We start from the raw sequence: 144,179 nt of genomic DNA, 5'->3' as shown, positions 1-144,179 counted from the left end.
TTCACTTTGATTGCCAAGTAACGCTAGTGAAAACTCACCAGCGTTCGGCGCCCTGGACGCAACTTCTCATTTTAGTAATTAGCGTTGTCTGAGCGAAATTTCACCTGGTGAAGTGGTGCGATGGCTGCGAAGCCGTCGCTGGCGAATTTTCACCGCTTAGCAAATTTACCCTTATTTATGAACAAGGAACACCATAGCGAAAACTATAGCGAATATGTGGGGAGAGAAAATAAATGTGCTAATGAGTTGTAATTATCAACAATCTATAGGGTTTCTCACTGAACTGTTGCTGGATTACAACACCCAGTATATAATTCAGGGTTAGAGGGCATCTCCACCCAAAGACACTTTTTAACGTAATGAAAGAATATAATAAATATAATTCTAAGCAACCTTTCAATATGCATTCATTAAAAATATTAAATGGTTTTAAAGGTTTTCTTTTTAACATGTAATTGCAATTAAAAGAGATGACAATGCAGAAGAGATGACAATAAATTCTGTATGACTATAAAAGCAGTATTTTTTTAAATCCCTTTTTGTTCCCTGGTTCTGTATCTTGAAACAATGTAATAGAAGTCACTTCACCTCCAGGTCTGTTAATCAGCTGGTTTCCATTTAAATTAACATTAACTTTCAGATACATTTGTAAACCAAGTCCAAGTGAACTGGATCAGAAACCTTTCAATTACGTGTCTTTTCATCACACAAACAAGAACATTTTTATTTTTTACCCCTGCAGGTGGGTGTTTTTTAACCCTGCCTTAGCCTCCTTTGCATATGCAAATGAGGGTTCTGATTCGGTTCAGGATTTGCCAGAATCCTTCATGATTTGGGAATTTCTGCACCCCAACTTGAATATGAATATATATTGGAGCATTGCAAAGAATTATATTTTCCAGTGTAGGCCTTGGTCCATGTACAGAGCTTGGAAATAATAAGCCTGCAACCATTTACGATTCCCTGGATAAGGGAATCATCTTGTTTTTCCTCTTTTTCCCCTATAGATAAGAAGCAAACAAACAACTAACAGCAATCTACTCCCGTTGCTAAACCCATTTTCAGGTTTTTTAATAGTTCTCCAATTAACTTCCTCAGTATGTTTATGAAGCTCCTAACCTGATAATACCAGCAGTGGCAACATCCAGGGCTGCCGTGTAGCTGGGAGCCGAGATGGTAGTGGTAATGCTGCCATAATTGTCAGCTCATTTACAGAATATTTAGCTGAGCAGTGAGCCAGATGAGAGGAGTTAATGAGCACAGCTTCTGCTGTAATTAGGTGCGTGCAAGTTCAGCTCTAGAGAAGCTGATATTCTCCTTTTTTTTCTGTGCGTTTGAGAGCAAAGCCATGGAGCTGGTCTACCACTAGCCAGGGCAACAACCGGTGCTAACCGTGCCGTTGTCTTATTTTTATTTTACTGCCCAATCAATGTTCCAAGTCGTTTCGCACAGGTTCAAAGCCATGGATTTTACTCTGTATTGTGCACATGATTTGGAGATAAAAAATAAGCCTGAATGAAATTTTCGATATGAGGGATAATCATCATTTAATAATATAGCACCAGCAAGTTAAGCAGTGCATTACTATACTTTATTACAAACAAGATACAGAATAAAAATAACATTGGACTGGCAATCTGTGGATTCTGGCAAATGTCAGAGGGGCTGCTCTAGGATGCCATAGACAGTCGCTATTTACTGGGCCTATGGAGGACTGTTTGGTCCTCTGTGTTGTACAAGAAATACCATGGCCTATTTGGAATCTTGGCCCAGACTTGCACTGGAGAATACTGTACACATATATGTATACATTTGTGCAGTAACTGCGCAACTGTGTGCACTTCTCAAGTTAGTTTTTGATACTGCAGACTCAGGGCTTTATTACTTCTTAGTTTTGCTGTAATTTACCCCTCTTTTGTTGCCAGTTTACCATATATGCTGTAATTGTCAGTTTTCCCTCACCCAAGCTGGCTTCTGGTTATACAGATCTCACTCAAGCCTCTGATTTGACCCTTGCTTGAACAGGTATGGGATCTGTTATCCAGAATGTTTGGGTCCTAGGGTTTTCCAGATTACAAATGTTACTGTTATTTGAATCTTCTACTAGAAAATCATGTAAACATTAAATAAGCCCAGTAGGCTGGATTTGCTTCCAATAAGGATTAATTATAACTCAGTTGAGATCAAGTACAAGGAACTGTTTTATTGTTACAAAGAAAAAGGAAATCATTTTTAAAAATTCTGATTATTTGGATAAAATGGAGTCTATGGGAGATGGCCTTTCTGTCATTCAGAGCTTTCTGAATAACAGGTTTCCTGATAATGGATCCAATACCTATACTAGAATTCTTGCTAGGGATGCACTGAATCCAGGATTCGGTTTGGGATTCAGGCAGGATTCAGGCTTTGGCAAAATCAGATTTGGCAAAATCCTCGTGCCTGGATAAACCGAATCCAAAACCTAATTATCTGCAAATTAGGGACGGGAAGGAAAATTGCATAACTTTTTGTCACAAAACAAGGAAGTAAAAAAGTTTTTTTCCACTTTTCAGATGTGGTTCGGCCAAATCTTTCATTAAGGATTCTGGGATTTGGCGGAATCCCAAATAGTGGACTCAGTGCATCCCTAATTCTTGTTGCCTGACTCAAACCGCTTGTAAGGCATCCTTGCCTGTACAGGTATGGGTTCTGTTATCCAGAAATCTCCCAATAATGAGAAGGCAATTTCCCATAGACTCCATTATAATCAAATAAATCAAGTTAAAAAAGTTTTCTCTGTAAAAATAAAACAGTACCTTGTACTTGACCCCAACTAAAGGTGGCCATACACGGCAGCAGCAGGTCCCCCTGATTGACCTGATATCGATTGGCAGGTTTGATTTTTCCTGCGACCACATTGGTTAGTTGATGCAGTCCTATGACCTGTCGGCGCCCATTCTCTGTTGTAATCCAATTGTACAGCCCTAGGGCCTGATATTGCCCTGCACTTAGTGGGCCTATTGGGGGGAAAGATCCGCTCCTTTGGCGAGGTCTTATAGTGTATGGCCTTTAGACATAATTCATCCTTATTGGAGGGAAAAAGCAATTCTATTGGGTTTATTTAATGTTTAAATTATTTTTCTACATACTTTTATACAAGAAATGGGGAAATAAATTACAGAAAACCCCCTTATCAGGAAAGCTCCAGGTCCCAAGCATTTTGGATAACAGGTCCCATACCGTATTTGTACCCAATCTAATTTTGGAAAATAGTAGGTTCCCAACTACTGCAGCAGAAAGTTCCGGGGTCCAAACAGGGTTGCCACCTTCTGATGCTTGGGAGTCTGGGCAGGGGGAGGGACTGGTGATGTTGTGGGCGGGCATATGATGGCAGAGGGCGGGGTGAGTAACATTTCAGGGGTGGGTCCATTACATCAGGGGGCAAGGTTATACTGCGTGATCAGGGATTGGCTGATGCACCAATCACTTTAAAGCCCTGTCCAGATTTTCTCATTTGGAGACTCTAAAAGGCAGTTTTCACCCAGATAGCCCTTCCTAAAACGGTTTAAACCAGACAGATGACAACCGTAGTCATTGGTGAAGATTGGAGCTAGCTGGGGCCTTCCTGATGTATGAAAGAATTAGACATGTTCCAGCTGCCCTCCCTCTGGGTTTTATCCTGCTAGATCATCACACTGTGAAAAATAAACAAGTCAGGCTTTATTCCTCTCCTGACTCCCTATATCACCTGCATCAAATTTTAGAAATGTAGTAAAATGACAAAATAGATAGTGCTCCACAATAAGGTGCAGGTGCCAGCAGTAACCAATCAGCAATTAGCTTTGATCCATCGACTGCAGACTGGATACTGAAAGGCAATTTTTGATTGGCTGTTATCAGTTACAGCACTGGTGCTAAACTGCAGTAATGTTAGTGAATGAAGGCCTGGGAAATATGAATAAACTGATCAATAAAAAGAGAGACAAAGACATAAATGTATGGGACAGGGTGTCAGATTTGCAATGCTTCTTGCATCCTGGGAGATGGTACAAGTTTGACAGACCTGACATATGAGATAAATATCAATTTACGAAAAGCTCCTAGTAATGAGACACAGGAATAATAGACAGGAGATCAGCAGAGCAGAAAAAGACAAACGCACAAGATGTAAATAAATCATTTCCACTCGGACAAGCAACAAAGCCACTGCCAAGCTGTTCTTGAGAAGAAATAATCGCAATGGAGGGAGACAAATACACATACAAACAAGTAGGTCAGATATTCCTATAGCTATTCTGTGAGACTGAATTAGCCACATCTGTCAATGTTGTCATCAATGAGTAAGCTGTAATTAGGATCTTGTTCCTGGATGCTCCATTAGAACTAGTTATATTACCGATTCTGGGAAATGGCACCTCCCTCTTATTGAACCCGTCAGGATGGAAAAATGTAGCCCAAACCCTTCGCTGTATTTGTTCCAGGCAGAGTTTATATGGAACTACATGTCTATTTGTAGGTTGGCGCAGCCATGTATATGTTTATAAATGCTTGGCCTTAAACACAAGCAGGGACAGTTTGTACAGGGGTTGTTGGGACATGTGTTTTTCAAGAAACAAAGGATAAATGTTCCTGGAACCAAAGAGTAAAGAACAATCGTTTTAAAGGTTACGGTGGTCATACATGAGTCAGTATGGTATCCAACAGATCCATTGATTTTCTACTAGTTGGAATGCTGTATTTTTATTCACGTTACTTGCGGCCTCAATAAAAATGCTGCATCTTGACACAGATTGACAAAGCCTACGAGGACAAAAGCTGGACTTTATTGTTTTAAACCCCCCACGGAGGACCAGGTTACATAAATACATCAATCATTCAGCCTCAGTTTCAATAAAGGGATGGTTCACCTTTAAGTTAACTTTAAGGGCCAGGGCACACGCTGTTATTTCGGGAGATTAGTCACTAGGGTTGCCACACGGCCAGTATTTTACCGGCTTGGCAGGTAAAAATGATGGTTGATCCCAATGTTATTAATAGGGAAAAATGATAAATATATAGGAAGGCCGGTATTTTTTTTTCAGAAAAGGTGGCAACCCTATTAGTCACCCATCGACAAAATGCTTTTTCTTCTCAAACTGCCTTCCTGCCACTAGAATGTAAAAAATCACCCGCGGGATGGTAATCGGATAGCTTCGACTTTCCGAAGTAGCCCGAAGTTTCCTTGTGAGGCAACTTCGGAAAACGAATCATTCCGACTGCCATCCCGCCGGCAATTTAGATTCTAGCCGGCTGGAAGACAGTTCAGGGAAAGTTGTCATCCGACGAAAAAGCGATTTGTCGATGGGCGACTAATCTCCTGAAATAGCTTGTGCCCTTACCATTAGTATATTGTAGAATGACCAATTCTAAACAACTTTTCAATTGGCCTTCACTTTTTTCTTTTATATATTTTTTTAAATTATTTGCTGACTCTTTTCAGCTTTCAAATGGGGGTCACTGACCCCATCTAAAAATCAAATGCTCCGCAAAGCTACAGATTTATTATTATTGCTACTTTTTAATTTAGTATCCAGGACCTCATATTCATATTCCAGTCTCTTAATGCATGGTTATGAGGGTAACTTGGACCCTAGCAACTAGATTGTTAAAAAGGCAAACTGCAGTGTTGCTGAATAAAAAGTTAAATCAAAAACCACAAATAAAAAAAATTAAAACCACTTGCAAATTGTCTCACTCTCTGCATCATAATAGAAGTTCATTCAAAGGTAAACACCCCCTTTAATTTACAGACCATCAAATATTGATCCCCAAATCCCATTCTATTTATGCTGAGCTTCCAATGTCACTCAAATTCAGGCTGGGCCACTCCAACTACTGCTACACTCACACTTAGGAACACCTGCATTTGGGGGAGGTAGCCTGGGGTAGTGTTCTTTTTATTTTTTTCTTATTATGGGTATGAGACCAGTTATCCAGAATCCTCGGAAACCTGGGTTTAAAATGAAAAAAAAAAACAAAATCGGATGGTTTTGCCTTCAATATGGATTAATTGTATCTTATTTGGGATCCAATACAAGCTACTGTTTTATTACTACTGAGAAAAAACAAAATAATTAAAAATTTGAGTTATTTTCTTAAAACAGACAGAAACTGTTTTTAAAAGCAATTACATTTACAAATACTGTAACTTTAAAAACAATTGCCAACTAATGAAAGTATATTAATGCATATTATGTTAAAAATATCAACTTTTCTTTTTTATTTCTTATTGGAAAAGCAAGACAATTTTAAAAGGGGTGCTTCACTTTAACTATGTTATAGCGTTGCTAATCCTAAACAACTTTTCAATTGGTCATCATTTTTTATTTACCTGCTTCTTCTAACACTTTTCAGCTTTCCAGTGGGGGTCACTGACCCTGTCTAAATAAACAAATGATCTGCAAGGCTACATATTTTTTTTTATTACTCATCTTTCTATTTAGGCCCTCTCCTATTCATATTCCAGTCTCTTATCCAACTCAAGGTATGGTTTCTAGGGTAATTTGGACCCTAGCAACCAGCTAGAATGGAAAACTGTAGAGCTGCTGAAAAAAAAGCTAAATAACTCAAAACCCCTCCCCAAAGACCGGGCTGGATTGGGTACGTGAACAAGATGCTCCTGTTAATTAAGTTGACATATGAAGCTAGGGGTTACCCTAACAAATTTGAGAGAATATGGGGTGTCTGGTTAGAAGCACATTTATTGACATTACCATGATGATATTGTATGTTTTGAGAAATGCAATGTCGTATGTTTTGCTCATACATATGTTGTTTTCGCTGCTGATGTACCTTTCTTCCCCCCCTTTTCCATTCCTTATTTCTTTCTGTATCCTATCCCAGTTATATTTAAAACAATAAAAAGAACACCTTTTTAAAAAAAAAAAAACTCAAAACCCACAAATAATAAAGATTGGTAATCATTTGAAAATTGTTTCAGATGTATGTATTTATGTATGTATTATGTTTAACCACATAATCTTGTGCTTGGCTCTGTTTGTTAGAGCAAAATATATGTTTGCCCTGCTCTCCCCCTTCTCGTTCCACAGCTGTAATGTTTTCTTGCTTTTTTCTTTTAATGGCACCTGAATTTGTTGGTGAACTGTGATTTTCAAGCTCAGTATCCAAGTCAATATTCCCAATAGGGGAGCTGCTGTAACGTCTGCAGATTCATTGCATTAGTAAGGAAACCTCATGTAAAAATACAGAATAAAAATACTGACATAACTTACTCTGCGCAGGAAGCCTTGTTTATATGTAGATTGGTATTTATTATTTTGAATGGCCCATTCCAATTTAGAGAAGTGGTCAACCGTGGGAAATTTGTCACCCGCTATAAAAATGCACGACTGCGCAGGCGACTAATCTCCAGAAAATGCGTTTCTATTGGAAATAACTGAAATCAGTAAAACCAACGCATCGCTTTGTTCTTCCGAAGTTGCCTGATGTTGGTTTTACCACCAGCAATTTTAGTTATTTCTAACGGAGACGCATTTTTGGGAGATTTCTCGCCCACAGTCGTGCATAAAGAATCACAAGCGACAAATCTCCTTGTCGGCCACTGCCTTTAGTTTGCTGAATTAAATAAATATCTTCAATTAGAGACACTGCAATTAAAATAAAAATTTCCTTTCCAATACAGTAAGTTGCAATCACAAAAAAAGTAAATATTAACAGTAAAAATGTTCTTGCTCTTGAATGGGTCCTTTCCATGCTCTCATAATCCCTTAAAGCAGTGATCCCCAACCAGTAGCTCATGAGCAACATGTTGCTCTCTAACCCCTTGGATGTTGCTCCCAGTGGCCTCAAAGCAGGAGCTTATTTTTGAATTCCAGGCTTGGAGGCAAGTTTTGGTTTCATAAAAACCAGGTGCACTGCCAAACAGAGCCTCAATTTAGGTTGACAATCCACATAGGGGCTACCAAATGGCCAATCACAGCACTTATTTAGCACCCCAAGAACATTTTTCATGCTTGTGTTGCTCCCCAACTCCTTTTTCTTCTGAATGTTGCTCACGGGTTCAAAAGGTTGGGGATCTCTGCCTTAAAGGAATACTGTCATGGGAAATTTTTTTCAAAACGCATAAGTTAATAGTGCTACTCCAGCAGAATTCTGCACTGAAATCCGTTTCTCAAAAAAGCAAACAGATGTTTTTATATTTAAATTTGAAATCTGACATGGGGCTAGACATATTGGCAGTTTCCCAGTTGCCCCCAGTCATGTGACTTGTACTGTTAAACTTCAAGTTGGAGTGATATCACCCCCTCCCTTTCCACCCCAGCAGCCTGAAGCTGGCCATATATGTAAAGATTATTAAAAGATCCAGTCGTTATCTATTATCTCGAAATGATTGTTTAAATGTACGATGTGTCCATCAACTAAAAAGACCATTTCAGGCGATATTGCCAACAAAATTGAAGAGTAGCTGCCTGCATGGCCCTGCCAGGGGCGATCCTGGCCCCTCCGCCGCCTGAGGCAGCAGCAGTTGCTGCTGCCCCCCCCCCGGAAATTCGTTCTTAAAGTACCAGGAGCAGCATTTTTGCTGCCCCTGGTACCTAGTGGGGCGCGACAGCCTCAACTTGCCTCATTGGCGAAGCACCCCTGGGCCCTGCAAACATAGATAGATTGCACTGGGACCGATAAAGATTTTTAAACCTGGTCGATCAATTTCCTGACAGATGTCGGCCGAAAAATCATAAAATGTACGATTGTTCAAATCCCACTAACCGCACGATAATTTGACGGATTGGTCAGACTGCACTGAAATCGTTCGTTCACCAAAGAAGAATCATCGCGTCTATGGGGACCTTAACAACAGAACAATGGGAAGGTAACCAGATAACAGCTCCCTAACACAAGATAACAGCTGCCTGGTAGATCTAAGGACAACACTCAATAGTAAAATCCAGGTCCCACTGCGACACAACAACAGCCTGTCAGAAAGCAGTTCCATCCTAAAGTGCTGGCCCTTTCTGAAAGCACATGACCAGCCAAAATGACCTGAGATGGCTGTCTACACACCAATATTACAACTAAAAAAAACACACTTGCTGGTTCAGGAATAAAATTTTATATTGTGTGAATTATTTGCAGTGTAAACAGTGTAATTTAGAAATAAATACTACATCATAAAATCAGAACAGAATCCCTTTAAGATTTTGACCAGTACCTGTTCTCCAATATCGGTCTCCTTTCTTTCTACTGTTAAGTTTCTACTGTATTCAGTGGGTCACGGTGACCCACTGTGAGGACCCATCTTTGTGTCCACGCTCGTAGATTAAGAATCTCTGTTTTAGGGTTCAGAGACACTTTAAAAAGTGATGGAGGCATTTCATATGTCAGTTATAAAATAATTTCAGCCCTATTGGTAAAATGTCATGTTGTGTCCTTTCTGAAATCTGCACTAGAGCTCAGAGCTACTCTCTGTCTCTTGTCTCCTCTAAGTTACCTTTCCATCCTGATATTACTGTAAATAAGTACATTGGGCAGACTGTAGAGTAGAGAGTGCCATTAGGTTCGTTGCAAGCACCAAACCGGTATTTTTCATAAATATCCTTCTTAAAGGATAAATATGGTAACCGCTGCTTCCGCATCTCTTGCTAGGGCAGGAAAAGGCCATAATCAAAAGCTCTTAAATGGGCACTAATGCAACTTCTTATATGATTATGTTGTAGCATTCACTGTTACTTATGGAAAAGTTTTCATATCTGTCAGGGGCTCAAGACAAATAATAACTCAGTCTGAGGACTTGATTGTATTCCCTTAGATATTCGGTATTTTAGCTCGAAACTCAAAAGGCCAAATAATGTCAGGGTGAAATAAATACTTTGAATATCACAAATCCCACAAAACTGTATGACACTCAACAAAAAGAACAGAAAAACAGAAGTCATCTACTGCATCTGACTCACACATCACAACAATTTAAATTACGACTGCTGCATCATAGCTACATGAGTATTCAAATGGAACAGATGAGCACTCTAGAATTGCAGGGCCACTTGTATTTAAGTGCATCACGACAAGAATGGGGCAGCAGCAAAATCTAGTTGAACCAAGGTTGTCAGCAGCCTGAATTAGCCATGGAACATGTAGTTGGTATATTGAAAAAACAGTTTTGAAGAAACAGCCCTCACGAACTTAAACAAAGTGTAACTCCGAAGAATAGCTAAAATTGTAGATATACAAAGTGGTCATTTTGGAACCCTCAGTGACCAGAACACTGTAACAAAATTATGATTGACCCATACTAATGATTCTTTGCTTGTTGCTATGTTTTGGGTCCTGGTACTGCTGGTAGAATAAAAAACTTTTGAAGACTTAAAATATCAGACATTGTTTTATTTCACCATCTCAACAAGTTTTGTAGTTCCTGACACAAACAAGTATGTCCAGAGGATTATCCACTGTGCTTCACTGCTAGTCTTCTTGAGTTCATACACAAAAATATTGTCTAATGTTTCACTTACTGTATCATCATCCTAAAGACATCTTCTTATGGCTTTGCAATAATCTTTCTTACTTTGAATATTGCTTTATCTTCGGGATGCAGCTCCTTTTCTAAAGGGATAAACCATCGTTGGAACAACTGAAAAGCATATATTGTGGCACAGTGGCTGGGAAGACTCTAAAGAGAAGGTACAGGTATGGGATCCAATATAGGTAACCCGTTATCGAGAAAGATCTGAATTATGGGAAGGCCATAATTAATCAAATAATTCTAAATTTTAAAAATAATTTTATTTTTTTCTGTAATAAGAAAACAGTACATTGTAATGGTTCCTAACTAAGATATAATTAATACTTATTGGAGGCAAAACAATCCTACTGGGTTTAATTAATGTTTAGATTAATTTTTAGTAGACTTAAGGTATGGAGAGCCAATTTACAGACAGATCCTTTATCTGGAAAACCCCTGGTCCCAAGCATACTGGGTAACAGGTCCCATACCTGTATATCTTCTGTAGAATGCTCCATGGGACAGAACAAATGTAGAGAATTACAGGTACTGTGTTCACTGAGGCTGGAAAAGCCAGTATGGATGTTAGAATTGATAAATCATCCATTGTGGAATGGGGGAGGGGCTATGGCTGAATTCTCTGTCCAATAAGAAGGAACCAGGAAGTACAGAATAATCATGTAAAGTTTTTACAGAACAAGGAAAAACCTTCTAAAGACCATTAGTAAAATATTTGTAGTTTTCCTGAATTTAGTTACCCTTATAGTAACCGAGGCACTGTCAAAGCAGGTTTCTGATATATTCAGGGGACCGGTCTGTTTAGATGTCAAAAGAATAAACGTTACTTTTTTATGTTCCTATATTGTGTGAATTGAAAAAACGTTTGTGAAAAACCCTGCTGTGAATAAAACACAGGTGATACCTGCTTTCATTTTGAAATAATTATTGCCACTTCTGCCATTTGTATGATTTTCCCCAATATTTCTATTGTTAAATCAATTGAAACACTTTAATTACAGTATACACAGGTGTACTCCAATCAGTTGTATGTCACAACTAAAAACAAATGATGCGCTGGTTCTTTTGTGGGTGACATCCTTTATACTACACTGATATTCTTTTGTTATGTATGCAATTTAGATAAATATTAATACAACAGGAAACGCTTTTTAAAATCTCTTTTTTCCCCTTGGTTATTTATTGACTTTGAATGATACAATTCAGAATTTGTGCTCTGTATATATGCCTCGTGCGCTTGGTTTTGTAATGGATTTCTGCAATTACTGAACTTACGGGAGTGCTGCGAACAACATTATTTTAAAAGGATTTCTCATCAAAAAGACATGTTTTTGTAAAGCTCTTCTGGGAGATGCCTTGTACAGAAATGGTTCATGTCTAACTCTGTAATATAGTAGGCTACGAAAGTATAAATTCATCAAATTCCAACTCTCTAAACCTCTCTCTCAAAGACTTCATTGTGCATCACAATAGAAACATTTCTTGACTTGCCCAAAATGGCAGTTGGTCTATGAATTGATTTCTACTAGTGATGGGCGAATTTGCGTCATTTTGCTTCGCCGAAAAATTTGCGAATTTCCTGCGAAATTTGCGAAACGGCAAAAAATTTCGAAATGGCGCCGGCGTTTCTTTTTTGACACCGGTGTGCATTTTTTTTGACACAGGCGAATTTTCATGGACATTTTGCAAATTTATTCGGCGGCGACGAAAGGCTCAAATTCGCCGCGAATTTGCACCTGGCAAATAAATTCGCCCATAACTAATTTCTACTGTTTAACAAATAATAATAATATATTCTGCTAAGGAAAGCAATTAGCCCACCTCTCTTGGTATAGAATTAATTACCCTAATTTACCTTACACTTAAAAACCCACCATATGCCAATGTGAATTCTCCTTTACTCCAGTCTCAGGGGAGTTTGTCTTCTAACCTTCATCATTACATGGATAATTTATTTTACTGTCGCTTACATCACCCTTCCTGTAACTGGATTGGTCCTTCTAAGAACTTTTTACAGTTCTGCTATGCCCTTTGTATGTGTAGATGACTGTTAAATGGGAGGTTCACCTTTAAATGAACTTTTAGTATGATGCAGAGAGTGATATTCTGAGACAATTTGTAATTGGTTTTCATTTATTATTATTTGTGATTTTTTATCTATTTAGTAACTCTCCAGTAAGGATGCACCGAATCCAGGATTCGGTTCAGGATTCGGCAAGAATCCTTCTGCCCAGCCGAACCGAATCCAAATCCTAATTTGCATATGCAGATTAAGGGCGAGGAGGGAAATCATGTGACTTCTTATCACAAAACAAGGAAGTAAAAGATGTTTTCCCCTTCCCACCCCTAATTTCGATTCGGCCGAATCTTTCGTGAAGGATTATGCCGAATCCAAAATAGTGGATTTGCAATCTCAGCAATCTGACTACCAGGGTCCAAATTACTAGTGATGGGCAAATCTGTGCCGCTTAGCTGAAAAATGTGCGAATTTACAGCGAAATTCGCGAAACAGCAAAAAATTTGGGATAGATAGGGTCTGGGATAGAGAACAATTGTGAGAGTTGAGGGTTATGCCAGAGAGGCAAGTTGGCTGAGTAGTGTGTTACATCCCTAGGGAACATTTGCAGTGCTGCTTTCCATGTTTGGACTGTGGTTGTCATTAGCTGGGTAGAAGACTTGTATGCTTTAGTTGCCTGGTACAACATGTTTTTAAGAGCTTCGTATGAACCAGCAATTTGGGCCTCTAGATTGGTGGCTGCATTTTGGGTGGAGGGGCTTGCCCACCACCAGGCATTAACCAATTTGGTGGATAGATAGCAAAAGTATAAATTGGGTGCTGCCAGGCCCCCTGCGTCCGCTGGGAGTTGCAGGGAATGGGCAGCAATTCCGGGGATTTTTGAGGCCCAGTATAGGGTGGTAACCATGGAGAAAGTTTTTTGTATCATAATTGGAGCTTGCCTAAAAAGATATTTGAGTTTTGGGAGCATAATCATTTTAAATAGGTTTACTCTATTTAGTAGAGTTAGGGGGAGAGCGTTCCAGATTTTCGTCTTATTTTCCAGTTGTGTTATTAACGGAGTTAGGTTCAGTTCTATATATTTGTCTAATTGTTGATGGATGTAAACCCCTACATTTAAATGTATTGGCCCATTGTAAATTCACTTGCACTCTTTGGTTTTCCACTTGGAAGGAGTCAAAACTATTTATTTTGCACAATTTATTTTTAGCTCAGAGTATTTGGTATTACCATTAATGCAGTCGTGAGGGCTTCGTATGGCTTTTCTAAGAACAGGATGGTATTGTCAGCATACATCGCTACAGTTTCTGTTATAGGGCCAAGTTTCAGACCCTTGACTCCCTCCGTAGATTTGAGATGCCAGGTCGGAGGCTCCATTGCTAGTGCAAATAATAGGGGAGAGAGGGGGCATCCTTGCCTTGTACCCCTACTGAGCGAGATCGGTTGAGACATGTTTTGGTTAGTTTTAATTCGGGCATTGGGGTCATGGTATAGGGTGTCAACCCACTTTCTAAAGTTGGTACCTATTCCCATTTTTGTCATGGTACCCCGTAAGAAATTCTATTCAATGGAATCAAAAGCTTTTTCATTATCGATGGCTGCTAGGACTCTATGGCCCGAGTTGTCATGTTTGGTCACTAAATTTGTAAATACTCATCTGATATTAATGTCTGTAGTTCGGCCCAGTATGAATCCTGTTTGGTCAGGGGATATTAATTATTGTTGATGGATGTGAAGTCTGGGACTCTTGTAGGACTACATTGTGGTCTTTATAATTAAGTAGGCGGCAATAATCAGTCTTGGAGTTGCTCCTGGGGGTGGGGGTTTGCTTGGGACCCTATGGGCCCGTTCGATGATGAAGCATGGTGAGAAGGGCTCTCTCCCAAATGTTTGTGTGAGCCAGTGTTCCATAAAGTTTTCCACATGCTTTCCCTCAGCACTTTCGGAAATGCCAACTTTGCGGATAGTATTCCACCTGAGGCAGTTTTCCATATCATCTGATTTGGATTGTACTTCCGTTATTTTATGGGCATGTTCCTCCATAGTAGTGTGAAGAGGCTGTGTACTATTCTCTAGCTCTGAGATCTCTCAGGTCTCTCAGTTTCCTTGGTGCACTCTCTCAGTTTCTACATGTCTGTTTTTAATTCCTCTAGCTTATTCAGGACAGATACATGGTTAGATCCTATTAGATGTGCTATTTCCCCTAGCGTAGGTTCAGGGCTGAGCTGCTCAAGGTGTGGGGAGGGTGCACTTTGTTCCCCTTCAGCTGAAGGGCTTGTGGAGGGAATGGGTAAAGCACTTTTTGGTGAGCCCAGGTCAGTTCTGACATATTTGCTTAATGTGAGTGCCGTGGCTGCGCTCAGTTTGGGGCTTACCGGGCGGTGCTTATCCTCCTCCATGCCGTCTGCTCTTAGGGGCCGTGCCGATCTGCCATCTTGGGGAGCCACGTGGTTTTGCTCAGTGTTGTGGCTTTTTAGCAAAGCTGTTCTGTTTTTCCTCATCATTGCAGGAAATCGGCACCAGGGTGTTCCGCAGTGGTTCTCTTACCCGGTTAGTATCTGTCAGCTTCCTGGGCTGTATATTATTTTTTACCAGGGGTATTGCCCAGAGCTCCGGAAGTCACTTCTTACATTTAGCGCTTCCGGTCAAGCCCCCCCGTGATAAAACATTTTAATTCAGAATCCATGGAAGGCTTGGAGAACATTAAAAAACAGTTTTGGGTTCACTTCATTACCCACACTAAATACCCCACAATAATATGGAAAGATTCTCTGGGCAAAATTCTACAATGCCACAAAGGGTAACCAAAACCAGACTCAAAGAGAAAAAACAATAAGACTCCATTACAACAAATCCAAACACAAGAACTGCTTCAAGCCTTGGGGCCACTGCAGAAATACTACAACAACTCACAAACCAATCACAACAGATGTCTGGAGCTGAACAAAGAATCTCAGATTTGGAACATAATCTAGATAAACAACCATAGAGACACAACATGAAATCGCAATACTAGCAGAAAAAGTTGATGATTTGGAAAACAGGAGCAGGAAGAATAATCTAAGACTGGTAGGAATTCCTGAGACCATAAGAAGAGTCGACTTGGAAATACTGTTGACAACTACACTACCAGACCTACTGAAAATAGAAACCTCTACACTACCATACCAAATTGAAAGTTTTCACTGAATTGGACCTCCGCCTGTGAAGGAATCCACCGAGACAAGTCATATTTAAACTTCTCAATTGGGTGGACAAAATGAACATTCTCACAGTTTACAGAAAGGTAAAGAATCTTTCTTATGAGAACCACTAACTACTGCTATTCCAGGATTTTTCAGCCTCACTAGCGGCGAAACATAAAGAATTAGGCCCCATCTGCAGATCACCTTTCTCCTCAGGCTTCAAGTTTGCTATTTTATTTCCAGCTAAACTCAAAATAACAAATAAAGACAATGGCAAATCTATTTTCTTCGAAGATCCTAAAACAGCCATGAACTACTACAAAGACACTTGAACTTCACCAGAACATCCGGACAATTTAGCAATCAAACATAGAAATTCAGAATCCAAAATATACAGTGGTAAATATATATGCTCCTAATACTGACAATAAATGAGGATAAACCATTATTTTTAGATACCTACAAAACCTAGCAAACTTTAAGAGTAAAACAACGACTGCCCCCACACCATTCCCCATACCTAACATGGCTAGGGAATAAGGGATTCCCTATGGGAATATCAAACTCAGTCCTACATACTTGGCGAGATGCAGGTCTATATACTGTGCGAAACCTTATCAAAAGTAATTTGGACCTGCTTTCCCCAGCGGGATTAAAAGACAAATTTCCATTTACAAACTCACATATATTCCTCAGCATGCAAATACCTGTATTACATTTAGCAAGAAACACAATCCACAGTTTAAAAGAAACAGAAGACAATAACATGATAGACAACCTCTGGAAAGAGAAAACAATAATACACTGAACCGCTCAAATATACTGTAGCACTAAATAAATTGAGTGGCACCGTCTCTATTATGAGCTTACTTTCAAATATAATTGTGCCACGGATGAGACTTTCTTTCCGGTGCAAGCCCTCGCAACGGTGTGGAGGCAGGGTGTAGTGCAACTGTAACAATTTGTTTATGCACAAGAACTGGGCGCCAGTGGTTCTTTAATGCTTAAACAAGAACTAAGTTTATTTACAGAACAATCCACATAGGAGTACATAGGACATATAGCATAAAGGATTATCTTATACTCACAGTACCAAAAAAATCAGCTTGATCCCTGCAGGCAAGGGAACAGTTACAGCAGTAGCTAAGCAGCAGTTGAGAAGGTACCCCAGCTTTCAGCATGTGCCCTATGTGGAACCTATGAAAGAGTATAACTATCCACTTTACTAGGGCCTAAGCCTTACCTAGGTTCCACTACCCATTCCCTTCCTGCATGCTTGGTAAGGGCTAAAGAAATGGACCCAGACTGCATGGTTGCCTAGACCTTTATACTATAGCACAGTGCCATCTACAGTACACTGTGAGAACTACAGGGGCTTACATAAGCAGAGCAATGACACAGGTCCCCATTAGGACCCATTTAGGTGTCTATAATACTGAGGATGTTCCTGACAATATTATGTGAGGGTGTCTAAATTATCACATCCCTACATTACCATATACTACAAACAAACATTAACATAGAGAAAGAAGACTCCCTCCCATTCAAATGGACAACACTTACACCACAAATACCTATCACTGAAATTTTGAAATCCCATAGACACATAACACAACTACTACTAACCAGCAGATACCAAGAAATGGCATTACAACTCCTCTATAACTCATATCTAACACCTGAAAAATGTTTTTTAAAATGGGAAATCGCCCCTCAGATGCACTCGGTGCATGGCTCCCAAGGCTGATCTTTTACACATGCTCTGGTCGTGCCCTAAAAAATCAAAGATTTTGACTGAAACGAACCTCCAACCAACCATATATTGTGCCCTGTTTAGCATTGTTCAGCATTATCCAAATTTAAACAAAAGGCAAAAACATTTAGCAGCTAGATTGGCGGCAGTGTCTCAAAAGGCAATTCTCCATCAATGGCTCTTAACAGAAGCCCCATCAGTCACACTCACGAAACAGAAATGGCACCACATCTTTCACATGGACTGGCTGGAAGCCATGACAAAAAAAGAACAACAAGCACCACTCAGATACCTAACTACCCACACCTTCATAAACACAACCTGGTATGACATAGAAAATTTGAAGTGCAACTCATTGCTACAAGAAACAAACCACTATATTCAAAACACGCTTCAGGGGACTGGAATAACTACAAGATCACCCCCCAGGAGTCACCACACTAACAGGCTTTTGGCATCTTACATTAGGTAAATAAATCTAATCTGAGAATTTTAAGACTTTTAATTAAGCTCGGTAATTCGATTTATAGAAATGTTAAACTATGTTAACTTTGTTTATATTTAATTCTCTTTTTCTATTTACTTCACTCTTTTCCTTCATTTAATGCATGCACTATAACACCAATGACCACTATATACTAGTGATTGGACAATTATTATTATTATCATGTATTTATACAGCGCCAACATATTGCGTAGCACTGTAAAGTAAATGTGATAATACAACTAAATCACATGAATTATATACATAGAACATATAGAGTTACATACATCACAATCAATACAGATACAAAAGGTGAGGAAGGCCCTATGCATAGGCATACACTTTAAAGGGAAGGGAGTAATACACAAGGTGTGGGAGTGGGCAAGATCAAATTAAGTGGGTGAGAAATGTGGTATTGTATGTGGTGTTGCGTTTGGTATTTAAGCAGAGTGAGGGTAGGCTTCTCGAGATTTTCAGAGATTTCTTGAAAGCAGAAAGGTTGGGAGAAAGTCGGACAGACCGTGGGAGAGAGTTCCAGAGGAGGGGTGCAGCCCTTGCAAAGTCTTGAATGTGAGGAGGTAATGAGAGAAGAGTTGAGTATAGAGATGAGTTCAGAGATGTAGGGTGGGGCAGAGTTATGAAGTGCTTTGAATGTCAGGGTCATTAATTTGAATTTATTTCTGAGAGGTAGTGTAAGCCAGTGCAGGGATTGACAGAATGGCGTGGCAGAGGAGGAGCAGTTGCTGAGGTGTATGAGCCTTGCAACAGTGTTCATTATGGACTGGAGAGGTGACAGTCTCTGGAGGGGAAGGCCAATTACGAGAGAGTTACAGTAGTCTAGACGTGATATGATGAGAGAGTGAATAAGAATTTTGGCAGCGTCTTGGGTGATAAATGATCGTATTTTGGATATCTTCCTTAGGTGGAAGTGACATGATTTAATAAGTGACTGGATATGAGGAGTGAATGACAGGGCAGAATCCAGGATAACCCCAAGGCACCAGGCCTGGGGAGAGGGGGTGATAGTGGAATTGTTAGCTATTATGGATACTTTCGGGATGTTACTGGTGTTAGTTGGAGGAAAGAGAACCATTTCAGTTTTAGAGAGGTTTAATTTAAGGTAGCGTTGCGACATCCAGGTAGAGATAGTGGACAGGCAGGAGGAGACCCGAGTTAGGAGTTCTGGGTTGAGATCTGGAGATGAGAGATAGATCTGAGTATCGTCAGCATAGAGGTGGTAGTGGAAACCATACGAGCTGATTAATTTGCGGAGGGAGGAAGTATAGAGGGAGAATAATAAGGGTCCCAGGACAGAGTCTTGCAGGACAGAGCCTTGACGGACCCCAACAGAAAGAGGTAGGGGAGAAGAGGTTACTCCATTATAGGAGACACTGAATGAACGATTGATGATGTAAGAAGAGAACCAGGCCAGGGCTGTGTTACAAAAGACAAGCGAATGGAGGGACTGGAGGAAGAGAGGGTGAGCTACAATGACAAATAAAATGTCCAAGAAATGTATAACATGCTATTAAAACTAATAAAAACAATTTTCAAAAAACAAAACAAAACAGTTTTGACTGAATATATCAAGATGGTTGTTCTATAATTGAAACACTGACTTGCTTTATTGATCCTTGATAAATCCATGGCTAATTATTTGCATCTGACTAACTGGTATGAAACAAAAACATTTATTAAATTATGTGATTTAGATCAATAAAGTTTTAATAATCTATTCAATAAAACGAGCCCACCTTATATTGTGTCTTTACAAATTGTAAAATAAATCTATAGGAGGAGCAGCAATGTTTGCTCCATATCGAATTACCCACAACATCATAACATGAAGCACACAATGAGCACCTTGCTTCTGGGCTCGCCTCATTGCTCTCTGCTTAAACTTTTTGGCGGAACTTCTATTCCGTCCCCAGTGAAACAGCATGGATTAAAAAAGTCTTACATCCTGGGTCACTATGATATTCAGCAGTAAGAAGGGTAATCAACTTGAATGGGTTATATTTATCAAAGAGTAAAATTAGAGATCACCACAGTCCACTAGAGTGAAATACTGCCTCTCTCAATTCATGTCTATGGGATTTTTAAAGGCGTATTTATCAAAGGGTGAAGGTGAAAGTTCACCCTCTGATAAATACGCCTTTCAAAATCCCATAGAAATGGGTGGACTGTTGTGATCTCTAAATTCACTTTTTGATAAATATACCCCAATAGTCTCCTTAGGCACCATACATAAATTGGAGAAATGGAGAATATTTTTTTTATGAAGGTGCCAATATTCAACATGCAATATTTCCAAATAGTCATTTAAGGAAAATTCATTTGAACCTGGAATTTTCCATTATAATCTCATATTCCCAGGAGATAATCCATCTAAGGTACTAAACCTAATTTGTTTATCCTGAACCTGATGGGGATGGTGGACTGAAGCTAATTCAGGAAAAAATGGTGCCCAAATGTATTTACTCTCCCTTTTAAAGCAAGCCATCTTTCAATCCAATCCTTATCCAAAACTTCTCTTCCCATAAAATCCAAAATTGATACCACAAGCAAAAAATGGGAAGGGAGAACACTGCATGTCAAACCATGGTTCCTCCATTCCATTAGCTCCTGTCTTTCTATGGGCCCTCTGGTACTTTGATGCGTTATAGTGCTCTAATTTAGTGGTCTCAATTCTGACCCCTATTGACCTTCAAATTGGGTTTCTAGGTGTATCTAGGAGAGTAAATAAATCCTAACTGGCCTTCAGCCTGAATTTGCCATTGCTTTAGGGCCCAGTGGGAGAGGAGGGGGGGGGGGTACAGTAGCGGCAGTTTGGAAACAACCCCAATCTCACCCTTACCACCTTTTATTCTGGGGTTTTGGGAATATCTAGAACATTCATCATCTACTCCTTTTTGCCCTTAGAGGGACCAGAGGAACAAATGTTCTATATGTATAGTGCCGACATAGCTCAATAAAGAACATTAGACAAGGTTGCCCTGAACTGCTGTTCCCAGGGCCTGATACCCAAATAATATGAGAGGAAACAAAATGTTGTGGTGCTTTAAGCATAGCCTCAAGCTTAGCAAAAAGCCATTAAAAAGTGTTAATCAAAGCTTAACACTGCAGTTTTCCCCTCAGCAGCTGCTTATTTTTAATTTCACATATTAGGCTGTAATTGTTAAATTCCATTATCTTCTAACGCTAGTAATTAATCTTTGTACATTTCTCAGAGGGAAGCTCTCTCCTGTGCCAATTAGGCTGTGGGGGGAGAAACATTGCAATTTTACTTCAGATCCAGTGTTTTATTGAGGCCCAAGGACATTGCTGGTTTTTTTTCTTCTGTTCTTTGGTGTCATAATTGGAGGCCGGGCAATTACAAGTATTTCCTTATTACCTGCCTGGCAGTACAAGAAAAGCTTAATTGTTTATATATGTTGCATACTTCTGTGCTTATCTTTGTACCTGTGGGTGGAAAAATATAATATATCATATGTGTCCAACTGATAACATTACAGATGTTGTTGAACTACAACTGTACTGATAGGCCTCTTGATAAAAATTAGGAACAGCAACAATGTAGTGTTTAATAGTGATGGGCGAAATAAATTCACCAGGCATGAATTCACAGTGAATTTACAAGTTTTGCCGCCGCAAATAAATTCGCAAAACTGTGGCGAAAATATAAAAAAAACGCACGCATAATTATTCGGACGCCCATTGACTTTAATGGATTTGGACAAAATAGGTGTGTGTGAAATTGTCGCAGGTGTGAAATTGTCGCGGGTGTTAAAATTGTTGCGGCCATCACAATTGTCGCGGGGTCAAAATTGTCAGAGGCGTCAAAATTGATACGGGCGTCAAAATTTTGCGTTTCGCGAATTTTCCGCCGATGCGATATGGGACAAATCCCCCCATTACTAGTGTTTAATAGTTGGTGAGCTGCAGGCTGGGCAATACCAGTTTAATGTCCCCATCTTGTCCTAGAGTTACCATCTTGTTCTAATACACCTGCTGTCCCCTGGCTCATCTTACTGGTAGCTGCTACACTACGGAAACCCTACCAGGGCTCATTTTTAAACACTGGGCAAATCTGGACCTGGGCAGTGACCCATAGCAACCAATCTGTAATTAGCTTTTTTTTAGGCCAGCTATGGGTAGAACAATAAAAGCAAACATTTGATTGGTTGCCACAGGTTACTATCATGATTGAAATATTGGCAGCTGCTTCTTCTTGACCACCAATCACTCTGCACTACTCTGCATTCTCAGCTTAGGCAAGGTACACGGGGCAGCTGAATAGGGAGAATTAAATGTGGTTCAGCTCTTTCTGGGCCAGACATTATAAAAAAAAAAAAAAAAAAATTGAAGGGATGTCGTTTTCCTTTAACTCAAATTCATATTGTATGGCAGCTCAGATTCCAGTGCATTCTTTATTAGAATTTAAAGGAGAACTAAACCCTTAAAATTAATATGGGTAGAAATTCCATATTTTATATAATTAACTTATTGCACCAGTCTAAAGTTTCAGCTTGTCAATAGCAGCAATGATCAAGGACTTCAAACTTGTCACAGGGGGTCACCATCTTGAAAAGTGTCTGCGACACTCACATTCTCAGTGGGCTCTGAGCAGCTGTTGAGAAGCTAAGCTTAGGGGTTGTCGCAAATTATCCAGCAGAAAATCAGGTTTATCTGTAATATAAGCTGATGCTACAGGGCTGATTATTAAATTCTGATGCTAGTTGCACTGGTTTCTGTGCTGCCATGTAATAATTATCTGTATTAATTACTAATCAGCCTTATATTGTGACATTTCTATTCTTTGTGTACTGTATATTGTGAGTGGGTCCCTAAGCTCAGTAAGTGACAGCAGCACAGAGCATGTGCAGTGATTCAGCAGAAAAGAAGATGGGGAGCTACTGGGGTATCTTCAGAGGCACAAATCTTCCGTGCTAACAGGCTGTGGTTCCCTTGGGCTGGTACAGAAGCACAAAACATAATGTACAACATTTATAGTCTACTTCTTTGGTTAAGCTTTAGTTCTCCTTTAACAAACAGCCCTGTAGCATCAGCTTCTATTTGTTTCCCAACAGCAGCCCAGAGTACACTGAGCATGTGCAGTGTCACTGACACTCAAAAGCAAGATCCAAAATGGCGTACCTCTTGTCGACCACTTTGAAGACCCGGATCATTACTGTAATAGGACTGTCTTTTTGGTAGAACAGAAAGTTCAGTATAAAATATACAGTACGGTATTTCAAATTTAGATTTATATAGATTTATATATATATATATATATATATATATATATTTAGATATATATAGATTTAAATACTGTATATGGATGTACAAATATACTTGGTGGGAAAACAAACAAAGTAGAAGTGCATACATATGATATAAAAATATTTTTAAAAAGACAAACATTTTGGGATTAAAGTGTCATTTTATTATACATCAAAGAAAAAGCCTGCAAATGTTACAAAATACCCTTTGCATACCATAAAAGCATATATTTCATCTTGTTTTGTACAGCAGCACAACAAAAACATATCACCCCTGTAATTAAATCCCTTGTTGCACCTGGTCTGTCAGTTGTTTGGAGCAGGTTCGCATGGTGGGTTTCCGACACTAAACACATTAATCCAAGACCATGGGATTCTGGCAGTGAATGGACCGTGACGTAGAACTCTGCAGGACTTCAGCCATGAACTAGTTAAGTGGCAGTGCATATTCTACAAACACGACCCGAAAAATAAAGTGCCCTCCTATTCGCTATGGGGTTTAATTTTGTCGAGGAGAAACTCAGGCAAATATTTGTACAAAGTAAACTTGCAGCTCATACATTATCCCAGGTGAAAATTACAAGGTAGCGCAATGAAGGCTTTATGAATACAATACACACACTTTTTTTCTGATGGCAATTTTCATTTTGTCATTTTGCCTGGCTTGTGGCTCCCAAAAAGGCTCCCAATCCCACGCTTCCATTATCCATAGGACTTATTTAAGGCACTATTGTGTTTCCGCAGAGACTGGCTATAAGCAGAAAATTACAGAGGACAACATGCTCGGCTTTGAGTCCAACCTAGACAGAAATACCTACATTTTGCGAAATGAAAATTCTAATTTTAAATGAATGTCTTTGCGTGGAGAGTGAACTTTTAAGATAATATATTCTCTATATATTTATAACAAATCTCTGTCTCCAGGAGAAAGTGATACAATTATAGACTAACCAAGTCTGGCAAAGTAGCCTATACAAGTATAGCCTTAGTGGCCGCCCATTCAGTAGCTGGTAGCTACCTGAGTTTACAGGGATATTCTGGGCCACTGCGAGATATGAAAATTAAATAAACACCCTGAGGACAAGATACTGGCAAAGTATGGTCCTTTTTAGCAGCTAACTATATGCTATGCTAAATGTTCTAGACCAGTAAACGTTAATTCCTGATTGGTTAGTAAGTTTTACCCAGCTTGTTCTGAGTAGAAAGATAACGAAAATGAATCATATACAGGGTTGTGGAGTGCCTTCCTCCAAGCATATGGTGGCATCATCCCTCACTGAATCTAAAAACTTCCATGTTTAGGCCTATAGGGGAGAATACATATTACAGAGATTATGTTTCATTCACTGCTATAGTTCCGTTGGCAGTTGAGAGCTGTTTTCTGGTTACCTTCCCATCAGGGCCGGAACTAGGGGTAGGGTAAATTGGCACGTCCCTAGGGTGCAACAAATTGGTCTGGAACTTTGTTCCCCCCCCCTACCGGTACTCTCCAGCACGCTCCTCTGTGCACGCTCCCCCCTATGCACATCGTTACATAGCGCGGGTGCGTGTGCATGTGCCGGAGAGGGAGTGGCCAACTGGGTTGCACTGGCCTGCTTCCCATTGTTCTGCTGATAGGCTGCTGGGGGTGGGGGGGAGAAGATTGATATCACTCCAACTTCCAGCTCAGCATTAAAAAGTGACCAGGGTCGGACTGGGCCGGTGGTATGCTGGGAGAAAACCTGGTGGGCCCCTGGAGGCCCAGACCTACTCCCCCGGCTGCCCCATGAACACCCACTCCTGCGATGTGGCAATAATCACACCTGCGTGTTGTTTGAACGTTCAAGTATTTGCGTCGTTCGCATGGTGAGACTTTGGAGGTCGGGAGGGGCCCCCCAGGGACTGCCACAAAAGCCCTTTGTTTTGCAGCCCCGGGGGGCCCACAGAGTTCCAGTCTGACCCTGAGAGTGACTGAAGTTTATCAGAGCATAAGTCACATGGCTAAGGGCATTTGGGAAACCAACAATATGCCTAGCCCCATGCCAGTTTTCAAAATTAAATATAGAAAAAATCTGCTCTTTTCAAATATGGATTTCAATGCAGAATTTTGCAGGGGAAGCACTATTTTGTAAAAAAAAACATGTTTTCTCAAGACAGAATCCCTTTAAGGTGCACAATCAGGCTGTTGTTCAGCATTATTGTCCAGTAGAAGAAAAATGGTTAAAAAACACTTCTTCAACACCGCTCTTATATAAACTATCTATCTCTCACATATTGAAGCAAGTGTGTTTTCCCAGTTTTTATTAATTAAGCAACAACATACTTATCTGACAATTTACAAAGCTGCCCGATGTTAAAACTGCCAAAATGGATGCATGGAGTATTCAGGTTGCATGTGGTCTGCTGGTTATTGCGGAAGTTCTACTGGTGGATCATTCACACAGTGTGTCTTTTGGCCACCAATCTGCTACAAGTGTCTAAACCGTTGAGTGTCCCTGTGAATTCAGATAAAGCTTACTAGCAATTTAAATATTATTTATTTCACCCTCATAGCTTTATTATCACTGAACAATTTTCTGTATGGCAGTAGTCTTAGTTACATGGTTAATGTATTAGTTACTATAACTGGCTGATATTTATGCCTCTGTATTGAACAGTTGCACAAAGGTATGGTGCCAGTGGCCCTCTTTTCAGGAGCATGCACAATTCTGGTGAAGATAAAGAAATAAGTTATAAGATGTTTTTGTAGATATTTTGGTCTATAGTGTTGCATGGCTCAGTCAAATCCCAATTTTTATAATGGTCATTTACGGGATTTTTTTCATGTGCAAAATAGTTTTTCGGAAATTTAGTTAACTCGGCTGTAACAGTTAAACACTCAGCATGCATTAAATAACAATTTCAGATCACTGCTGTCAGTCACAAAATTACTCTCCAGAAATGCCCTGCAGCAACCCCTGTGATGTAAACTGAATGACTGAATTTATGCTGATGTATCAGAGCAATATCCGCCTTTAATGTTGGATAGGAACATATATTCCCATCAGCTAATTCACCATAATAAAGTAGGTCAGGGCTAATATAATGGAGCAACATCACAAAACTATGAATGATGCAGAAACTTGTTTTATTATAATGTTCAGCAGTTTATTTCACATGAGTGATTAATGGTTGGTCACATATTTACAAACTGGGAAATATGCATTCGATCAGTAGGGGACGGAACAACCAGCAGGGCTCTCTATGGCCCACAGCAGGAATATGAAATCCTGCATGTCTCTGGCTCTTCTGCACAACAACTGCCATCAGGGAGATGAATGTCGGTTGCACTGCTAATGAAGGCTGGCATTTAGTCATTAGGGGGCAAAACTGTGTATATTTATATGAAGGAGAGTGAGTCAGAGGACGCCAGAGTCGTTGTGCATGTTTTATATTCACCTACCAATAAGGAGAAATAATTTATAATATATAATGACCACTCTGCAATCAGGTACAGATAGGATACATAAAAGGGATGCAAATGACTTGCACTAAAATATTTTTAAAGCCAGTCTTGTATCTCTCATTGCCCTTATATGGAAGGCATGGAGAGCTGTGCAAGGTATAGGAAGATGCTGGAATACATTAGATTACATGGGTTTAGGAAAAAAATTGCCACCAGTGTTTAAATATGTGATATCACTGTGACAAATCTCCCCAAATGCTTTTCTACCAGCAATAAAGTAAATTGTCAGTTGGAAAGTGGAGCTTAGTTTTCCACAAATGTAATGCTTTGTTTTCTGAAGTTGCCCAAACTTGCTACATGTTATACTCTACTCATACAAGGACTATTATTTATTAAAAGTGCTTAACTCTTGTGTTATTTACAGTTAACAAATAATATAAAAGAAGAGGAACTAGTGTATAGGACCTGTCCACAATCCCACATTCAGGGTATCAGGGTGGAATTAAGAAACTGGTGGTCATTGGGTTCATAGGTATTTGACAGCAATGAGGTAGGTGCCAATGGGCCTGAAGCTATACTCTTAGGGAGAGTGATTATTTAATAATTTTTGAGCAATATGTGTCCATTTACACAACCCAGTTCTGCAGGCAAGAGAGTATCAGCTGTGGGACTATTGACTGCTAGGAGGCTCCAACAGTATAGAAGGTCTATTGAGGGGCATAGTTGTTGTTTGATAGCAATTATTAAATTAAATGAAAACAATTAAAAAACTCAATGGGCCCGGGCCCAGCCATGCTTCATGCTCTCCACCAGGAATTTGGGTGCTTCTTTCCCATTCCAGTCACAGCCAAAGGTAAAAGGAATATGATGCAATGTGGCATGTGGGGGTGGGGAAGGGTAAGGTGTAGGTTGGTGGCACATGGAGGAGTGTAAGACTGGGTTGGTGGGGCGTAGAAATGACTCTGCTAGCAATAGGCATGTTGCATCCCATTTTACTGACATGGGGGCAGATTCACTGACAGGCGAATTTTCGCCAGCGTCAGCTTCACAACCCTCGCTAGCGAATTGGCGCCTGTGTGTTCCTGCGGGTGGAACTGCTGGCGAAAAGTCACTATCGTTAGCCACTTTGCCTTTAGTGAATATGCCCCATGGTTCTTCCTGAAATGACTGCAGAGACTGAAGCCCTCTCTGTGCCAATGTCCTTAATGTAACATTATAAAATATATTGTGTAATAGAGTAGAATAAGGAACCAGACCCAGCCAACTGGTTGATATAGAATTGTCACCCTAGATTATGGCATCTTTATTTTTTTTCCAGAACAATTTAGAGCAAAAGCACCAAATGTAAATGTAGAGGAAAGAAAGGGAACTAGAGACAATATGCCCATGTCAGTTAAACATAATATGCTCAAGCATCAAAATATCATGATAAAATAAGGAATCAGATAAGTGCATTAGCTGGAAAACTCTCTGTTTCTTATTATTTAAGTTCACATAACAGAGTGGAGCGATCATAAGAGAAGGAACTCTAAGCTATATGATAGAGCAGTTCCAGGAGACAAAGTGGAAAGGCATAATATTAATATTCTGAGTGATAAGTCACGTATGGCATGTTTTCACTTGCTTTTTATAATTTATTTTTATAGAATGTTATGGTTAGATTCTAAAATACAAAATAACAAGGCTCCTTTATCAACCCGACTAGTGTAGTTAAGTATATAGTAACAAGTATTTTGCTTCTGCCCTTCCCCATAATTCCCTCAGTAAACAGTGTCAGTCCTTTATAATGTCACTCATTGAAGGGCTCATTTACCCTCATTAAAGTAAATGAGGGGGGTTGTTCACCTTTAAATTAACTTTTAGTATGATGCAGAGAGTGATATTCTGAGAAAATTTGCAGATGGTTTTCATTTTCTATTATTTGTGGTTTTTGCATGATTTAGCTTTTTATTCAGCAGCTCTCCAGTTTGCAATTTCAGCAATCTGATTGCTAGGGTCCAAATTACCTTAGTAACCATGCATTGGTTTGAATAAAATACTGGAATATGAATAGGAGAGGACCTGATTATAAAGATGAGTAATAAAAAGTTGCAATAACTATAAATTTGTAGCCTTACAGAGCATTTGGAAACAATCAGAAGAAGAAGGCAAATAATTCAAAATCTATAAAAAAGGAAAATGAAGGGTAATTGAAAAGTTGCTTAGAATTCGCCATTCTATAACATACTAAAAGTTAACTAAAAGGTGAACCACCCATTTAAAGAGAGCAAATTAGCGCTTCATAAGGCCCATGTAGATTCAGCAATTCAGGTGCCAATTCTGAACTGTTACGATTTTGCAACATTTAGTTGATATATTTCTTACCTTTGTCCCTGCTGAGCAGAATCCCTGAGTTTCATTAAAGGCAGCTGTTAGAATCGATACAATAGTTGCTAATACTCCAGAGATGCTGCTGAGAAAATGTATCAACTCAATGTTCAAACACCAGAGACGGAAACATTCAAATTTAAACTTAGATTCTGGAAAAATGATAAAAAATAAAAAAAAATGTTAAGCACTTGGAAAAAGTTTTTACTTCTGGGGAACAATCTGAAAACAACTCAACTGAAAAAGTGTTTGGATGGTACCATTTTCACAATTCTTTTTTATATTTTTCATCTTAAAACCCTTCATGGGTGTTTAGTTTTGGCCTTTTGGTTTACAGCGAGACTGTAGAGACACCCTCTCATAAAGGGTTGCACTAAATTAAAGATTTTGTCATATCCAGCACTTTTTTCAGGGTTCTGGTTCATGTTCAGCCAAACTGATGCTGCACCCTAAAAAGTCATGTGTCTTTAAAGCTCTGGCCAAATGAAAGCAGCATCTTTTGTTACTAGATTTTATAAGTTTTGTATTTTAGTTTGGGTAATTCTGTATTCTGTCTTTTGCAAAGGAACTTCTATATGCTCCAATCCAAAAATTATGGGTTCAGTGCATCAATACCATGCTATACTATACTATACTACTGCGGAACCTCATTTGAGCTAGCCAGATAATATTATGCTACTTATCTGAATGTAGGATACCTTGTAAAAGCCAGAACACTTGCCATTTATACAGTTTCTGCAAAGAAGGTACTAAAATAAAGTTTGATCTCTGGGGAGTTATTCATGTGCAAAGACTGCATCCATTTTAATGACACATTTAAACAGTCTTTTTTTTGGATATTAAATATAGCCCCATATTACAATAACAATGGAGATTTTTTTTAACTTTATTAAACAGCACTTGCGTTGATCAATGTCTATCAACTCCCTCGCAAAGGCTTCAGAATTACAGGTTTGGAAGCTGAGGGAGGAACTAGTTTTAAGCAAAAAGAGGAGAGACAAACTGAACAGAAAGTGTTTAGCCAGCCAAAAAGGATGAAGCCAGCTCTGCAGGTAAGGGAAAACGAGGGAGGAAGAATGCAAGTGAATGTTGGAGAGAGAGAGAGATATTGAGGTGTTGTCTGATCAAGGAGAATAATAAGATAGGGAGAGGATAGGAGATAGAACAGCAGATGATGGCCAAACATTTACTATAAATACCTAAGAGATTACATTAAATCCTATTATTTGACGTTTTAGGATAGAATTATTTTGTCATTTTATGCAGAGTTTTCAATACTCATGCAAACTCATTGAGATAACCTACTATACAATTAGCAACACTCAAGGGGGTGGAGGATGAAGGTTCCAGAGGAAACAAAGGATTTATTCAGTATATACTGCATGGCAATTATCCATCCCCTGTGCTTTCAAGATTATTTAATAGTTCCAGAATATGATGAATTTTGTGGAAGGGAATATGATGGAAGATACAGGTAAAAACCTAGGAAATCCAAAAAACTTCAGAAGGCGAAAGCAGGTTGAGGTACTGGTGACCAGGTTTAAATGCTTGACATGAATGAGATACTTTGTCTCTTGAAAGTTCCAGTCTCTGGAGCCTGTTAGCCAGCCAATCCTGACACCTCAAAGAGCAGAAACCAAAGAAGTTAGGAACATCAAACCCACTAGCTAATTTGCATGACACATGAACACTGCATATTAAATTTGCAAGATATGCACAATCGACCCTATGTAAGGATTAGGATTTTAATTGAAGCAGTGGAGGGATTTGAGACAACTCCTCTATTCAATGCATGGGCACATCCCTGTTAAAATTGCCTTTAGTTGAGGAGCACGTTTACCTCCTTGGGTTGGTCTTTATACTGCACTTTCACTAGTTAGCTAGCCACCCACAGCTTCATTCTGCGACCTAACAACCCTCCTTACTCCCTAACTCACATGGTCCCTGCCATATGTCTGATTCATCTCCATGTTTCATCATTGCACTCAATTCATTTCTTTCTTGAATACTTTGTTTCCTATTGCCTGCCAATACTCCCGCACATCACTTCTGTATAGTCCTCATGCCATGGGAACCAGAGATGGGAGAAATCCCAGTGGTCTCTCTGCACATGAACACAGGTAAAATTAAATAGGCTTCCACCTCTAGGAAGAGGATCCGTTATCCGGAAACCCGTTATCCAGAATGCTCCAAATTACGGAAAGGTCGTCTCTCATAGACTCAATTTTACCAAATAATGCAAATTTTAAAAAATTATTTCCTTTTCTCTGTAATAATAAAACAGTAGCTTGTACTTGATCCCATTTACATAAGATATAATTAGTCTTTATTGGAAGCAAAACCAGACCATTGAGTTTATTTAATGTTTATATGATTTTCTAATAGACTTAAGGTATGAAGATCCAAATTATGGAAAGATCCATTAACCCGGAAAACCCCAGGTCCCGAGCATTCTGGATAACAGGCAATATGCTGCATATGTTGACACATGTTGAAAGTGGTGCCGATAACCTCAATCACTTTATTAGATTTCCTCCTATTAAATAATTTCAATAATTTAGAAAAGTGGCACTGCAATTAATCATTATGAACTTTATTTTTCCATTAATTTCAACTTTTTAATTAGCCAGCACCAAAAATGTCAGGCCCTCTTGGATTAATCAGCTCACTGGAAAAAAACCCAATGATAATAAGCCATTAGAGAATTGCATTCTTTTGCACAATATAGTGGACTTTCTCTGGTCAACGTGCAAGATCTAGAATAATTGAACCATTCATAAATATTTCCACCACCATATTTGATAGTTATATGTTTGATTCCCTGTTGCTTTAACCTTGAATCTTGGATAGACATGCTGTTCTTCTGTAATAAATTTAGCTTGGTACATTGGTTTTCAGGTGATATGGTTACTTTGTATACATTTAGCTACAATTTTCGCTGAAATATTTTTTTGCACTCAGAACAATTTGGCCTCAAACTGTACTCCTTTGATTTTTTTTAAAATGGTTACTATTAAATTTCACACTGGAAAAAAAAATCTAGTGCTACAAGTAGGTAAATATTTGTATTAATTTAATGTAAATTAATATCTAAACTCAGTTATTGATGGAGGACTTCAAGGGGGGTATGTAATAAAAAGCACTATGTTTTTACAGGAGCAACCCATCAGCAGGTATAATTTACTGGTCACCTGTAAAAAAAAAAAAGCAAACATCTTATTGGTTGCTATGGGTTACTGCTCCTGGGAAAACGTAGTGCCTTTTATTACACATGGGGGTAAGTTGCTATGGACCCCATTGTAAGCCTTGAGTGCTTTTTGACCTGGGCAGTTGCATGTAGGGATGCACCGAATCCAGGATTCGTTTCGGCCTTTTTCAGCAGGATTCGGCCGAATCCTTGTGCCTGGCCAAACTGAATCGGAATCCTAGTTTGCATATGTAAATTAGGGGCGGGTAGGGAAATAACGTGACTTTTCATCACAAAAAAATATTTTTTTTTTAACTTTTTCCTTTCCTGCCCCTAATTTGCACTTGCACCAAGGATTCGGGATTTGGCTGAATCCAAAATAGTGGATTCAGTGCATCCCTAGTTGCAAGCAAGTGTAATCCCCTCTAAACCCATCTATGGTCAGTTACTTTTATATGCAGGAGCTGACTACCTGAAGCTTTCCATTACCTTTTCTTATATAGTGAATAAAGCACCCCCTATTGTAAAATATGAAGATATTATAGGGTCACTGAGGTGATCCATGACCATGGACCATGGAACACAAAGGTGACTTCTAATATCCTCCTTTTTTTATACCAGGGGGTACACTTTTTTTTATAACTGATATAATTTACAGGGTATGCATGTGTATTATAAATCTATTTATGCACAAGGCTTCCTAGACTCCTGCCTAGAATCCCACCAGGGTTAAAAGACCCAATCATAGTAGCATAGGAACAAGACCACGAGTGCCAGGCTTAGGTATTGGGGCCCCTGAGGAAAAGTATTTACATGGTGCACCACCACATCCCCTTCACAGATAGTTGTTAATATGTATCTGCAGGTATATTTTTGTACTATCAGCTCCAGACTCTTGACAACTGTTTCTGTCGGTCCTACTATAACATAGTTTTTGGGCAACAAATATACATACTTATTAACGGTGTGTGCTCCTGCAGTAGATGGAGCTGTAGCTGTGCATAGAGTATTACAAAATAGTGGCTCAAGATAAAAGATGTAAAATGGCAATATTTACTGATATCTATATTCCAGTTAGCGAAGATTCTTTAATAGGCCACTTAATAGGATATAAACTGTTGGTTAAGTATTCATTCTGGGGAAGGGTAGTTTTCCTTTAATTGCATCAGTGGCAACTCTATACTTTCTTCCCCCCGCTGACCATGCATTAAGTATGGGGATCCGATTGCTCTGAGCCTACTGGTTATTTTTTATAAAAATGTTGGTTTAATAGGGGAAGGTGTATAAGTAGCAAACCCTCAACGCTCTCATGTTTACACCTATTAGTGACTGGGGGAATAAAAAGTCTGCATCATTAATAACTGATTTTTGAACATTGCAAATTGTTAGTAAATGAAGCTCACTTGTTCTCTGAATGTATATTTTTCAGCCAGACCAGTTCAAACCTGTGTTTTTCCAAAGAACCTTGCATTAAAGTGGGAGGCCTTGGTCACCTTATGAATGCATGATTAGTATTCAGATACACACTTAATGGCTCCATAGAAATCAGCATAATCTGCAGTTGTGCATACCAACTAGCTATAATCCACGGAGCATGTGTATTTTATGTGCGGCTGGATTGAAGTGGATGTGGGGCTGCCCTATTTATAACCCTGCTGCAGTGTGACAGATTGTGTGCCTTGACTGGATAGAAATTGGTGATTGCTCCTGCACACCTGTCTGTGCAGATATATCCAAGTCCACTTGGTGCTCAGTGATAGAGGTAACCAGCAACCTCAAATCAGATACTGAGAAAAGGCACACTGGCACACAAGTTGTGAAGGCAGTTGAAAACCTTGCTAAATTTTATTACCGGAAGTGCAACGTTTTGGATAGCTCATCCATTTTAGCAGCAATGTGCAATGAAGGCAGGGCACTCTTTCCAGGGTCTGCAACATGAATGCAACAATTGGTGTTGGTGATTAAGACCAGCTCTGTGTTAGGGCCATACCTCATTCACCTATTTTCATGGACCCAGAAGAGGCTGATTTGCATGATGCTGCAGATGAAAAGAAAGAAAAAATCAAAGCCATGACGTGTTTGAGGATTTACATCAGTGACAATTACAGATGATCAAAGTGGATTTTCTCATTTCAACAGCAGCCAAATTATTCATAGCCCATAGTTTTTATATTGAGCATCCACAGAAGGAGATGAGAAACAGGAAAGTATTGCGTCAGTTCCAAATCAGCTTCCAAGGGCTAAAGAGATGCAGGACTTTGGTCCGTAGGTGCCTTTGTTCTGTGTCTTTAAGGGTCTGAAATCAAATAATTTGCTCATAAATCAATCAGACCCCATTTTAGAACCTATGCCTGGCATGACATTGTGTAAAGATGCCCACACTTTTCTTTTAAATTCACTTTTAATGTGATACAAAAAGTGAAATTCTGAGACAATTTGCAATTGGTTTTCATTTTTCAGTATTTGTGGCTTTTGAGTTACTTAGCTCTTTATTCAACAGCTCTCCAGTTTGTTATTTCAGCAGTCTGGTTGCTAGAGTCTAAATTACCCTAGCAACCATGCACTGAACAAGAGACTGGAATAGGAATAGGAGAGGTCTGAATAGAAAGATGAGTAAAAAAAACATAACAATAACAATACATTTGTAGCCTTGCAGAACATTTGTTTTTTTAGGTGGGGGCAATGACCCACCATTTGAATGCTGGAAAGAGTCAGAAGAAGGCAAATAATTACGAAACCTATAAAAAAATAATGAAAATCCCCCTAAAGATGTACACTTACATACATTTATGGGATCTATTATCCAGAATGCTTGGGACCTGAGGATTTCCTGATCTTCCTGTAATTTGGATCTTCATACCTTAAGTCTACTAGAAAATCATATAAACGTGAATTAACCCGATAGGCTGGTTCTGCTTCCATTAGGGATTAATCATATCTTAAATTGGGATCAAGTACAAGCTACTGTTTTATTATTACAGAGAAATATATATTTACCTTTTGCAACCTTGATAAAGCCTAGTGACTATATTCCCAATATAAGTATTGCTCTTTTTATATTTTTATGGCTCAAAATATTTGCAAGTGAATTGCCTAGAAACAGAATAGATAAATTATGCCTAAACTTTAAATCCCAATGGTGCTCTGCTGCCCTGTGTAATTTGTGTAATTTGTGTAATTTGTGGATAAGCCACTGTGCTCGCTGCCTAAGAGACATTGCTAATCAGTTAAAACCTGCACCATTTTAACTTCATAAGGGCTAATTTTCAAGATGGAATATGTGGTCCAAGATATTTAATTCAGATTTTTAAATTACACAAAATTTTAAGCCTCAGGCATTCTCCTTTATAAACATTACTTAACAGGAGGTGCCAACTGGATTATATATCTGTCACTTTAAAGAGCCACTCTACTCTCAGATTCCCTCCTGCTTACTACATATGTGGACACAAAATTATGGAGGGAATTGCCCTTGCTATGAAAAGTGGCATGCTTGCTTGTTTACAACCCCTAAGCCACACTAGTCAGCAAGTCAGCACTGGTTTCTTGTAAATAACACAATAGGAGGCATGGAAGAACTTGTGGCTAGCCAGTCAGAGAAACAATGGCAAATCTTAAACTGCAAGATGAGCTACTAATATCTTCATAGTAGCAAAAGGAAATGTATACAGGTATGGGATCTGTTATCCGGAAACCCGTTAGCAAGAAATCTCCGAATTATGTAAAGGCAATCTCTCATAGACTCTATTTTATCCAAATAATCCAAATTCTTAAAGGAGAAACAAACCCTTTGATGCTGTGACTCTGCACCGAGGAGTAAGTAAAAAGGTAGGGGCATTTCCCCAGGGGGGAGGAAGCTAGGCTGGGGGGGAAGGAAGGGGGGTCTACGTGAGGTGGGGGGTAGGAGTTTTTTTGGTAAAGGGTTTGTTTCCCCTTAAAAAAATTATTTCCTTTTTCTCTGTCATAATAAAACAACAGTAGCTTGTACTTGATCCAAACTAAGATATAATTAATCCTTATTGGAAGCAAAACCAGCCTATTGGGTTTATTTCATGTTTACTAGGAGGCTTAGGGTATGAATACAAATTATCTAGGAAACCCCTAGGTCCCGACCATTCTGGATAACAGGTCCCATACCTGTATTTAGATTTTAATATTTGCAAGAGCCAAACAACAGGAACATTTTTAAAAACTATTTTGTGTTTTGCATGGGAATGTAGGAGGAAAACAGATTTATTGGTGTTGCCATGATTGCTACACACCCTGCAGGGCACATTTTTTCAGTAGAGAACTAGTTTGAAGGGGAAATTCTAAGGGTATAAAAACAGCTTGAAGTGTAGGCAAGGTATCACATTTCTACAAAGCAAATACAGTTATGAGTGCTCTCCAAAATATTATGCTTTCAATAAACATAGGTGAAAGGGAGCCTGACTCATGGCTGACTCATGGTATGTCTGGCTGTGTTCTGATCTTCTTCAACTTTCCTCCTGGCCCTCCCTTATTGGTGTGCTTTGACCCCCCCCCCCCTCCCGAAGCCAGCTAGCTATTCTCTCCAGCAGGATCAACCGAAATAAAAAGATTTATGGAAGGGGATATAGTTAAATTAACAGCCCAAAATGAAATGGTAAATGCTACTTGTGTAGGCATGCCCACTGTAAATTGCTGGGATCACATTTGTCTGATAAAAAAAAGTCAGGTAATGTTAGTTGATACCTGGTTTTTTTTTGCCACCATCAAAAATATTGGCCATGGGGCAATATGGGTGGGAGTGACAGGGGAATGGTGTCTTGCCTGTGTAAATATAGTTAAGCCCCTGTATGTTTGTTAATTTGCCATAAGACCCGTGCTTGCTATAATAGTATTATAAAGCCCTGCATAACTTGCTGGCACAATATAAATAAATGATGATGAACCCGGTCAGCAGTTTGAATGAACCTCCTGTTGGCTGCATGCTAAGGCTCATTTATTCTGCATAGAGAAAAGGGAGCGGGCCATACACAAACTCTTGCAGTTCTGCATGAATTGATGGCATGTCTATATTTGGTACATGAATCGCTGTGAGTGCTTATCTTTCAGGTGTCTGATCAGATATAATAAATGCACAAGCAAAGAGAGAACTTAACCTCAGTAACAATGTAGTGTTTATTACGATACGATAACTTTGGAAGTCTGTGCATGTTGCCCTTCAGCATCTCTTTTGCCCTCTTCTGAGTCCTCCCTTGTTCTTCTGAAGCCGCAGAGACATCTTTGCACACAACCAGGCCTGGATTTGTGGAAAGGCCACCTAGGCCCGGGCCTAGGGCGGCAGGATTTTAGCATGCTGCCCAACCACACCCACATTGTTTCAAAAACACTGGGGATGCACTGGCGATACAATAATTTTTAAAATTTCCCGTGCGCCAATCCCCATTGCTCCTGTCCCCCTGGAGGGGACAGGGGCGACGAAGGGTAGTGGGCCTAGGGGCGCCCACTATGTAAATCCGGCCTTGCACACAACTCTCCTTCCTTATAATTCTGTGAGTCAAAGATAAAGGCACTTTGGTTGCAGCTCAATGCAAATGGAAAATTAAGTTAGGGCTACTGGGGGAGGGTGTCAATCAGGCAAGCAGTTACACACAGGCATTTCTCTCTCTCTCTGAGACAATAGGTCAAGTGTCCAACAATTGCCTGACATGACCACTTAGACACCCCAGCAGGAACAAACCCATGGGAGATCACTTTCTGTTGGAGTGACTAATCACATTGTGTGTCATAATTGCTAAGAACCCCATATGTTTTATTGACAAACAATGAGTATCACTGAGGTCCATGCAAAAGCTTTCAGTGAGCATATTGTCACATTTAAGACCAGTGGCACACGCAGTGGGGCTCATTTATGAACACTGAGCAAATTTAGCAGTAACCCATAACAAACAATCAGTGATTGCCTTTTTTCAGCCAGCTGCAAAGTTAAACAATGAATGCAACAATTTGATTGGTTGCCATGGGTTACTGCCCAGGGGCAAACTTGCTCAGTGTTGTTAAAGAACCCCACTGTGCCCGTTTTCACCAAAATCCTCCCCGTGTGTGCTGACAGCCTTGCCAATCAGTGTGCATACAAGAACAATATGCCCTTTTCTCCACTGGCATCTACAACAACAACAAGTTGTATTAGAATTATTCTGCATTTCTAATGTGTAGTCCCACTATACATTAGTGTACTGAGACTGCAGTCCCATAGTTGTGTTGCTCCCACAGTGGCTTTATGCATGCAATTGACTGCAGTGGTCTTATAATGTTGTGTCTCATGTGTACTGACATACGTACTCACAGGATGCAACCAATAACATTAGCCTCTGTATAATTTGAGATGCAGCACGCCGCGGGCTCCCTTGAGAATTCAAACCCCCTAGTCCCTGGATGACTGTCACTCCCACTCCTTGTCCCCCACTTATAGCAGCCGTGACTGTACAGTTGCTGACTGTACGGTGGCTCATATTGCTTCCTAGTCTGTCTATGTGCCTTGCACCCACAGACAAGATGTATCTATTATGATTAGGTTTTCAGTTTGGAAAGATCAGCTGAGATAATCATTTATTTATAAAGCGCCGACAAGATATGCAGTGCTTTACCTTGGTTATAACAAACATGGAATAAATGGTGGATAACAAACAATAGTACAATAGGATTAGAGGGCCCTACAAATTAGAGTTTACAAACTGAAGGTTAGGATACAATTGAAACATTAGGATTTTGAGACAATTTTGAGATTTATGAGTGATTAATTAAGGTACAGTGAATAAGCTTCTTTAAACAGGTGGGTCTTTAAGGAGCGTTTGGAAAGAAGGAGAAGTCTGACAGCTCGAGGCAGAGAATTCCAGAGAAAAGCAGAGGCCTGAGAGAAGTCCCGAGAGAAGTCTTGTAGAGGAGAATGGGCAGAAGTGATGAGAGGAGAAGCAAGTCGAAGGTCAGAAGTAGAGAGAAGGTAGCGTGAAGGAGAGTATTTGGAGATCAGAGATAAAATATAGGGAGGGGCTTCACTGTTAAGGGCCTTAAATGTAAGTGTGAGTAGTTTGAATTTGATTCTAGAGGAGATTATGAGCCAGTGAAGGAATATGCATATGGGAGCATCTGATATCCAACAGTGAGATAGATGAATGAGTTTAGCAGCAGCATTTAGAACAGATTGGAGTTGTGAAAGGCAACTTGTTGGAATACCTGTGAAGAGTAGGTTGCAGTAATCAAGGCGGGAGATGATAAGAGACTGAATAAGTGTTTTGGTTGATTCTGAACTCAGATCTGGTCGTATTCGGGCAATGTTGCGCAGTTGAGTACGACAAGATTTTGCAAGTGTTTGGATGTGTGGTGAAAAAGACAGATGTGTCCTGAGATCCTTTCGGATTGCAGAATGATCTGTCAAAACGGAGCCCCAAGGTGACACTCATGCCCAAACTGACAAGCTGCAAGGTTAAAATCAAGCAAACTGACCCACCAAAACCGGGCATCTATAGGCACCAGATTTTTTCCTTGTGTACTGTTTTCTTACCAGTCTGCCCTCCCTAGCACCTCCAGATATTTTTACATTACATGACTGATAGTTCCATCCTATCTGTTTGTACTGTAAGTCTCTCTCATGTGCATGAGCATGTGCTCATATTTTTTGCCCTTCTTTATTCCCAGCCGTAAAGCAGTATTTAGCAGTATTAAGTACAGCAGGACGTAATTAGGCCAATACAATTGCTTCCTCAAGCCAGTTTAAAGGGAACATACATTTTTTACATCTTAACAACATAAACTAGTTCATTGCACATATATGCCTGTGCTTAAAAAAAGGTGCTTTCAGATAAATGCAAATTGTAGTGTATGAATAGGTGCTTTATAGGGAAAGAAGGCAGGGATGTGAATGTGTGGATGGCAGAATGAAACTACCCATAGCATGCCACATGTAAGTAGTAACAGTCATGTCAGAGCAAATGAGAAATTCCCATTATCTGTTGTTGCTTGCCTCTGTGCAATGTCCGACGCTGTTTTTGAGGAATGAAGACAATGGGCCAGACTCAATTCAGTGAGAAAAGTGTTTATCACAATTTGAGTTGCAATTCAATTCAGAAAAACATCTCACTTTTTAGCATGTGAAAACTCTATTGAAGTCTATGGGGAAAAAAACTAGAACTGAATTTGGAGAATTTTTTATTCTCCTCGAATTGAATTTTTTTACTGAATTGAATCTGGCCCAATATGTGCATCTGTGGGTTTATCTTGTGAATGTGTATGCAATTACTAGCAATGCCACTAAACTAAGTGCACTTGAGGACTGTATGTTGTACACACATGACACAGAGAGAGCCTGAGGAAATATACAAGTAATAAATGCGATGATTCACATTACCACTTATTATTGCAAAAAATACAGCAACCCAATGTCTTTTATCTTTCTTCCCTATCAATAACATTGGCATCGTGTATCATTTTGCTGCCCAGCTGGAAACCCTGTAGAAGCTTTAGTAACTCGTACTGACAACTATATGTTGCCTTGCCATCTGGACAATGTTTTACCAGCCTGTCAGGTAAAACTGCTGCTTGCTTGATCCCTAAATCATTCATAGGGGAGAAATACAATAACAGATATATTTCCTACTATCGTTCTACAAAAACAATAGCCTGGTTATGGAAAGGATTCTAGACATATTTAGGTCAGGGTTGTATCGGATCAAACATATGGTGCCAATGCACCTAAAACAGTCCCCATAGATTTACATTGAAATTAACCTGACAAGTTCCAGTGCCAGCACTTTTTAAAAAGGATACTGTTGTCAGAATAAAACATGTTTACTTTTGCGGGAACATGATCTGTAACCGTGAAGTGTAGCTGTGAAATAAAGATTCTATTACTCGAAAAGATAATGGCACTAATGTTTGCAGGGGTGGATCCATTTCCTGGTTCTCACGTGACACTTTCTCTTTCCTTTATGGTCCACAACAAAAGCCCTATCTTGCTTTATGGCAGGGAGTCTAGAAATACTGAACTAGATAAAGCAGAATCACCCCCATTTATATGAATGGCTCTTTAACATTTTCTGCACTGCTGCCTGGAAGGAGAAGTAAACCTATACATTTTACAGGATAAAAGAAAATGTCATACTAAGCAACAGCCCAATATACATTCATTCAACATTTTCAGTGATTTTTTTTCCATATTTGCAAATATAACTGAATTTGAATTCAGTATCTTTCCCTTTCTGCACTGTTGGTTCTGTCAGAAATGGCTTTAAAGTGCATTTGCAAATAACATGAAAGCATTGTTATGTTGGAAAGTTACTTAAAATTAGATTTTCTTTTTCACCTTTCAAATAATTTTTTTTAGTTCAGTTGTTTTCATTTTTACAGTTTTTCAGTTGTTTTCTTTTTACATTTTTCCAAAATTAAAGTTTCATTTTTCTGTCACTGGTGTTTCAGTGTGGCAGTTAAGTAATCCAGGCGCAGATTCTGAACTGTTACAAATTGCTACATTAGTTGATATATTTCTCAGCAGCATCTGTGGAATATTGGAAACTATTGTATCAATTCTAACAGCTGCCTTTAATGCAATTCAGGGATTCTGCTCAGCAGGGACAGAGATAAAAAAAAAAGTGTCAATTACTAATGTATCAATTTAGATCAGTTTACAGAGTCAGCGACCCCCCTCCCCAGAGCTGCTTTAGAAAGACAAAAGAAGGTGAAAAATTAAACTTTAAACTTCAATATTAGAAAAATGGTCAATAATAGAAAATAGAAAGTAATTTAGAAAGTGTTGGACGGTGAACAACCCCTTTATGTAAAAATGTTATTTTTAGGTTTGTTTTCAGTTGACAGAATTGGTGCCCCCTAATCTGGATGAATATGTGACATAAAGTAAAGCAGCAGGGTTAAATGTGGAATTAGAAGGGGGAGTATGGAAGGGGAATACTGATGTGATGCCAGTATTGCCAGTACAACACTGAACAGGAGGCTGTAGGATCAGCGGCTGCTGTGTACAGTACATGGTGCAGGACTCAATAGATTTCTTATGTAGCTGAGACAGAAAATCAATTCAGCCAATCACAATATAGCATCTATCTTACCATTCACAAACTATATCGAAATGCATGAAGAAATCTGATCAAGGACCAGACTTAGAGCTGCCCTGGGCATTACCGGAAAAATGGGGTGTTTTTTTTTTAACTCTGGGATGTCCAGCCTGTGGCCCTCCAGTTCTTGTTAAACTGCAGTGGTATCAGAGAGCATAGCAACATGGAGTACAACTGCTAGGGGCAGAAGAGTTTCGGTCATGGCCTAATTGAAGCCATGGGGGTAGGGTTGCCACCTGGCCGGTATTTTACCAGCATGGCCAGTTAAAAATGATGGTTGAGCCCAATGTTATTAATAGAGAAAAAAGATAAATATATAGCAAAGCCTATATTTTTTTCCAGAAAAAGTGGCAACCCTACATGGGGGGGGGGGCAAAAAGCACCTGCATTCCCCACACCTTTCTGCCTGCAATGCGTTGCCTATGGGTGTGGGAGGAAGGAGGTTGTGATAACCTGATGTTAAAGGGGTTGTTCACCTTTGAGATCACTTTTAATACGATATAGAGAGCGATATTCTGAGACATTTGTAATTGGTTTTCATTTTTTATTATTTACGTTTTTTGAGTTATTTAAGCTTTTTATTCGGCAGCTCTTAAATTTGCATTTTAAGCAATCTGGTAGCTAGGGTCCAAATTACCCTAGCAACCCTGCACTGATTTGAGAAACTGGAATATGAATAGGTGAGGGACTGAACAGAAAGATGAGTTATAAAAAGTAGCAATAACAATACATTTGTAGCCTTACAGAGTGTTTGATTAAGGGCAGAACTACATGCAGGGGCGTAACTATAGAGGAAGCAGACCCTACGCCTGCAGGGGGGCCCAGGAGGTATAGGGGCCCCATGAGGCCCTAATTCATATACAGTTTCAATAAATATTGGTAAAACCAGTCAACTGCTAAAAAATTTGGGGGCCTGTAAAATAATTTGCTGTGGGGCCCAGTAAGATATAGTTACACCACTGACTACATGGGCGATTTAGGTCCGATCCGACGCCACGAGACGAAATGCTGGCGTCAAGCCGGATGCGCTGGAAATAAGGTAAGAAATAGAAATGTCGGATGAAGTTGCAGTGTGCATGCGACAGTCGTGTACAACTTCCTACAACTTACATTATCTTTGTCGCATCCGACTTGACGCCAGCGTTTTGTTGCGTGGCATCTGATCGGACCTAAATCGCCCATGTAGTTCCACCCTTATAGAAGGAGTCAGCGACTCCTATTGGAAAGCTGCAAAGACTCAGAAGAGAAAGGCAAATAACTATAAAACTGTAAAAACATAAATAACGAAAACCAATTGAAAAGTTGCTTAGAATTGGTCATTCTAAGCCATACTAAAAGTTACCCTAAAGGTGAAGCACCCCTAATATTTTTTGCAGGAAAGCAGGGCTGCTTTGAAACATCAATGGGCTCAAAACTACCAATAATTATTAGGCCATTAGTCACCTGGGCCCCTGATAGTATCATGGGGTCTTAAGGTAAAAAAAAGACCCAGACCCACAGATGCCTGATGACACCCAGTTTAGTCAGAACCCCTCGTGATCCACCTAGGGCTGCTGCCAATGTTATTAAAAGGGGAAAAAGACTATAGGAAGACTCAGGCTGGTATTTATTTTAGAAAAGATGGCAACTCTAGGGCCTCCCAGTCCCCACCCTCTCCCAAAACCCACACCCAATTGTGACACACTATAGTGCCCCTGATTACAGCCCTGCCGCAAAGTGAAGTTATTGTGTCCCTGTAGGTGCCAGTTATTTCTATTCATGAATGTGAGCTGTCCCTGCACGTAGTAGGTGACAGTGAGGTTACAGCTGCAGCCAGCGTACAATGGGGTGGTTGTTATGAGAAGGAAGGGGTGAGACACGGTGGGAGTGACTGCGCTCTGTTACTGTGTGAGTGTTTTGTCTAGCGGGCATGGTCTCGTCCTTGTCGTGCAGTCATGTGACCAGCAGGGGCACCAGTGAGCATCCGGAGTGTGTGTCCCATTAGGTGAGTCTGCCGCCATGTTGTCATGCTGCGGCGTGTCCGGAAGGGGGCGCTCGTGCCGCCATGTTGCGTGTGGGCTGCGCTCGGACTTGTTGTGAGTGAAAGTTTTGCCGAGAGGGGAAGAGGTGGCTGTGTCACGGAGTGCGAAGGGGACTTGAGTGTCGGCGCTTGTCTATCCGCGTTGTTGGAGCTCTGTGGTGTATGTGTCCTCCTGCCGCTGCTGTTCCTTGCGTGTAGTGTTGCCTGTTGTCCCCCCGGAGGGGCGCGGTTGTGTCGCTGACTCGTGTCCCTTCCCGGTGGCGGGCCCTCAGCTGTCTATGAGCGCCCCCCCGGTGATCCGGCCGCCCAGCCCAGCGGGCACCGGCCTCTCCCTGCAAATCCAGATCGGCCTGAGCCGGGAGCCCGTCCTGCTGCCAGAGCCCGGGGAGCTGAGCCTGGGGGCCGTGCGAGAGATGGCCTGCTCCATCGTGGACCAAAAGGTAAGACTCCCCGTGTCATTTGTGCACGTGAATTCTATTCATGCCTTCAACCTGGCCTTACACTACAACTCCCAGCACCCCCTGAAGGCGGAAGGCTGCTGAGGTGAAGCACGAGTTGCAGGAGGGCTCCATTGTGGCATCACCTATTCAGGGCAATGTTGTGACCTGTGCCTCTGCAGCTGCTGATGCTACAACTTCATGTGCAGCCTGCTGGGAGTTGTAGTCTAACAACAGTTACAGCTCTATCTGTGTATAGATCATGTATTATTGGAACTACACACTTGAACTCATCCTACGCCCATTGTATAGGAAAACACACAGAAAGTGACATGTCTCCTGACTCTGGGGCAGCCCATTCATTGGCACATGTATGGAACAGGACTATTCCCACTCACTCACATTGGATTTACATGTAGGAAGACGTGCTTTCCTCTTTGTTACTTTGTTTTTCATCTTTCCATCTCTTGATCTTGTTGTTGCTTGGATGGGAGATTGACAGCTGTTGCCTACAGGATGGGTCCACTTTCATTAAGACAGGGTCCCAACACTACACGCAAGGAACAGTGTGTGGGGCCATCCTACGGGCGTCCCGATTAATATCTGGCTGAAAGTCGGGCAGATGCCGATCGGGCAGGTTAAAAAATCCCATTGGGTCACGGCCGCATCTTTTCGTTGATGCGGTCCCGCAATCCGACCACCCATATGCCCTCCAATAGAGTGTAGGATTCAACGTCTCAGTTCAATCACAAAAACTTCCGTCCAATGAAGCAAACTGATCCAAAGGTAGTGGTGGTGATGAACTTCAATAATACGCAGTGGGTTGCTGCAAAAGGTACTGTTTATTTAAACAGTATGTTTTTAGCATAGCTCTTTGTCAAGTGTCTGCCCTCCATTCTGATCCAATCAGAATCCGATCGGATCAGCCCAATATCGCCCACCTCAATGTGGACATATCAGAGAGATCCGCACGTTTGGTGACATTGTGTATGTTCACCTTTAAATTAACTTTTAGTATGACATAGGGAGTGATATTCTGAGACAATTTGCAATTAGTTGTCATTTTTTATCATTTGTGGTTTTTGACTTATTTAGCTTTTTCTTCAGTTTGCAATTTCAGCGTTCTGTTAGCTAGGGTCCAAATTACCCCTAGCAACCATGCACTGCTCTGAATAAGAGACTGGAATATGAATAGGAGAGGTCTGAATAGAAAGACAAGGAATAAAAAGTAGCCATAACAATACATTTGTAGAGCTTTTGTTTTAGATGGGGTCAGTGACCCCCTTTTGAAAGCTAAAAGGCAAATAATTCAAAAACTATAAAAATAAATAAATAATGAAGAGCAATTAAAAAGTTGCTTAGGATTAGCAACTCTTTAACATACTAAAAGTCAACGTGAAGGTAAACCTCCCCTTTAAGTCTCACTGCTCCAATGATCTGTACAGCATTTGTTATACACAGACAAAGCTATGGAATTCAGAATCTGGCCATCACATAGTCCTGTATAACAAGCCTGTCTTTGCTAGTTTACCATCTCTACACAAGTGATAGTTTTGGGTCAAGAATGACAGAACCCCCCCAGCTGCTATGGCCTGTGGGGTGTTGTGTATAAACAGATCTTGACATATCAGCTTTAGCTCAGGGATGCCAGGCCTGTATTCGTCCAGCTGCAGCTGAACTGCAGGGCATTGATTCACATCAAAAAGTGCTGGGGGTCTGTAGGGGGAATTGTGTTGGAGCTGGGCTGTTTTCAAGGAATTTGTAGCTAAAACGAAACTTAAAGGGGTTGTTCACCTTTAAATTAAAGTTAAGTATATTGTAGAGCAGGGATCCCCAACCTTTACAACCCGTGAGCAACATTCAGAAGTAAAAGGAGTTGGGGAGCAACACTAGCATGAAAAATGTTCCTGGGGTGCCAAATAAGGGCTGTGATTGGCCATTTAGTAGCCCCTATGTGGATTGTCAACCTACATTGAGGCTCTGTTTGGCACTGCACCTGGTTTTAAGGCAATAAAACTCACCTCCAAGCCTGGAATTCAAAAATAAGCACCTGCTTTGAGGCCCCTGGGAGCAACATCCAAGGGGTTGGAGAGCAACATGTTGCTCGCGAGCTACTGGTTGGGGATCACTGTTGTAGAGAGTTCTATTCTGAGACAATTTGCATTTTTATATTATTTCAGCAGTCTGGTTGCTAGGGTCCACATTACCCTAGTAACCATGAGTTCCAATATACATCTATTAAATCTTTTCAGAGGTTTAAAAGTTATTTGTAAATGTAAATGGAAGCCAGCAGGTTAGCCCTGGAGGAGAACTAACTACTACGATTGCCTCTTCTACCATTGCCCTAATAAAGGTGGCCATAGACGTTACAATTAAGATCTTTCCTGGAAAAGATCATTCGTTTCAAAACACGTGTAGAGCTGAATCGTCAGATCTAGAGATAGAAACAATAGAATTCTACCTGTATCTGACGATTCAGCAGTAACAAAGGCCGATGTTCAGGTGCCCGATCAGAATTTGCCAGCATGATCGACGAGCCGACTGATATTAGTCGACTCCTGCCATAAACGCACCGAATATCATATGAAATAGAACATTTTTTTGATTTTATCGGTGCGTCTATGTCCGCCTTAAGAGTCAGACCCAGAGAATAGAAAGGGGTGAAGGAATATTACTTTTCAGTAGCAATAACATTTGCAGATAACTTTAAAACCTTTGACTAACTCGGGTAAGGGGTCGCCGATTCTGTAAACTGTTCTAAATTGATACATTTGTTATATTTCAGAATCCTGAGTTTCATTACAGGCAGCTGTTAGAATTGATACAATAGTTGCTAATACTCCAGAGATGCTGCTGAGAAATGTATCAACTAAATGTTGCAAAATTGTAACAGTTCAGAATCTGTGCCTGAATTACTGAGCTGCCGGACTCAAACACCAGAGACAGGGACATTCAACTTTAAACTTAGATGTTGGAAAAATGATAAAAAATGGAAAACTATTGAAAAAAGTCTTTATTTCTGGTGAACAAACTGAAATCAACTGAACTAAAAAAAGTGTTTGGAAGGTGAACAACCCCTTTAGGGCATTGGCACACGCTGCTACTGGGGAAGATTAGTCGCCCAGCGACAAATCATTTCTTCTTCGGGCGACTAATCTCCCCTAAATGCCTTCTCGCCAGCTAGAATGTAAATCACCGGCGGGATTGTACTCAGAATGCTTCGTTTTCCAAAGTGAACTGATGACAACCTCCCACTGAAAATCATCAGATCGGCAATGCATGCAGAGATATTATCGGCAGCCGATCGACATGGCACAAAAAATGTAGGGACACTCCACACATGGCCCAAAAATCATACGAATCGAGGATTCGTACGATTATATGTGTACATCTATGCCAGCTTAAGCGATTTGAGTGCCATCCCGACGTCGATTTACATTCTAGCTGGCGGGAAGGCATTTAGGGGAAATCTGTCGCCCGAAGAAGAGGCGATTTGTCGCTTGGCGACTAATCTCCCCCAGTAGCAGCGTGTGCCACTGCCAATTAATTTATTTGTAAATGTAACTGCAACTGAAAGCTCTGTTTCTTTTTTCATGTGTGGCCTTTGGTTCTGGTTCTTGAAACAGTATAGCAAGCTAAATTGTTTCAGGGTCAGAACCAGCAGTGCAGATAGTATAAACTGCCTGACATTATATTCCATGTATCCATAACAATTGAAAATGTTTGATTGTATATTGCACCCGTTTAACTGTAAGTGCATTGAGCTCATTAGAGAGTTACACCCACTGCTCCCTTGGCAGAGATTGCCAGTTTCAGGGAGTAATACGGTATATAGTTACAGTAGCAAGCTGTGAGTTTCTTGCAGTGCATACAGGGAGCCACTCAGCATTGCAAATACGGTTTGTAGTTGTAATACAACCTTGTTTTGCAAATTACAAACAACACAGGTGTCTGGTATGTGCTTAAGTTATAGGTTGTAGGGAGGAGCCATTGAGCTGCACACTGATAATGTTATGCAAGTAGGGCTCACGTTCTGCCTGCACCTTATAGGAAGATCAACTTGTGTGAAAAGGAAGAGAGGAAACGTGATGAGCAGGAAAAAGGCTGAAAAACTAGTTGAGAGTCGAAAGGAAGTGTGTGCCTCGATGTAGCTTTATTGAAAACATTATAGGTACAAACACACAGAGAACACTGGTATAGAAGTGAGCGAGTGTGTGCTGCACAGTCCCTGACAGTTGAAACGTTTCTGAGTATCAGCATTATTTCAACAGGGAAAACAAAAACCTGACTCGCATCCTTTCAAGAAGCAGTAACATCAAACTGAAAGCGTTACAATTCAATAGAATGTGCTTTTATGCTTGTGCTTGAGAAAGGGCAAAATTAAGCCCGAAACGTTGCCTGGTTGTCTGACCTATTAAATTAAACGTTTCACTTTTGCATCAGAGGCGCTACAGTGGTATTTTTTCTTGCATTTCTATGTAACCCCTGACAACGGTTTCCGGACTGCTTTGCAAGGTTATACGAGGTGGTTGAAGCACAATTTCTACAACTCTTGTCCATTTACCCCATAACTGGTGATATTCTGAGACAATTTGCAATTGGTTTTATTTTTTACATTTAATGACATTTTGCATTATTTAGCTTTTTATTCAGCACCTCTCCAGTTTATAATTTCAGCAGTCTGGTTGCTACGGTTCAAATTGCCCTAGCGACCATGCACAGATTTGAATAAGAGACTGGCATATGAATAGGAGAGGGCCTGAATAGAAAGACGAGTAATAAAAAGTAGCAATAACAGTAAATTTGTAGCCCTACATAGCATTTGGTTTTTAGATGGGGCCATTGACCTCAAGCTGGAAGAAAAAGGCAAATAATTAAAAAAATATAAAAAAGAAAAAAATGATGGGCAATTGCAAAGTTGCTTAGAATTAGCCATTCTTCAACATACTAAAAGTTAACCATGTACAGTGTACAATATATAATGTCATAATAATATTAATAATAATAATATCTAATAATAATATCTATACAATAATGGATCAAACAAGGCTTACAGAATAAAATGGGATCCGAGGGCCCTGTTCCGAGGAGCTTACAAATAGCAGTTTTGCCTTGTAGTATCCTGTGGTCTTAAACAAACTGGAATCAAATGTCATTTGTGGTTCTTTACAGCACTAATAGGAACCTCTCTTATGTAAAACACGACATTTGTTCCCAATATATTGTATGTAGTTACTAGATGGGCAGATGCACACACTTTAAATGTTATACAATATTTTAATTGACCTTGTAAAGAGATGCTGGGAAGCCAGTGTTGCTCCAAATGCTCTTGTACTACCCCCACGTTCTGTTAAACTATAATTCCCAGCTTTCAAGGTGGACTTTTACTTCAGCAACTCCCCACATCCAGCGTCAGCCTTGAGCCCACCGGGGCCCCTATTTCAGAGGCCCTTGGGTCCCCCCAGCCACAAACCTCTTGGGCCTCTGCCCCAACCCACCCCCTGCGGCAATCAACCCCCACCCCCCCAGTGTATACCTTACTAATCTTGCGGAAGCGAACAGGCTCGCACTCTCTCTTGAATGAGCGAATAGAACCAGGTAAAATTAATTTGTCCTAATGCATTAAAGTCAATGGGTGTTTTTTCTTATGGCGACTTTTTTTGTCCTAATGCATTAAAGTCAATGGGTGTTTTTTCTTATGGCCACTTTTTTTGTCCTAATGCATTAAAGTCAATGGGTGTTTTTTCTTATGGCCACTTTTTTTGTCCTAATGCATTAAAGTCAATGGGTGTTTTTTCTTATGGCGACTTTTTTTGTCCTAATGCATCAAAGTCAATGGGTATTTTTTCTTATGGCGACTTTTTTCATCCAATGCATTATAGTGACTTTTTTGTCCTAATGCATTAAAGTCAATAGGCGTTTTTTCTCGGATAAATTTTTCCACCAGAGTTTTGCAGTTAACACAACACAAAAATAGAATATCAAAATAATTGCACGTAAGACTGATTGCTGATCATTAAGAAACAAAAAACGGATTCTTGTAGAGCTTACAATATTCATAAAACAGGAGGTTTTATGTACAATTTAAAGGACTAAATCCATTTTTTTCCAGAATCTGAAATTAAAAAGCAGACTTCAGATCAGATATACTTGCTTAATGTTTGCAGTATCCAGCTGCCATGCTTCCTAATGTGGCAAATACAGCCAGTGTGTTGTTGTAAGTGTGCCACACTGGGTGTCCTTTTGCCTTTTTTTTCTATTCCATGTATTTAGCCAATTACCAGTGGGCTTGCACTCTGTTTCCTCAACATGATGGATTAGCAGGGTTTCTCTCTGTCAGGGTTAAGCTGCTTAGTGCTTTTCAGTGCAAGGATTTTCCTTCCCTTTCCCTTTTGCACTTGGCACACTGGCAGGGTATTACATTTGCAGAGAATTACAATGCTGGAGAGGCAGTCATTTCCTCTGCACCGTAACAAAGAGAATTTTGCTTCTTTAGGGTGCTATTTATGTACAGTAAGTATTGGTCTCAGCTTATGAATGTGCATGGTCAGTCTCTGCTGTATGAAGGCATGCACACAGACGTTCTTACATACTGTAAACACTGTGGGGTTTGCCATGTGTTGGAGACACAGATAACACTGTTTACAAATGGATGTTGGCTGCATGTACATAAGCACTATGGCAATATCTGACTCAAATGGGATTGTGTCGCTAGCCTAAAGCTGCCCATGCTTGCCACTATCCACTCACTATCCATAGCATTTTATTCAGCATCTTCTACTTTCAGCAATTTATTTGCTAGGGCACAAATTACCCTAGCAACCATGCAATGATTTGAATAGGAGACTGAAACATTAATAAGAGAGGGATGGGGTAGAAAGATGAGTAATAAAAAGTAGCAATAACAAAAACAAATTGTAGCTTAACAGAGCATTTGTTTTAAATAGGGTCAGTTACTCCCATTTGAAAGCTGTACAGAGTCTGAAAAAGGCAAAGAATTAGGGATGCACAGACTCCATATTCGGTTAGGTATTTGGCCAGGATTCTGCCTTTTTCAGTAGGTTTTGGCTGAATCCTTGTGCCTGGCTGAACCAAAATCCTAATTTACATATGTAAATTAGGGACTGGTAGCGAAATCAGGTGACTTTTTATCATTAAACAAGGAGGTAAAAAATGTTTTCCCACTTTTTAATTTCCTGCCCGTAATTTGCATATACAAATTTGGGTTCCATATTTGGGTGAATGTTTCGCAAAGGATTCAGGGATTTGGCCGAATCCCAAATAGTGGATTTAGTGCATCCATACAAAGAATTAACAAAATATAAAAGACCAATTGAAAAGTTGAAGACCAATTAAAAAGTTGCTTAGAATTTGCCATTCGATAACATACAAAAAGCTAACTTAAACATGAACCACCCCTTTAAATAAGATCTTCTACTGATGCATGCCACTGAATTGCATGTCTGTATGGACTGAACCAAGAGCTTTCTTTCTTTTTTTTTTGATGGCTTTTTCACTCATAATTTTCTGCCTGGTGTTAGGCGCTGCTTCCAGATGCTCCCCCCTCCTCCTCCTCTTCTTGATTCTCCGGGAATTTAGGAGGGGTGAAAGACATTTCTCATTTTACACTCCTCCCCCTCCATCCGGGCATTTAATCCTTTTTGCTGCCAGAGAGCACTGTGGCACATTGCAATGGAATGCACTGTGTGACCTGCTCCTAGAAAAAAACCTACAGACCCTGTCCCACGCAGAATAGCATCAAACATAAACTTACACTTCATTGCTTCTGTTTAACTAAAGGATGCGAAAAGAAGGGGACGCATACATTCGTTTTACACAGCCCGAGTGAAAATAGTTTCTCTAAACCTATTTATTGAGATTTCAAGTAAATTATTTGTGGAATTGGGTGAAGAGGAATGAAGTTCTTTAAAATCGTTTCAAAATACCTGAACTTCCGACCATTCATCACAGACTGAAAAATATTTACCCCATCCTCCCTTAAATTAGTGCACGTACTTTGATGTGAGGATGATCCTGTATAGTACACTGGAAACATAAAGCAGCTAATTGCCGACTCTTTGTTGTACAGCATTTAACGAGTCTTGTTTGTCGTCAGTGGAAAATTTCTCTTCTTGGAATGTCAGAGCTTGTTCAGCCTGGTTGGTGTAAAATATCTGTTCCAAAGTAATAACCCTGGGGTGGTGGAAGCAGCAATATTGTAGAGGGCCCAGATCACGCCTTTCAAATATACATTGCAAGGAAAACCTGGCTTCTTATTCTGTGGCCGGACAAAGTCTAAAGGTCCCATAGACGCAAAGATTTTTCTTTTGCGAACGACCGATTTTATCGAAATCCGACCAATCTGTCAAATTATCGTGAAGTTAGTGGGACTCGAACAATCGTACATATTATGATTTTTCATCCGACATCTGTCAGAAAATTGATCGGCCGTCTTAAAAATTTATCGGCCCCTGTGCAATCTATCTATGTTTTCAGGGCCACGCAGGCAGCTACCCTCAGTTTTCCTGGTAATATCGCCTGAAATGGTCTTTTTAGTTGATGGACAAATCGTACATTTAAACGATCGCTTCGAGATAATCGTGGTCTCACGATAACGAAAAGATCTTTTAAAGACCTTTACATATGGCCAGCTTAAGGCCATAGAATAAGGCTAATATAAGAAAATAAATCCTTTATGAAGCATACCTCCCAACATTTTGGAAATAAATGAGGGACAAAAAAAGTTGCCGCGCGTAGCGTAACATTTTTTGACCCCACCCATTTTTGACCTCACCCATTTTTTGTGGCGACCATGTTCATTTTACAAAATTTTGCAGGTTATAAAAGTTTGAACATAATTTTTCAAAAGTATCTTATCTTCTGTTGTGGCTGTTCTGGGCTCTCTGCCAAAAGCCAATTAAGTTAGAAACTTTGTTTCTTTTTCTGGCTGTTCAGTGCAGAGAGAAACGGGACTTTCCATTATAAATGAAGGACTGTGGGTTGAGCTATCAAATGAAAGAACTGTACCTCTAAAAACAGGACAGTTGGGAGGTATGATGAAGCTATATTGGTGCGATATGCCTCATACAAGTCCAGGTTTATGGTTAGTGGTTTGTCTGTAAATTATATTCCAACAGTTACTATGATGGTATTTAGGGGTCCTCTATTTACTGAATATGATGTCATACTGAGAAAGTATGCAATTAGCTACACAAAATTTTTTCAGTATAGGCAGGTGAGTGCAGGGCTGTACCATTTTAGGAACAAAAAGGAGAAGGAAAGTTATTTTACATTTCGGGTGCCTAAAGTTAGGCACAACCAAGTGGTTATATTTACTTACCTGACACCCTGGGCCAGTGCTCCTATCAGCAGAAAATTGCACCGACCTAGAGTTCTGCCAGCAAGCACCACGGATCGATTATCTTCTTCATTTTTAGGGATGCACCGAATCCAGGCAGAATTCTGCCTTTTTCAGCAGTATTCGGATTCGGCCGAATCCTTCTGCCTGGCAGAACCGAAAACATAGAGGTAAAAAATGTTTTCCCCTTCACACCCCTAATTTGCATATGCAAATTCGGATTTGGTATTCGGCTGAATCTTTCACAAAGGATTCGTGGGTTCGGACGAATCCAAAATAGTGGATTTGGTGCATCCCTATTCATTTTTCAAATTTCCTGGGGCAGACTCATGCGCAGTAGAATGTAATAGCCATATTTTTTCTTATAGTTCGGCTTTACACTCTACTGTGCATGTGCACCCGCAAGAAGAAATAATAAGAAGAAGGAAGCCCTGTGGTGCTCTCTGGATAACCCCGGGCCAGTACAATTTTCTGCTGATAGGAGCACCGGCCCAGATGTCAGGTAAGTACATACAATCACTCGGGGGCGTCAAATTTTTGGCAACCCCAAGTCCTTTAAATGGACCTCTATGGTTTATCAGACAGCACTATAACTAAAGGCTGCACTGAAACCAAACTATTTTGCATCCTCTTCCATCCTTACTGTTGTCTCTTGAAACAAGATAACATAGACCCAGAGCAGCAGAGAGTAGTGATATCTCTGACTTAAAGGAACAGTCCAGTGTGAAAATAAAAGCAGGAAGTAGTGTTCTGGCTATTATGTTACACATCCAGTCACTCCAGACTTTATACCTTACATTTTTGGCTAACTAACTTTATTAGAAATATTTTGCACAGCCTATATTTACCCAGTTTTTATTTTTACACTGAACAATTCCTTTAAACATAACTCTGGTAAGAGGTTATAGATGGTAGTTTTGTGGCTTAGGGTTGGAAGCTGGTTACGTTTTCATGACCCTCATATCACTAATAGATGGACTGGATCTGCACTGATCCAAATTCTTTTGCAGGTAACTACCAAAAAGAAGGGGTTGTAATGGAGAACTAAAGGGATAGACAAAATTCTTTTTTCTATGGCTGATAGTCCTTTAATGCTGGCCATACAAGTGTGTATTTTGGGTGAATGATCCCAACTGGTATCTCCCTGCCATGGATATTGCTTTTTTTTCAGGCTTTAAATATCGCAATCTAGTACACAATGTCAGCCTACAGTTTCAGTCTTTTGGGCTGCCCTGTATGGCCAGTTGTTTATTCATCTACAGGCTACTCAATTGCTTACCTAGGAATACTGGCCAGTGTATGGCACCCCCTTAATAAGTAGCAATCCCAACCACTTGGGACTGCCCCATTGACAGACTATAGCCACAGCCTGTTCACTGCCAAAGATATAGGTCAGATAAATAGGCTGAAATGTATGTGCCTTGGGGAGAGCTGGATTATATATTTATTTGCACAGAGTGCTATACTTCTGTACTTACTAGAGTCATTAGTAAGGGTATGGAATCTGTTATCTGGACACCCGTTATCCCGAAAGCTCAGAATTATGGAAAGGCCGTCTCCCATAGACTTCATTTTATCAAAATACAGTAATCCAAATTTTTTATAAGATTATTTCTTTTTTCTCTATCATAATACAGTAGCTTGTACTTGATCCCAACTAAGATATAATTAATTCTTATTGGAGGCAAAACCAGCCTCTAACGTTTACATGATTTTCTAATAGACTTACGGTGAAGATACAAATTATGGAAAGACCTTTTATTCTTAAAACCCCAGTTCCTGAAAATCCTGAATAACTGGTCCCATAACTTCCTTTTTGTCACCTGTAGATTTCAGTGAAACTTGTCAATTTCTTCTTTAGTTTTTAACTTCCTGTGCTATTTGACCTTCCATACATAAATTCCATATAGTACATGTTGACATCTTCCCCATCATCATTTGCTGATATAGTGCCAACAAATTACCTGCTGCTTTACATTCATTTATATTAAATAGGTGTCTTGCATTTGAGTCTTACAAGGCTTACAGTGTAAAAATTGGTCGGACGGCCTGCTCACAAGAGCTTACAATCTAAAGGGAGAAATTATATAAATAAACTATACTATGTGATTATAATAGATTCTACAACAATGGATAAAAGAATCTTAAAGGAAGGTTTAAAAGCCTTTGATGTCTTTGCAATGTGGTGGTGGGTTAAAATTTGCACACAACCCCCTTTTTACACCGAGTGTCTGTGCATTGATTCTATATAATTTATTCCATGTACAAGGTGATCATGGGTGAGTGATTTTACTGCCTTGTACTGTACCTTTCAACGGGCCTCCTCTCTCCCTCAATCCTCTTTTCCCCCTGCTCTGGCTATTTGCCTTCTCTTTCCACGTATACAGTATTATAACTTTGCTGGCTACAATCCTCTAGTGTTCAGCTTTTCTCCCAGGCAATAATGTCCCACAGATTTAACTGCCTCCCTGCCTCTTATATTTTGTAGGCTTTCTGGTTCCTATTTAATAACAAGACGAGTATAAAGTGCAGCGTTGCTGGAAGGATAGCGGATAGTAATATCCTATGGTATTCATATGGGTGTTTTTCTGTTCCTGGTTAATGCAGAGTTTAGGCACTACTCTCAATAAAAGGGTTTAGAATATTTGCACCAGGAATTTGATACCTGCATAGTTAAAGAACAAATGTGCACACTCTTTTTCTAAGTTTGGTAAATAATTTGCTCGTTAGGAAGTCACATTTCTCTGTGTAGGCATGCCTGAAAAAATTTGCAGGCGCACACAGTGTTAAAGCAAACAATCCAACGGCAGCAGAAGTTTCCATTTCCACATCCTGAAAAAAAAAAAGTAAAAGCGAGCTTATAAAGAACATAGCTGGCCAATTCTGGCTTCCCGTTTCCTTCTGGTTGACCTTTTTATGGTAAAAGAAGGAAAAGAAAGGTTTGTTGGAATATAATATAATTGCACCGATATTCCGTGCTCACACTCCTTATAGCCAAATTTACCTGTGCAGCTATGGGACCTGTTATATAGAATGCTCGGGACCTGGGGGTTTCCAGATAATGGATCTACCTGTAATTTGGATCTTCATGCCTTAAATCCACTAGAAAATCATGTAAACATTAAATAAACCCAATAGGCTGGTTTTGCTTCCAGTAAGTATTAATTTTATCTTAGTTTGGGTCAAGTTCAAGGTACTGTTTTATTACTACAGAAAAAAAACATAGTAACATAGTGAGTTAGGTTAAAAAATGACACATGTCCATCAAGTTCATCCGTTTTACTTTTTTAACCTGCCTATCTGCCAGTTGATCCAGAGGAAGGCAAAAAAACCCATCTGAAGCCTCTCCAATTTGCCTCAGAGGGAAAAATTCCTTCCTGACTCCAAAATGGCAATCGGACTAGTCCCTGGATCAACTATGAGCTATCTCCCATAACCCTGTATTCCTTCACTTGCTAATTCAACCCCTTCTTATAAAAAGGAAATCATTTAAAAATGTGTATTATTTGGATAAAATGGATTCTATGGGAGATGGCCTTTCCGTAATTCAGAGCTTTCTGGATAACGTGTTTCCAGATAATGTATCCTATACCTGTACTTGTAGGCAGAACTAATGCAATCCTTCAAGATACATGTATTGGACCTATTATCCAGAATGCTTAGGACCTGGGGTTTTCCAGTCAAGGGATCTTTCTGTAATTTTGATCTCCATCTACCATAAGTCTGCTTAAAATCATCCAAACATTAAACCCAATAGGTTTATCCAGAAAGCTCAGAATTAAGGAATCTATCTCCCATAGACTCTATTTTACCCAAATAATGATTGCCTTTTTCTCTGAAGTAATATAATAGTACCCTGTACTTGATCCAAACAGAGAGATAATTAATCCCTATTGGAAGCAAAACCAGCCAATTGGGTTTATTTAATGTTTACATGATTTTCTAGTAGACTTACGGTATAAAGATCTAAATTATAGAAAGATCCGGAAAATCCAGGTCCCAAGCATTCTTTATAACAGGTCCCATACCTGTACACTATTGCATCCTAGTCCTACACTATACTGTCGAACAGTGCAGGTCTCTATAAAGTAAAGTGATAGGATCTCAAATATTTTTAATAACGGAGTTCGTGACTAGATTTATTTTGCTGTTAATTTCTCCCCAATGCTTCTAGAGGACTGAATATGTTTGTGGTATAGCAGTAACCACATTTTATTTTTGCATGATAGCTAGCTGCCTTTCGTGCCAAATGACCGGTCTCACTCTTGCAGTTTCACAATGGCTTATTTTGATAAAACCACCTGCACTGTTTTTATCTATCCTTAAAGAATAGAGGCTAGAAATGCCACACCTTATGTTTTGGGCTTCCCCCATAGCTCAGTGCAACCATAGCCCTATAGCATTGAAGAATTGTGCCTCTGAAGATGCCTACAGTAGCTTCTCGGCTTCTGTTGTAGTTGAATCTTATTGTTTGCAGACTTAGCAGTCTGAGCATGTGCAGTGTCACTGACACTAACTAGATTGGGAGCTCCTGCTGACAACTGGATCTATAGGGCTTCTGTACCTCTGAGCTGATACAGTAAGCTCAGCTTTTTAAAATGCATAATTTCTAACCATATTATTTTTTTAGGCTTTAGATTAAAGGGGTGGTTCACCTTTAAGTTAACTTTGAGTATGTTATAGAATGGCTAATTCTCAGCAACTTTTCAATCAGTCTTCATTTTTTTTCTTATAGTTTTTGAATTATTTGCATTCTTCTTCTGAATCTTTACAGTTTTCAAATGGTGGTCACCGACCCCATCTAAAAAAGAAATGCTCTCTAAAGCTACAGTTTAATATTATTGCTACTTTTTATTGCTGATCTGTCTATTCAGGCCCTTTTTTTATTCATATTCCAGTCTCTTATTCAATCATGGTTACTAGGTTAATTCTAACCCTAGCAACCAGATAGCAAAATTGTTAAAGAGTTGCTAATCCTAAGCAACTTTTTAATTGCTCTTCCTTAGTTTTTTTTTTTTTTTTTATAGTTTTTGAAATATTTGCCTTTTTCTTCTGACTTTCTTGGGCATTCAAAAGGGGGTCACTGACCCCATCTATAAACAAAAGTTCTGTAAGGCTACAAATGTATTGTTATTGCTACTTTTTATTCCTCATCTTTCTATTCAGGCCTCTCCTATTCATATTCCAGTCTCTTATTCAGATCAGTGCACAGTTGCTAGGGTAATTTGGACCCTAGCTAACAGAATGCTGAAATTGCAAGCTGCTGAATAAAAATCGAAAATAACTAAAAAATGAAAACCAGTTGCAAATTGTCCCAGAATATCAATCTCTACATCATACTAAATATGAACTCGAAGGTGCACAAACCCTTTAAAATAAATTCTGAAAATCAGCAGATGCAGTACTGTAGCAATATTTCTACTGTATCTGTGAGAAGCTAAATAAAAGAATAATATTTACAGGTATAGGTTCTGTTATCCAGAATGCTTGAGATCCTCCTGTAATTTGTATGTTGAATAGAGTATGCCAGTACGACAAACACTGCTTGCTTGATTTTTCCATTGATTGTGTAATGAAATGCAGAAGGTTGCATAAAATGGTATTAAATATCATAGGTTTCCATTAACTGTGACCAAAGTGTTCCTGGTTGACAATGCCAAACTAAAAGAGACAGGGGCTGTGTCTCCAAGTGACAATAAAACACACCCAATATGGGGCATTGTACTGTATTGTAGAGACTGAATAGATTACTGCTGATCCCTGGTGTGGGGTTTCAGATCTTTAGGATACAATAATTACAGAGGAATGTGTTCTATGGAGTTTGGAGAGGCAGTTGCATGTAGGAATATTATATTTACAAAAGTCCAAAAATTCTGTATCATGGTGTGCCATTGAGCCTGGCATATTTTAAAAGCCTGAAAAGCAACCATGATTGCCACAGGTGTGAGCACTTTTCAGAGATCATGAGTATTTTCAGCCATAGTGAAATCACCCTAATTGCTCATCAGATTGCAATTCCTTGCTTGTGTATAAAACTCTCCTGTTATGCTAGAATGGCTCGTGGCCCTAACTTGAGTGCTACAGTGAGTGCCGATCCTCCTTTTTACTACTTAAATAATTTGATCTGGCACCACTGGAGTCAAATTCAAATGTATAATTCTTATAGATGGACCCACACTCCAAATTCATGTGAAAAAAAGGTTTTTATTCATACATCAATACATCACTTGTGCATCCAACATTTCGACCCACTGTGGGGCCTTTATCAAGGATGTATGTGTGTATGTGTATATATATATATATATATATATATATATATATATATATATATATATATATATATAATACACAAAAGCCTCGTGTTTTTATATGGTCATGAAACTCCTTAGTAACTTATAATATCCTTATATTTTACAAGAGGGGGTATTTTATTCACTATATATATGTCAATCTCAATCCGACGTTTCGGACCCGCATGGGTATGTGTGTGTATATATATATATATATATATATATATATATATATATATATAAATATATACACACAGGTATGGGACCTTCTATCCAGAATGCTCAGGACCTCGGTGTTTCCGGATAACAGCTCTTTCCATGAATTGGATCTTCATACCTTAAGTCTACTCAAAAATCATGTAAAAATTAACTAAACCCAATAGGCTTGTTCTGCTTGCAAATTTTTTTTTTTGGACTATAAACCTTGGTCTCCTTGGTCCCCAACCACTGGGCCGCAGGCTGTTCTGAACTGGGCCGCCTCTGGTCCCAGCTGCAGTCTATAATAGCTGAAAAAACGATGAAAAAGGCCCTATTTACCTGCAATTCCAGCTCCCTGACGCACCATTGCCATGACAACAGCTGTGCAAAGCCCAGGAAGCTTTTTACTGATAAGGACCAAAATACTGCTTGGACAGTTTTTTTAGGTAAGCCTAAAATGAACCCACACATCTACATCCCCACCCCCTTGTAAAAATTGTGTTGCTTGAAACTGGTCCGTGGTGTAAAAGAGATTGGGGACTGCTGCTTTAAATTATTTTTTATTTATTTAGGCACTGTGTGGTCTTATGCACGTGTGCCCTATTGATGTCCTTATAATCATGTTTGCCAGGGGTCCCCAACCTTTCTTACTCATGAGCCACATTTAAATGTAAAAAGACTTGGAGAGCAACAGAAGCATGAAAGAGTTCATGGGGATGTTAAAAAAGGGCTGTGATTGGTTGTTTAGTAACCTCTATATGGACTGATAGCCTACAGGAGACTCTGTTTGGCACTACACATTGTTTTTATGCAAACAAAACTTGCCTCCAAGCCTGGAATTCAAAAATAAGCTCCTGCTTTGAGGCCACTGGGAGCAACATCCAAGGGGTTGGTGAGCAACATGCTGCTCGCGAGCTACTGGTTGCGGATCACTGATGTATGCCATATTCTGTAACCTTAGTGACCGGGTTTTGTTGGGTGTTTGTGTTTTCCCATACTTGTACAGGACTTCAAAACGTGTTTAGCTCTTTATTAATGCATAAGTCACCTCTGATAATTCATAGGTGGGTAATATCAGTCACCAAAAGGAAGATTATTTTAGCAAAGGGGAGGAACCACCACCCGCCAAACCCATACACTGGGGCTCAACTTTTTCGCATGGACCTGCCCTGTATACAGGTTTTTGATCAACATCTCATTAGTACAGGTATGGAATATGTTATCCTGAATGCTTAGGACCTGTGGTTTTCTGGATAACATGTTTTCATAATTTTGATCTTCATACCTAAAGTCTACTAGAAAATCATGTAAACATTCTACAAACCCAATCGGCTGGTTTTGCTTCCAATAAGGCTGAATCATGTATTAGTTGGAATCAAGTACAAGCTACTGTTTTATTATTACAGAGAAACATATAGATTTTTTAAAATTATTTGGATATAATAGAATCCATGGCAGACAGCCTTTCTGTAATTTGGAGATTTCTGGAAAACTGGTTCCCAGATAATGTATCCCATACCTGTATACACCTACATACAATTTTGATAAAAATTAGCAGAATAAATAGGATTTGTGTTTAAAGTGGACCTGTCACCCAGACACAAAAAGCTGTATAATAAAAGTCCTTTTCAAATGAAACATATAACCCAATTTCTATTTTTTATTAAAGCATTCATAGCTGTTGTAAGTTCATTTAAAAATCTCAGCTGTCAATCAAATATTGTCTGCCCCTCCTCTATGCCTTGGGGATGGACACCAGGTCCCCCATTCTGGTGCACAAACAAGATTCTGAGATGATACAAGACTTGTCTTAATAACAATGTCCACAAAATGGCTGCTGCCTGCTTGCTATAATTATGAATTCCCAGACTGAAGGAAACAAGATTCAAATAATTTATATAGTGTAATTTAAGTTAATTTTGCTTGACTAATGTGCTAAAATAGAATTTTTAATATTTTTTTTGGGTGACAGGCCCCCTTTAAATTGTATTTTGCTATGTTTCCTGCAATTATGTGGCACTAATGAAAATTGGTTGTTTTTCACTGCACTGATGTCCCCTATCCCACTATAAAGAGAGTAATTTGCGTAAAGACAGGAAAGCAGCTCTGTTTAAACAAACACCTCCCTTCCATAAGCTTTAAACTTTGTTAGGCTTTAGGGATCTTACACACGGCCGTTCCGACCTGCGCTCCCCTGCGTTCCGTTTTTTGGCGTTCAGCCGCAGGGGAGCGCAGGAATAGACGCAAGTAATGATTTGAAATGGGGCTGTACTCACTCAGGCGCGTGTAGGCGCCGAACGCAGGTTCAGACGCAACATGCTGCATTTTTCCTGCGTTCGGCGCCTACACGCGCCTGAGTGAGTACAGCCCCATTTCAAATCATTACTTGCGTCTATTCCTGCGCTCCCCTGCGGCTGAACGCCAAAAAACGGAACGCAGGGGAGCGCAGGTCGGAACGGCCGTGTGTAAGAGCCCTTAAGAAAGGTAGACGCTCCTCTTATACAGAGGACTTATCTGTTGACTGGTGATTTGTTTTACCAGCTGCTCCTCTGGTTGGCAGAACCAGGATGTGGTTTATTTTCTATCAGGAAGTTCGAAAATTAAAGCATTTTTGTTTAGTGCAACAAATTAAAAGCATAGCGTTTTCTTTAGCACAAGCCCTAAGCATTGAGTTCTTGTTGAAAAGGACTAAAACCTTCATGTGTTAGTCACATGAAGATTTTAGTCCTTTTGTTGAAAGACAGACAAGGAGCACTGTATAAACAAACACCTCCCTTCCCTAAGCTTCAGCCTTTGTTATGCTTTGAGAAAAGGAGAAACTCTGCTTATACAGAGTTCTAATTTAAAGAACAGGCAAATAGTATGTTCATCACAAGCCTTATGCATTGATTTTATGTTAAAAATGAATAAAACCTTCATGTGCTAGTCACTTTTAAAAAGTAAAAGTAATGTTAAAGGGGTTGTTCACCTTCCAGACACTTTTTTTCAGTTCAAATCTTTTCTCCCGAGAAATAAAGGCTTTTTTTCAATTACTTTCAATTTTTCGTTTTTTTCAAGATCTAAGTTCAATGTTTAAAGTTCGTGTCTCTGGTGTTTCAGTCTGGCAGCTCAGTAATTCAGGTGCAGATTCTGTTACAATTTTGCAACATTTAGTTGATACATTTCTCAGCAGTATCTCTGGAGTTTTAGCAACTATTGTATCAATTCTAACAGCTGCCTGTAATGAAATCCAGGTATTCTGCTCAGTAGGGACAAAGATAAGAAATGTATCAACTAATGTATCAATTTAGTACAGTTTACAGTTTCTGTTACAGATCTGCTTTGGATGGTGAAAAATGAAACTTTTCACTTCAATTCTGGAACTGGAATTTTGGAAAAAGTGTCACATAAAGAAAATAGAAAGTAATTGGAAAAAGTCTTTATTTCTGGTGAACAATCTGAAACCAACTGAACTGAAAACAAGTGTTGAAGGTGAACAATCCCTTTAAAAGAATGTTTTCATCTGGATTTTAAACTGCCTAAAATTGAATTGATAAAAAAATGTGTTTCTTTTTGCCATACAAAACACCTTTTCATATTGCATTAGAGAATTTGCCGCTGGTCCAGATAAAACTATTCTACAGTAACTCTTTCCCCATTCATGTAAATCACAAGGATCAGAGGTGCGCAGAGCTAAGGTTAGGGGCCAAGCGGAGAACCATGGGCTTTGTCACACTGAAAGCTTTGTAAGAGAGAGGAGCAGGTATAAGTCTAAAGAGTAACACAATGAAGCATCTTTTGTTAGCAGAGTGTAGTGTAGCATAGCAACTGTGTGATGTATTAATAGAAGATGCTATTCTATACCCTGTGTTGAGAGTGCAATCAGCATAGCTTGAATTGAGTGCTTAGCCTGTGTCTGCAGGTCGTGCCCCAAGCAGCTCTGTTGTCACTAAAGCTGCCATCACTGTGCTCATTCAGAACCTCAGTGGAGCAAATCCTGGTTTGAATTACCACCACAACACAGCTTGTATCCATGTCTAAAGGTCAAGTTATCTAATCTTTGAATAAGGCTGCCAATTACTCTTAAAGCCAGTGGATATTTGGCTAATCCACTAAATAGGTGGTTTTCCACTCCTGCCCACCACAATGCTTGCATCATCGCTACATCATCCTCAATTATGCCTAAGTAGTGAATATTCCAGGTTATAGGCATTTTATTCTTCTACTGGTTAACTTTCCAGATTGTGAGTCAGATATATTCACTGTAGTTAGCCTTCAAGTTAACTTTTAGTATGTTATAGAATGGCCAGTTTTTAGCAACTTTTCAGTTGATCTTCATTATTATTAATTTTTTAATTATTTGCCTGTTTCTGCTGACTCTTTCCAGCTTTCAAATTGGGGTCACTGACTCAATATTTAAAAGCAGATGCTCTGTAAGGCTACAAATGTATTGTTATTGCTACTTTTTATTACTCATCTTTCTATTCAGGCCTTCTTCTATTCATGTTCCAGCCTCTTATTCAAATCCGTGCATGGTTGCTTGGGTAATTTGCATTCTAGCAACCAGATTGCTGAAATTGCAAGCTGGAGAATTGCTGAATAAAAAGCTAAATAATTTAAAAACCATAAAATGAAAAACAATTGCAAATTGTATAAGAATACCATGCACTGATTTGAATAAGACAATCTAAAGCAAAAGGCAAATATCTAAAAAATACTATATGAAATAAAAAAGACCAATTAAAAAGTGGCTTAAAATTGGCCATTCTATAACATTCTAAAAGTTAATTTAAAGGTGTGCCACCCCTTTAAAGATTATCTTAAATTATAAATAGGACAATAAATCCTGTATACTTTAATTGATATAATCTGCATTTTATCCCTTTGGTTGTAATGCATATTTTTGTTCATTGCATTTTGGGTAAAACTCATCCCTTGCCAGGACAAGGCTCGCTCATGTTACAAAAGTATTGGTTGTGTCTATTGTTTGATAAGTAGGAATGACCCTCTTCCCCTCCCCTTTAAATTGTTCCACCATTTTGGCCACTTAGAGTGGTGCAAGGGAACTCTATACTCCACATCAGGCAGATATATTAGAGAAGGGTTTTGAGTACCGATTTAATTGCTGTACATTATTTTTTGGCAATGACAAGCAGTCTCCTGCATTCAGATCCCAACTACTCATTTTCTTGGAATGGGACGAAGGAGACACACACTTGCAAAGTTCAAGTTAGAGTACAAACAGGTCAAGTTGAGGCCCAGATAAATATGAAACCTGCTCAGCTACTCAGCTTTCAAGTGTTCTAGGCAGCCTGCGTGCAGTCAGATGAGATTTGGTTGTATTGTTCGTGCAAAAACACATATTGACATTTTCCTTTATGTCAGTGTCCCTGACTAAGTAAAAAAACTGTGTATTTCCAATGCTTGACTCTTTGTTTAGTACCTCTCTTCCAAGGAAATCATTGTTTATGAGCTTCTGCTTAACAGCTAATATTACTTCTGAATAACCGTTTTTAAAGGACCAGTGGCTGGAGAAACTCGCTCTCTCTTTTACATGAGCATTATGCCACATGGTTTCAGCATCTAATGAGTCTTTGGTGGAGGCCTAGTGTAGGGTCTATACATTTCACCAGTAACAACTGCAAGGGTAAGCGCTTGTTGCAGGTCAAACACTAAGGCAAGGGTACCAATGGTGGCGTCAACAACATTAACCACCTCAGTCTGTCTTCTTGTTAGGAACAGGCTTACTATGCCAGGTTATAACAATGTGGTGACCTATGGAGTAGGGAGGATGAGGGGCTCTGCCCATTGCCCAGTTAGTAATAATAATAATATAATATTAAGTCTGTTTAATATCCAGGTCCCATATTCCAATGTATAGCTCCTCTGGTTATCCAGCTGGTATTGTAGTTAGTTTCTGTGTATTTTCTTTAATTTTACAAATCAAAAGTGTTTGTGTATTTCATGTGTGGCCCCAGACAATTTTTCTTTTTCCAATGTGGCCCAGAGAAGCCAAAAGGTTGGACACCCCTGATCTAAATAGTAACTTAGTTGCATTACACTAGACACATGGTTGTGTTTAAATGCACAACACCAAGCCAATTTATCGAAATTATTTATGGGCAGCCCTAACTATAAAGCATGTGATTTTGCTTTAGTGTTCATGTGCTGGCCAAGGGCTACTCAAGCAATCCATGGAAATCATTGCAACAAGGTACTCAGATCTGGTGTGTGCAGGACTGGGGTCCAAGGTTAGCAATTAGATTTACTGGCGTGTGCCTAACAAGTTTCCAACTTCCATGAACTGGCTGATTGTAGTCCATTCATAATGGAAAGTAGGGTTATCTAATGAAGTTGTTTGTGGACATTGCTCGGCTGATGAACTGATAGCTCTCAATCTACATTATTGTCAATCCTACTCTAGGTGATCCATTGTGGTTTGCCTCTCTGGAAGAGGGAATTTATTTTTAACACAAAGTCAAGTCTTTGGGATAGCAGCAATATCCCCAAGCAGAAGGAATCACCACATTAGGGAAATTATTTAAAAAGAATGGAAACAGTTGGGTAGTTGTTGAAGGTTGTCCATTCTGGAGCTTAAACGAAAGCTCAGCAAAAAACTGGTCTATACATGTATATCATTTTCTACCAATCCAAGGCCACCAGAGCTCTTGAAGATGCCCTTAGCAGCTCTTCGTATTCTTTTCTGTTGATTTGCAGAATATGCTCTGGATTGCTCTGTTTCCTGGGTTTTGGGATTGACTAACAATATACTGTATATATACACAGCATGGCGTTGACAAGCCAGTTAGTAATTGTACAATGTATACATTCCATTGCTATATATTCTGCATCTAAAGTAACCTTTCTGCTAACGATTTGATTAAGTTTGCTGTTCCCTTAGCCCCATAGCATAATGAACATGTGCAGTGCCACTGGAAGGCAAAATGATGGCCGATAAAATGTAATGCTGCTGTGGACAACTTTGAAGGCTTATTGTTAGGGTGACTCCTCTTCCTTGGGCAGCAAAGCACTCTAAAATACTTTTTGCATGTTTGTTAAACTGTCTTCGGTATTACAAAGAATTGCTTTTAGAGACAAAGCATCCCATTTGCCATCACCCTGCTAGGGCTTCTCAATCTCTTGGCTGAAGTTCAGTATATAAAATACACCATTTATATCCATACTTTTTAGGCTTTATTTTTCCTTGAAGGCGAACAGAAGGAAACAGTGAAGCATAAAGTATAAAACAGGAAAACACTTTAGGCAGGTAGCCAACTATAAGAAATATTGAAATAGAAAACCGAACCTGATTAGGGTGAAATGGGCTAAAAGGAGCCAAAAAATATAGGAGTGATTTGCATGTCTCCACCCATGATGCCTTATGGGAGAATTAAAACTCGAATTTTTGGTATATAGGCAGTGCTATGCGTATGGCATGAGACAAGTAAATACCTTCTGATTTCAGTAGAAATATTGAGAAAGTGAGAGAGAGCAACGTTTGTATCTTTATTTGGATACATGGTTCCTCTGTGAGAACCAGTCATTTCAAGAGGTGCGCTGAAAATTTCAAATTTCTGTTTACAGGAAGCGAGTTTGAATTCACAAGGTGGTGAATGGGTGCATAAAGGGGTGGTTTGATCAAAACAAGTGGTGCCTTTGAATACCTCTGTAGCGTAATTAGGATTGGAGAAATAGGATAGCCTTTTATGAGTACATAGAAAGAAAGCCTGTGAGGGGGCCACTAAGGCTATTCCTTGAGAGAGCCAACAGTATGGGGCACAGAAAAACCTTGTATTAACATTATGCATCACATTCAGCTAGATATCCTTACAAGCTGCTGCTTGGAATCAAAGTGATGAGCAGCCTCCAGTTTGCACAGGCCCAATGTAAAGCCTCTATGGTGATAAAGATCTATGGTGCTATTTCATTTAAATGTCAATGGAAGTTTAATAATCCCTGCTCCACTTCAAAGTAAAGCAAAGGATGTGGGGCCATATTTAGACGTTCCTGTTGGCATCACAAAGTGACCCCTTCAGCGATCCATGTGCCCTGAGTGGCTGAGCAAACCATGTTATAGTAATGGCACTCGCTCATCCATGATTTTAGTGCCTTCCCCAATATTCACAGAGCCGGGAAGTAAGTCTTGCTTCCCCCTAGTTTTTGTTTAGTGAGGGATTGGGAGCTGACACAAGCTCAATCACAGTTCCCCAATAGCACAAACAGGCACATCACAGTCTTCAGATACATCTACAGATGCCATGTAAGACCAAAAATGGAAATTAAGTTGAATTTTAAAAAATGATTGCCTTTTTCTCTGTAATAATAAAACCGCAGTTTGTACTTGATCTAAAACAAGATATAATTAATCCTTATTGAAAGCAAAACAAGCCTTATGAGTTTATTTAATATAAACCCAATAGACTGGTTTTGCTTCCAATAAGGACAGTAGTTTGTACTTGATCTAAAACAAGATATAATTAATCCTTATTTAAAGCAAAACAAGCCTTATGAGTTTATTTAATGTTTAAATAATTTTCTGGTAGACTTAAGGTATGGAAATCCAAATTACAGAAAGATCCATGATCTGGAAAACCCCAGGTCCAGAGCATTCTGGATAACAGGTCCCATACCTGTACTGTGTTTAAAAAGGCAGAGGGGTGACAAGCACTAAACCAACTCTTACGTGCACACTCCTGCCACCTGCTCGCCGACAAACCGAAGTTAATTTAAAAATTGAATTATTTGTATAAAAGGAAGTCTGTGGGGGAAAGCAAGGAGCTTTCTGGATAACGGGTTTCCAGGTAACAGATCCCATACCTGTGCTACAACTGGGAGAGGAATTTTATTTCATTAGATCAGTAACTTTCTCAAGGCCAGATGTGTTATTGAAGGGGGATAGAAGGCATTTTTTACATAACATTTTTTAGTGCTCCTGTTCCTTTAAGGATTTGGATTTTGTTCGGCCAGGCACTAGGATTCGCTCAAATCCAAATCCTGCTGAAAAAGGCACAATACTGAACCGAATCCTGGATTTAGTGCATCCCTAATATCTAGCCAATACATGGTAAATGATTAATTTCAGATGTCTGATGACTTTGATTCATAAATCGTTTTATACACTCCCCTTCTGTCTCATGTCGTTGTTTTAAGTGCAGTGTGTCACCCATTATATGTAATATAGCATTTATAATTTGGACCACAAACTGTCTATTGTACATTATATGTAAAAAATTACAGATAGGAGGATCTGAACTGTCCCAGTATATATATATATATTTTTTTTTTTTTAAAAAAAGGGGTTTCCGTCTAATAGGGAAACCTTACCTTAAAACATTGTAAATATTAACCCAATAGGATAATTTTCTAGTAGCATGCATTCATTTTAGTTTAACTGCGATCAAGTACAAGTTAATATCTTTTTTTCTGAGGAATTACAAAAATATTTGTTTAAATAGGATAATAGGGAGAAACGGTTTTGCCAACGTGTAATGGGTATCGCTGCCAGAGACTTGCAGGATATAGGAACATTGAGCTATGTGTGATATATCAATAATGCCTCTGTGGGCTTGTGTGCAGACCCATTGGCGTACAGCTTGCATTACAAAGTAAAAATTAGGTTATATTGCAGGCACACTTTTGGGCACTCAGTGTTTGCATGTAACGAAAACATCTCATTAAATTAAAGGGGTTCGCCTTTGAGTTAACTTTTATTATGATGTAGAGAGTGATATTCTAAGACAATCTGCAGTTGGTTTTCACTTTTTATAATTTCTGTCATTTTCTAGGGATGCACTGAATCCACTATTTTGGATTCGGCCGAACCCCCGAATCCTTTGTGAAAGATTTGTCTGAATACCGAATCGAATATGAATCCAAATATGCATATGCAAATTAGGGGTTGGAAGGGGGAAACATTTTTTACTTCCTTGTTTTGTGACAAAAAGTCATGTGATTTCCCTCCCTGCCTCTAATTTGCATATGCAAATTAGGATTCGGTTCAGCCGGCCAGAAGAATTCGGCTAAATCCGAATCCTGCTGAAAAAGGCCGAATCCTGAACCGAATCCTGGATTTGGTGCATCCCTAGTTTTTTGAGTTATTTAGCTTTTTATTCAGCAGATCTCCGGTTTGCAATTTCAGCAATCTAGCTGCTAGGGTCCAAATTATCCTAGCAACCATGCATTGATTTGAATAAGAGACTGGAATATTAAAAGGAGAGGGCCTGAATAGAAAGACACATAATACAAAGCAGCAATAACAATGCATTTGCACGTTTTTAGATGGGGTCAGTGACCCCCATTTGAAAGCTGGAAAGAGTCAGAAGAAGAATAAAAAAAACTATTAAAAATAAATAATGAAGACCAGTTGAAAAGTTTGCTTAAAATTGGCCATTCTATAATATACTAAAAGTTAACGTAAATGTGAACCACGCCTCTTAGTCTTTGCACATGATGATATACTTCTACATGAGTAAGTGGAGAAGGACACTGCAGAATTGGTGGTAGTGTAAAGCTGGAGTTACTTATATGATAGCAAGTAGCAGAAAGAGTTGCAGGACATAGTACACAGTATAAAAGTAGGAGCAGAGAAAACTGAGGCTGCAGAAGTCTGGGAAGAATAAAACAAGCACATCAAAAGCAGAGTGTGCAGATATAGCCATGTGATGTCCTCCCATTGAATTGCCTGAATTGTATTCCATCAGGTACGCATTCAGAATCATAGGTGCCCAATATCTGGACTAGTTCACTATTCCTTTTATTTGGGATGAGCCATACCTCCTAACTGTCCCGTTTTGAGCGGACAGTTCCGATTTTGACAGCTCAATCCGCAGTCCCGGCTTGTTACTGAAATGTCCTGACTTTGCCTTTATCTCCTGCACCGAACAGCCAGAAAAAAGATACAACATTTCTAACTTAACTGGCTTTTGGAAGAAAGCCCAGAACAGCCACCAGGTGTACTTGGATACTTTTGTAACAATTTAAGATAAGCAGGTCTCTTGGGGAACTGTGACTTGCAGCTTAAAGGGCAATTCTCCTTCAATAGCAAAACTGAAATAGCACATAAAAACCACAGAAATGTGTTCCAACTTTCATAACCTGCCAAATTAGGTAAAGTGGTCATGGTAATTAAGGGTGTGGCCACAAAAATGGGCGTGGTCAAAAATTTGCTATGCTATGCGTGGCAAATCTTTTTGTCATTCTTTCTGTTTCCGAAATGTTAGGTGGTATGGCTGGGATATGGCCGGATGTAGCCAGGCAAAGGTACATGTAGCTACACATATGTGTATTGTCCTGCCATGCCTCTCTTGGGTGGTGTGAGACTGAGGTCACTAATCAGTGACCAACCTGCCTGAATAACAGGGAGCGTCTCACCATTTAGTGAATCACCCAGCACAACTCAGGTGTGCCTGCCATTTAACGAAGTGCATACCAGCCACACGTTTTCATTGCCAGCACCATCTGCAACATCTTTTACACTCCAAGGGATTTTGTTACTCTGTTCACTGGCTACAATGACAAATATGTGGCACATACCCATTTTTATAGAATTTGTTCCCCTAATATTTGATATAGCAATGAGTTGGTAATACATGTATGGGACCTGTTATCCAGAATGCTCAGGACCTTAGGTTTTCCAGATAATGGATCTTTCCGTAATTTGGATCTTCATACAGTTTACTAGGAAATCATGTAAACATAAAATAAACCGAATAGGCTGGTTTTGCTTCCAATAAGGACTAATTATATCTTAGTTGGGATCAAGTACAATCTACATTTTTAAACATTTGGATTATATGCATAAAATGCTGTCTATGGGAGACAGCTTTTCCGTAATTTGGAGCTTTCTGGATAACAGATTTCCGGGTAAGGGCTCCCATACCTGTAATATGGTTAAAAACAACTCCATCTTACATGGACTGAACTAAGCACATTGGGGGATTCAGAAGGGTTTTGCCTCTGGGTTGTTTTCCATTTCAATGGGCAGGTGGCAAAATACTTTAAATAGCCCCCCCCATTCACTTGAATGGAATTGCTTTTTGTTTTTTCGTTTTGTGCTACCTGCATCTCTGTAGAAGTATAAAATGCAACTTCAAGCCAATTGGGGGCAAATGACATGTGTGATCTCTTCTGTTCATACTGATAGATACAGAAAGTGTTAATTTTTCTCTGCATTGCACCAAATAGGTTATGTTCCTGTTCTTTAGGCAAAGCATACATACGACTGCATTTAATAAACTCACATTTATTTGTCATACTGTTAGAAGGAAGAAAAAAAAACATTTATGACACTTCAATTCCTTCCTTTTTTTTCATTTTTAAATATTTGTCTTCACAGTAGAATAATGGGTGAATTGTTAGTTCAGGGTTTTGCTGCCTATGTGCATTATGGGTAGAAAAACAAACTAAGTGTATTTCTCTGTTGACAATGACCTTGGTACTAAGCTTCTCTATTGTGTTGGATTCCTGCTTTATTTATATATATATATATATATATATATATATATATATATATATATATATATACACATATACATACACACATATATACACATATATATATATATACACATACACACACATACAGGTATGGGATCCTTTATCCAGGAAGCTCCAAATTGCGCAAAGGCCGTCTCCCATAGACTCCATTTTATCCAAATAATGCAAATTTCTAAAAATGATTTCCTTTTTCTCTGTAATAATAAAACAGTACCTTGTACATGTTGCAAACTAAGATATAATTAATCCTTAATGATCTTTATAAAACCAGCCTATTGGGTTTATTTAATGTTTACATGGTTTTCTAGTAGACTTAAGGTATGAAGATCCACATTACAGAAAGATCCATTATCTGGAAAGCCCCAGGTCCCGAGCATTTTGGATAAAAGGTCCTATATATATATATATATATGTGTGTGTGTATTAGTTTAAAGGGAACATGTAGTTTTTTCCAGACATTTTTAAGGTTTTAGGAATTACTTTTTTCCTTTACAGCATGAACTGGGGGTTAGAATGTTTATCCAATAATACCCCTCGCTGTTATCTGGCAGTGGCAATGTATTGCTTTTACTTTACCTTTTCCACCCCTCTCTGACTAAATGTAAAGTTCCAGTAATACCAGATCCACTCATTTGGGGAGGTTGCCAAATGAGTGAATCTGGATCTGGCTCTGATCCCAAACAATCGGACACAACAATGGGGATTCAGCCATTGGGGCTAGGACTGCATCAACGAGCCAATGGGGTTCTCAATACCAATAGGATTTTTATTGGCCAGATTTTGGCCCAGAGGTTTGCTTTGCTGAAAATTCAGCGCTATATCTCGAGAAACCATTTTATCTTTATTTGAAAGATATCAGTAGTTTTTGGGGGCAGTTACAAGCATGTTTTATTAGACAAAGCTGTGCAGTTACATAAAGCCAACGAGGGTTCCATACAAGCAGATTTTTGTCACTTACGTGTGGGGCAACATCCTGCTGATCCGATTGTTGTTCCACAGCCAGCAATTGGGCAACAGCAACTCGGGCTGATATCAACTGCAGACAGATTAAAAGGGTGGTTCACTTTTAAGTTAACTTTCAGTATTTTATTGAATGGGCATTTTTTAAGCAACTTTTCAATTGGTCTTCATCATTTATTTTTATAGTTTTTGAATGATTTGCCTTCTTCTTCTGACTGTGTCCAGCTTTCAAAATGGGTTTAACTGACCCCATCTAAAAACAAACGCTCTGTAAAGCTACAAATGTATTTTTATTGCTACTTTTTATTACTCCTATTTCTATTCAGGCTCTGTCTCTTATTCAAATCAGTGCATGGTTGCTAGGGGAATTTGGACGCTAGCAATCAGATTGCTGAAATTGCATACTGCAGAGCTGCTGAATAAAAAGCTAAATAATTAAAAAATCACAAATATCCAATGGGCTTCCTTGATCAAAATCTGGCTGAAAATTGGACAGATGTCGATTGGCCAAGTTTAAAAATCTTGTCGGATTGAGGTCCGCATTGGTTTGATGATGCAGTCCTTGGAACTCTGTCGGTTCAGCAGGCATTGAGATTTTTCATTTTTGGACACTTGGGGGTATCAAATGTTAGGCACACCCAAGTGATTGTATTGACTTACCTGAAACCCCAGGCCGGTGCTCCTATCAGCAGAAAACTGCACTGGCTCGGGGTTATACCAGTGAGCACCACGGAGCGATCCTCTTCCTGCTTCTTCTTTCCTCAAATTTCCCAGGGCAAACGCATGCACAGTAGAACGAAATAGCCGAATTTTAGTTAAAGTTCGGGTTTCGTTCCACTGCGCATGCACAGCCGCGCGGCGTAAAGAGCAAGATGGAAGAAGATCGATCCGTGGTGCTCACTGGTATAACCCTGGGCCGGTGCAGTTTTCTGCTGATAGGAGCACCAGCCCGGGGTTTCAGGTAAGTCAATACAATCACTTGGGGGTGCCTAACATTTGGCACCCCAAGTGTCTGAAGCCTGTCATTCTCCTTTAAGGTTAAAATTACGATATTTCCTGGAAAAGATCTTTCCAAGAAAGAGTGTTCATTTCAATACACATGTGTGGAGCTGAATCATCAGATATACAGATAGAAACAATAGAATTCTACCTGTTTGTGACGACTCAGCATTAACAATGGCCGATGTCCTGGTGCCTTCTAAGGCGCCCAATCAAAATTTTCCGTCCAGCCTGATCAACGAGCCGACCGATTTCCAAGTCTTCTGCTGATATTGGTCGGCTCATCTCCCACCATACACGCACCAAATATCTTAAAATTAGTTTCCTACCATATAGGTCAGTCTGTGGCCACCATTAGGACAATGGCACACTTGGTATTTTGGAACTGCATGCCCTGTGGTTTCCAAAACATCTAAAAAAATAAAGAGAATTCTTTAAATCAACTTTTCTTAGCCAATGGAATTGTGTGAAAATGTGCAAGGAAGCATTTTCTCATAATCTGGTTGGCAAGGTGATTTCAAGGCTTTTCACAGGGAGCGGAATTACCCATGGGCGACAAAACTCCACTTTTACTATATTGGCACAATATTTTCACCAGAAAATACCTTTACATTTGCAAATATGGGGATCACTGCATGTAAAACACTTTATATATGAATTCCCCACTGTTAATTAGTTAATTAGTGTGTGAAAACCTTTATAAAATCTATGCCTGTATGTGCATGTATAAAGGGTTAATGAATTCTGAATAATGACTAAAGTTAATCTCAAGGATGTAGTTACTATGATTAAAGGACAGTGCTACCCGCGTTATTGTCATAGTGGGTGTGTACCTGGCACAATGTATATACAACTGACAAATAAGAAGTCTTTAGGCCAATTGCTTAATCCCAGCCTTTCTATGTAGTTAAGGCTGCTGAGCTACAGTAGGTAGTGTACGTATAGGGATGATGAAGAACACTCCTACATCCGACACGTTATGCTTTTCCATTTAAGCTAATGATTAGCTGCTTAAAAATTCATCTGCATTAACTGCTTGTCCCATACCTTTTGGAGCGCAACATTCCAAGTCATGACAAATCCCTGGTGCTCAGTTCTGTGACTGAGTACTCCTGCCTGCTTGCTTCCAAGTAACTGAGGTCTGTTCCAGTGCTTTGCCTGGGTAGTATGACTCTATGGGGGTTATGTAATAAAAAGCACTAAGTTAGAAGCAGGTAGAATTTACTGGTCACCTGTTTAAAAGCAAACATCTTATTGGTTGCTATGGGTTACTGCTCCTGGGCAAACTTAGTGCCTTTTTTTTACATATGGGGATAAAACTTTATTATAATGATGGCATGTTGAGAATTTCTCTACTTTTTCAACTTAACTCTACTACTCACTCTGCTGACATGATTGCAGGCTTGGCATAGTCTTTCACCAAAGGGGAGAGGTTTTGATTTAAGTCTGACCCTGCACCCAAGCCAGGCCTAGTGGTAAATTTCTTATCCTAAACCTGCCTCAGGTAATCCCGTGGGTCACAAAGATTACATACCTTCCATGTCTACTGTGTTTCATTTAGCAGAGTGCTGTATTGGTTTAAAAATCGACGTAGTCTTCCTTAGCCAGTACAGGTGTGGGATCTGTTATCCAGAAACCCGTTATCCAGAAAGCTCAGAATTCCGGAATGGCCGCCTCCCATAGACTCTGTTTTATCCATATAATTAAATATTTTAAAAATGATTTCCCCTTTCTCTGTTATAATAAAACAGTACCTTGTACTTGATCCAAACTAAGATATAATAAATCCTTATTGGAGGCAAAACCAGCCTATTGGGTTTATTTAATGTTTACATGATTTTCTAGTAGACTTAAAGGAGAAGGAAAGCCTTTGTGCACTTGTTAGGCACCCCCAAGTGATTGTATTTACTTACCTGAAACCCCGGGCCGGTGCTCCTATCAGCAGAAAACTGCACCGGCCCAGGGTTATACCAGTGAGCACCACAGAGAGATCTTCTTCCGGCTTCTTCTTTCTTCAAATTTCCGGGGTAAGTGCATGCGCAGTTGAACGAAATAGCCGACTTTTTAGTTAAAGTACAGCTTTTCGTTCTACGGTGCATGCACAGCCGTGCAAAGGAAAGCGGTAGACGGAAAAGGATTGCTCCGTAGTGCTCACTGGTATAACCCCAGGCCGGTGCAGTTTTCTGCTGATAGGAGCACCTGCCCGGTGTTTCAGGTAAGTCAATACAATCACTTGGGGGTGCCTAACAAGTGCACAAAGTCTTTCCTTGTCCTTTAAGGTATGGAGATCCAAATTACGGAAAGATCTGTTATCTGGGAAAACCCCAGGTCCCATACCTGTACCTTGTACTTAATCCAAACTAAGATATAATTAATCCTTATTGGAAGCAAAACCAGTCTATTGGGTTTGTTTAATGTTTACATGATTTTCTAGTAGACTTAAGTTATGAAGATCCAAATTACGGAAAGATCTGTTATCCAGAAACCCCCTAGCATTCTGAATAACAGGTGCCATACCTGTACTATATTCTACAAGACTAGTGTTGCATAGCTGAATAGAGGCTACATTACACAGTGAATGAAGCTGAAGGGGAACATTGTTGCCTTTTTTTTTTGTTTGTTTTTTGTTTACAAGGTGAAACTCGTATGAAGAATCACAAATACTGTTTTCACAATATTCCCGTCGGAAGAGGTGGCAGGAGGGTTATTATTGCTACATTGTGACCAGAGAAAATATATTGTGGTCAAAATGCATCTTAACCACTAACTGTAACAGTGCCCTGAATGTAAATAAGGCTTGGCTAATCTCTCCTCCTCTGTGGCTCTGTTATACTACAATCGACTGCCACAAAGCAGGACAGAACTGTTGTTTTTTTTTTTTGGTTCCAAAAATAAAACAAAAACAGTTCCGATGCATCAGAAAATATACTTCCCCATTCAAGTGTCAAAAGAGAGCTAATATTTTTTTTGAGAAGTAAATTAAAAAGTTTGAAACCCTGCTCCATTCTGTATTGTTTCTGTTGTATATATAGTGGATAATGAACCCCCTACTGTAATTTATAAAGATTTTATGGCACCGAGGAGTTATTTGACCATATAAAAGCACGAGGCCGAAGGTGACTTCTAATATCTTTATAGATTTCAGTAGAGGGTACATTATGCATTATAATCTACATATTGGGTGAAATGTTGGGAGGGGGGTCGGCATCCAATTCTGGTCGTTGGTGTCCAAATCAGGTGCGCTGACATCCAATTCGGGCTCGGCGGCTTTCAATTTGAACGCAGCGGCGTCAAATTCGGCGGCCGGGGACCCCTTTTATAAACGGTGAGTTCTGACATCAGAACGCGCCGTTTATAAGGATATAATTTACAGTCTGGTCCCATAGGGAAATGACCAGACTGTAGATTATATGTGTATAAAATTAAGGGGGACAAGGAGGAAAGGCTAGTGCTTTCTTTGTAACATTATAGGAAGACAGCACTGTTTGTGTCATTGTCATGGCCTTGCGTGCTATGTTTGTTAATAAAGTCAGCATTTCTGCCATGCACAGATCAGCGTGGAATAATGGTGTTTGGGTGAGAACATGTAGGCGGAACACATTGTAGACAGACAGACAGTTGCTCTTTGATCCCATTTTTGAAAGGATCCGCTGTTTTTCTTTGCGTTATAGCACTGCTTTGTTGGCATGCAACCTGTCCTTACCTGCTGGCATATTAACTCTCTTAAAGGGGTGGGTTACCTTTAAGTTAACTTTTAGTATGTTATAGAATTCTAGCAACTGTTCAATTGGTCTTCATTTTAATTATTTACTTCTATTCAACTTTCAGGTAGGTGTCACTGACCCCATCTAAAACATATGCTCTGTAAGGCTACTAATGTATTATTTATCTTTCTATTCAGGCCCTCTCCTATTCATACTCCAGTCTCTTATTCAAATTAATGCATGGTTGCTAGGGTAATCTGGACCCTAGCAATTGTAAAGCTGAAATTGCAAACTGGAGATCTGCTGAATAAAAAGCTAAATCACTCAAAAAGTACAAATAATAGAAAATGAAACCAATTGCAAGTTGTCTCAGAATATCACTCTCTACATTCTATGAAAAGTTAATTGAAAGGTGAACAACCCCTTTAAAGTGTAAAGCCGAAATATACTAGTTTTAAAGGAGAACTAAAGCTTGGCTAGAAATGCAACAGCTTGTATGTATTTGTCCCTTGAGCTTAGGGGCTAACTCACAGTATAAAGTATATATAATATCAAATATACGATACAATTAATTTGTGATGAATTCAAATTCGCATTACATGGCAGGATATAAATCGGTGCATTCTGCATCAAAATTGGTTAAAGCTCGGCACTGTAGCATTTATTTCTTTGACAAACAACTTCACTTTTTAATATTTTGATGATTTAAGATGGAGAGCTGCTGTGGATAAGTTTGCAGGCATGGATTCTTATTACTCTTCTAGGTTTGCTGAACCTCAAGGCTGGTACAGTAAGCTTTGTATATAATATAATGAATAAAGTAACCCTTATTGTAAAATATAAGGATATTATAAGCCCCTGAGGAGTTCCATAACCAGAGAAATTATACAGGTCATGGAACTCCGAGGTTACTTCTAATATCCTCATATTTTTCCAACAAGGGGTACTTTATTATAATACACACGTTTTAATGAGTCATGTTACAAAAATACGTTTATAACTGATGACATCACTAGTCACCCTTTATAAGGATATAATTTACATTATATTCGTGGCTTTTGTGTATTATACTGCATTTCTAACAAGGCCTAGGCACATGCCTAGGGTGCTCTACCCAGGGTCGGACTGTGCCGCTCCCTGCCTAAAAACCATTGCCACTGCCTCCAACCTCCCTCCCTGGCCCCAGTTGAAGTCATAAGAAGAACTTGTAGCTGAGTGCATCAGCAAGGAGACTACAAGGTTTGTAATAACATGCATTGAAGTTGCATGAGTGCATCAGTTAGCAGATTGTAGGTGCTAAAATAAGGTCTCTTGCAGGTGTTTCATCATGAGGTTTTTCTGCGTGCCACTCCATGGCAACTAATGAGTTAACAGCTAATTTTTTTCCTAATATCATGAACAGACTAACCAAGTATATGAGGAGGCCCAGATGCTCTGCCCCGAGCCTTCAGCTTGAGGGAGTTGATATCATCGTATTGTTTGTAGGGTAGGCACTCAAGAAGCAATCCTCCAGGCAGTTGCAGTTAAAGTGTTTATTGAAGTGCAGGTACGGGATCCATTATCTGGAAACCCGTTATCCAGAAAGCGCCGAATTACATAATGGCTGTCTCCCATAGACTCCATTTTATCCAAATAATCCAAACTTTTAAAAATAAAACAGTAGCTTGTTCTTGACCCAAACTAAGATATAGTTAATCCTTATTGGAACCAAAACCAGCCTATTGGGTTTATTTAAAGGGGTTGTTCACCTTCCAAACACTTTTTCCCAGTTCATTTGTTTTCAGATTGTTCTCCAGAAATAAAGACTTTTTTAATAACCTTCCATTATTTATTTTTTACTATTTTTCCAAAATCTAAGTTTAAAGTTGAATGTCCCTGTCTCTGGTGTTTGAGTCCGGCAGCTCAGTAATTCAGGCGCAGACTCTAAACTGTTACAATTTTGCAACATTGAGTTGATACATTTCTCAGCAGCATCTCTGGAGTATTAGTAACTATTGTATCAATTCTAACAGCTGTCTTTAATGAAACCCAGAGATCTTGCTCAGCAGGGACAAAGATACGAAATGTATCAATTAAATGCAGTGTCGGACTGGCCCATAGGGATACCAGGAAAAGTCCCGGTGGGCCAAGGTGACAGTGGACCCTCATGCTGCTAAACATTTGGCCTATTTCATGGCCATTCCCTATTTATATGAGAACAAAGTAGCTAAATAGACGGTATAATAGATTATAGTATGTAAAGAAAAGGAGAATAGATGAGTGAGGAAAGGACGAATAATAGTACTAAGAGTGGGCCCCTGGTCTAAGATTAATTGGTAGGCCCCTGGTCAAAGGTTTTTGGGTGGGCCCCTGGTGTCCCGGTCTGACACTGATTAAATGTATCAATTTAGAACAGATTACAGGGTCGGAGACCCCCCTCCATGAACTGCTTTAGAAGGTGAAAAAAGACACTTTATACTTCAATATTAGAAAAACAGTGACACAGAAAATAGAAAGTAATTGGAAAAAGTCGTTATCTCTGGTGATCTATTGGAAAACAACTAGTTGTTTGAAGGTGAACCATGCCTTTAATGTTTACATGATTTTATAGTTGACTAAAAGTATAAAGATCCAAATTACAGAAAGATTTGTTATCTGGAAAGCCCCAGGTTCCGAGCGTTCTGGATAGCAGGTCCCATACCTGTATAAGCGTGGGCCTATGATTAAGTAGAAATGCGTAAGGCTGTACTCCATGCTTGTACTTTAATAAACACTTTTGAAACTGCAACTGCCTGGAGGATTGCTTCTTGAGTGCCTACCCTACAAACAATACACTCATTTTTTTTTTTTAAAACAATTTAAATTTCTTTCCTAATATTAACTTTTTAAAAACATTTTCCTATTATGAAATAAAAGGAGACTGCAGGCGGTAGAGTAACATGTAGCTGCATGAGTGCATCAGCAAGAGAGTTGCAGGTAGTACAATAACATGCATTGCAATGCTACATTACGGAAACTTTGTGTTTTCATAACAAGTGTTGGGTTATGTCGTTTTTTTTTTTTTCTTGACACAGGGCCACAAATACCATTGTTTAATGGTGTTTTGAATGGTGACAAAACTATTTCTCTTGCTTCTTTTGGCCCTTGGGCAGTTACTTCCATGCAAGTTTTCGTTTTGTCTCAGACGTTTCCTCTTCGGCACTGGAGGAAGCCTCCGCCTCATCAAAAAGAGCTTGAGTGTGTTTGGTGTACACACAGTGTGATTTGTAAGTTTGTGTTTGGAGTTTCACTTGAATACTTTGTGTGGTGTGACAACATTGACACTAGAACTTGGACTGAACTTTGTGTAGCAAACAGGAGAGCAGCAAGCTGGCACGAGAATGTCTGTCTGGCTGCCTTATTGCTTTGTATTTCTCTCTATTATGTAGTTTGTGTCTTATATTACCTTTATTGGCTTTTCCTCACTCCTACCCTGGTCTTGTAGCTCAGTAACTTGTGGTTAGTCAGTAGTTGATCTGCATGCAGTGATGTGTTTCAGCAGTACATTAGTTAATATTTTCTAGCCCCCGCTCCCCTATCCTACAACACATGCATGTTCCTTTTTCTCTCTGTCCTTTCCTGCAACCGTTTCCTGTACTACAGCCTTCTGTTCTCCACTGTATACCCTTTCTATGGATTTATTATCAACATGTATTGTATAAGGCACCAACAGCACTGTCCAACATAAGGTCGTCCATTTATCAGACATACATTTTAGGCCCCAGTTTATTACACATTACAGTTTTTTTTGTTTTTTTTTTAAATACCCCCACCCCCATTTTTATCTTACCATGTTGCACTTCTATTCTTTTTTTTTTTTTATCTTTTATATCTTACCTATGCTTTTCTCTTCCATCTAATCCCTTTGATCCCCCTCCCCATGTCTGTAGTTCTAGTGTCAGTGGGTGAGAGATCTCTGCTTGATACTTGAATACTGTTGCTATAGTACCTGCTCACTCTTGCTTACTGCTTCAGTGATTCCCACAAGGACCATTGTGTTCCCCCTTGTGCGTTTGCTTTACGCTGGCCATGCATACAAAGATTCACTCATTTGGCGAGGTCGCCAAATGAGTGGATTTCTCCCCAATATGCCCATCTTGAGGTGGGTGATATTGGGCTGATCCAATTGTTAGCCCTAGGGTCCAACAAACAGATCAGGAGTATATGGATCGATGGTTAAACCTGCCTGATTGACATCTAGCCAACTGTCGGTCAGATATCAATTTGTTAAGCCTATCCGAGGGCCCAATACACTGCCCAATAAGGTGCAACTAAATCTGTCGGCAGCTTATATCTGCCCATGTATGGGGATCTTTAGTCTTCAGTGAATAACAGGTTTTGAAATCATGTAGTAGTGTTACTTTGAACACAGCTTTTGAAATCATGTAGTGTTATTTTGAAACCATTTTACCATAAAGGAGAAGGAAAGTCTTTTTGCACTTGGGTTTGCCAAATGTTAGGCACCCCCAAGTGATTGTATTTACTTACCTGAAACCACGGGCCGGTGCTCCTATCAGCAGAAAACTGCACGGGCCGGGGTCGGGGTTATTCCAGTGAGCACCATGGAGCAATTTTCTTCTTTCTTCAAATTTCCCTGGGCAGACACATGTGCAGTTTAAGTTCCGCTTTTCGCTCTACCGCGCATGCGTAGATGCGCGAAGACTGCACTATATAAATATACCCCGTAACAAAGTGCTGCATTTTAAGAAATGCAGAAGCTGAGGAAGGAATTCATGGATGGAAAGTGAGAAATAAAAAGAGTGGTTTAAAATAGATTTGCCATATTTTGTTGCGGAGCCAGTTACTCTGTAGTCCTGCACACTGTTGTATCTTTTATTATACAAAGTATAACTGTCATGACTTAAGAATCGGAGATGTTACAGAACTTTAAAAGTCAGTTGAAAGCCACATAAATAGCGGCATGTTTAAAGTGCACAGTGCAGGAAAAGTGCTTATAGGTGGAGCTTCCTTAACTATCAACGTGCAACTGTAATGCAGAATATTTGTTACATAATGAATTCACAGCACAGAATCTGGGCAGCAGTTGCACCCATTCATCCTACTCTAACGGTGCTAGGAAATAGTCTACTTGACCTTCTTATTAAAGGAAAGTTTAAACAAAAAAAAATCAGTAGTTCAGAAAAAGTAGAAGGCAGATGAATGCTGCAGCAATTTATTTTGCAATTATTGATTTTTTTTTAAACATTCTTTACTCTTCCAACAATAGTTGGTGACTCTCAATGGATTCCTATTATTCCTGAACAGCCCCTAGTTACTGCTAGTTGGAATAGGTTAGGCAATAGCTGCTAGATATATTGCATTAAATTGCAGGAATGCTATGGTTATCTTTAATGTGCCCAAGGATTAGCTGATATGCAGCTGGATGTACATGGAAGTATCTGTTCCAGCAGTTAATATTTTCTTGTTTACTCACTTCCTTTCCCTACATGTGCATAATCTTTATAACTCATTGCACTGATGAGGGAAGATTACATGGAAGCTTTCCTATGCTCTCTATGTCACATCATTGCTTTCTAAAGTGTGTCCATTGCCTTATGGTTAGTCTCTTTATATGTTATAGGGATTTTAGTGGACAGTAAATTAATGACTGCCTACTTACCAAAATAAGGCTTCCATTTTCCTTTGTTAATAAAATGAGTGAAAGTGGCAAATGCCACCCAACAGTAACATAACTAGCGGGGGGCGTGCCTGGGTGCGGGATGTGCAGCTGCCCCCCCACCCCCCCAGGTACAAAATTTTCGGTCACTTTCAGTGGTGCGCGAGCTGCCGGGGAGCCCTGAGGGGGTGTAGGCCCTGGCCCAATTGCACCCCCTGCTCCCCCGGTAGTTCCGCCACTGCCACCCAAGCATGGCAGAGACGAATTTCGAGTACATTCAAATTTATTAGAGTTAACAAAAATTCACAGGAATTTGAAATTCGGCCTTTGATAAATGTGCTTCCAAATGTTAAGTTTTCAGTAAACAATCTGATCTGATGAACCAGCCTGTGTGGACCTCTTGTCAGATCACAACTGAAAGTGTGGGTCTGGGAACATGTGGGTTCACTTTGGAACTGTCAATTCAGACAAATTGCCCAAAACCATTATTGTGGACGGCACACAACATTCTGTGGATGGTTTTGCCTCAGCTCTACGGAAAAAAAAAACATATTTGTGCATGTGTCCAGTTTTAAAGTAGAAGGAAACCTACCAAGGCAGTTTATTGCCAATAGTTTAGCCACAACAGTGCAAACTAGAACCCCATTTTTATTCCTTAGAATTGTTTTCCATACAATAAACCACTCTAGACACTGTCTCTGTTTGTTTAGGATAGCAGCTGCCATATTAGCTTGCAGTGACCTCGCTTCCTGCCTGAGTCTCTCCCTGCTTGCTCATAGCTCTGAGCACAGATTACAGCAGGGAGGGGAAGAGGAGCAAACTGAGCATGCTCAAGCCCAAATCCTGGTGGTTAAAGCTGAAAGCAGGAAGTCTGATACAGAAGCCCATGTGTACACAATAGAAGGAAAGAAATGCTGTGTTTATTTTGACAGAGGACTCAGCAGCATTACTTTGAGGGTTTACTGGTGTATTTATATAAACCTTTCTGATAAAGCTTACCTCGTTTAGCACTTCCTTTTCCTTTAACCCCCTCAGACTACTGAATTGAATATGGGTCTGCCCTCCTAAACACATTTGCTAAAGAGTAATGGCACACTGGGAAATTTGCAGCATTTTAAAGAAGCTTGGGAAGAGACAAAACACTTCAAATGACCTTACTATTAAATTGACCTGAAGCTCCATGTGCTTGTATGTAATTATAGCTCAGCTATAGCTATCAAGAGTTTTGAGGAGTGTTCCATCTGCCATAGGAAAAGCGTTTTCTATACATCTCTATAGGAAGTGATGTTTTGACTTTCTTACCATTAATATAGGCAGTGTCAGTAGGTTTTAAGGAGATCAGAAGTTGAAACAGACTATAAAAGACAGATGATCATTAAAGCGCTGGGCTAGTGTTTTTGTTTAGTGAAAGAAGATTGAGTTTATGGTTATGAAATGATTGCCCTGAGTTAATCCAGATTCAGAATTCTGATGCCCCTCCTTTTGAGCAGCTGAGATTAACCAGATTCAAATCCATCAGTGCAGATACTGGCGCTATGAGTTTCAGGGAAAAGAATCCACTGTGCAGTCTTTTACATCTGGGGATAAGGCCCTAACGGTTTTTGTAGGCAGAATGGCCGCTATACATTTAATTTTTAATCTTCCATTTTTATTTATCTGACAGTAAGTGATAAGTATATTATTTTTATCTTTGTTTTTATGCCTTACTTGACCCAGTGTGTCATTTTTTGAGCAGACCTGGCCCATGTGTTCACAACCTTAAGGCATGATGCTTGGTACTAGGGATGCACCAAATCCAGGATTCGGTTCGGGATTCGGCCTTTTTCAGCAGGATTCGGATTCGGCCGAATCCTTCTGCATGGCCAAACCGAATCCGAATCCTAATTTTCAAATTAGGGGTGGGGAGGGAAATGGTGTGAAGTGAGGGAAACAAGGAAGTAAAAAATATTTTGCCTTTCCCACCCCTAATTTGCATCTGCAAATTAGGATTCGGTTCGGTATTCAGCCGAATCTTTTGTGAAGGATTTGGGGGTTCGGCGAATCCAAAATAGTGGATTCGATGCATCCCTACTAGGTACATGTATTGGTGCCTTTAAGGGCAACGAAAAATTGTATTTGCTGCTGTTCCTTTGCCACACAGTGGCATTATTATGCCTCCTCCTTAGCAGGGCTGTGGAGTCGGTACATAAATCCTTCAACTCCAACTCCTCTGTGTTTAAATGAACAATAACACCAAGAAATTAAAGTCTGTCAAAGGAATTAAAATATAATGTTCTGTTGCACTGCACTGGTAAAACTAGCGTGTTTTCTTTAGAAAAACTACAATAGTTTATATAAATGAGCTGCTGTGTTGCCATGGGGGCAGCCATTCAAGCTGGAAAAAAGGGGAAAAGACACAGGTTACATAGTACATATAAGCCCTGTCCAATACAATGGCGTTTTATCTGTTATTTGTTATGGAACCTGTGCAAATACATAACTTTTACCAGTGCATGCTAACTAGGGATGCACCAAATCCACTATTTTGGATTCGGCCAAACCTCAGAATCTTTCACTAAAGATTCGGCCGAGTACTGAACCGAATCCTAATTTACATATGCAAATTAGGGGTGGGAAGGGGAAAACATTTTTTACTTCCTTGTTTTGTGACAAAAAGTCACTCGATTTTCCCTCCCACCTCTAATTTACATATGCAAATTAGGATTCGGATTTGGTTCGCCCGAATCCGAATCCTGCTGAAAAAGGCCGAAACCTGGCTGAATCCCGAACCGAATCCTGGATTCGGTGTGCATCCCAACAGTATATAACAATGTATAATGAGTTAAAAATCCTTCATTTTTTGGTGTTACTATTCCTTTAATATACTAATGTGTTTTCCATGTTGATTGAAAGAAGTTCACAGCATACAAGGTATTTTATCACTGCCAAAGCTCAAAAATATAAACCACATCCTTTGGTAATTCTAAACCATAATCAAAGTAAAACTACAAAATCCAAAAACAACTGGAAAACCTTAAACAACTAATATATTAATCGAACCTGGCATATAGCCGTAGAATAGCTGTTTAATACAATCCAAAATTAACTAAAGTAAACAGAATTGCTTCTGCCATATCCTCCTTTATAGAAGCTTTAAAATCTGATTTGATTATTTTCAGTGCTTGTATTGAAAGTTATTAGGAGTCGGAGTTGGTACACTTTTGGCAACTCCGACTCCACATCCCCAAAATTGCTTCCAACTCTCTGACTCCACAGCTCTGCTCTATTGTTTGTTGCAATTCATTTGTCTAGCAGTGTAAGTAGCCATATTTGTTAATATCCAAATCTCTTGGCCTATTTATCTGATTACCCCCATGGTGTTTTTTGTTTGGCTGCTTTTACCATTTAAATCTTGCCTTGGCTCAGATTGTCTTTGGCTGGCTCAATATTTCCCATAGTCCTTCTATTGTTCTGTAGTTTTCTTAAAGATGCTAACATGTGGTGTAGTTAAAGCAATATTGTATGTTTTCACTGGAGTGTGGCTAGTTGAAATAGCTGAAGACGAATTTCTCAGAGTTTAGTATTAAAAGCAAAAGACTTCTAAATGTGATAATTGCTTGTACATAAAACTGTGTCAGCATTGGTGTTTTCTCTCTACAAAAAAGATCATTTAAACAACTAGTATTTATAGTGTCTAACCAAGTAAAACTGGAGTTGGCTGGGGGCCTGTAAAAATACTTTGGTTGCATTTGGGCAATAGGCCTAGAAATGGAGATCTGGTTGTGTGGAACTTCAAAGGTTAAGTAATATGATATGTTACGGTTGTCACCGATTTCTAAATTTAAAGGATATTTGATTACACATTTGCTAAGTTCATCAAGTTTACTCTAATTTGGTGAAACGTTCCCAGATCATGGACCTGTATAGGTGAGGTACCTTCTTGAAAGCAGAAGAGGAGGGTGAAATCTATTGTTTGGGGCAGCTACCAATAGAAGGGTTTCCATAGGAGAACTTATAATTAAATATGAATATATATCTGCTCGTGTCTTGTTTGGGGGAGGCCTTGTTGTTGTCCATTGTTCTCTCTCATTTATCTTCCAAATGGTTCATCGGTAGGACATATGATCTGATCCAGATATATTTGTCTAGAAGAGTGTGCTCAGAATCGCCCCACATGCCTGACTAAATCTGAGCATTTATGGCCAGCTTTAAAGGGTATAGACACCATATATTTGTTAGGTTGTGTGGCTGTTCTAAACTGATTTTTTTGGTTGATTTTTTTTTTTTTTTTTTTGCTATTTCCTGTTTGAATTTTTTTCCCATTTTTAAAAAAAAATATATTTGTTCATAAGCTTTGTGTTGGCCATGTTGGTTGTCATTTGTTATATGCTGTATGAGTATTGTATGGGGGCTGTAGTTTTGTGAGTTCTATGCATCTATTGTGTATGTTTCCCAGATAAAAATAATTAGCAATTTTGTTCCCACTAGAATAATACTTGGAATCTGTGTCGCTGGTTAAAGTGTTTTTTTCTTGGGGGCACTTGAGTTGTCGTGACTGGAGAATACATTTCTGCTTTCTTTTTGGGTTCATAGCCTTTATATAGCCTTTTGCTCCCTACTAAACAATTTTAATACCAATTAAAAAAATCTGCTACAAATGTGATTACTTGCGTTCTGCAATGCAAAACACATTTATTGCAACAATTTGCCTTTTTTTTGTTTCTGTGTTTTGCAGTTTTTGTCTGCCAGGATGCTTAACAGGTTGGGACCCAAAACAAGAGATCCCAGTGGTACTTAGGATGGGTAATCATCATCCTCAGTTACGGAGGTTCATAAACTGGTTTTTGGTTTCTGAATATAATTCTCTGACTTGCTTTGGGCACCCTGTTATTAAGGGTAAAGGGATACTGTCATGGGAAAACATGTTTTTTTTTTTAAATGCATCAGTTAATAGTGCTGCTCAAGCAGACTTCTGCACTGAAATCTATTTTTCAAAAGAGCAAACAGACTTTTTATATTTAATTTTGAAAACTGACATGGAGCTAGACATATTGTCAGTTTCCCAAGTGCCCCTAGTCATGTGACTTGTGCTCTGATAAACTTCAGTCACTCTTTACTGCTGTACTACAATTTGGAGTGAAATCACCCCTCCCCCCCATCAGCAGAACAATGAGAAGGTAACCAGATAACAGCTCCCTGGTAGATATAAGAACAGCGCCCTATAGTAAAAATCCAGGTCCCACCTTCAGTTACATGTAGTAGGAGAAACAATAGCCTGTCTGAAAGCAGTTCCATCCTGAAGTGGTGGCTCTTTCTGAAAGCACATGACCAGGCAAATATGGCTTCCTACATACCAATATTACAACTAAAAAAATACACTTGTATGGTAAGGAATTACATTAATAAAATGATTGCAGAAATATTATTTGCACGACTAGACTGCCATGGAGAACTCTTTTGTTCTCTGGATGTTATGTACACAAACATGGCACAACCCAGGCTGTCATGGATTTTCAAGATGTTACTATGCACCTTGCATCACATGGGGCATATTTTAGACCGCCATACAGTATGTCAGCCAATTAAAAAGCTTTACCCTTGGTTCCCACTCACTACAATGGGTTATTAACGGAAGTGCAAGTCTGAGCATTATTGGGCCATGAAGAATCCACACCTGCATTTCCGTGCAGAAAGGTCTCACCAGAGCTTCTCTGGTCCTTTACCATGGTTACTTTTCAAGTCCTACTCTTTAGAAGCCTTCTTGTGATGGTTAGAATCCCTTATATTTGGTTTTACAGCAGTGCTTTGTGTTTAGCATGAAGCCTGTAAATACCACCTATTTAAGAAGGCTTTCACTGCATAATTATTTATGTGCCTTTTTTATTTAATGAAGCAGTGTTTAGCCTGGAACATACCTTGTGCTTGTATCCATGGCAACGCATTGGATGCTATTTGCTGTCATGGAGACCCCTTTTCTGTCTAGAGGACACTGCTCAAGGGGTTATTAATTGCAAGAAGAGCCCTTGTTAAAGCGAGGCAATGGATCCCATTCTGCCCAACAACTAGGCTTTATAAACCATTCATTTGCTAGCATGGCATCAATAGTTTCACTGCTTTGTATTCCCTGCATATATTTATGCACTTATCTTATTTCCTCCAAACTGATTAGTAAAATATACTTCATAATTTATGTCATTCTCACCTTTTAGTCTTCTAATTACAATTGGCAAATTATTCCAAAATTTCATAAATATATATAGGTTTGCTGCCTCGACATTGCATTATTTATTTAGCTATCAGAGGTAGATCTAAGTCAAAATACATTAATTGATACTACATTACAGTTTGCGCAGTAATGTAACGTTTGCCCACATATAATAACTCATGCCCAGGCAATCAGTTGTCAGCTAACTGTTAAAGGGGACCTGTCACCCGAAAAAACTATTCTGAATCCTAATTTATCAAGCAAAGTAAACCTTAATCACACAATTATTATTCTAATCTTGTTTCCTTTGGTCTGGGAATTCATAAATTATAGCAACATATACAACAGCTATGAATGCTTTAATAAAAAAAAAGAATTTGGATTTCATGTTTAATTTGAAAAGGACTTTTATTATACAGCTTTTTAGGTCTAGGTGACAGGTCTAATTTAAATGCTACCTGCTCATCAGTTGCTATAGGCTTATAGACAAGTAGCAAACTTCATCAAGTAGCAAACGTTCATCATTTTAAAACACTTTCATTTTTTGGTGTTACTGTTACCTTTAAAGATTGAAGTGATTGCTGTTGGGAAAACTGCTTGTCTCCAAGGCCAACACACAAACTAGACGCACTCACCATCCCCGTATGATGTTTCCATATTTGTTCCCCCTCCCATCCCAAAGCATTTGAAAGAAGTTTAAAAAAAATTGTTCTATAAACAACCCCTTTAAGAAAGTTCTCATATGACTTCACCTGGAGTGAGTTTAATCGAAGAAATGTAATCAATTTTCAGTTGCAGTAATTGTGTTGAATCCCAGCATTATGTGGAGTCACCTGCTATTTGAGAAGTCAGATGGCATTTCCAAAAATATTTTTGTTTTTGAGAAATATGAAAAAAGAAAAATCAGACATACAGTTCTGAAAACATGACAAGTATCAACATATCACAACAAATCAAGGGGAAAACATGATCATATTGCATTAGCCTGACCTCAACCTTTGATAAATGGGCCCCTTAGTGTTGATAGGTAGCCTATCAAGTACTTTTGCATACACACATACACACACACACACACACACACTGTCCTTGGAACTTTGTCATATGCAAGTGCTGTCTTTCACTAGCCAAGTGCAGCAATTCCTCCTTATAATGTTCTGAATCTCGGGTCTATCCGTGCTGAGAAATGTTATTGTATACTGTTAACTATACAACGTTTCATATAATTGATGCAATGGGTAATCTAGTGAATGTGTGTATCAAGATGATTATGCAGCATTGTTTGATTCCAAACAGAGAGAAATCTTTCGCCTACTTTGCTTCCCTTTCATTAGAGTTTCACAAAAACAGAATGCTCTGTATCACTAATACTGCCCACATTTAGTCTTAAAGGAATTGTTCAGTATAAAAATTAAAACAGCATAAATAGATAGCCTGTCCAAAATAAAAAATGTTTCTAATATAGTTAGGCAAAAATGTAATGTATAAAGGCTGAATTGACTGGATGTCTAACATAACAGAACAAAACACTACTTCCTGCTTTTTTAGCTCTCTTGGTTTCCACTGATTGGTTACCAGGCAGTAACCAACCGGTGACTTGGGGGAGGGCCATATGGGTCATAAGCTGTATGCTAAGGATCAGTTGCAAACTCACAAAACAGTTATGTCCCATGTGGCCCCCCTTAAAGTCACTGACTAACTCAGAGTTAGAGAGCTGAAAAGCAGGAAGCAGTGTTCTGGCTATTATGTTAGACCTCCAGTCACTCCAGCCTTTATACATTAAATTTTTAACTAACTAACTATAATAGAAACATTTTTTTTATACAGGCTATTAGTCCAGTTTTTATTTTCACACTGAACTGTTCCTTTAAGGCCCACATATACAAGCAGATATAAACTGCTGCCAGATTCTTTATACTATCAGTGTTTATTACCAATCCAATTATTTAGCGCTATTATTGCTAGGTTATACATTCTGCTACATGGTGGAGCATGCAGCAAAAACTCTCCATTAAAATTCTTAGAAAGCCATTATTGAAAAGGCTGACCTCATTGAACTCAGCCCTCTCAGAAATCTTTCTATTTGTTTGTGTTGGAAATGCATTTTTGTTCAGTTTTAGGTGGGAGGTTTGGAGTTCAGTCTCCTGCCCCCCCTTCTTCCGCCTCCTCTCTTCAGTTCTGAGTTGAGGAGATGGAAGAGCCTACAACCTGCTTCTAAAAAAAATGTGAAAATCCTGACTTTGAAGTGGGTTTATTTTTGTATGTGGGAGCAAAGTAGGTCATTGAACCAATGCACCAATTAAGGAATCATGACCCTGTATAATGAACTCCTCCTTTTCAACACATTATGATCAACATTATGTTATGATCAACACATTATGCCAAGTTCATTATTCCTCTTTAATTAGCAAATTAAGGAAGTTGAGTCAGAGTGGTTGAAATGAAACTATAACCATTCATCCTTCATAAAAGTAGAAAGAAAGTGATGACATTTTGGAAAATGCTAGGGATGCACCGAATCCAGGATTTTGAATCCTTCTGCCCGGCTGAACCGAATCCTAATATGCATATGCAAATTAGTTGCGTGGAGGGAAATCGCATGACTTTTTGTCACAAAACATGGAAGTAAAAAATGTTTTCCCCTTCCCATCCCTAATTTGCATATGCAAATTCGGTTCGGTATTCAGCCAAATCTTTCAAGAAGGATTCGGGGTTCGGCCGAATCCAAAATATTGGATTCGGTGCATCCCTAGAAAATGCATAACCTATTTTCAAGACATCATTCGTTTATTTGCCTCATGTTAAAAAATATTGATCCATTTAGGTATGACTCTAACCTGAAGGACTCTAAAAACAAAAATTGACATCATTATAATCACAAAAAGTATTTATATGGGTTTCACGTTAAAATAAGGGTAAACCAACAATTCTATAAAATGTTGCTCCCATAAATAAATAAATAAAAATAAATGGCAGAGATGCAGTAAGCCATATCAACCGATAGGATATTTACTTTTAAAAAGGTGACCGATAAGTGCTACCTTTTGATTGGTTACAAGATATGTTAAAAATGTGCACCTTTAATTACACAACCATTTTAGAGTCCATTTAAATTTATTTGGTTGCTTATGGTTGGAACAACATGTCCTATCAAGAGTATTAAAGGGGATGTAAAGACAAACAAATAAAATCCCATTTTTACTTATTTTTATGAAAATGAAATCTATCTCCAATATAGTCTAATTAAAAAATGTGTACAGTTTTTAAAATAAACCTGACTGTATTCAGTGAAATTCCCCCTTCGTTTTACTTGCTCTGACAGCTGTGGATAGTAAACTTCAGACGGTCCCTAATTACTCTGCAGGGAACTGATCATACTTTCAAATAGCAGGGGGAGCTCCCACCTTACTTCCCAGAACATGAGCAGCTTTGTTAGTTTTCCTATAAAGCAGCTGCTGCATCTGCTTCTATGGTAGATATTATTTGACTTGTGCTGTTTTGATCATTTATAACAATCCCTAAACTTAACCTCCCAACTGAAGCCCAGACCACACTGAGCATGTGCATAGTCTTGGTCTTGCAAAGATGTTTAACAAAGTTACAAGATGGCACCCCCCTGTGGCCGACTTTGAAAACATAAATCATTTGTTTAATTAGGCTTCTGGTGCAGTGAGTTCATGTTTATGTTTAGTTATACAAAATGCAGCATTTCTAACATTATTCTATTTTAGACTGTAGTTCCCCTTTAATTTATAGAAACAGAATATCTATTGTCTGTATAATTGTAAAGTGGCATACAAGAGTATTCAGACACCCTAATGCTAATCTTCCTGTTTCTGTCATTTACAGTTTCCAGAATGTGGCTTCTACGGGATGTATGACAAGATCCTCTTGTTCCGTCATGACCCAAACTCAGAGAACATCTTGCAGCTGGTAAAGTCTGAGGCTGATATCCAGGAGGGGGACCTCATTGAAGTGGTGCTCTCAGGTAAACGCAGGCTTCCTTTTTTAGACTTTGCGAAAGGGGATGTCTACAAAAAAACTGGAAGAAATAATTCTACGCAGAGTTCAAATATATTAAAATGAATATATTAATAGGTACAGAGAACAGACTGGTCTGCCTGTTCTAATTTCAGAAACAATGTAGCAGAAGGTTGCTGGTTTACCTGGAAAAAATCACACTTCTGTTACATTGTTTAAGGGAGAAGAAAAAGTTAAAACTAAGCAAGCTTTATCAGAAATGTCTAAATAAATATACCAGTAAACCCTCAAAGTAATGCTGCTCTGAGTCCTCTGTCAAATGAAACTGCATTTCTTTCCTTCTATTGTGTACACATGGGTTTCTGTATCAGACTTCCTGTTTTTAGCTTAAACCTCTAGGGTTAGGGCTTGAGCATGCTCAGTTTGCTTTTCTGTCCCTCTCCCCCTCCCTTTTCCTTCCTCCCCTCCCTGCTGTAATCTAAGCCTAGAGATATGAGTGACTCAGGCAGGAAGTGATGTCACACCAAGCTAATATGGCAGTTGCTATCCTAAACTAACAGAGATAGTTCTAAAGCTGTTTACTTTGGTATAGCCCTACTGCAAAAATCAGGCAGACATTGATTTGGGCAGTTTTAAAATCCCATTCTGGCGAGGACCACATTGGCTGGTTGATGCGGTCCCATAGACGGCCTGCATTTATTATCATTGTGAGCTGATTGGTTCAAACGGTTGTTAAATTTTAAAGGATAAGTAAACCTTTAAAATAAGTGAATGTAAAATTGATGAGAGTGCTATTCTAAGCACGTTTGTCATTTACATTCATTATTTATTTTCTTTTTATTCCATGATAATAAGGGATACATGTGCTGTTATTAATATGAATGAATTTTGTTCCAACAGCGCCACCTGCTGGACAGTTTCTGACCACTAAGTAGTCAAGGAAGTTGTCAGGAGAAAGAAAGAGGCTGCTCTGATGTTCTTCTGCTTAGGAAAGATTTGGAAAAAAAAAAGGTTTCTAATCGTTTTCCTAAGCAGAAGAACACCAGAGCAGCCTCTTTGTTTCTCCTAACAACTTCTTTGTTTACTTGGTGGTCAGACTGGTCAGAAACTGACCAGCAGGTGGCGCTGTTGGAACAAAATTCATTCATATTAACAGCACATGTATCCCATAATATCTTGGAATAAAAATAAAATAAATGATAAACATTACAAAATGGCTTAGAATAGCACTCATCAATTTTACATGCACTTATTTTAAAGGTTTACTTATCCATTAAAGGGGATCCGTCACCCAAACAAAATTATCCAAATCCTATTTTATCATGTTAGTCAAGCAAAATGAACTTTAATTACACTGTATAAATTATTTGAATATTGTTTCCATCAGTCTGGGAATTCATAATTATAGCAACCAGGAAGGAGCCATTTTGTGGACACTGTTATTAAGACAAGCCTTGTATCATCTCAGAATCTTGTTTGTGCACCAGGGGACAGGGACCCAATGTCCATCCCCATGCACTGGTTACACAATTAAATCGTTAAGAGAGTTGGATGTAATGTAGGGAGAGTGGTGACATCTAGGAAGTGCTGAATGGAAAGTGAAAGTAATTGCTTGCCCCGCCTCTATGCCTAGGCATAGAGGCGGGGTAGGCAATACTTGATTGACAGCTGATATTTTTAAACGAGTTTACAACAGCTATGAACGCCTTAATAAAAAAAAGAAATTGGATTTCATATTTAATTTAAGAAGGACTTTTATTATACAGATTTTTATGTCTGGGTGACGGGTCCACTTTAACATTTACACTGAACCCTTTTAATATTTCCATTAGTCAATTCCAAATGGGCATGCCAGACAAAGAAATGTATTAACCCTTCGACGTGTGATAAAAGGCACTTGGTCATTATTCTGTCCCCAGTTGTATCTGTATCTGTGTATCTGCTCTAAGATCAGCATCACATTGGGGGATTTTAAGCCGGGGGACTGTAGGATTAGACTATTAGAATTGCACCAGCATGGCATCTAAACAATCTGGCCAGTCCCTGGAACAACATACCTACATTATGTACTGATATCATAACTCTATATTCTGTGGTTTCTCCCTAAAATCTGACTGCTTTTGGGATTGCATTTCACAACTTTCCTTGTAAAAGAAACCTTTCAGGAGCTGAAACTGAAACTCCACTCTTTTTATCTGTAGGGATGCCCTCTTGCCCTTACCGAAGGCCTGATTGTGAATATATTTACAAACCATCTTTCTATGGACTCTTTATATAACATGATCATACTTTCTCCCTTAGGCAACTAATCTTTAATGTAAACATTCCCATGTGGGACAGCGGCGCCTGTTTTATTGTTTTATTGCTGATACATTCTATTCCCTTTAGACACCTATTTTTCATTTTTGTGAACTGTAATGTAAATCTGATTTAGGGATACTGACACATTGCTGTATAGGATTGATAGGAACATGTCAGTGTCACTAATAGTAAAGTACTGTAGTATTCTCATTTTTTTTTTTAAATCACTCCCTAAACCACTTCACAGTCTGCATTAGGCCAGACTCTGGGGTCTGCTTTCTTATAGGAAAAATATAAAAAACGCTCCTCCCCAGCCTCTCTCTCTCTTACAGAGGAAGGGGGAAGCAAGTCAGGAGGGAGTGGGCGGAGTCAGGGCGGTACATGGGGCAGAGGCGGATAGTGGGCAGGGCAGAGGCAGGACAGGAAGTAGGCGGATGAATGGGAATGGGAGTGCGCGGGCCCCTCTGAAGATATTTTTGCAGTGGGGCCCAGCGCACTCTAGTTATGCCACTGTCTCTTACCACATAGCACTTAAATCAGGGGTGTCTACCGTCCAAACTTATTTCACCAAGGGCCATATGTGGTAAAATACACAAACAGCCGGGTCACTCACTCGTGGGGAAGTACGTAGGTATGCCGTGCAGGTCCTCTCTATTTTTAATTGGCCCGTGTAGCGCGGCAAATTTTTTTGGTCACGCCCATTTTTGGTCACACCCCCTGATTACCATGTTCATTTTACAAATTGTAAATAAGTAACACACACATACAGACACACACAGTAACACACACACAGATAGTGACACACATACACACACACACAGTAACTCGCTCTGTGTATATTTATTGTATTTCTTGTCTGACTTGTCCTCCCTGTGTGTACTTTTATATATTCTACTTTTATTTATTGTTTAAGCATTATACATCGCTGAAATGAATGGAATGGGATCCCTTATCTGGAAACCCAATATCCAGAAAGCTCCATAATACAAGACAGCCATATATCCCATAGGGATCCATTTTAAGCAATTCTAATTTTTTATTAAAATCTTTTTCTCTGTAATAAAACAGTAGCTTGTACTTGATAACGAACCTGCATGAATCCATATTGGAAGCAAAACAATCCTATAGGGTTTATTTAACGTTTAAATGATTATTAGTAGTAGGATACTGTGTGTTACAGCTGAAATGATATACTGTATTAAAGCCTTGTTCCTTTTCAGATAAGCCCAGAAAAATAGCTGCAAGACAGGTTTCAATTCAAAACAATTACACGGCTGCCTTACTGGTGCACATGCATAAAAAAGCAGTTTCATTAAAAAAAAAAAAAAACTAGATTGAAACTAGATATGCCCCTCATGCAAAATGTAATGACCCAGTGGGCATATGTGTGGGCTTCAACCTATATTAATAATTTGGCTATAGATCAACCCACTAAATATCTGGTGTATGGCCAAATTTTACTAAAATTGATGGTTTTCAAATGGATATTCAGCCATATTATTTTTTTAATGGAAACTTCCATAACTGTTATTAAGATATTTTAAAGATCTCATCTGTCAATCATATTTTGCCTGAACCTCCTCTATGCCTCAGGCATAGAGGCAGGGCAGGCAACTACTTTCCCTTTCAATTCAGCACTTGCTAGATCTCACTGCACTCCTCTCATTTTGCGTCCCTCTTAACCATATATTTGTGTAGCCAGTGCATGGGCATCGGGGTGCCCCATTCTGGCACATAAATAAGATTTTGCTACAAAACTTGCATCAATAACAGTGTACATAAAATGGCACCTGTCTTCACTTGCTGCGATGTGAATTCCAAGACTAAAAAAAGATATAAACAATATTTATAGTGTAAATTAAGATTACTTTCCTTGACTAACATAAAATAGGATTTGGAATTATTTCTTAAGGTGATAGGTCCCCTTTATGACAAAAAAGGCCAGATTATTTTTACTGTAAAGATGATCATATAGTTGTCTGATTGGCTGACCAAGTTGTAGACTAGATCAGACTAACTTTCCACTTTGCTTGACTGATATTTTGATATCAAAAAGGCAGTCCTTTTTGCCTAGAAGCTTGAGAGGTGCCATCTCAGGTCTGCCCATTATGGGCACCATAAGAAAATGAGTTGTTCACTTTTAAATTATTTTTTAGTATAATGTAGATAGAGTGATTTTCTGACACAATTTGCAAACAGTTTTAATTTGTTATTATTTGTGGTTTTTGAGTTATTTAAATTCTTATTCAGCAGCTCTCCAGTTTGCAGTATCAGCAATCTGGATACTATGGTCCATATTACCCTAGCAACCATGCACTGATTGGAATATGAATAGGAGAGAGTCTGAATAAAAAGATGAGTAATAAAAAGAAGCAATGACCGTACATTTGTAGCCTTACAGAGCATTTGTTTTTTAGATGGGGTCAGTGACCCCCATTTGAAAGCTGTTAACAGTCAGAAGGCAAATAATTAAAAAACTATACAAAAGAAAAAATGAAGGTCAATTGAAAAGTTGCTTAGAATAAGCCATTCTATAACATACTAAAAGTCAACTTAAAGGTGAACCACCCCTTTGATGTTTATTCTAATGACAATCTTAAATAACAAGTGCTTGTCACTGTGCAAATAGGACAGATTTCAACCATTCACAGGGGTTCAAATCAGTATTGGTCTTTTTTTCTGCTGGCACTTTGTATGACATTAGCCATTACACCATAAAAATAATTGAAATGTCAATTCAGTTCATTATCTTTGATTTTTCTGTGTGCTCTGCTGTCCCTTTTAGGGAGTATAGACAGAATATAATATTAGGAAAAATACACAACATCTACACTGCGCTGTTTTTGCTCATGTGCCTGGGGCCCCTGAGGTTTGGAACCCAGTGGGCCCCAAATGTGCTAGTCCGACCCTGCTTACACTTGGTTTGAAATATGTTTTAACTCTGCAAAGAGTTTGTTTGTTATCTACCGTCTGCTCTGGTTTCCTCTTGATAGCTCACAGTTATTGCAGGTATAGGATCTATTATCCAAAATACTTGAGACCTGGAGTTGTTTGCATACGGGATATTTCCTTGATTAGGATTGCTATACCTTTAGGAGGCTAAAAATCATTAAACTTTAAATAAACCCAATGGTATTGTTTTGCCACCAATATGGATTAATGCAGTTTAGTTACCATCAAATACAAGCTACTGTTTTATTATTACAGAGAATAAGGAAATCATTTTTAAAAAACAGAATGATTGGCTTATAGTGGACTCTATGGCAGACGGCCTTCCCGTAATTCTGAGCATTCTCGATAACAAATTTCTGGATAAGGGAACCCATACTTGTACAAAACTGCTAGCATATTTCATAAGTAAATTGCAAGAGGAATCTGAGCAAGTTTACTCAATTTCCTTTTTAACTTTTCATCCCCTTTAAGGAAACCTGCACTGAAACATTACACTTTTTTAAATGGGAGGTTGATTGCAAAAACAACATGCAGTACGTTATTATAATGTATTTTTTTACAAATTTTAAAGGTACAGTACTATATTTCGATCTCTTCTACTACAGTAATCCTGTTTTACATATGCATTGGCCATTTTGCGGATTCTCATGACAGAGGTGATTGTTTTCTTTGTATCTAGTAATGCACTACGGAACTAAAAATGCTGCACAATAAAAGTTAAAAGTAAAGAAAAATAAAAGAATAAAAAGAAAAGTTTCTGAGAAGAGGGCCAAATGCCCCTAGCCTGTTTGTTGTGCCCCAATTACTTTTATCCATTTGTGTGTGGTTAAATTGTGTTATTATAAAACAGGTATGGGACCTGTTATCTGAAAAGCTAAGGACCTGGGGTTTTCCAGATGATAAGGGATTTTTCCGTAATATGAATCTCCATACCTTAAGTCTGCTAAAAAAAACATTTAAACATGAATTAAACCCAATAGGGTTGTTTTTCCTCCAATAAGGATTAATTATATGTTGTTATGAATACGTGTGAGCTTCTATTTCATTATTACTGAGAAAAATAATTTCTAAAAATTTGAATTATTTGATGAAAATGGAGTCTATGGGTGATGACCTTCCCGTAATTCGGAGCTTTCTGGATAACTTGTTTCCAGTTAATGAAGCCCATACCTGTACTATTAATATGATCTGTGTACAGTCCTATGAAAAAGTTTGGGAATCCCTCTCAGCCTGCATAATAATTTACTCCACTTTCAACAAACAGATAACAGTGGTATGTCTTTCATTTCCCAGGAACATAACTGTGCAAAAATTTGGACACCCTTGTAACTTTGCTAATTTGAATGTCTGTAACTGCTCAATACTGATTACTGGCAACACCAAATTGGTTGGATTAGCTCGTTAAGCCTTGAATTTCATAGGCAGGTGTGTCCAATCATGAGAAAAGGTATTTAAGGTGACCAATTGCAAGTTGTGCTTCTGTTTGACTCTCCTCTGAAGAGTGACATCATGGGATCCTCAAAGCAACTCTCAAAAGATCTGAAAACAAAGATTGTTCAGTATCATGGTTTAGGGGAATGCTACAAAAAGCTATCTCAGAGGTTTAAACTGTCAGTTTCAACTGTAAGGAAGGTAATCAGGAAATGGAAGGCCACAGGCACAGTTACTGTAAAGCCCAGGTCTGGCAGGCAAGAAAAATACAGGAGCGGCATATGCGGAGGATTGTGAGAATGGATACAGACAACCCAAAGATCACCTCCAAAGACCTGCAAGAACATCTTGCTGCAGATGGTGTATCTGTTCATCGTTCTACAATTCAGCGCAATTTGCACAAAGAACATCTGTATGGCAGGGTGATGAGAAAGAAGCCCTTTCTGCACTCACGCCAAAAACAGAGTCACTTGTTGTATGCAAAAGCTCATTTAGACAAGCCACAGTCATTTTGGAACAAAGTGCTTTGGACTATGAGACAAAAACTGAGTTATTTGGTCTGAACAAAAATCGCTTTGTATGGTGGAAGAAGAACACCGCATTCCAAGAAAAACACCTGCTACTTACTGTCAAATTTGGTGGAGGTTCCATCATGCTGTGGGGCTGTGTGACTAGTTCAGGGACTACTGGGGCCCTTGTTGTTAAAGTCGAGGGTCAGATGAATTCAACCCAATATCAGCAAATTCTTCGGGATAATGTTCAAGCATCAGTCACAAAGTTGAAGTTACTCAGGGGTTGGATATTCCAACAAGACAATGACCCTAAACACACTTGGAAATCTACAAAGGCATTTATGCAGAGAGAGAAGTACAATATTCTGGAATAGTCCCCGACTTGGATATCATCAAAAATCTATGGGATGATTTGAAGCAGGCTGTCAATGCTCGGCAGCCATCACATTTAACTGAACTGGAGAGATTTTTGTACAGACGAATGGTCAAAAATACCACCATCCAGAATCCAGGTTCACCTCATCAAAGGTTATAGGAGGCATCTAGAGGCTGTTACATTTGCAGAAGGAGACTCAACTAAGTATTGATGTAATATCTCCGTTGGGGTGCCCAAATTTATGCACCTGACTTTTTTTATGATGCATATTGCATATTTTCTGTTAATCCAATAAACTTTGTCACTGCTGAAATACTACTGTTTCCATAAGACATGTTATATATTAAAAGGAAGTTGCTATTTTGAAAGCTCAGCCGATGATAAACAAAACTCCAAGGAGCAGTTCGCAAACTTTTTCATATGACTGTAAATTGGTGCTATATAAATTATACAGAGCCATGTACTGTACTTTGCCCTTTCTTGAAATCTTGTAATAATATGTATGCATCGTACCTGTAAGAAACACTAAACTCAAAATGGATATAATATAGTGAATAAAGTACCCCCTCTTGTAAAATATAAGGATATTATAAGTTACCGAGGAGTTTCATGACCATATAAAAACACGAGGCCGAAGGCCGAGTGTTTTTATACAGGTCATGGAACTCCGAGGTAACTTCTAATATCCTCATATTTTGCAACTGGGGGTACTTTATTTATTATAATACACAAGTTTTAGGGAGTCATGTGACAGAAATGACATCAGAACTCACCGTTTATAACTGATGACATCAGAACTCACCGTTTATAAGGATATAATTTACAAGATATTCATGGCTTTTGTGTATTATATGGATATAAAGAATAGATGCTTTTGGCTGCCATGTAAATAAATTAACGAAATGATTGACGTAACAAGTCAAAAAGCAATGTTGTTTCAGGCAAAGTAGTAAGAGCCAGTGTTAGTAATCTAGCACGTTCATTGCCAGTACGTGCCATAGAACATTACATTTTGTTCCTTTACTGTCTCTAAACAGGGGCTAGTTTTATGACTTTATATGTTACAAATTTGTGCTTTCTAAATATAGATGAAATGTGCTGGTGACGTCTATTTTTATGCAGAATGGTGCAGTTTTTCCCTGGGAAAGGTGGCATCGGCAGTGTTTGAAATGTTTTGAAAAATAATGATTTAATTAAGCTACAGAGTGGATTGTTGTTGTCTACACAAGCCCTATTCATTTAGGCCATACTGATAAAGTGGGTATAGTGCCCCTTTAAAGGGGGTGTTCACCTTCCAAACGCTTTCAGTTCAGATAAAAACGTCTTCTTTCGTTTGCTTTCCATTTTGTAGTTTTTACTATTTTTCCCAAAATCTAAGTTTAATGTTCCTGTCTCTGTCTGGCAGCTCAGTAATTCAGGTGCAAAATCTAAACGGTTACAATTTGCTACATTAGTAGATACATTTCTCAGCAGTATCTGTGAAATATTAGCAACTATTGTATCAATTATAGCAGCTGCCTTTAATGAAACCCAGGTATTCTGCTCAGCAGGAGTGATGTGCGGTCCATCCTGAAACCCGTGGGACTGGCTCCTGTACAAAATCTTCGGGTTGTGGGCAGGTTCGGGTTGAGCTCTTCTCCTGCGACCTAGGATTGCCGGCTTCCGACCCCTAAATTTATAGACTCGCCCCCTACCCTTTCCTGACGTCACTGTGGGGGGGGGGTCTATAAATAGAGGGGGAACAGGGGGCCGGGTGTGGGTTAGGAGGGGGTGGGTTAGGGTCGGGAGAGCATTCTGGAAAACAAATTTCTGGATAAAGGATCCCATACATACAAAACTGCTAGCATCTTTTATAAGTAAATTGCAAGAGGAATCTGAGCAAGTTTACTCAATTTCCTTTTTAATTTTTCATCCCCTTTAAGGAAACCAGCAGTGAAACATTACACTTTTTAAACAGGGGATTGATTGCAAAAACGACATACGTTATTATAATAAATTTTTTACAAATTTTAAAGGTACAGTACTAAATTACTCGACTCACACACCACTACCCAAAGATAAGAAATTTATCAACTAATATATATATTTAGAACAGTTTGTCGGCAACCCCCCCCCTTTCTCCCAGAGCTGCTTTAGAAAGACAAAAGATGGTGAAAAATGAAACTTCAATATTAGAAAAACATTCGCACATAGTTAATGGTGTTTGGAAAAAGTCTTTATTTCTGGTGAACTATCCGAAACCAACTGCATTGAAAAAAAGTGTTGTAAGGTGAACAACCCCTTTAAAGCTCCAGTTTGATTTATGTATTTTTGAGGTACTAGGGGCAGATTTATCAAAGCGTGATTTTGAAATCACAGCAGAAAAATTTGCTCGCTTTCTATTCATTCCTATATCCTGTTAGAATCATACTTATAAAAGGAGTTCACCATTTGATAAATATGCGTTTAATAATCCCATAGGAATAAATAGAAAGTGTGTGAGTTTTATTGTGGTAAATTCTAAATTCACACTTTGATAAATCTGCCCCTAGGTTTAGTTTGTTAAAACAGGGAAAATTAACCCCATACAGTATTGGCTCCTGACCTGCCACATTGTAATCCGGGAATACAGTAACATCAGTGGCACTTGTGTTTCCATATGATCAAATTAGATTTCTGGTGACAACAGTTCAGACCTTTTTGGCCTAATAGTTGTTTGGCCAAATTTGACAAAGATTGTTAACGAGTAGTGTAGGAGGAAAGTTAAACTCTGTCTTTCTATAAAGTACTAGTAAGGAGGATATTAAAGGAGGCCATAGACACAAAGATACCATTGTACAAAACGAAAGTGTGTCTCAACATTTTTCGTGCCATGGCATTCGGTCTTTCAGTAGATCGGACAGTTTAAGAGATTTATATCGTCTTCCGATAATATCTCTGCATGATGATATCAATGGGTGACTGGCACTACTATTTCTCAGACATAACTTTCGTATAATATTAATCTGAATAATTAATTGCAGGTTGGAAGATTGGAACGGACGTTTATTTGTCTAATATAGCCTAAAAATCTGCACACCTATATATGGCCATTTTAAGAAGGGCATTAAGGTGCCAGAGATAATCTAGAAGATGATAACCAAATTAGTCAGAGGTTGTTTCCGTTATAAAGGTTTTCTTGCTCCGTTCTTTGTTTGCATTAAAGCAGAAGGAAAGGTTAAATTTAGGAAAGCCTTATCAGAAAGTTCCACCTAAATATACCAGTAAACCCTCAAAGTAATACTGCTCTGAGTCCTCTGTCAAAAGAAACACAGCATTTCTTTCCTTCTATTGTGTACACATGGACTTCTGTATCAGACTTCCTGTTTTCAGCATAAACCTCCTTGCCCCTGGCATGAGCATGCTCAGTTTGCTTCTCTTCCCTCCCCTTCTCTGCTGTAATCTGAGCCCAGAGCTATAAGTGAGCAGTTAGAGACTTGGGCAGGAAGTGATGTCACACCAAGCTAATACGGCAGCTGCTTTCCTAAACAAACAGAGAGCTTCTAGAGCTATTTACTCAGGTATGGTAAAACATTCTGCAGAATAAATATAGCGTTCTAGCTTGCACTATTGCAGCTAATCTATTAGCAATAAAATGCCTCCGTAGCTTTCCTTTAAACAAATGCACCTAAAAGTTACGGTATATGTGAGATATAATCTGAACACTTTAAAAAAGGATGCTTATTGCATTTGCAAGTTGCATTTTCAGTCAGATAAAGCTACATATGAACAGAATTGGATAAATTTCTACATACTGACTCTCTAGATTCAGGGTCAGACTCGCTCCATGCCTGCCTGGCATTCTGCGCTCCCTGACCTCTTCCCTCCCCGACCAATAGAAGAATTGCAGGAACGAGCTGGTTAGGGTCAGGGCACACGCTCAGATTCAAGGAGATTAGTCGCCCGGCGACAAATCTCCTCTTTTTTGGGGAGACTAATCTCCCTGAGAGTTTCGTTTTCCAAGGTCACCCGAAGTTGCCTGACGAGGAAACTTCGGGAGACTTCGGAAAGCAAAGCGCTCCAAGTGCGACTTACATTCGGGGAGATTAGTCATCCCAAAGAAAAGGAGATTTGTCGCTGGGCGACTAATCTCCCTGAATCTGAGCATGTGCCCTGACCCTTAGAGGTGGGAGGTGAATGGAGGAGGGTTGCGGCTGGCGTGGGGGCCCTGGATTTTGTGGAGGGGGCAGTTGGGGGCCTAAGGCGGGTGTGTTCGGGCCCCTAAAGTGGCAGCCCTGGTGGGCCTGGACCCTCCCCAGTCCAACACTGTCTAGATCCCAGTAAAGAGCTTCACTAATGAAATCACACACTGAGCTGCTAAAGTAATTCTTACTAAATTCTATTGGGCGTTTTCTAATACTATACTATATTTCCAAAAGTATAATAACATACTATAGGGGTTATGTAATTAAAGGCACTAAGTTTGCACAGGGGCAGTTACCTATAGCAACCAATCAGCAGATGCACATGTTTAAAAGCAAACATCTTATTGGTTGCTACTGGTTACTGCTCCTGGGCAAACTTAGTGCATTTTATTACATGTGGGGGTATATTTCCTATATATTTAACACATACAGGGAGAATTTGTGCTTATAGCTGTGTATAGCAAACTTGCTTAAAACAACAGGTTCAATTTGTCTGGACCTCAACTTTAACTGATACTGTTACTGAATGTAAGCCGTGAATGATAATGGGGGCCCTTTCTTGCAAAAATGCAGTCTGCAGCCTAAATGAGGTCAATCTCCTGCCAGTCAAAGGCAAGCTAATTAAAGGCCTGAACCATTCAATTTGCAATTGCGTTAGGGGTAAAATATATGCCTGTAACCTATAAAACTAAAGAATTTCACTGCCAGCAAGGACACATTCTCCTCTGCCTTCAATGACATTTACTAGATATGTAGCTGAACACATAACTCATTTCTAGTCACTGTAAAAAGAACAGGACAAAGTTATGTTTTGGGCAGACCAAGTTTTTGGTAATACTTTTATTGTTTTTTTTAAGCTGCTCCATAGAAGCCTGAATTTGTATAAATATTAAATATATGATTTGTCCCAAAAGTTAGATTCCGCAAATTATTTATTTATAAGTTTATGGCTATCAAAATTTGCACTGGGCATTTGAGCTACCATAACCTTTTGACTAGGAGGTAGCACCAGGGTTCCCTTTGCATCAATAGGTAGTGTTTATTTGGGAATGGAATGAAGAAGGACTGAGCGTTGTTGAGGAAGTGCAAAGAGTACCTTTATCAAAAGGGATTTAATACACAACTGACTGCCTGTCATCCCAGCGACACAGTGTACTCCATCTTTCTGTCTGAAGCACATTTAACTTTCATCTTTCATTTTATAGTGGTGGCAGTAGCATTTCAAACAAGTATAATATTGTTTATGTAGTAAAATCTATATCTGCAGCTTCATAGGTATTGGTTGGACACTAGACATGTCAGTCAGAAGAGAAGGGTTTCTTGCTTTCAAGAGCATTTTATTTAAGCTACAAACCACTCATTCACACCCTTCCTTTTTAAATACAATATCCCTATATAATAGAGGGTCTGTGTCTTTACTGCATATAATTCAAAACCTGTTTTAGTGTTAAAAAATAAAGCAACAGATGGAAAAATTACAAAATATATATATATATATATATATATATATATATATATATATATATATATATATATATATATATATATATATATATATATATATTCTATCTTTAAGAAGTTAAACACATTCTGAGAGACTATTCCTTCAGTGTTCAGCATGATTCAAAGGTGCATCATAAAGCCTTGTCACAGATTTCTGCTATATCTCTGGGAAAGAGCAGTGAATAAAATTATGGGGAATAGAAATGAGCAAAACTCTTCTGGTAATTTCTTTCCCTCCTGGGATTTGTTCACTGAGTTTTGGTGTACTTTAATTGGCGAGTCCCCTGAGGAGTTAATGTTGGCTCATGTATGTAAATTTTACTAGCAACAACTGTCAGGTTTTTTTTTAAAAAAAATAACCTTAATCCACATAATTTTTTCTACATAATTTTCTGAAGCAATCTTGAGGCTTTGGATGCACCAAATCCATGTATTTTTGGCATTCTTTTGAATACTGAATCTTCCATAAAACATTTGGCCAAATTCCAAAACGGTAGAACCCTAGTTTGTTTTTTTCAATTTGTGATTTAAAAAAAAAAAAAAGTCATCTGAATAAAAACGGTGGCATTAAATTGTGCCATTAAAGAACATATAAAAGCTTTTAAAAATTATTTTTTTATATATTGAAATAAAGGGCTTAACTGATTCTAGGTCAGGAATTGGGGCAAAGAAAATGAGTCTTAGGGGAGGGGAATTCCGCTACTTGTAGTTGCAACTTGGAAATCTATGATGCCAGTAGGTTGCACTAGTAGCAACTGCTGATACACCATGATACATGAGTTTAGTTATGAAAAGGCCCATTTGGCAGCTTATCTGCCTGTGTATAGTGCATTTTGGTCAGCCTTCCCGACCAATACCTGGTTGGAAACTTGCCAGATATCAGTTTGGCCGAGTGAGGGCTGCATCTGAGCATTGATGTAGTCCACTCCCAATTTCAACTCCCAATGGATCCCCATAAGACCTAGTTATGGTCCGACTGTTGGCCTGGGACCACCGATTGGCCAACTGTGTGTAGTGACAACTTTAGGAAGCTGGTTTCTTTAAATCTGCCATATGTTTTAGGAGGGAACATATATATCAAGTTCCCAAATGGTCTTTATCATCCTTTATCCTTGCAAATGAACTGTTACATATGCTATTGGTTCACAGTCTTGGTGATATCGTCTCACTTGCTTCTTTCATTTTCTGAAAGGTGCGCTGCTCTTAAAAGTTTACCCCCCTTTCTTTTAAGTGTTTTGGTCTGTGGTTGAGATTGGTTTTTATCAAATAATGCTGTTGTTTGTAGGAGGTCAGAAACCACAGCAAAATGGCCACAAACATATCTCTGCAGTGTGGTGGGTGCAGTGATTTCCAACACCTTCAATATCTACTGAAATTCAGGACAATTGTAAACAGTTAAAAGGGTAGGACCTTAAAATTTAATTTTAGTGTGATGTACACACATATACTAATGCTATGACCAATGGTGTGCTATTTCTGCTGCTCAGCTCCTGTTTGTGTCTGTAAATTGCTTTTCCACTCCGATTGTTTCCGTGGAGCAGGGACTGCCTTCATCCTGCCTATCTTTAAAGTACTATATCTTTGGCAATTTAACCCCTTCTGCAGAGTTGTACTGGGGTACCCGGGGCTCACCAGGTGTCCGACTCAAGGACCCACCACCCAGCCACTGCCACTCCTTGCTCCCTTTCTGCCAGAAAACACTGCTCCTGCTCCCTGTGCTAATTACTTTGCAGTAAAAAATTAAATATGCTATTGCTACTCATGGAGTAGTTGTAACAATAAATCTAGCACAAAATCTATTATATTTATCTTTTTATACATAAGAATATAAAAAATACTAGCAGATACCAAAATAAAAAAAAGGTTATTATGTAGTTGAAATAAACTGCATTATATATATATATATATAAACGGTGAGTTCTGATGTCATCAGTTATAAACGGTGAGTTCTGATGTCATTTCTGTCACATGACTCACCAAAACTTGTGTATTATAATAAATAAAGTACCCGCAGTTGCAAAATATGAGGATATTAGAAGTTACCTCGGAGTTCCATGACCTGTATAAAAACTTCTCTTTTAATGCTTACTTAAAGATATGTACTCTATATCTTTAACTTTTTTTTTTTTTTATTTTAAAGCCTCAGCCACTTTTGAAGATTTCCAGATCCGCCCCCATGCATTGTTTGTCCATTCTTATCGAGCGCCGGCATTCTGCGACCATTGCGGAGAGATGCTTTGGGGTTTGGTGAGACAGGGCCTCAAGTGTGAGGGTAAGTATAACAATAAGTCTGCATTGCATGACATCTGAGCCTTGGGAAATAAGAGCTATTTAGCTGCACATCCCAATTAGGAAAGAACTTCTGTCCATCGGCAGTGATATGACAGACAGATATATGTTACCGTATTGTTATAACAATGGCAATACTTTGAAGTACTGTTAAAATCAACTCACTGTAATAGTTGTTAAACCTGGACAATATACTGTAGGTTGCAGTGAAATATAAGTTAATAAATTATATTGGCTACTAATACAAAGGGGGGAATTCACAAAGTGTGGAGATAGCCCATTTTTGGAGTAAAAGTGGTGGTAAACTGGAGAAAAATACTTTCTCTCTATTCATAAACAGAAATCTGCCTAAATTCCGACTCAAAAGGCACTTTTAATGTTTTTTGTGAAAGAAAGACAGTTTATACACACTTTTATGAATGTGTCTTTCAAAAGACATAAAAATGGTGCAAAAATTTAATTTTAAACTACATTTATCAGTTCTAAAATAATTTGCTCTACTTTGGTTCACCCAATCTTCAATTCACAGCTCTTGTAGGTGCCCCATTGTGGAATAATTATCATATTAATAGGGATTAGCATTTTATAGTCAGGGCACAAATTTCTGTCTAACCCTATAGGCTTAAAAGCCTCATTAACAAAAGAAGTAAAACCTGGATTAAACAAAAAAAAGTGTATTTTATATAATTGTAACTCACACATTATTTTACTAGTTTTAGTTTAATGAATTAGGCAATATTAGTAACTTGAGTGAATATATTATATAAATCTAAAGGAAAAGTGAAGCCTCCCAGCCAATTATTTTATTTTAGTAGCACTGAGACACAACCTAAAATAATAAAACATATTTCTGATACAAATATTATGCAAAATAGCATTTTTTCTATTTAGACCCTTATATCTTGTTACAGAAGTGGAATTACACAAACATATACAGTAGGTAGATTTAGAAAGCCCAGGAAAAATGATGTATAATGTTCCTAGGTAAAATAACCCCTTCCCCCGGAATTCCAATTTGATGTCTGACTGACAGGTTTAGTAAGAGCTAAAGACAAATTCAGCAATAAATGTTGTTAAAATATTGTGCAAAAGACAAAATCTGAAAACTGTATGTTTAAAAGACAAATTCACAAAAGTGAAGATAGAGGTTCGTGAATTTGGTGGGAAATCTGACATTTTTATCTCCACTTTTATTTTGTCTCAGTATTACCACTTTTTTGTGAATTCCCCCCCAAAGACTAGCAACTTGTATCTCATTATATATGAGTGTCTTCTTCAGCTGTAACACTATCAAATACCTCATTTTATGCGAGTATATCCTTCAGCTGAGATATATCATAGAAGTGATAGATGTATTGTATCTCCTTATTACTTGCTGTTTCATATTTTGCTCCTCACTCTCTGAACTCATACACTTTCAATACAAGTGTTTTTCAACATAGTGCTTCTTTTCCCCACCCTGATTAGCTCCTAGTTCTTTCAAATCTGAATGCCAGTGTCAAGTGTCATCATGCTTCTACCATATCTTCTTGGCACGTTCACCAGCACAAAGGAGAACATGACTTCAGTGACATATGCTGCATTGCATTATTAGCAATATATGGGTCATACCATATTAATAATTATGCATTTTAATCCAATCACCTATATATATTGATAATGTAGGTAGTCTACCTCATAATGGTATCTTTAATTAGTAACCTGGCAAAACACTAGATCAAAATGGAAAAGACCTGCTCTAAAACCCCAATCCTATTAGATGGTACATTTTTTATAAAGTTGGAAAAAGCTTTGCCATTTTGGATGCTCTTCTTTGTATCAGAGCTGTGAAATATGTTGGCGCTCTAAAAATACATTTTAATAATAATCTTAAAGTACCAAGCAGGAGCAATGGATACTTGCACCAACTTGATGATACATTGGAGCAAGAGAAAGCTGCAATCAAATTGTCTCTTTGTATTCTGAGGCTGGATCGTTTTGATAAATTGAATTGCTCTACAATGATACAATGATAATGGTTGATTTAAGTTAAAGCAGAACTAATCCAGACAACCTCAAGGCTGGTTAATTCAGGACATCTTTCCAAGATCGGCTGAAATATTTTTTCTCAAAATTTTTCTGAGCACCGAGGTCACTTGCTTCAGAGAAATTCAGTTCACAACTGTCAGTCACAGCACATAAAACAGGCTGATTTATGAACAAACATGCTAAGTTGCACATATCAACCATTTCCTTTAGAAGAGTCTACTTAAAGTTAAAAAAATGAAAGCAAAGAACTGGTTGGTTGCTGACGGCAACTGCACTTGTTCAATTTACCACCTAATGTATGACTGTATATCAGCCCTACTGTACTTAAAGTGGACCTGTCATCCAGACATAAAAAGCTGTATAATTAAAGTCCTTTTCAAATTAAACTTGAAATCCAAATTCATTTTTATTAAAGCATTCATAGCTGTTGTAAACTCGTTTAAAAATCTCAGCTGTCAATCAAATATTGGATGCCCCACCTCTATGCCTTAGGCATAAAGGTGGGGCAGACAATTACTTTCACTTTCCATTCAGCACTTCCTAGATGTCAGTGCTCTCTACACATTCCCCTGTTCTCTTAACGATTTAATTGTGTAGCCAGGACATGGGGATGGACATCAGGTCCCCCATTCTGTTGCACAAACAAGATTCTGAGATGATGCAAGACTTGTCTTAATAACAGTTTCCACAAAATATCTCCTGCCTGCTAGTTATAATTATGAGTTCCCAGACTGATGGAAACAAGATTCAAATAATTTATACAGTGTAATTAAAGTTAATTTTGCTTGGCTAACATGATAAAATAGGATTTGGAAATTTTGGGTGACAGATCCCCTTTAAGGATTCATAATGATAACTTCCAAACCCCTCTGTAGCCATATACATAATTTCTGTCACTCTGCTATAGATGTGACTTTATTTCCTATTAAAGGGGCCGTATTCCATTTCAACATGAACTCAATGAATAGGACTTGTGCTGAGCATACTTTTTTGCCTATTGCTATAATTAAAGTCACCCAGCTGTATAATAAAAGTCCTTTTCAAATTAAACATGAAATCCAAATTCTATTTAGTATGAAAGCATTCTTAGTTGTAAACTAATTTAAAAATCTCAGCTGACAAATATTGCCTGCCCATCCTCTATGCTTTAGACATAGAGGTGGGGCAGGCGATTACTTTCACTTTCCATTCAGCACTTCCTAGATGTGACTGTTCTCCCCACATTCCCCCTCTCTCTTCACTATTTAATTGTGTAGCCAGTGCATGGGGATGGACATCAGGTCCCCCATTCTGGTGCACAAAAAAAGATTTTGAGATGATTCAAAGCTTGCCTTAAAAACAGTGTCCGCAAAATGGTGCCTGCCTGCTTGCTATAATTATGAATTTCCAGGCCGAAAGAAATAAGAATCAAATAATTTATATAGCGTAATTAAAGTTTATTTTGCTTGACTAATGTGATAAAATAGGATTTGGAATTATTTTTAGGATGACAGGTCCCCTTTAAGAACTAACTATGGTTTGTAGTATTTCTGGCATTAAAGAAGACAATGAAACCAGTTTCACTTACTTCCTGATTCTGACGTGTGGCAGACGTATCTGTTAAACGAATTACCAGTCCACTGAGAAGCCTTCTGATAATGAACTGGTCAGGAACTGGTTAGGAACTTATCTATTTGTTGCCCAATATTAGCATGTTAACAGTTATTGCTTCCAAACCACCCTCAGATATTTATGAGATTCTATTTCTCCTTCCAGGATGTGGTCTTAACTACCATAAGAGGTGCGCCTTCAAGATACCCAACAACTGTAGCGGTGTCCGGAAGCGCAGATTGTCCAACGTCTCGCTGACTGGATTGTCCAGCATTCGCACTTTGTCCGTTGAATCTTTCCCCAGTACTCCTGATGAGCCATTACTGGTATGAAGGGATGGGATAATACAGCAATACCCCCCATAAATAAAGTGCCACATGTTTATATTTAGTGGGCACATAAATCACCTGATCAAGTTGAGGTAAACATTGTGCATTGATCTAGTATGCCCTCGTCAGGTCACATATTTCCCTTCTGAAACATTCTTAACACATTGGATGCTTTGGTTGGCCATCTGCTTTATATAGGCTGTTGAAAGAGTTTATGGCTGTATATGCAGATGCCTTTACATCTCCCTTCCTTCTCTGTGCTATCCAGGTATTTTTTCACGCAAGTCCATTTTAACACTTGGCTCTCTTCTCTCTCCCAACCTGTCTCCCCTTCCTTTCTCAGTCTCCTCTCAGTCCCAGCTATGAGGTATGTGATGTCTTTTCATCTTATTTTCCAACCCCAGCTGTTCATCCTTCCATGTGTCTGACTACTGCTGCTGCTGCTGCTGCAAGGGATTCAGCCATTAGCTGGTTAGTGCATTTGTAGAAGGGAGCAGAGGTCAGAGTAGCATGGTGCCTGTACTGGGTGGGGGTTAGGACCTATATGTTCACATTAGTGCTTGTGCTAAGACTGCTGAAATAGCATGTTTTTATGTTTTTCGTACACATGCTATGGCATACCAGAGTGGAAGCCTGCCATGTGGGTAGAGTCTAATGAGCTATGTTTGTGTGTGTGTTAATGCACATTATGTTTGTATTTTGTGTGAGCAAAGTTATAATGCATGTCCTGTATATCTGTACACTAACACTGGTACAAACCTCAAATATATGTAAGTGTTAATCAGGAAAAGTGGTTTCATATGTTTAGGGCTCCTTAGGTAAAAGAGGCTTTCAGCGGGATCCAAATTGGATGTCCAGAGTTTTTGTTTTCTGCATGTACATGGAGATTGGCAGGGTTTTTTTTTATATGTGCACATAGATTAGCAGAGTTTTCTGCATGCACACAGATATCAGCAGTGCATTCTGCATGTACACTGAGATTGGCAGGGTATTCTGTATGTGCACAGAGATAAGCAGTGCATTCTGCATGTGCACAGAGATTAGCAGGGTATTCTGAATGTGCATTGAGATTAGCAGGGTATTCTGCAAGTGCACCAAGATTAGCAGGGCATTCTGTGTGTTCACAGAGATTAGAGGGTAATCTGCATGTGCACAGAGATTAGAGGGTAAACTGCATGTGCACAGAGATTAGCAAGGTATTCTGCACATGCACAGCGATTAGCAGGGTATTCTGCGTGTTTACAGAGATTGGCATGGTATTCTGCATGTGCACAGAGATTAGCACGGTATTCTGCATGTGTACAGTGATTGCCTACATAAGGACATGATTTTGCAGCAAATTAACATTAATATAGAAATGTACGTGTGGGCATAGTGGACAAAATCAGTAGAAGGTTGTGTCAGTATGAGTGATTAGCACGAATAGGGTTGAATATTCAATGAAATGCTTATGCATGTGCATTCGATTATTGCTATAGATATGTTGTATAAGTAACAATGGAATTAATGTAAAAAATATCATATATTTTGATCAGTTTGGTAGACACGACACACTGTTATATCCTAATTTTCTGTGCGTGCGAAGAGGTTCTGTAGTTTGCTCTGCATAGACAGTCCTTCCGCTACAGAGAGATTGCATGATTCCTCCAGGATTCAATGTGTTGGTGTGTGCACTCAGGGGCATGGAAATCTGGGTGGAAAATACAGGGTTCCAGGCCATAGGGATGTTTGGTTTGGCTTGTGTCTAGTTGCAGCTTTTGGCTGAGCACCATACTGCACGCTGTCACCTCACGCATCTCCACGCCGCATCCTTTCTGTTTCCTGAATTCACAAAACTCCCTAATCCCTTAGCTGCCAGACAGATGTGCACAGTTCTGCACCCCTTACCCCTCCTGTCCTTTTTGCATTGCACTCGTTTTCTTAACCCCTTGTTCATGCAGTTGGGATAATAACTTCAAACAGATTTAAAGTGTAAGGCTTAGATCATCAAATAGATCCACGAATAATTGGACACTTTATCCACTAAAAACATGCTCCACTGTTTGTAGCTGCCCAGTGCCGATGAATAAAGTCGCTATGCACCTCCTCAGCACTGAATGGGTTATGGCACCTTTTCACTGAGCTTCCCATCAGCTGCAGTTTCCATCATGTAATCTGGTTTTAGCAATCATTTCCTGGAGCCATTCCAGCCAGAGCTCAGCTTGGAACAAAAATCCCTTGGAAATGGCCCACAGCTAGACTTAGTATCAAGTTTTAAGGCTCCAGGGTCTTCTCTTTCAGTCCAGCAGAGCCACCATGTGAGTGACTGTGGGGAAGTGCAGTATTTTTTATTAGGGTTAGCACTCTGGGCAGTGTTAAAGCAGCAATGTTTTATACACATGTGGTCTCAAACATGAATCAGTGCTGTATCAATGCCGTGGAAATAAAAATACCCAACAATCTTTACCTACTGTTTTTCACTTTCCTATAACGCTCAATTGGAAAATGTAACGGTAAAGCCAATAATAATAGAAACAATTGTGTAGCCTCCAGTATATAGCATCTGTCTGTTTACTCTCAGAAGTATATTTTGCCCCATTGCTACAGATATTCCAGCTCCATGTCCCAGCAGGTAGGTTTCAGCATCTAATTTTGCAAAGGCATGAACAGTACATCTCAACAAAAACTGATTTTGAATAGGGATGCACCAAATCCACTATTTTAGGATTCAGCCCTAATCCTATGTGAAAGATTCAGCTGAATCCTGAATTGAATCTGAACCCTAATTTGCATATGCGAATGAGGGGGAGGGGGAACCACATGTATTGCACATGGTTAAAACATTTTTGACTTCCTTGTTTGGAAAAAAAAAAAAGTCACATGATTTTTTGGATTCAGATTCAGTTCAGCCAGGCACTTGGATTTAGCAGAATCTTGCTGAAAAAGGGCAAATCTCGAACCGAATCCTGGATACATTGCATCCTTAATTTTGAATATGTTGACGAATGCTTAGGAGTGTGTGAGTTGGTGCAAATGAGCAAGAGTGGTTTTTATTATTAGCCTCTTTTAGGGTAAGGGCACACCTGGCGATTCGGGGAGATTTAGTCGCCTGACGACTAATCGCCTCTTATTTGGGGCGACTAATCTCCCCGAACGGCTTTCACCGGCTATAATGAAAAGTCACCTGCGGCATGGCACACGCGTCGCTTCGTATTCCGAAGTTTCCTCGTGAGGCAAGACAGGGGGAAGCCGTTCAGATAGATTAGTCGCCCCAAAGAAGAGGCAATTATTTGCCAGGCGACTAAATCTCCCCGAATCGCCAAGTGTGCCCTTACCATTCATATATCACTGACATGTTCTGCACCGATTTAGAGAGATTATACATCATTCGTTTCAGTCTCTGCCCCAGTGAAACTTATGCTCTTAAGGGTATTGGCATACGGGTAGATGTTAAAAGCGAGTTTATGCGACAAGTCGCTTGTTTTGTCTTGCCATAGAGAAAAATGTCAATTGGCAGCTACTACACACAGTGCTATTAGAAATCTCCTGTAGTCCCAAAACGCACAGAAATCCTTTTTGGAGCAATTTTTTAGAAATAGCATGTCTATTCAGAAGTAGTCAAAATCTGCACTTGCAAAACACACGAGGAGATTAGTAGCCACTATAGTATGCAAATTCCTGTGTGCGGCATGTCGTAAGTACGTAAGTATGGACGTAATTTCTATGGAGGCAATTTCGCGACAATACGCTGCAGAAAATGCCTTTTTTAAAGCATTTCTTTGACGTAGATAGGCTCATTGGTCTTGTTGAAGAACGTCCAGCCGGTGTGGATGGAGAAAGCACTATGGTGCACTATGGGATGCAAATCGATCGGAAGCCGAAATTGCCTGAAATCTTTGCTTGCAGAAAGAAGATTGTCTTGTGGCCGAAACTCGCTTTTTAAAAATCGCGGGTGACATCTCCCCGTGTGTTACTACCCTTAGGTCACTATGCGCACACACACACTAAGGCAAATTTTAAAGGGGTAGTTCACCTTCAAGTTAACTTTGAATATGTTAATTCTAAGCACTTTTTCAATTGGTCTTCACTATTTATTTTGTATAGTTTTTTTAATTATTTGCCTTCTTCTTCTGACTCTTTTCAGCTTTCATACGAGGGGCCACTGACCACATCTAAAAACCAAATGCTCTGTAAGGCTAGAAATGTATAGTTATTGCTAATTTTATTCCTCGTCTTTTTATTCAGGCCTCTCCTATTCATTTTCCATTTTTTTATTAAAATCAGTGAATAGTTGCATGAGTGATTTGGATCCTAGCAACCAGATTGCAAAAAATGCAAACTGGAGAGCTTTTGAATAAAAGGCTAAATAACTCAAAAACAACAAATAATAAAAAATTAAAACCAATTGCAAATTGTCTCAGAATATCCGTCTCTATATCATACTAAAAGTTAATTTAAAGGTGAACAACCCCTTTAACAGGTTCCGGTTAACCTGCCTGTATGTTTTTGGAGGCTCTGGGTGGTTTTGAGTTTGCTTCTGTGCTGGCTCAAATACTCCATTGAATGTACCACTACGTTTGATAGTAAAGCTAAATTTATACTTGTGTTATGGTTGTCACCTCCAAGAAAACCTGTTGCATGAACTATTCACACCTTTGAGGAAGACATTACATTTCCAAAAATCAGCTCTTATTGTAATTAAGCCTTAAAAAAGAAAAAGAGAAAAAGTAACCTTAATTATAAACTATTTTAAAGGAGAAGGAAAGGCTAAAAGTAAGCAAGCTTTATCAGAAAGATATGAATACATCACTAAACTGTCAAAGTAATGTTGCTCTGAGTCCTCTGTCAAAAGAAACACAGCATTTATTTTCTTCTATTGTGTACATATGGACTTCTGTATCAGACTTCCTGTTTTCAGCATAAACCTCCAGGGCTAGGGCTTGAGCATGCTCAGTTTCCTCCTTTCTCCCTCTCCCCCTCCATTTTCCCCTCTCCCTGCTGTAATCTGAACCCAGAGCTATGAGTAAGCTGAGAGACACTCGGGCAGGAAGTGATTTTAAACCAAGCTAATATGGCAGCTGCTATCCTAAACAAACAGAGAGAACTTCTAGAGCTGTTTACTCCGGTATGGTAAAGCATTCTGCAGAATAAATGTAGTGTTATAGCTTGCTTTATTGTGGCTAATCTTTTGGCAATAAACTGCTTTGGTAGCTTTCCTTCTCCTTTAAGTCACTATATTGATATTCAAGTTATATTATGGCATTGCAGTTGCGGTGAATGGACATGACTTGCAGTTCCATTACCTGACCTTTCTTTGTTTAAATCCACAGCAAAAATCTCCATCTGAATCCTTTGTTGGTCGACATAGTAGATCCGGCTCTCAGTTACACATTGGCCGCCCGATTAAACTGGATAAGTTCTTCCTGACAAAGGTGAAGGTGCCTCACACATTTGTTATCCACTCATACACACGGCCGACTGTTTGCCAGCACTGCAAGAAACTGCTTAAAGGCCTCTTTCGCCAGGGTCTGCAGTGCAAGGACTGCAAATTCAACTGCCACAAGCGCTGCGCACCGAGAGTGCCTCACAACTGTCTGGGGGAGGACGCAATTAATGGAGGTAAATTGGGCTTGTTATTTTTCACCTTACTCTGTGCTATGCAAATGTGTTGTTTCATGCAGAGCTGCTTGCCCTTAATATTTCCTGTCTGCTTTAATTTGGTTTTTAAGACCTTACTGATGTAATGATGGAGGAGGGACGCGATGACTATGAAAATAGACCCGACATGGACATGGATGAGTCCCCCACAACAGACTCCGAAGGTTCCATATCAGGCTGCCGTAGTGAAAATGGAGAAATGCAGGAAGCAGACCAGGATCAGGATGCATCAGACCGGACAATCAGGTAACTTTAAAGGGATTCTGTCGTGATTTTTATGATGTCGTTTTTATTTCTAAATGGCACTGTTTACACTACAAATAATTCACTCTACAATATAAAATGTAATTCCTGAACCAGCAGGTGTATTTTTTAGTTGTAATATTGGTATGTAGGCAGCCATATCAGATCATTTTGCTTGGTCATGTGCTTTCAGATAGAGCCAGCACTTTAGGATGGAACTGCTTTCTGGCAGTCTGTTGTTTCTCCTACTCAATGTAACTGAATGTGTCACTTTGGGACCTGGAATTTACTATTGAATTCTGTTCTTGGATCTAGTAGGGAGCTGTTATCTTGTGTTAGGGAGCTGCTATCTGGTTACCTTCATATTGTTCTATTGTTAGGCTGCTGGGGGAGGGGTGATAACTTGCAGTACAACCAACTTGCAGTACAGCAGTAAAGAGTGACTGAAGTTTATCAGAGCACAAAGTCACATGACTGGGGGCAGCTGGGAAACTGACAATATGTCTAGCTCCATGTCAGGTTTCAAAATTAAATATAAAAAAATCTGTTTACTCTTTTGAGAAACAGATTTCAGTGCAGAATTCTGCTGGAGCAGCACTATTAAATTTTTTTTTTTCCCATGACAGTATCCCTTTAAGGCAGCAAGTAGTTTCAGCTGGAGATGATATTGGCAAATGGTTAAACCACAATATTTTAACAAACTGTGCCATTGCGGTCCTTAAATTAGATGTATGAGGGACTCAACCTAAAGGCTTGTTTGGGTGAGATTTTGAGAGAAATCCTATACAGTACTGTAAAATGAAAGCCCAGCTCAAAGATCAAATGTGGTGAGATTAGGGATGGAAATGTATTTGCTTTCCTAGAGACTCTTGTAACAAAATCTGAATGGCTGATACACCAATAGTTTATAATATCTATAACCTTGTTGTCCTTGGACCTCCAATGAAGGTTTGAAATTCAAATTCGGTTCTAACATCATTTAAAGATTTAACAAGCTCAGTCGTTTATACATGTATAACTGAAAGTAATATAGTAATAGTCCTTGACCAGAACATCTGGACTTCCTGACAAATTCATTGACTTATGTTGAAGATTTGTAATAAAATATTTACTGTGGCATCTTTAAAGACTAATGTTAGCAATGCATGATCAGCCTCTTTTCTTATTTTACAGTTTATTTACTTTCTTTCAGCCCTTCAGCCAGTAACAACATTCCACTGATGAGAGTAGTCCAGTCTGTCAAACATACAAAGAGGAAAAGCAGCAGTGTAATGAAAGAAGGCTGGATGGTACATTACACCAGCAAAGATCCCATGGTAAACAAGAGGAGAGGGTGCCATTTTATCACTCATTCCATTCTGCACATGAGGACTGAGGTTTACATGCTGACCAGGGGTGCCAAATAGAATGGAAGAATTCTCCTCCTGTCTCCTTATATGGCCAGGCACCACCTTGGCACCAGCAACTGCTTGGGTGGTTTACCCTTTCTTCTACTTGCTTTATTTAATAAACTGATCTTTTATTCCTCTGCTTACATTCAGTAGAAATTCTGGCACAGGATATTCTGCCCAGGGAGTTTTTCTTACCTGCATATTTTTGTTTATTCATACCTACAAATCCTGCCATGTAGCAAAATTCTTCATAATCCCCGTTGCAATAGTAGCATTTTGTGACCAATTTGTCCTGTACTCTTATTTTTTGCAGCAAAACATAATTGTCATGAGTCTTAATTGATCAGTATAACTGACTTTTATAGACTAGATACATTGAGTGCTGCTCCATTCAGTAGGCCAGTTATCTGATCTTATATTAAAGTGGACCTGTCACCCAGACACAAAAATCTGTATAATAAAAGTCCTTTTCAAATTAAACATGAAATCCAATTTCTATTTTTTATTAAAGCATTCATAGTTGTTGTAAGCTCATTTAAAAGTCTCAGATGTCAATCAAATATTGTCTGCCCCTCCTTTATGCCATGGGCATAGAGGCGGGGCAGACAATTACTTTCACTTTCCATTCAGTACTTCCTAGATGTCACTGCTCTCCCGCTTGCGGCATGGCACTCGCGGCGCTTCGTTTTCTGAAGTTGCCTCAAGAGGTGACTTCGGTAAACAAAGCGCTGTGAGTGTGCTGCCGCAGGTGTCTTTTCATTGTAGCGGGCGGAAGACACAAGGTAGCAGCTTGGGGAGATTAGTCGCCCACCAAAGAAGAGGCGATTAGTCGTCGGGCGACTAAATCTCCCCGAATCTTCAGGTGTGACATTACGCCCATGCAAGTAGCGCTTCATAAGTAAAAATATACTTTTCATATGGAGAGATCTGTAGAACCGTTGAGTAGGCCTTAAAATCACAGCTGGCCATAAATATAAACACTCACAAAAAGCTAGAATAAATCAGCATCTATGCCATCTACATGACTCGCTTTTAACCTTTATTATGTTAACTTTTACGTAGTGTTAAAGAAGATCCTGTTTTTAGCATTTTTTCAGTTGGTCAACTGCATTATTGTCATACATTACTTTTTTTCCATTGCTTATATCTCTGTTGTTTAGGCCCTCTCCTCTTCATCTTCCAGTCTGTTATTGAAACCACTGTTGGTTGCTATGGTGAATTTGACCCTAGCAACCATATCACTGCTGAAATTGCAAACTGGAGAGATGCTAAAGAAAATAACTGAAAATCCCCAAAAGATAGTCAGATAGCAAATTTTATCAGAATATCACTAGTGACCTCATGCTAAATGTTCATTTCAAGGTTGAGCTATCCCTCTGATGCCATCAGAGCATCTGAAAAAGTCAGGCAAAATATAAACTGCTTGATTCCACAGAAAATGTGCATAGCGCGAATAATGTATGCGTGTGAAGGTCAGCCACATAGCTCTCTCTGCATGCTGGCTAAATCGGATAAAGACCTGACAGTTTATGCCAAGCTTTACTTGTCATTTTCTAGTTCTCTGTAGGTAAAACTACATGAAAGTGTGCACAGTGCTCTTTTAAAGATAAAAAAAACTCTATATGCTGGTCATTGAAAGTTAACTAAGTTATCAAGTATTTCATGCATTCATCAAACTGTGTAGGTCCTGCTTTTGGCATTGTTCTTTTCTATGCTGTGACCTGTTGTAACTGCTAATTGTCACCTCTTGCTTTCTTACAATCACAGAGAAAAAGGCATTACTGGAGACTGGACAGCAAGTGCATCACTCTGTTTCAAAATGATACTGGAAGCAAATACTACAAGGTAATTATTGCAGCAAGTGCGTGATAATGGCAAATGTTTTGTTATGCTGTTAATTAGACGAGGCTATTAGAGCAATCACAGACTGTGTTTGGAAAAGCTAGATCAAAATAGAGAGTAATAAAAATAAGTATGGCTTACTTGGATCATGTAAGAATGATTATACTTCTAGCCTTACTGAATACTTGTGCAGCAAGTGAATAACAGCTTCTTGCATGCAAGTGTTTTTTTTTTTTTTTTGTAGTTCTGATATCATCACATTCCTGAAATTGAACTCAGGAAACCCAGAAGGAAAGGACCAGTATTCATGTGTAGTGCAGATAAAAAGCAAGCTCTAATGCAAGACGTTTTTTGGTCTTCAAAAAATTTTTTAAAGAAACTTTAATCTCATATATCTAATATGACTGAAAACAAAACATTTATAAATTGTTAAACTATATATATATATATATATATATATATATATATATATATATAATCCAAAGAGGTAAGGTGCACACTGGGATCCTTTGTAGCTTTTTTAAAAAAGATAAACTTTATTCAATACATGTTAAATATATATATATATATATATATATATATATATATATATATATATATATATATTGCCTATGATTAAGGGATTGTATCCCGAAACACGTAGGGCCGTTTGATCCCTGCATGTGCTTGCAATAAAGCCTTTTTCCCTCTTCAAGTGTGCGGTCCATTCCTTTGGCACAGTTTATAATATATATATATATATATATATATATATATTATATATATATATATATATATATATATATATATATATATATATATATATATACATGCATTTTCAATGTCCTTTACAGCTTCATCTTATATTAATTTATTCTTCCTCAGCTAATATTTTTCTTTTACTGTCATTGTTAAAAGACAATGAAAGCCCTTTATACCACTTTGGTCCTCTGCAGTGGCCTATATTTATATAGTGACTTTTATTTGTATGTAACTGAGACCACTTTTCAGTAATGAAGACAGCCATTATAGGTGCACTAAGCATGCCGGGGTATTGGAGATTAACAGAGTTACAAGAAGTTACTAAAACCACATGAAAGGATAATTGTGCTGCAGGTTTGACTTCCTCAACCTGCTCTTTGGTGAGTACCCACTCCGAGTATGCACAGTTGAAGCCAGCCTGATCCTGGATTTAACTCTGCATGCTCCCGGCCACCAACCCCCACTGTGATACTCTGCCATTTATGGGGGAGCAATGTGTTGGTGCCCTGGTTCATGTCAGGGTTGAGGCCACTGCAGTGGGCTGAAATGGTATGAGTTCATTATTATTTAAACCATCAGCTCCTGCCAGCATTCTCTTAAGTGTATCAGATGAATGTTAATTGACCCTTTTTGTCTTTTGAGATTGTATATAAAAAATCTCTGCCATAAAGCAAGACAGGATTTACATATGGATCAAAGAAACAAAAGATTAGACCGCTCCAGCTCACCGATCTTCCAGGATTTACATAGTTTCATAGTTAATTACATTGTTAAGTTGGGTTGAAAAAAGACCAAAGTCCATCAAGTTCAACCCCTCCAAATGAAACCCAGTGTCCATACACACACTCACACCAAATCCTCTATAAACTCACATAAACTATATATTCCAATATCTATATCCATTGTAGATTTTAGTATTGCAATAGCCTTGGATATTATGTCTGTCCAAGAAATCATCCAAGCCCCTCTTAAAAGCTTTAACAGAATCAACCATCGCTCTGCAGGGCATTCCTCAACCTCACTCTCCTCACTCTGAAGAACCCCCTACGTTGCTTCAAATGAAAGTTCTTTTCCTCTAGTCTAAAGCGGTGGCCTCTGGTACGGTGATCCTCTTTATGGGGAAAAAAGGTTCCCTGCTATTTGTCTATAATGTCCTCTAATGTACTTTTAAAGTACTGTATTCTATATAAAAATGGTCTGCACTTCACCCTTCAAATTTTCTATAAATGTTTTTATAAAGTTAAACATTTTTTTTTTTACTTTATGCACTAACTTTGTTTTCCAGGCATGTAAATGCTTTCTATCATGACTACAGTATCCTAGATATATAGCTAAAATGCATCATGGCACATGTTATGTTTTACACTTTTGTTTGGCACAAATTAAATCTTCATTTTGCATTCTTTTAAGGAAATCCCTCTGTCGGAAATATTATCTCTGGAACCTGCCAAAGATTTATCCCTTCTTTGCCCTGGAGCCAACCCCCACTGTTTTGAAATAACAACTGCCAACCTGGTGTACTACGTGGGGGAGAACTTGCCTCTTCCAGTGGCTCCTGAAATGGGGAATATCATGCTAACTAGTGGGGCAGGATTGGATGTTGCAAGAATGTGGGAGATCGCAATACAGCATGCTTTGATGCCAGTCAATCCAAAAGGAGCCAATGATGGCAGCATCCAGCATCGTAAGTGTTGTCACTGTTACATGTATTGGCCCTTGCTTTAAGAAACATCATATTCATATTTGCTTTTTCTGTCTTTCTTTGTTGAGTCTAGCATTATGGTATTATTTCAATGCACCAATAGGACAAAATAAAAGTGTTCTGTTGTTAAAATATACCCCATTGTTAAACATGAGTTCACTTGCCCTGAATATATTTTACTAATGTTTTAATGAAAGCTTTAATTATGGTTTTTGATTGGTTGAGCAAAATGTGGCAAACAATTGAAATTATTTTCAGTCTTTATCTTCCTGGTTCTTAGTTCCTGGAGAAGGTAGTTAATCAAATGTGCACATAAATCACACCATAGCATATTACTGCCTGAAGGATTTCCAGATGGGGGGCAGGAGCAAAATGCTCGGAATTCATCTTCCATTTAGATTGCATGTTCCATTGACATTGCCTAGGCCTTGTCTGTGCACATGACTTGAGAATGCAATGGCAGGTTCCAGGCAATTACCAGTAAAGTTATAGGAGGGTAAATTACTTTGCTAGTAGAAGGCCAGGAGTTAACCTATGAGCAATCACCATATAGAACATCTGTAAGACAAAACAGACATGTAGGAACTTTTTGATGCAGAGCTTATTATCTTTATGCTACGAGGGAAAGGGCGAGATTAAGTGGTAACATAAAACAATGATCTCTATTTATTTATAAATAAAAATCCTCCTTGACTGAAAATTTCTCCTTGAAAAATAAAGGTGTATATAGTTGGATACTGTACCAATACTTTTTTGGGCTAACTGACAAACACTACTCAACAAAACAAGGCTTGACATGATTACTCTTCCTAAGAATCCCACTGACTCAAGGCTTTTTTTTATCATTCCAGGAGACATCTCAATCAGCATCTCTGTCTCCAACTGCCAGGTGCAGGAGAATGTGGTAAGCATGATACAGCGACTGTGTGGTTTTCCATCAATACGCAACATTAGCACTGTGTCAAGATCCCACATTAGGCAATAGACTAATAGTGTGGCCAAGGGTGAATATTTTTTACCATAGCATTCCTGAGTTATTAAATGGATACCTAATTTTATTAAAGATCATCTCTTTTTTTCTATTCATATTCTGTGCTCCCATCCCTATTGCTTTGATCATCTTTTTTGCTCTTCTTAGTTTGCTATTCTCTTTAGCTTTTACTTTCTCATTTTCTTTCTCAGTCTCCTCTTCCAGTTTTCCCTGTAACATCAACTCTCTATGTTGCCCTTTTCTCTTGTGCTTTTCCATTCTCTCGTCTGCTTTCTTTTTTTATGCACTCCCCTTACTTTTTTCAGATCAGCCTATTATTTTGGTTTCTTGGTGCTCTTCCATAAACCCCTTTTCCGCTGTCCTCTTTTCTGGGACTCACTCCAAGCCTGCCCTCCAAGTTACTGGTGCAAGATGAGGCAGCACTTGGTATTTTCAAGATGGTTTTCCCTTAAATATGTACAGTACACATCAACTTTGTCAGCAGGCTACAGGTACTATGTGTTTAACATTTCTCTACTTTAAACCTTCCTCAGTTGATATATAAAAACAAGCACACAGTACCTGCAGCCTGATGGAAAGGACCCTTAAAGGTAACATTTTGTTTGATCTTAAATTAACAGCAGATTGTAGCTTATATGTTTTGTACATTTACTTTCTTACAGGATATTAGCTCCGTGTACCAGATCTTTCCAGACGAGGTTCTTGGATCAGGCCAGTTTGGCATTGTGTATGGAGGTATGTCAGATGCAAAAGTAAGGCCTAGTAATGCTGTATTTCCAAATCACGGCTTAAAATGAGTAGGATTGTTTTCTGTGTTTATATAAATATATTATTAAATAGCCAGGCAAAGGCTTTAAGCCCTATAAATAAAAAAATAACCTAATATATGCGTACTTTGTTCATTTTTGTGAACGTAAACCTAATTTTTTTAAGGTAAGCACCGGAAGACAGGAAGAGATGTGGCTATAAAAATTATCGACAAATTGCGGTTTCCAACTAAGCAAGAAAGTCAGCTCCGAAACGAGGTTGCCATTTTACAGGTATCCATCTGTGTTCCCTCAGTTATTGCCTGTGCAGTATGTAATTTTGCCGTCTGACATTATTCACTGTTCTTCTTTCTCTAGAACCTGCATCATCAAGGTGTGGTGAATCTGGAGTGTATGTTTGAGACACCAGAGAGGGTTTTTGTGGTGATGGAAAAGTTGCATGGGGATATGCTGGAGATGATCTTGTCAAGCGAAAAAGGACGGTTACCAGACCGTATTACTAAATTCCTAGTCACCCAGGTAAAGGAAATTTAACATAGACAAAACAAGAACTAGATAAGTTAACATTTGCCTAATAAATGTGAAGGCCATTGGATCTGTCTTTTATTGGATTCTCTTTATATTCAAGAAAATCACTGATGTTATAGAGGTAGAATAATCATCTTTAAAACTTCAGCTTCCTTGCATAATCTGAACAGGAGATTTCCTATTTGCTATTCTAGATACTCCTTCAAGCCCAACTTGAACATCATTTAGGGTGTGATTTGGGGTTAAATGTATTTGCTGTCCTAGATATTCCTAGATAATCTGTGGCTGAATGATTAATACACTAGTATTTTTCCATATATTCTGTAACCTTGGTACAAGCTAAGGGAAAACCATACTAAGCGTTTAAGTGGTCTTGAACTGAAAAAGTCGAACAATAACTGCCATTGATTATTAATGACATGCCTAATTTTATTGACGTTGGTTCCTTAATCCCCCACAAATGATGCATTGCACTGTCCTTTTGATAACTAATTAGCTGTTTTATTTTTTCAGATCTTAGTGGCCCTGCGACATCTTCATTTTAAGAACATTGTCCACTGTGACTTGAAGCCAGAGAATGTCCTGCTTGCCTCAGCTGATCCATTCCCGCAGGTGAATATAACTCAGTAGAATTTAGCTGTAGGATGAACCAGTTTATATTATTGGGAAGCCTGCTCTTTTATAATGACCACACTGCCAGTAACAGTATATAAGGAATATTGGTTTGTCGAGGTTTATACGCAAGATAGAGACTGCAGTATATTTGTTTGGGATGGAATGTGTCTGGGACTGCTTTGGTTAGCATTCATTGGTGAGCCATGACCTATCCATATACAGGTACATCGGAATAGTAAATTGAGGCTGTTTATGAGAGGAGCAGTTCTTATGTTAATTTTATCTAATATAAAAATTATTTGCTGTAACTTATATGTCATCATTTCCTTCAGGTGAAGCTTTGTGATTTCGGCTTTGCTCGCATTATTGGAGAGAAGTCCTTTAGGCGTTCTGTTGTAGGCACGCCAGCCTATCTAGCTCCTGAGGTGCTGAGAAACCGTGGCTACAACCGCTCACTGGATATGTGGTCTGTGGGGGTCATTATTTATGTCAGCCTGAGTGGAACTTTCCCTTTTAACGAGGATGAAGACATTCATGACCAGATCCAGAATGCTGCCTTCATGTACCCTCCGAACCCATGGAAAGAGACCTCTCCTGATGGTGAGAATATTTAAATGCATAAATATTAAGTTGAGATGGGAAGCAGTTACAATGAGAATCTGTTACAGTGAAGACATTCTGGAGCCTTAATAAAATTAGGGTAATAGAAAAAAAGCTCATATTCCAACATGCTACTAAAACATTATTTAACGAAGTATAAACATCATAGTGTTTATAAGGTACTGTATGAGTATATCCTACAGAGGTCGAAGGTTCTGCAGGAAAGAAATAATGATTGTAACCCTCCTGTTTGTGGGGAAATGCTGCATTTATGTTGTCAGGGCAACATGCGTGTATGAGTGCACTGAGGTTAACTGACAGATATTATCTCTGAATATGTACTGTATTAGAGATTTGTTATTCATAACTTGACAGCTAACTATTGTATAGATTACTGTCAGGTCTCAGAAGAATATCTCCATCAAAATGGGTTTATGATTATCAGTTTGTTGTTTCATGAGAATCTCACAAATGCTTATTAAACAAAAACTTTCTTTTTATTTCAGCCATTGATCTGATCAACAACCTCCTGCAGGTTAAAATGAGAAAACGTTATAGTGTTGACAAGACTCTTAACCACCCTTGGTTACAGGTAAGCAGCATGGAGGACACTTTGATGTCTACTCAGTGGTTTAGCTATGGGGCTCCCAGCCAGAACACAATCTTTCTGTACCATGACTGTCTTGGACGTCAGTAAATGTGAAAAAGCAATTACACAGCCCATTAGTTATCACATACAATAAAAAGCCTAATGAGTATTTATAGGCACATTCATTTCATACCAACAAAATAAAAACACGAATACCCTAAAAAGGGCAGATCCTGGAATAATAAGGATTCAAAAAATCATCAGCTATTTTGTTTTTAGGGTCTAGTGATGAGCGAAACAATTTGCCATAGTTTGATTAGCGTAGAACTTTTGAAAGATGAACAATAGGAAAAAAAAAATTCAGACAGAGGTGGTATCACAAAAAAATTTATATAGAATCAATATGGCAATCACAGCAATATTTTATCAAAAGCATCAACATACATAATATTATTAAACATATATACATACCACCCAATTGTGTATACAAGGCAAAAAAAGACAACAAGGAGCAGATACACCTGCCAAAAAATCAGAATAGCCCCAATGTTTTGGCACAACTGCCTTTGTCAAGGGGATTCTGATGTGTCAGGAGATTACCAGAATTATAAATACCCTATTCATTTTTGAGCCCAATCTTCTTGTTTGCGCTCTCCCTGAATTTCCGGGTTTGTGATGTCACATACGCCAAGTCACATGGTGACGCGGCTCTCTATGCACATTCTGTCTTAGAGCACGGAAGTAAATGCTTATAGATGTGCCAAATCCTAGCAACGATAAACACCATGGGGCACAAGCTATATCCTAGCAACCACAACGTTTCATTCCATAACCACTACGTAACAGGAAAAAACATGCAAGTTGTATATATCAATCAACTTTTAGTAATACTCAAAGTGTTATACACAGTGCCATAAAGTGACAGTGCAAATAAAAAAAAAAAAAATATATATATATATATATATATATATATATATATATATATATTATATATAGAGGTGACGTTAACAGTAAAAGCTTTGAAAGAGACAATAAATGTGTATGTCTCTTTCACACTCCTAGAAACAGTAGCATTTATTCATACACACTCTCTCAATACACACACACCAGCTAATCTTTAAATATATACATAATATATATATATATCTATCTATATATATATATATATATATATATATATATATATATATATATATATATATATATATATATATATATATAATTCATTCAGATATATACATACAAGACATGTAACGTTAAGGTGGCCATACACTATAAGATCTGCTCGTGGCAAATAAGTGGATCATGTAGTGTATGGCCACCTTAAAGCTGCACATGTATTGTTATTTCTACTTTTTATTACTCATTTTTCTGTTCAGGCTCTTTCCTATTCATATTCCAGTCTCTTATTCAAATCAATTCATGGTTGCTAGGGTAAGTTGGACCCTAGCATCCAGATTCCAGATTCAAATTGCGAACTGGAGAGCTGCTAAATAAAAAGCTAAATAACTCAAAAACCACATATAATAAAAAAAAAACCACAATTGCAAATTGTCTCAGAATTTACTTTTTACATCATACTAAAATTGAACAACCACTTTAAGGGTGGTGGAGGGGAATGGTACCTTTCTCCATGATGAACACAAACATAATAAGGGCACATGGGACTACATGCTTTTTGTAAGCACACATTTTCTGATTGAGAGAATGTTAGGTTATATTAGGTTACATTAGTGGAAAAATGTTCTCTTTCAAACCAAGCAATCCTTAGTGCTGATAATGCATGATCCGATGTCTGGTGTCATAAATTTGCAGCAGGGGTTTATTTTGCACCTTATGACTTTGTCCAATTGACTTTATAGGATTACCAGACCTGGCTGGACCTGCGTGAACTGGAGTGCAAGATCGGGGAACGTTATATCACCCACGAGAGTGATGATCCCCGCTGGCAGCTGTATTCCACGGAGCGCTGCCTTCAGTACCCCCCTCACCTTTTACCCCCACCTTCCTACGAACCAGAAGATGCAGAGATGAGGGCTTTGGAAGAGAGAGTCAGTATTCTCTAGTATTCTACTCAATGCCACAGCCCATCTCTAGCTGTTTTTTTTAACAAGAAATAATGTTGGGGCAAAAATGATGAGAAGCAGGGTTCAGTTGCTGATCAGTATTCATCAGTCTCCAAATTAACCCAAGTATTGCAAGTCTCTCGGATTTATCTGGCTTTGGGTTGCTTTGGAAAGATGTCTAGCCTACCCAACCTAGTCACCCCTTTGATGCTTAGGGATCTGTTGGAGCAGTGTAGAACGGGCCTCCCTTCCAAACTGAGGACATTTGGATACTTGCAGACTTGTGATTGCTGATAACCTACAGTGTAAGTTTTGTACCTTACTTAAGGCCTGCAATGCATTGTGGTTATGAGTCAGCCAGCATAGAGCTCAGTAGATGTACATTCAATACAGCATAGAAGGTGGTGCGGAATACTTCTGTGTGTATGATAAAACATTCAGTAAGTGCACACAGTTCCCCAACACAATTCTTTCCTTGACCTAATAATCAAGAGATTTTAGGTTTTCTCATTGTTAAAGGGAGCCACGTGGCAGATGACGAAGCACCAAATTAGTAATTCTATTCACTCCACAATGTGTTGCAGGCATCAGATTAGAGATTAATCTCGTCTGTAACAAATGTTTTAATGTCTTTTGTTTTTTGGCTCTGGAGGAAACTGTGTGTTTTGGTTTTTATTTAATTCCTAGCTTGTAGGACAGCCTGCAGGTCCTCGTCTGCTACGCAAGACACTCTTTGGGGGGTCGGCAGGTAACAGGATTGCCCTGAGAATAGTGTTTCCCCAGGTAGGGGCAGGACTGAGCAGAGAAGTTCAATTATGGACATCAGCGCTCTGTATAAATAGGTGCAAGGAATGATCTATATGTCTTGTACTGTCTACATGGCCACTTTGTGGATAGCAGTAATGACAGATTGACCAAGGACCAAGAATTCTCTGTTATATGGGGCATTACTGAGGTTTTCCTGCCCTCTCCTCACTTAGTTCCTGGTTGGTTTTGTTCTCATTTTTATTTTGTTTCATTGTATTAAAAGTTACTAAATATGTTTTTGCTAAAGGTCAAATACAATGTATTTAGCAATTTAACTCAGTATGTTCCATATTATCCTCCTCTGGCAGATTTTAGATTATATTCTTACATTTCTATCCTGAATAAAACCAAAATACTGTGTTATTACAAGCTGTTTGGGAGGCCTTTTACAGAGGAAATTATGGGGAAAGCACATGCGGTTGGAGAATATATTACACAAACAAAAGGGAACATGTATTTATAAAACTATCAATGTGGGATTGCTCCCCCCAAGGGTCTTTTTGTCATTAGCTAAGAGGTCTGACAAAATGGTTGATCTCCAAGCAGAGCTAAGCCACAAAACATTATGAAAACCACTGTTCTAAGGCTTGTGAAATACCCTCTCCATTTTGACCAATGTATTTTGTTTTTCTTTGGTCAAAGTTCAGCAGCCCTACTCTTCTTCAGGTAAGTTTGAATCCCATAAAATGCTGACCTTTGTCCTGAATTGCATGCACACATGTTAAAAGATGAGATTCGCCCTGTCTCCATTTTTCTCTGATTCCTATTTATGTTTTTAGTATGTTAACCACATGCGACTGCACCTTGTTCCAGCATTGTTTGTTTACCAGCTGCAAGAGAACCCGGGAGCAGAGGACTATGGGAGAATCAGATGACTGGCAAACACTCCAGGTCTAGAACCCATAGCTACCAATCAACAGGCAGCATTTGCTGATCTGTTGCTAACAAGCAAACATCTGGTTCTGTGGGTTGATAGGCTTGGAGCAAACCTTAACGGTGGCCATAGACGTAACAATTACAATCTTTCTTGGAAAAGATCCTTCCAAGAAAGATTGTTTGTGTAGAGCTGAATCTTTGGATATACAAGAGCACTAACAAAGGCCGATGTTTAGGTGCCTTCAAAGGTGCCTGATCAAAATGTTCCATCCAGCCCGATCGACGAGCCGTCCGATATCCAGGTCTTCTTTCCCCACCATTCACTCACCGAATATTGTACGAAAATTTGTTTCGTACAATATTATCTGTGCGTCTATGGCCACCTTAAGACATCTACTACATTTCCCAACAATAAGAGCTGAGATGCAAAAAGATGGCGATGTTGAACAGCTGTATTTTTTTTTAATATAAGTAATGGGCAATCTGCAGTTTCTAAACTATAACCCTCTGCATCCTGGTCAGCTGTTGGGTATATGGAGGCCCATAGCCTGCCTAACTACTTCATGAAGTGTCATTATTATTATTGTTTCTCCAAAATATACCATTATTGGTCCATCTTCTCATGTCAGGTCTTTGTTAGTGAATTGCAGTCTTCTGGTGCAAGGTTACTGCAGAAACTAGCAGGGAAGACACACATCTTTCCAGCCTTATTATGATCCACTTCTGCCTCCAGCCACTGGTTTTTATAGACTAGCACCTACTTACCCTTTGTTGATATCAGAGATGGGCATGTTTGCTGGGGCTCTATAAATGCTGAAGGCCCAGGGGGCAAGATCAGGTGTGGGATAGGGTTGGGTGCAGGACAACTTTTTGTCAACCCTCACGTCACATAATATGTTTTTGGACACTCTGGCTCAGTTTACAACAATGAGCAAATTTGCAGTTTGGTATTAGCCCATACCAGCCAGTCAGTAATTAGCTGTGTTCAAGCAGCTGCAGGAAGTTTCATGAAAGCAACGTCATTGGCTGAATTGTGTTACTGCTTTGGTCCAGATTTGATGACTAATGTGAGTGAGCCCCACTAAGCCTTGCACCCATCCTTTTTTTGTGCTGCTCCTCATTTTATTCCAACACTTCTCTCTTAAAGGAGAAACAAAACCCTTATTAAAAAAACCCTACCCCACATAGACCCTCCTTCCCCCCAGCCTAGCTGCTACCCCGGGCAAATGCCCCTAACTTTTTACTTACCCCTTGCTGCAGATTCTGGGACCCTCCTTCCCCCCAGCGTGGCGGCGCATGCTCAGTTGTAGCAATATCCCAGTTTGTGACAACTGCGCATGTGCCGAAATTGCAGAAGCGCCACAAGATGGCTGCTGTGAACTCAGATTCCTGAATCTGCACCGAGGGGTAAGTAAAAGGTTAGGGCCATTTGCTAGGGGTAGCAGCTAGGCTGGGGGACGAGGAGGGATGGGGCTGTATGTGGATTATGGCAGTAGGGTTTTTTTTTTTGACAAGGAGTTTGTTTCTCCTTTAAATATGCCTCCTATACTGCAAGGAATTCTGGAAATGGGATTCATGAATTTAAAAATATTACCCAGATACAAGTCATCACAATAGGCAAGGATAAATTATTATTGCTACATTTTTGATGCCCATTCATACAAATAGTTTATTTGCTAATGCAGTACTCAAGGAGCACAGGTTCACTCCGTTTCATATTGACATATTCACAAACAAGCCCCTTGGAAACACGGTCAACTTCAATTTGTAACACAGACAACTTTACAACAATCAGGGCTGCAGAAGAAATCCCAGGAGGGAGACCCCAGCAGCTAAAACTTCAGTAGAAGCCCACAGTTTCAGCCCCAATAAGGAAGCAAAGATCCAGCCATAGTTCTTCATAAAGTCAACTAGAGCTTCAATCAAGGCAATGATCACATAATTGATTAATATATGTGTCTTCACCTCATATATAGTCTATGTCTGTAACCGGATCAGGGGAGCCTCCATCATGGATCCACCCAATCCTTTTTTATCTATGAGCCACAGTCAAACGTAAACTTGGGGAGCAACGCAATCATGGAAACAGTTCCTGGGGATGCCAAATAAGGGCTTTGATTGGCTATTTTATAGCCCCTATATGGACTGGTAGCCTAAAGGAGGCTCTATTTGACAGTACTAAAACTTGCCTTCAAGCCAGGAATTTAAAAAGAAGCACATGGTTTGGGGCCACTAGGAGCAACAGCCAAGGGGTTGGTGAGCAACTTGTTTGGGATCACTGTACTAAAGTATTGGCCATGGCACATTCCTCTCATCCTTGCCAACCACTAAAGCTCTCCTTCAGCCAACAGTGTGGATAGATTTCATAGAATCTGGCCAATAGATTATGACACGTCAAATCACTGGCCAGTCACCAGAGCTGGACTTCACTGTTATATGACTTGATAATTTATAGCAAATGTAAGGAATCTAACCACTTCTATATAGGGCAAATCATTTCCCTTTAAGGTATCTCTCTCTGCCACTCTGCTAATTAATCCTATTAAGGATTTTCCTAGCCTGCAGGATCTATTTAATTATGTTACTTGATGCTCTATTCTAAAAGTAACTCAAATCTCCTAAAAGTAACTCAAATCTCCATCACTTGGCGTTTGGGAGGGTGAATATAGCTGAGAGGTAACAAAAGGACATGGATAAATATAATGCAATTTTAAAAGAGAACATTTTTAGGGATATAGTTTCCCTTTATTGAAACCACATTTCAGTTGCAAAGTAGTACCCGTGCAAACTCACCGAAGCTTGTCGGGAGTAAAAATCAAATGTCTTCAGTTGGAACACTCACTTCCAAGTTCCAAGCTTTTTCTGGAAGTAACATCAGCACTATCATTATTTATCAGGAGCTTAAGAAGCTGAATTTCCATGGGCAAGCATCTACTCCCAAGTCTAATATTACACTATCTCTAGGCTATGCAGTGATATTCTTGAACATGTCATGCTTTATATTTTGTTGCAACAGTTTGGCAAAGGTTCTTTCCTATTTCACCTCAATAATTCCTCCATGCACAAAGAAAGCGCTATATGTTGTGGGTTGTTGAGACAGGGGTGGAAAAACAGAGCACTGACCTCAACCCAACTGACACCATTAGGTTGAATTGAAACATAGACTATGAGCCAGGCCTGATCCCTACCATCAGAGTCCAACCTCACTAATGCTGTTGTGACTGAATGGAAGGAAATTCCACCAACAATGTTACAAAATTCTGTGAAAACCCTTCCTAAAAAAGTAGAGGCCGTTACAGCAACAAAGGGAGGATGAACTTATTAAACGGATGGTTTACCTTTTCATTAACTTTTGGTATGTTATCGAATGGCTATTTCTACGAAATTGGTCTTCATTATTTTATTTTTAATAGTTTTTAAATTATTTGCAGTCTTCTGGCTTTTTCCAACTTTCAAATGGAGGTCACGGATCCCATCAAAAAAGAAAAATGCTCTGTAAGGCTACAAATCTGGTATTGTTTATTACGCATCTTTCTATCCATGCCCTCTAATGTTCATATTCTAATCTCTTATTCAAATCAATGCTTGGTTGCTAGGGTAATTTAGGGTAATTTATATCAGATTGCTGATATTGCTCTGCTGAATTAAAAGCTAAATAACTCAAAAAAACAAATAAAATATGAAAACCAGTTGCTCATTGTCTCAGACTATCACTCGCTACATCATACTAAAAGTTTCAGTGAAACAACCCCTTTAAGGGTAGAGGAACACAATACTGTTTGGGGAAGATTAGCCGCGCAGTGACAAATCCCCTCTTCTTCGGGTGACTGATTTCCCAGCAATGCCTTTCTGCCGGCTGGGATGGCACTTGGATTGCTTTGTTTTCCTAAGTCGCCCGAAGTTTCCTCGTGTGGCAACTTCCGGACAACTTCGGAATAAAATATTCCAGATTTTTAAAATTGGTTTCCTTTTTCTCTGTTATAATAAAACAGTAGCTTGTACTCCCAACTAATATATAATTGATCCTTATTGGCAGCAGAACCAGCCTATTGGGTTTATTTAATGTTTCCATGATTTTCTAGTAGACTTATGGTATGAAGTTCCAAATTACAGAAAGATCCCTTATCCAGACAACCTCAGGCCCTGAGCATTTTGGATAACAGGTCCCATACCTGTATACAGTGGCTTTGTACTTTAGACACTGAAAAACTGCATTTTTATTTAGCTTGGAGAAAGAATAACATTAGAAAAAACATTTTTTAACTATATTATATAAAACTTACTTTCCAACCTCCTTTTCTCCAAGCACATTGTTATGGTCGCGCAATTAGGTTAAAATGTGCCAGCACCCATTGATTGTCTGCTGGTAAATATAACAAAAAAACACAATGCCTAATGCTATATTTATTCTCCTATTCACAGGGAACAGGTAGTAGGGCTGCTAGCATATATTTATGCTTAATAAAGCAAGCAGGGAAATGATGTCAAGCAGAAAGAAAGCTGTGCCTACTTACAAAAAGCGTAAGTAATGTATTTTGATGGTTTCCCTTTAAGCGAATATACTGTGCATATGCAGATGTCAACGGCCACTGTATAATTCTGACAAACTAATCAGCCGCCTCCAAGTTCACACAATATATGTCAAAGCAGAGGTCAGGTTAAAGCACTGCTTTTACGTAGAATGCACTGGAATATGAACAGTGTTAAAGAATGATACACTCTATAATAGTCCAACTTCTGTGGTACCGAGGGCTGGAGTTTTCTGGCCTACATGGTGGAGGTCCGATAATGGAAGCCAGTGTTAGCCACTCCCTGTTTTTAAACCACACCCATTTTAAACCACACCCATGTTACCACAAGACCATTTTCACATTAATTGTGGTAGCACACAAAAAAACCAAATGGTTGGTGCTCCCTGCAGGGATATCACTCATGTGAAAAAAGGTAAGTCATATTAAGACATACCCGTAAATCCTTATGCCTCATCCTCCCCTGTAGCTAACACAGCACCCCCCCAACACATGATTAAACACCTTAGGGCAGGCTAAGTATAGCAAACACAGAGACCATAGGAAAGGCACAGTATGGAACACACAGGGAGTGTAGGACAGGCAGAGTATGGCACACACAAGGTAGATAGGGCAGGCAGAGTAGGGCACACACGGGGAGCATGGGGCCGACAGAGTATGGCACACATGGAACATTGGGAAGGTAGAAGAGAGCAGGAGACAGGGAAACCTATCAGGACCACTCTAAGATGTATTACATACAGTGACACAGTGCTGGTGCCTCTTCAGCATTTTGTATGAGTTGTGAACAGGTGAACAATGTGGGCAGTTTCAGTCTGGGTCTCAGGTATGAATTATAGTATGAATTTGAACTGCCAGTAGTGATACCTTTTAAAGCTTACATATGGTAAGCAGACACAACAGGCAGACGTTCATGTGGGGGGCCACACAAGGGGGACAGTTGGACAGTATTGCTCTACAACAGTGGGGTTTACACTCACTGGGGCTCATTTATAAATGCTGGGCAAATTTGCACCTGGGCAGTAACCCCTAGCAACCAATCACTGATATGCTTTTTTCAACTAGCTACAAAAGATGAGCACTAACAGCACTGATTGGTTGCCATGGGTTACTGCCCAGGTGCAAATTTGCCCACTGTTTATAAATGGCCCCCCTTGTGTTCAAGCCCTCTTTTGAGGTCCCGGCCTATAGTCAGGTCCTCTAAGTTATACATATTTGTTGCCATTTTATTCAATTTGAATTAAACAAATGATATGACAGACTATCAATAAAATGCTTATCTTTCACTGAAAACAACACAAAGGATATTTTTACTGCAGGCCCATTAGTTTTGATAATGTGTAATATACCGTGCTGGTGAGTAACTTAACAGTGAGGATCATTTGCACCTGAGAAGTAACCAGTGACAACCAATCAAATGATTGCTTTCAATGTCTAACTTGCAGCTGGCTGAAAAAAGCTATGGGGTGTGGGGGAGCAGGGTTGGCTTGGCCAGGCCCTGAGTCTAGGTATTCAGGAAATCAGGGCTGAAACTAGGGGTATGTAGGCAAGATAGGCATGTGCCTTGGGTTCAACAGAAGGTTGGCACTAGAAATGTTCCTCAGTTACTTACCCTAGCTCTGGCTGCTAAGAAACCAGCAATGCAATGCCCTCTCCGCTCCATATCAACCCCTGGTTTGCATCACCCCCCACTTGCCAACCCTGCCTCCCCCCCAATCCTTACCTTGCGGGGGTGGGGGTCTTCAATGGCAGGGGGTGTGCCTTGGGAGCTCCTCGCATTTGACTGGAAACAAAGCTCCAAATTATGGAAAGGCCATCTCCCACAGTCTCCATTTTAATCATACAATTAACATTTTCTTAAATTATTTCCTTTTTCTCTGTAATAATAAAACACTATCTTGTACTTGATCCTGACTAAGATATAATTAATCCTTTTTGGTAGCAAGACCAGTCAATTGGGTTTATTTAATGTTTACATGATTTTTTTTATTTTTAGTAGACTAAAGTGTTCATCACAAAATCTTCCCTAATTTATCTGTGCTTTCATGTAAATCTAGAAGACCAATTAGGCATTCTCTCTAAATCACACCCAAATAAAGGTGGCAGAGTGGATGAAAAGCTGAAGTATGGCAATCTTTCTATTCTTCTGATCATCATGCAAAGAGTATAGATCAGTGATCCTCAAATAGTGGACCGTGAGTAACAAGTTGCTCACCAATCCCTTGGATGTTGCTTTCAGTGGCCTCAAAACAGATGATTATTTTTTAATTCCAGGCTCGGAGGCAAGTTTTATTTTCATAAAAACCAGGTGTACTGCCAAACAGAACCTCCTGTAGGCTGCCAGTCCACATTGGGGCTACCAATAGCCAATCACAGGTGTTATTTGGCATCCCCGGGAACTTTTGCCATGCTTGTGTTTCTCTCCACCTCTTTTCACATCTGAAAGTTACTATACTATGCCTTCATGTTCATGACTTGTCAAACTCCATGAAGGACCCCCTCCCAAATACTTCATATAAACTGCATGTATTTTTGTCTTGTTTAGTCATTTTAGCTTGCTGCCATAGAAAAAAATCACCCTATTCAGGAGTGGGCTTTTCTTTCTTGGAAATATTTTATATGCATCTGAGCTTTCCAAATAATTCCAAATAATAAGAGAGATCAAGTAACATATTCTAAACACTGGTAGACTGCTTGATTTCCTTTGTCAGGTTCAATAATTCTTCCTAAAAAGGGATAATGGTTTAACCAACTTCTCTCTGATCTCTCAACACTCTACCATTACGCAGCAAGAAAAAGCAATGCACGTATTTGTTTTAAGAACCCTTATCTATTTCCCCTTTAAGGCTGAATAATAACAGCGTTAATAACTCCTCTAACAGAAGCCCTGAATTGAGGTCAATGCAAATAGTAGCCCGAGGATATGTTTGCTATATCACTAGTGCTATAGTTACTATTTCGCAATGCTAGGAGTGTCCATTCATGGTACTGCACGTTAAAGTAAAGTTTGCAAAGTATCTTTATTATTATGTAGACAGTTACCAAAAAAGTTATGTAGGCAGTTACCAAAAAAAGTGATTTGTATTGACATCCATCTATAATATTCACAGTTATACTATTCTCATGTGTGCTGTACAATCATTTCCTTTTGACTTCATAAATTCATGGTTATAACAGTACTATATTAAATCACATATGACAGACAGGTATTGTATCCGTTTACCTGGAAACCTGTTATCCAGAAAGCTCTGAGTTATGGGAAGGACATCTCCCATAGACTCCACTTTAATAATCAAATCATTTTGATTTTTAAAAATGATTTCCTTTTTCTTTGTAATAAATAAAACAGTTCATTGTATTTGATCCCAGCTAAGATATAATTAAGCATTTGCAGTTGTGGTTGGGATTTTTTGTGATTTTTGTGTTCTTTAGCTTTTTGTTCAGCAGCTCTTCAGTTTGCAATTTCAGCAGTTATTCAGTTTACCATAGCAACAGGGAAGTTGTTTGAATGAGAGAATGGAAGATATAAAGGAGAGGGCTGGAATCGTGATAGAGAAGTAAAAAAAAGTTAAAATACAATAAAATTGTAGCTACACAGAACAATATTTTTTCAGCTGCTGGGGCGACCTCCATCTGACAGCTGGAAAGAGGCAGAATAAAAACTCAAAATTACTTAAAAACTATATCTGGACGACCACTCAAAAAAGTCGGATTATTTGAGCTTCAAATTCGAATTGGAATTGTCGTACTATTTTGTCGAGACTTTTCCCACTCTGACTTTTTCCACTCTGACTTTTTCAAGCTGCTTTTTTGACAAAGTAGTTAAATTTGTGGATGGGAGTTAGGTTGACTTCAAGTTTTAGTAAATACCCCCCCTATGTGTCAGTAAAACCCATTACATTTGCAGTGGTATCGTTAGTTCCATTCTTTGTGCCACCTTATTTTACCTGGGTAGCATTTCTGTTCTAAGCACATACTGTTGGTTGGACCTGTAATACTTCTTATCCCGTGTACCTCTCTGTCTCTTAAAGAAGAAGGAAAGCTACCGAGTCTCTCCCTGCTCATAGCTCTGGGCTCCGATTACAACAGGGAGGGGCAGAGGAGCAAACTGAGCATGCTCAAGCCCTAGCCCTGGAGGTTTAAGCTGACAGACAGGCACCTGATACAGAAGCCCATGTGTACACAATAGAAGAAAAGAAATGATGTGGTTTGTTTGACAGAGGACTCATATCGGCATTACTTTGAAGAATTACTGGTGTTTTTATATAGACCTGCTCCAGAGTCAATGCCCACTTGCTTTTCAATTAAAATGTCACATTTTGCAGGTCCGGTGAACAGGGCCGGAACTAGGGGTAGGCAGAAGAGGCAGCTGCCTAGGGTGCAATGATAGGGGGCGCTAGGCAGTTACCTATAAAATTGTCTTCTGCCTACCCCTAGTCCGCACCACTCAGTCTTACTCCCCTTCCTTCCCTCTGTCACCCATCCCTCCGTTGCTCTCTCCCCTCCCTCCTGTCACTCTCCGTCGCTGTCCCCTTCCTTCCCCTCCATCATGTCCCCTCCCTCTTCTCTGTCTCTCACCCCTCCCCTCCATCTCCTCTCTCTCTTGTGTCGGTCAGGCGTGAGCGCCTTTGGCTTCGGGAGGAGCCCTCCGCTACTCAGATGCCGCCAGGGCTTAATATGAGAGGACCAAGGAGAGAGTTCTAAGCAGGCTAGGGAACCGAACATATGCAGAAAGGATGTGGGAGCAGTCAGCAAGATGTGAAGCAGGCAGGGTCAAGACCAGATGAGCAATGTAGTACCAAATCGTAAGGCAGAGAGCAGTCACAGGCCAAGGTCAAACCAAAGAACAGCGCGGTACAAAATCAGAAACCAAAGATTAGTCAATACAGGCAGAGGTCGTTACAGATGGCAGGATGGCAAAGTCAGGAACACGAATTAGACAGTGAAGTGCACCCAAGTACTACAGGAATAGAACTTTACTTTGGGCAATGGGAATGTGTCATTAGTGCCTTTAAATATTTGAATTTCGCGCCATCCGCATTGACTTTGTGGTGACCTCTGAGCAAACCTGGAAGCGGCCCACAGGATCGGCAATGAGCGGCAGCAGGTGGCGGGCGTCCCCGCTGTGAGCGCGACAGGCATCCCCACCACCCCACTAGACCACCAGGTACACAGTCAGAGTAGGGCAGTCAAAGTATGGCACACACAGGCAGGGTAGGACAGGTAGGGTATGACACACACAGGAAGAGTAAGCCAGGCAAAGTATGGCACACACAGGCAGGGTAGGGCAGGCAAAGTATGGCACAAACGGACAGGGTAGGGCAGGTAGGGTATGGCACACACAGGTAGAGTAGGGCAGGCTGAATATGGCACACACAGGCATGGCAGGGTAGGAGACAGGGAAACATTTGAGGACTACACAAGTAACTGATCAGGACCACTGTAAGATGAACAGTACAGTACTCTCTGAGGTGTGAGAGAGGCGGGAGCCAGCACTGCTACTTTTTAAAGCTTAAAGGAACAGTTCAGTGTAAAAATAAAAAATGACTAAATAGGCTGTGCAAAATAAAAAAAAATTTCAGTATAGTTAGCAAAAAATTTAATGTTTAAAGGCTGGAGTGACTGGATGTCTAACATAACAACCAGAACACTACTTTCTGCTTTTCAGCTCTTGAACTCTGATTTAGTCAGCGACTTTAAGGGGGGCCACATGGGGCATAACTGTTCAGTGAGTTTGCAATTGATCCTCAGCATTCAGCTCAGATTCAAAACAAACAGTTATGACTCATATGGTCCCCTCTCAAATTACTGATTGGTTACTGCCAGGTAGTAAGTAGTGTTCTGTTATGTTATATTATGTTAGCCATCCAGTCACTCCAGCCTTTATACATTACATTTTTGCCTAACTAACTATATTAGAAACATTTTGTATTTTGCACAGTCTATCTATTTACCCAATTGCTTTGAACTCTGTAAGTACTCACAGCAGCCAGACTTTAATACAGTAGCCACACAAGGTAGACCACAAGCCCCAGTTGGACAGCACTAGCAAAGGGTAAAAATATCCTTACATTTTAATGCAAAGAATATACTTGCTTTTTTGTTGTTACTGATCCTTTAATTCTCTTATCTTTGTGTTACGTCATCATTTACATGCTTTTCATTTTTATCCTTATATACAGTTATCTGGAGATTGCTAATGGCAGCTAATAACATTCCAGCTTATTCCATAAGCAAAAAAATGAGTCTGAAAAAGAATTTTGTG

General features: G+C 39.1%; 1 protein-coding gene across 2 annotated transcripts; it reads left to right on the top strand.

The window, feature by feature from the left end:
- Positions 1-44,047: 44,047 nt before the first annotated feature.
- On the top strand, positions 44,048-132,875 carry prkd1.L (protein kinase D1 L homeolog). 2 transcript variants are annotated; one of them, XM_041573339.1, is made up of 18 exons: positions 44,048-44,739; positions 94,385-94,523; positions 109,895-110,026; positions 113,827-113,987; positions 114,334-114,357; positions 119,300-119,588; positions 119,699-119,873; positions 121,063-121,186; positions 123,029-123,106; positions 125,255-125,528; positions 126,398-126,450; positions 127,200-127,272; positions 127,471-127,577; positions 127,662-127,823; positions 128,346-128,444; positions 128,780-129,047; positions 129,554-129,639; positions 131,499-132,875. In XM_041573339.1, exons 1-18 carry the CDS (start codon positions 44,578-44,580, stop codon positions 131,700-131,702), a joined length of 2,610 nt encoding a protein of 869 aa, XP_041429273.1. In that variant the 5' UTR covers positions 44,048-44,577; the 3' UTR covers positions 131,703-132,875. The 2 variants fall into 2 exon arrangements, with proteins under 2 accessions (XP_041429273.1, XP_018084550.1); XM_018229061.2 differs by lacking the exon at positions 114,334-114,357 and having other exon boundaries at positions 44,057-44,739.
- The last annotated feature ends 11,304 nt before the right edge of the window (positions 132,876-144,179 follow it).

This window comes from Xenopus laevis, chromosome 8L (assembly GCF_017654675.1).
Source record: "Xenopus laevis strain J_2021 chromosome 8L, Xenopus_laevis_v10.1, whole genome shotgun sequence".
NCBI lineage: Eukaryota > Metazoa > Chordata > Amphibia > Anura > Pipidae > Xenopus > Xenopus laevis.
This window is presented reverse-complemented; position numbering and strand designations above follow the sequence as displayed.

Coding starts and splice junctions, on each gene's coding strand:
- prkd1.L (XM_041573339.1), top strand. CDS start 44,578: ATGAGCGCCCCCCCGGTGATCCGGCCGCCCAGCCCAGCGGGCACCGGC. Junction 110,027..113,826: donor ACAGGGCCTCAAGTGTGAGG/GTAAGTATAACA, acceptor TTCTCCTTCCAG/GATGTGGTCTTAACTACCAT. Junction 127,824..128,345: donor CTAAATTCCTAGTCACCCAG/GTAAAGGAAATT, acceptor TTATTTTTTCAG/ATCTTAGTGGCCCTGCGACA.